We start from the raw sequence: 144,179 nt of genomic DNA, 5'->3' as shown, positions 1-144,179 counted from the left end.
TTACACTGATCACTTTACTGAGTTCTATAACTGACTATTCAATCAACTACTGTCCCCAACAGCCTTGTAGTCTTTCTTGTTAAAGAGATTAAAATTCCAGTCCTCTCTCTGAAACACTCTGAACTCCCTTTATTGTCTTTTCTCTGTCTCTGTCCCTGGATCGCTGTCACTAGGCATCAGTAAAATTTTTTCTAATTAATTTTTTTACCCAGAATCACTAAACTTTTAACTCCTTTCAACCCATCTCTTTAATTTCAGGAGTTGTAAAACCACATTAAAAATGTTTACATACAAACAAGCCCAAAAGTCTGGACCTTTTAGTCAGGAGTCTATCCAAACTCCCATGCACTAAGACTCACAAACTAAATGAAACCGAAACCATTTTACTTTTCTTAATACACAAATATATGTATATTCAACTTAATAATTATACATTGTTTAGAACAATAGTATGTATGCATATAAGAGGACACTAGACAAGCATACGGAGGAGAAGGGGAAAGACGGTTACAGTGACAGATTTACATGAGGAAAGTGGGAGAAGGCTTAGTGAATCTTGGGCTGTATGGTCTGATGTTATATGAGATTTCATAAGTATGTAGTCTCAAGACCATTTGTAGCCTTTATGTGTGTGAAAAAATGTTTTCTGATTTCACTCCTGAATGGCCTTGTTCTAATTTTAAGATTTTTCTTCTGTATTCTCCATCCAGAAGAAATAGCTTCTCTGTGACTGTTCTATTGAATTATTTTATCATTCTAAACACTTAAGTTGAATTAACGCTCAAGCTGACAGGAAACCAAGTAATGTTTATGCAACCTTCCCTTAGCCCTTTAAGACCTGTTAAAATTCTGGTGAATCTGCCAAGACCATTACAGTTTTCAAAAATATCTATATATATTAAGGGTTGAAAATTCTGACAAAGGGTGGAATTTTCCATGTCTGCTGGCGTCTGGCATCATGGTGGGCATTAGTGGACAATATGGCAGTTTCACAATGTCGTGAAACACGTTTGCAATCATCCGCTTTGCCTTTCTCACCGCCGCATGTCAGGAACTCTGTTGTAATACATCTGCATATCATTATAACCCAGCTCGCCGGAATCATCCTCCCACACTGGAACATCCGAGCAGGTCGGCATGATTGCACGCCAAGGTGTTTTACAGCTGGACATGAGCGATGTGCACTAGGCAAGCTGCACTTCACTCAGGACTTTGAGGCTTGTTTGCCTACCTTGCTTCGGGCAGCACTCATGGTCATCAGTGTCAGGCTTTCCAGGCAACACCACATCACTTTTAGGGGGCTAACAGGCAGGTCACTACTTATGAGACCAGCTGTAAGGAAGTTGCAGTGTTCTTTGTCCCAGCAGACCAGTACACTCCGGTGGCCAGGCCTGGCTTATGAAATGTAGATGGCCTTTGTATAATTATCTTTGAATTTGGTCTCTGCAGCCCACAGAGTCTTTAGTTTCTCTTCAGAGATAATGAGGAGCAAATTTCTTCAGTACTGCTAGATTAGCTCCCATTGCTCAAAGATCACAGCCAGACATGATTTCAGTCATTTTTAAAAAGTCATTATCCAGTTTTTAAAATGTTAGGAAGTAGCCATGATGATGATATTTATATTTCATAAAAATGTAGGGCGGAGTTGTCCTGACACGTTGATGGGGGCGTGAGTGGATAACATGGTGAAAGGCCAGAAATCGGTTTTATGCTGTCGTGAAACCAATTAGTGATTGTCCGCTCCACCCATCAATGGCGGGCCGTGTTTTCCACTGCTGCATATTGGGAACTTAATTGTAATACTTTAGCATCTCATTATTTGCCCTGCTCACCAAAATCATCCCCCCGCCATGCTGGGTCATCCAGGCACATTGGCCTGATTGCATTCCGATGTATTTCACAACTGTACATAAGAGACGTGCACCTAGCAAGCTGCACTTCACTCGGGGCTTCGCGTTTGATTGCCTACTTTGCTTCAGGCAGTACTTGCGGTCATCAGCACCAGGCTTCGCAGGCAGCTTCACATCATTTTTAGCGGGGCTCATGGGCAGGTCTCTGCCTATCAGCTGTAAGGCAGGGTGGCTTTTCAACAGCTGCAATGGTAGGGCTTGCTTGGGGAAGGGGGGGGAAGTGGCCCCAGGCAAGGGGAGAGGCTGCAGGACAAGAGCTGTACTAGGGAAGGGGATGGTATCCCAGGATGTTTGTAGGGGTATATGTTGACCTGTGCAAGTGACCTCAAGAGGGTGAAGGCTGAAGGGGAGGTCTCCAGAGCAAATGAGGCCAGATGGAGTTGTGAGGGTATGTATGAGAGAGTGAGTGGTGATGTCCTTTGAGCTGGCAGTGAGTGAGATGGATATGTGATGGATTTGTGAATGTGTGAGTGATGAGATGGTTGCCTTACCCTGGCAGCATGGTTGAGATCATTCATCCTTTTTCTGCACTGGACAGCAAACTCTCCTGTGCAGCATTGGCATTGACCACCGCTGTCACCGCCTCCCAAGCCAGATTGGTGATGTCGTTGCCCTTTCTGTGGCCAGAACAGAGGTAGAGGACATCACAGCAGGCTTCCATGGTATCCAAAAGGCATTCCACGGATGCGTCACTGAATCAGGGGCTGCAATCTTCCACCAAAATTAGGGCCCATCTTTGAATTCATGCAGATATTATGGGAGGTATAGCCTTTTCCTTGTTAAACAGACCTAAAAGTGGTTTGTGGTCTGATACTATCATGAAATGTTGCCCAAGCACGTATTGGTGGAACCTTTTACACCAAAAATAATCGACAGACCTTCCTTTTCGCTCTGAGAATACCCTTTTTCAGCTGTGATAAGTGTCCTGGATACATAGCCTATCTCTGTTCCGTCATCCATCTTGTGAGATAATACTGCACCCACTCCATAGCGGGATGCATCGCAAATTAGCGCCAATTCCTTTGTTGGGTTATAGTGTACTAACAAATTTGAAGAGTGCAAGAGCTGCTTTACTTTCATGAATGTTTCTCCTTGGGATGACCTCCAAACCCAATGCTGGTTTTTCTTTAGCTGTGAATGTAGAGGGGCTAGAACCATTGATAAATTTGGTAGAAATTGGCCAAAATAATTTACCATCCCTAAAAAAAATGACGCCATCTTCAAGAATGAACTGGGAAAAATCCAAAGCCTACAAGCCAAGGTTTAAGTGGACCCAGAAACAACTCCTCGCATCTTGAAAGCCAGACTGGTGCCATATGCTCTGAGAGAGAAGGCTGACGCTGAGTTGAACCAGTTAAAGAGGCTGGGTGTCATAAAAGCGGCTCAGTTCTCAGAGTGGGCAGCGCCCATAGTCTCCTTAAACCAGATCAGACCAGACCAGCCGGATGTGTGGGGACTATAAGCTTACAGTCAACAAAGCAGCCGAACTGGACAGCTAACCTATTCCTAAGATTGAAGACCTCTATGCCAAACTAGCAGGATGGACAACATATACAAAGCTTAACATGACACATATCAGCAACCGGAACTGGATGATACCTCCCAAGAATTTGTGACCATAAACACCCACAAAGGGTTATATCAATACACACGCCTGCCATTCAGTGTTTCTTCAACCTGTGCCATTTTTCAGAGGATGATGGAGAGCTAGCTACAAGGACTATCTCAAGTTGTGGCCTACCTAGATTTTCGGAAAAGGAACACCTGGCTAATCTAGAGGAAATCCTGAAACGAGTTTTAGAAACAGGAATGCGCCTAAAAAAGGAAAAATGCACTTTTCAGGCAAATGAAGACATTTACTTGGGCCACTGGGTAGATGCCCAAGTGTTACACCCTGTTGAAGAGAAAGTTAAAGCCATCAGAGAGGCACCTGCACATAAGATAGTTGCCTGGAAGCCTGTTTTAATCTCGCTTTGCAATGTTTCAATATGTGTCCACTTTTGTGACAAAAATAACACTCCACCTTTTTAAATTGCCAACCATTAGGAGTATGATTGTGCCAATAAAAATTAGCTTTTGAATTTGCTACTAAGCTGTTTCCTCAAAATTTTTGGTTAGCAGGGGCTGTTTCTCTCTTCATAGCAGAGTCCCGGATTTTTGCAACACTTTCGGCTGACCATTCCCACCCAACTCGGAGAACGGCACCATTTCGCATCCTTGAATCGCTTATGAATCCTTTACAGCACTTTCCATCACAAACGCTATTTCTAATGCTTTCTTAAAATCAAGATCCACTTCAGCCAGCAATCTTCGCTGAATAGAATTCTCTTTCACACCACAGACCAAACAATCCCTGAGCATATCATTCAGGGTTTCGCCGAAATCACAATATTCCATTCATTGTTTTAATTTTGCCATGAATTGAACTTGAACCTCTGCATTGTGACTGAGCGCTTGGGTTGAGAATGCCCCTTAACAAGGTCTACTAATTCACTGAAAGTTTTCAAATCTGGAGCACCAGGGCCATCAAGCTTTGAATTAAGTTGTCGGTCTTGCTCCCACAAATACACAGGTGAACCGCTCTCCTCTTTTCCTCCCCCTTGAATTTTGTTGGCTTGAAAGTAGAACACAAGACATTCTACATATTGAGACCAGTTGTCTGTGGCTGGTTCAAAGGGATTGATTCTGCCAAACTGTGGCATCTCAGATGAGTAAATCTTCCTTTCTTTTTAATTATCTTAGATATTCACAATCGCTGGGTGTGGGACTATAGCAGATCTGATTTATCCTCATTGCCAGTTTGTTATAGAGTTGATTTTCCAGGCAACTTTTCTTGGTGGAAACACTGAACTTTATTTCCAAGACAGCAGCAGCAGCTACAGGCACACATCAAACTCTATAAATAAAGAAGAAATCTCCCCTAGAGGTTCCCCATGCTGCTAATCCATTGGTTTACACTGATCATGTGACCTTACAACCCAGGATTATTCTTAAAGCTACAGTCCCACATTTATCAAAACTATAATTACTACAGGCGTGTTTCCCAGGAATGTATGATTAATGAGACGGACTGGGACAACACAGTGTGAAAAGCCACCATTGTGGCCAGCAGTTAAAACATTCTTTTTCCCGCCCACTATTGCACTTTGTGAAAACCTGGGCCAATTCTGCCCTAAATGTGGGATTTTACAATTATTGCCTTTTGATGACTAACAGAGAAAGCAGAATTGAAAAGTAAGGTAGGAGGCATTAGCCTTGGAGTGAGTCAGTTCTGTGGAGCTGCCGTGGTAACATTAGTTAAGTCCCGTGACACTTCATGAGCCACCTAGTGAGATCTTTGAAGCCACTATCCAAAGGGAAATGTTATTAAATTATTGAAACTACTTGTCAGTTTTAATATATAATAGATTGATTGCTATACAGAAAACTCTGGGCAATTTAGAAAACAGTTAGTCAGAGCATCAAAGTTTCTTTGCAGAATTGGATAAATGCTGAGGAATGCAAAAATGAGGTTTGTACCCACTGGAACAAGGATTTAATTTGAATGCAGCAAGTTTATATGGATGTTTTCATCATAATTGGGGGATTTAGGATGGAAGAGAAATGTGACTGTAGGAAATAAGGTTTTGTAGACAAGAAGTGCTCAGAGATCCAAGATTTTTAACTTATTAATAGGTGCATTAATCCTTACGCACATATGTAAAATAAACACATGATATTTTTCAGTAGAAGAAATAATTCAATTTTTGCAACTTGCAACGGACAGGCATTGTTTATGCAAATATTGTGTTTCTTTTGTATTTGCTCATGGGCCATGGGCATCGTTGGCTAGGCCAGCACTTGGCGCTCATCCCTAACTCCCACCCTTGGGAAGGTGGTAGTGCGCTGTCTTCTTGAACCGCTGCAGTCCATGTGTTGTAGAAACACCCACGGTGCTGTTAGGGAAGGGAGTTCCAGGATTTTGAACCAGTGACAGTGAAAGAACAACAAAATAATTCCAAGTTAGAATGGTGTGTGACTTGATGAGGAGCTTGCAAGTGGTGGTGTTCCCATACATCTGCTGCCCTTGTCCTTCTAGGTAGCAGGAGTCATGGGTTTGAAAGGTGCTGTCAAGGGAGCCTTGATGAGATGCTACAGTGCATCTTGTAGATGGTACACACTGCAGCCGCTGTGCATCAGTGGTGCGAGTGAATTTTTATTGTGGTGGGTGGAGTGCAAATCAAGCGGGCTGCTTTATCCTAGATGGTATCAAGCTTCTTGAGTTTTGCTGGAGCTGCATTCATCCAGACAATTGGAGAGTATTCCATTACACTCCTCGCTCATGCCTTGCAGGTGGTGGACAGGTTTTGAGGAGTCAGGAGGTGACTTACTCTCCACAGAATTCCCAGCCTCTGTCCTGCTCTTGTAATCATAGTATTGATATAGCTGGTCCAGTTCAATTTCTGGCCAATGCAACTTTTCTTGCATTCTTCAACTTTATCCATCGATTTGCACCTCCATTCCCAGCAAAGGTTACGGAGAGAAGACGGGAGAATGGGGTTGAGAAACTTATCAGCAGGCTCGATGGGCCAAATGGCCAAATTTCTGCTCCTATGTCTTAACAGCAAATTCTGAAGACACTGACATTTTTTTTAAATTCATTCACGGGATGTGGGCTTCACTGGCTGGGCCAGCATTTATTGCCAATCGCTAATTGCCCATGAGAAGGAGGTGGTGAGCTGCCTTCTTGAACTGCTGCAGTCCATGTGGTGTAGGTACACCCACAGTGCTATTAGGGAGGGAGTTCCAGGATTTTGACCGAGCAAGAGTGAAGGAACATCTTGCTAGGATGTATTTCCACCGGCAGTGGCCATCCTATCCTGCCTCTCGAAACTGTCTGCAGCCTTGATTTCAAATAGGCTGGATATGCTGGAAGACCAATCCTGTCCTCAACTACCATCTACACATGCAGCAATCCAATAGGGGTTGGGTGTTGGGAGGGGGCGGGGGGATCCCTCACTGGATGGCAATCAGGAGAGGAAACCCTAACCTCCCAAAATCATAGAAACATAGAAAATAGGAGCAGGAGGAGGCCATTCAGCCCTTCGAGCCTGTTCCACCATTCATTATGATCATGGCTGATCATCCAACTCAATAGCCTGCTCCCACTTTCTTCCCATACCCCTTGATCCCTTTCACCCCAAGAGCTATATCTAACTCCTTCTGGAAAGCATGCAGTGCTTTGGTCTCAACTTCTTTCCGTGGTAGCGAATTCCATAGGCTCACCACTCTTTGGTGAAGAAATTTCTCCTCATCTCAGTCCTAAATTGTCTATCCCATATCCTCAGGCTGTGACCGCCGGTTCTGGACTCCCCCACCATCGGGAACATCCTTCCTGCATCTACTCTGTCTAGCCCTGTTAGAACTTTATAGATTTCTATGAGATCTCCCCCGCATTCTTCTGAACTCCAGTGAATATAATCCTAATCGACTCAATCTCTCCTCATATGTCAGTCCCGCCATCCCAGGAATCAGTCTGGTAAACCTTCGCTGCACTCCCTCTATAGCAAGAACATCCTTCCTCAGATAAGGAGACCAAAACTGCACACAATATTCCAGGTGTGGTCTCACCAAGGCCCTGTACAATTGCAGCAAGACATCCCTGTTCCTGTATTTGAATCCTCTGGCCATGAAGGCCAACATACCATTTGCCTTCTTTACCACCTGCTACATCTGCATGCTTACCTTCAGCGACTGGTGTACAAGGACACCCAGGTCTCGTTGCACATTCCCCTCTCTCAATTTATAACCATTCAGATAATAATCTGCCTTCCTGTTTTTGCTACCAAAACGGATAAGCTCACATTTATCCACTTTATACTGCATCTGCCATGCATTTGCCCACTCACTCAGCTTGTCCAAATCACACTGAAGTCATCTGAGACTAATTTTAATGTCCATACCGCTCCATCAGCTAAGATCAACTAACTCAGCCTATTGATCATTGATCCAGCCTGGGAACTCGACACCCCACCATGTTAACTTACTGAGCCATCAAAAGGGCCTCCATGGAAGTATTCCAGAAACAGTTACAGAAGCATGTGCAACCACAATATGTGAAGGTCACTTTAACCTATGAGTCAAGTTTGAAAGTATACCTGGAGCAAGAAGGGACCATTGGAGACATAAAATGCACTACTAGAAAAATAGTGAATATTTGAAAAAAGAATTGGAAAGGAAAAGATGATTAAATGTCATTCTCTCCAACATAATCTGAAGTGCTTTGTTCAATTGGATGGTGTTATGTACAAGCCAGTAAGTACATCTCACACAATGTCTGCTAATGCAACTTAATGCAGTGTAAAAATACGTGCAAAAGATAAACAGTGCTAATCAAACGGTGATATCTTCGTATTGGTGTTTTGCATAAATCTGCATAATGACATAACTGTAAAAATGATTCCAAAAGTTAAAACAAAGCAGAATCTGGGAAGGTTTTTCTGTCCAAGGATGTTCCACAGAGTGGTATCCTGAAAGAGGGGAAGCAAAATCATCTCAGTCACAGGATGAGTGGTTACTGGGCCCAAAAATGTCCTTTAAAAATTTCAGCTGGCTCAAGGCTCAGAACAGCTAACTCCTGCTGCAATGTGGAGGAAGATTGTTGCTTTCACACCAACATGGTGAGGAGACAGACAAGAGCCTGCCTGCTTTGGCAACTGGTAACATTCTATATTATGCAGGCAAATTATTGATGTTTCCTGATTGAGCAGTGGCATGGACATTGTCCATAGCTTACTTCAGTATGAATTGTCCACCTTAGCAAGGTTTTATGATGTTAAAGAGGGTGGGGAGGAGGCAAACACTTTGTTTGACTGATGTGTCCACTCAGGCCTGTCAGAAAATCTGTCACAAGCGACAGATCTTCCCACTACTTTGCAACAGATTTTGGTTCCTCTCTTTCCGGGCCAATATCTTCAATTTGCTTCAATCACATGTCCAGGATTCCAAAATCATCCCTCCACTTCAAACCAGGCCATTAAATATTACAACAGTGTACGATGAAAAATGTTTTCGTTGCACGAGGATTGCGTAACAGACCCGCCGTCCTTTACAACTTCCCAAACCCATGATGCAACATCACACAAAACTAAAATTTCCAACCACTGGGCAGATCCTGTTCAGTGGCCAGGTACAACTGTTTTTCATTAATGGATTGTTTGGCCTCTCCTACATCAGCAGTATCCTCGTAGTTGATTACAGCTACTCAAAAGGATAGAGTGGGGGCAGATGAAGCCAACTGTTCCGTGGAGATATAAAGGATGAAAAGCAAAGTATTACACGTGAACCCACATGCGCTGGAACATGGGCACTGCTACTTAGCTCATTACTGGTACAACTGCATCTTTAAATTGACATACTGTTTAATTAAAATTGGCTTCAGAGAAATATGGTTGTTTCTCCTGCACTTTACTGCCCATACATAAGGTGCCATATCTGCTCATGTTCAGTAATACATGTAAACTGAATTGTTGAGGTAGTAGATCAGCAGAATGAGAGCTAGTTTTTGATCGAGCTAGTTTCTAATTGTTTAAAACAAATTTCTGCTTGGACAGCAGCTGAGGATATTTAGAGCCCTACATAACTCTGTAAAGAGCCTTAACTTTGCCAAATTGAAAAAAAACTCCTATAATTCTGTGGAAATTTGCAACCACCTTTGACCGCTAAGGCTGGAAATGGATTATGATGTTGACATGACCAGTAAATTAGATTATGAACACAGCAGGATAGCGTTGGCTGCATCACAAGTAATAAGCTATCAATTTGGACAATAGTCCTGTGGATGCTCTGTCAATTTAGTAACCACAAGAAGAAAAGACTACTGGTATGACAATGCACTGAAATACTAACATTTCTTTATCTGCACTGACTGTTGAGTGGGGGCTGTGGACTGCCTGATAGGATGTCAGATGTTTGCTGAAACAAAGGTAGTGAGAGAAACAATTCAATATCCTGATACAAGATTAATTAAATCTTGCACATTCCAGGTAGTATTATAAAAATATAGCTGTACACCTAGGCAGTAGGAAATGTTCATAATCATTAATCAGTAAAAAGTATTTATAATCTTTTGTGCATGGATGTACAAGAGATTGATAATCCAATAAAGTAAAGTCAGTTGTACAAATTTCCTCATGCTTTTGTTTCCACAAAAGCAAATCCTAGGGTATTACCCTTTGGGCGATTAATGTAAGAGTGTGGCCTTTACAAAACTCTTGCTGGGTGATGCATTGTAATATGCCTTTAAAGGATAGCAGCATGCCATCACTAGAAGGGAAGTATGTCAGGTGATCCAGTCTCAGTTTCATTTCAGCCTGTGAGAGAAACATAGCGTACACAGCTCTGCTGCTGATGTCTTCAATTATCAATCCATGTATATAAGTTCTGATGTGCCTAGTCTTAATAAATGAGCCAACAATGTGTTTACACCACTCCTTATGAGTGACAGGTGCCTTTAAGTCATTGTAAGAACAGGACAGGCTGGTTCATGCACTCCAGATACCTTCTTGCACCTTGCTGAAATAGCCATTTCTCTAATATGAACTTAGGCAGTTAGGGTTGAATCTTCATACTAAGGCAGAGGTGAGTAAGGCAGGCATGCCTGGAAGGTCATGGTGCTGAGCCACATGCCACTTTGCTGGCATCTTTCCACCTCCCAGCGATTTTTGGAGGAGGCACTTTGTCGGTGGCCACGGCACTCACCTGAAAATGGTGGGCCATCAGTTGAGGCAGTTAACAAACCACTTGAGAGCTGAAAGCAAGGCTGATTTAGATTTTCAACGTGAAACACAGGAAACACGTTGGGTCAGCAGCACGTCCAAGGAGAGGCGGGAGACATTCTTGAATGCTACATAAATGATAGAAGGAGCAGAGATGAGCTCATGCATCGGCACACAGTGACCATCATAAGCAGAGCTGGCAACGTGCTTCAGGTGGAAACACTCAGGCAATTGCAGGGAGGTGCACCTGCTGGGATCAGATGGGGCTCAGGGGGAGGATACAGCAGCAGTTTCTGTGCAGCTGGTGGTATCAAGTAAGGCTATCCCGGGATGTGGGACTCAACAGCTCTGAGTTGGCAATTAGTAATGATGAGGAGCAGTTGTGCCTTAGAACCCCTTAGGAGGTGATGCCCGAGGGACAGAGAGGGCAAGAAAGTGCTTTGTCAGGCTGGTTAGCCTCCCCTTGCCACAGAACAATCCTGGGCTTCTACAACCTCCAACAGCACCTCCAGGGAGGCATCGGCAAAACCATGGGACTGCCGTTCCATGGGTCCCTGCCATGCTTCTGCTCCACCGCATTCCAACCTCTGCCATCATCCAGGATGCTGGCATCCACAATCATGGCTGCTGGGTGCCCTTTAAATCTGCCACATCATGTCTACATCCTGCTTCCTTAACATGCCCACCACACCTAATTGGACACACCAGCAGACCAGTGATTAGCTGCCTCCTTCAAAATACCATCGGACTTCCAATAGTAACAGCAAGTGGGGTTCAGGCCAGGAAATAGTCCCAAGATCAGGCTCCTGGCCTGGGAATGAAAATTCAGCCCTTGGAGTCAACAGGCTAGTCCTCCATAGGGTTTTTACATGTGATGATTCAAGTTTCGTAAAGAAATAGTGAAACTTTATTATGGAAACATCTAGGAGTGCTTGCACCTAGACCCAATCTCTCATCCAAAAGACTCTGTGCTACCTCCCCCACCCCCCGACCCCCACCAATTGCGCACAATAAGAGCAGTAGTTGAAGCGCCCACAATATATTACATGACCCACGACTGACAGGAGGGAGGGACAATGCATCCAGTTACCACATTTCCTCCCCCTTTAGTTTTTTACAATTATTCCTTACAAAACACATTTGAACATCCAACAAACATATATACAACTTCAGGTGATTATCAATCAAGTCTTTGAGGTGCTCTTCTTATACGGCTAGAGCTTTACGATTGGAAGTTCCTGAACAGGATCGACAGGATCTGGAGCTGCATTGAGACATCATCGGAAGGGGGCAGTTCAGGATTTGTCAACTCCTTTGAAACATCTGGAATGTCTGTTCTAGGTCGATCACACACCCGAGAAGTCGACAGTTCAAAGTTAATCACAGGTTGATCAGTTAATTGTTGGAATGTTTCTCTGGCACAGATGTGATCTACATGATTATGGATGATTCTATCTTCCACTTGTACTTGGAAAGATAATGGACCAGTCCCTGAAACAATGGGTCCCAGAGCCCAACAAGCTCCACTGCTGAAAATTTGCATGTATATCGTGTCACCTACACTGAATGTGTATGCCATGGTTAAATTTCTGATTACCCTGATTCTGCGCTACCTTCCCCTCTAAATTCGGAAACACCAAGTATAAATGTGTCCGTCGGTGACATTTCATTAATAACTCCATTGGTGTTGAACCCATGGTTGAATGTGGTGTTGTGCGATAACAAGAGAAACTGGGAAAGTCAAGATTCCAGAGTGCCTTCCAACAACATTTTCATACTAGGCTTAAATGTTTGTACAGCCCTCTCAACTAGCCCATTCATTGAGGGATGCCAAGGAGCTCTTTATATGGTGGATTCCATTCATTTCCATAAACTTCTGAAACTCAGTGCTAGTAAGTCTGTACCAAACAACAGTTTCAGGTAGGCCATGAATGCTGAAACAATGATGTAGCTTCTCGATAATTGCATTCGACATTGGTGATTTGACTTCGTGAACATCCATCCATTTTGAATGTGCATCTACAATTAACAAGAACATGGTACCTAAGAATGGTCCTACATAATTGATATATAGTTGAACCCAGAGTCGACCAGGCATTCCCAAAGATGCAGGGGAGCTGAACAACTTCTGTTGTTGCTGACAGTGGAGACAGTGCTTGACCATGCTTTCAACGTCACTGTCAATGCCTGGCCACTATACATAGCTTCGTACAAGCTCTTTCATCTTCAAAATGCCTGGGCATGCATTGTGAAGCATTGTCAAGAGTGGGGTTCCCTTCCTTGAGATGGGAGCACAGCTCTTGAACCCCACAATACAATTCCATCTTGACAGCTTAATTCCATGTTTCTGACATGGAATGGCCTCAATTCTTCAGATCCAGCCGAGTTTGGCCATCCTTGCAAAACAAAGTCTCTGACTTGCAATAATATTGGATCTCTATTTGTCCAGTTTCTAATTTGTTTTGCACACACAGGCGAAGGATCTAAGAAATTCAGTAACAGCACTAGTTCTTGTGGAACGGGAGTATTTACAATGCTATCTGTAATGGGAGATGACTGAGTGCATCTGCATTTGCAATATGTAAGCCAGACGGTACATAGAAGTATATCATACACAGATAATATCAGAGCCCATGGTTGTATCCTTGTTGATGCTATTGGCGGAATGGCCTTGTCCTCGTTGAATAAACCCATTAATGGTTCACGATCTGACATAATGGTAAAATGTCACGCATGTAGATACTGGTGAAACTTTTTTACACCGAATACTGCTGATAATCCTCCTTTTTCTAACTGAGAATAGCCCTTTTCAGCTTGGGAAAGGATTCTCAAGACATAGCCAATGGGCCTTTCTGATTCATTTCCATTTTATGTGATAAAACGGCTCCTACATCATAAGGAGAAGCATCACATGCTAACACCAGCTCTTTCAATGGGTTGTAGTGTACCAATAAACACAACGAATGCAGCAATTTCTTTGCTGTCACAAAGGCTTCTTCCTGTTGTGAACCCTATGACCAATGGTGGTTCTTTTTTAGCAGCAAGTATAATGGTGCCAAAACAGTTGATAGGTTAGGTAGGAAGTGGCTATAGTAGTTGATCATACTCAGGAAGGGCTTGAGTTCTGTTACATTGGATGGTGATGGTGCATCTTTTATTGCCTGAACTTTATGTTCCACAGGATGCAAATCCCTTGCGTCCATTCTGTGACCTATATAAGTTACTTTTGATACTTGAAATGTGTATTTTGCCCTCTTTAACCTTATGCCGGCTTCCATGAATCTTCTCAGTGTCTCCTCCAGGTTGGCTAAGTGTTCAGCCTCAGTTAACCCAGTAATGAGAACATCATCAAATATACAATCACTCATGGAAGGCCTTGCAGTAGACTCTCCATTGTTCTCTGAAAAATAGTGCATGCTGACGAGACTCCAAAATGTAGGTGAGTGTACCGATAGGGACCCTTGTTAATAGTCACATATTCTCTTGACGTGCTATCTAATTCTAATTGTTGCTAGGTGTGGCTCATATCTAATTTCAAATATGACTGGCCTGCTGCCAGCTTGGCGTATAAGTCATCTATCCTTGGAAGGGGGTACTTCAACCCAACCAAGTGGGCTGCTTTGTCCTAGACATTGTCAAGCTTCTTGACTGTTGTGGGAGCTGCACTTATCCAGGCAAGTGGGGAGTATTCCATCACACTCCTAACTTGTGCCTTGTAGATGGTGGACAGGCTTTGGGGAGTCAGGAGGTGAGTTACTTGTCGCAAGACTCGTAGCCTGTGACCTGCTCTTAGCCACAGTATTTATATTGCTAGTCCAGTTCAGTTTCTGGTCAACGGTAACCCCCAGGATGTTAATAGTGGGGGATTCAGTGATGGTAATGCCATTCAATGTCAAGGGGCGATGGTTAGATTCTCTCTTGGTGGAGGTGGTCATTGCCTGGCACTTATGTGGTGCAAATGTTACTTGCCACTTGTCAGCCCAAGTCTGGATATTGTCCCGGTCTTGCTGCAGTTGGAAGTGGACTGCTCCAGTATCTGAGGAGTTGCAAATGGTGCTGAGCATTGTGCACTCATCCGTGAACAACCCCAATTCCAGCCTTATGATGGAAGGAAGGTCATTGGTGAAGCAGCTGAAGATGGTTGGGTCTAGGACATTACCCTGAGGGACTCCTGCAGTGATGTCCTGGAGCTGAGATCACTGACCTCCAACAACCACAACAACCTTCCTTCGTGCTAGGTATGACTCCAACCAGAGGAGATGTTTCCCCCTGATTCCCACTGACTCCGGTTTTGCTAGGGCTCCTTGATGCCACACTTGGTCAAATGCAGCCTTGATGTCAAAGGCAGTCACTCTCACCTCATGTTGGGAGTTCAGCTCTATTGTCCATGTTTGAACCAAGGCTGTAATGAGGTCAGGAGCTGAGTGGCCCTGGTGGAACCCAAACTGGGAGTCAGTGAGCAGAGACATCTAGGAGTGCTTGCACTAGACCCAATCTCTCAACCAAAAGATTGCCCATGCTAAGGGCTCACTGGTCAAAGCCCCCTCATGACCCATGATTGACAGGAGGGAGGGACAATACATGCAGTTACCACATTACAGATAATTGTGAACAAGTTCTCATCCACACTCATACATTTTCCAGCAGAAGTTAGTACACATTGATGACAAATTGGATCCCTGGCAGGTATTGTTCCCCTTCTAAGCCCAGGAGGTATGGAAGGCCATTGTCACAGCCTTACTGCTCCCCAGCCTGAGATCAGCCAACACACAAACCCACAGACATGGAATCGAACTGCAACACTGCTCTCCTTCGCCAGCTTATTCCTGCTTAGCTCTTGCACAATGAAACCAAACTGTTAATCACATCTCAGGAAGAAGCTCAAAAATAAAATATTTCATGCACTATGCAACAACCAGCATTCCAGTCAGCAAAGTTCCCAATCCAAACAATTAAACTCTAATTGACTTGAATCAGTGTTTACATGTTCATGTCCCACCCAGGTCTTGAGCACAATGATCAAGGCTGACACTCCAATACAGTACTGAGGGAGTATTGCACTGTCCGAGGTGCCAATTTTTAAGATGAGACGTTAAACTGAGATATCTGGCCTCTCAAGAGGTTGTAAAAGATCCCACTGAACTATTTCGAAGAACAAGAGGGGAATTATCCCCATGGAAACAAAGGAGCAAGAGTAGACTATTCAGCCCATGAAGGCTGCTCCACCATTCAATACGATCATGGCTGACCATCCACTGCAATGCCTTTTTTCCACACTATCCCCATATTCCTTTAAGTCATTGGAATTTAGAAATCTGTCAATCTCTGCTTTAAACATACTCAATGACTGAGCTTCCACAGTCCCTCTGGAGTAGAGAAATTCCAAAGATTCACAATTCATTGTCCTGGCCAATATTTATCCCTCAGGTTATCTGGTCATCATCACATTGCTATTTGAAAGTGTTTGCTGTGTGCAAATCGGCTGAAATGTTTCCTATATTACAACAGAAACTATGCTTCAAAGAAGTGGCTATAAAGCTCTTAGAGTCGTCCAGTGGTTGTGAAAGATGCTATACATAAATCTTTGTTTTACTTTGCAACTATTAGTCTTTGACAACTTGAAGATCCACCTTAGGAGAATGATACATTTTCCATCACATAATTTAATACTCTACATTTTATAAAACAACATATCATCCAATTTACCATATACAGCCAATTGATTTTTTTTTAAGCACAGTTACTGTTATGATGTAGTCAAATGTGTTGGCAGTTTTTTGCACAGCAAGATCCCAGAATTAACAATAAGACAGATGACCAACTAATAGTGTCATGATATCTTTAGAGTTCACATACAGCAGACATAGCTTCAGCTTAATATTTCATCTGAAACTCAGCATGCCCAATACTGTAGCATTCCCTCAGCATTGCACTAAAATATTCGTCTAGGAAGTGCCAAGCAAAACATATACAACATCAATTAAACAGCATTTTTAGATTATTACCTCAACAGCAATAGATTGTTTTTGCTGATACAGTATTTTATAGGATGGACACATGGTTGGGAATTGCAAGATTTTTCTGGGGAGGTTTCTAGCATGGTGGAAAGGGGATTACCTATGGATGTTATCTATACAGACTTACAGAAGGCATTTGATAAGGTTCTGCACAAGTGATTATTAACAAAAATTAGAGCACACAGTATTGGAATTAACCTTGTGATACAGATCAGTAATTTGTTGGGAGAGAGAAGACAGGGAAAGTAGGATAAAGGGAATGTTGTCTGATGAGCAGGATGTGGTGAGTGGTGTTCCTCAGTGATCTGAACTGGAGCCTCAGCTATTCACCATCCTGTACATTTTAATGACTTAGATGAGGGAGTATAGATTTATATATCCAAGTTTGCAGATGACACTAAGCTAGAAGGCACAATAAATCGATAGGAGCAGAAAGTCATATGGAGTCATAGATGGTGGGCAAAATCCTGGAAGATGAAGTTCAATGTGGAGAAGTGTGATGTCATCCACTTTGGATTGGCGAAACACGAAGCAGAATATTTTCTTAATGGTGACAGATTAGGAGCTATGGAGGAGCAAAGATTACACAGCACAGCGATGGACCATTTGGCCTAACCAGTCCATGCTGATGTTTATTCCTGACTTGAGACAAAGGTGCAAACCCCTAAACACTGGTGCACATGTACGAAACATAGGGTAGAATTTTACAGCCCTGTTTCGTGGGGATGGGGCTGTAAAATGCGGCGAGACATTCTAAACCTCATTGGCTTCGGTGGGAACTTAAAATCCCGCTGCCGTAAAATTTCACCCATAATCTGAATGGCTAATGAAATGTTGAATGGAATATAAAAGAAAATAAATCCTGCTTAAATTAAACTGAGCCTAGGTCAGGTTGCATAAACTTTGACTGTAGTGCTTTGTCTGCACTGGACTGCTGCTTTGGGCTGCAATAGAGTGTTTAAGTTGGAGTTAGTAGATGTGGGAGTTGGTGAGGAGAGAATAGGGTGATCCTTTGAGTACCGTGAGTATGGTTGGATAAGTATTTACTACTTTTATCGCTTATAGTTTTTAAGGTCTTATTTTGTGGTTCATCATTTGTAAGGGCTATCTTCAGTAACAACGAAGAGCAGGGAAGAAGGGCCCTAGAGTAATTGATATTATCTAATATTAATTATCTTCCAAAAGGTTTAATTTAATTTAAAGGGGTAAGTCATGGCAGGAGAGCTCAAAGCCTTGGTGTGCTCCTCCTGCTCTATGTGGGAAACCAGGAACATTTCCAGTGCCCGGGGCCAGCATGTGTGTGGGAAGTGTCTCCAGCTGCAGCTCCTGGAAGCCCGGGTTTCAGAGCTGGAGTGGCAGCTGGGGACATTGTGGAGCATTCACAAGGTGGAGAGTATCGTGGATAGCACATATAGGGAGGTGGTCACACTGCAGGCTAAGAGTCCACAGGCAGGAAGGGAATGGGTGACCACCAGGCAGAGCAGGAGGACTAGGCAGGCTGTTCAGGAATCTCCTGTGATTCTTCCCCTGCAAAACAGATATACCGCTTTGGATACTGTTGGGCAGAATGGCCTCTCAGGGGAAAGCAGCAACAGCCAAATTCATTACACCACGGTTGGCTCTGCTGCACAGGGTAGGAGTAAAAAGTGTGGGAATGCAATAGTTATAGGGGATTCAATTGTAAGGGAAATAGATAGGTGTTTTTGTGGCCACAAATGAGACTCCAGGATGGTATGTTGCCTCCCTGGTGCTAGGGTCAAGGATGTCTCAGAGCGGCTACAGGACATTTTGAAGGGGGATGGTGAACAGCCAGTGGTCATGGTACACATTGGTACAAACAACATAGGGAAAAAAGGCATGAGGTCCTAAAAGCAGAATACAGGGAGTTAGGAAGCAAGTTGTAAGTAGGACCTCAAAAGTAGTGATCTCAGGATTACTACCAGTGCCACGTGCTAGTCAGAGTAGAAATAGCAGGATATATCGGATGAATACGTGGCTGAAGAGATGGTGTGAGGGGGAGGGTTTCAGATTCTGGGGGCATTGGGACCATTTCTGGGGGAGATGGGATCAGTACAAACTGGACAGGTTACACCTGGGCAGGACCGGGACTGATGTCCTAGGGGCAACATTTGCTAGAGTGGTTGGGGAGGGTTTAAACTAAAATGTCAGAGGGTGAGAATCTATGCAAGGAGTCAGAGGAAGGGGAATCAAGGACAAGAATAAAAGAAAGAAAGGGGAATAAAAAAAAGTAATAAGCAAAGAAATCAAGGGCCAGAATCAAACAAAGTCCCAGTGAAAAATAGTGGGAACGGGACAAGTAACTTTAAAAAGACAAGTCTTAAGGCTTTGTGCCTTAACGCGAGGAGCATTCGCAATAACGTGGATGAATTAACCGTGCAAATAGATGTAAACAGATATGATATAGTCAGGATTACGGAGACATGGCTGCACGGTGACCAGGGATGGGAACTGAACATCCAGGGGTATTCAATATTTAGGAAGGACAGACAAAAAGGAAAATGCGGTGGAGCTGCATTGCTGGTTAAAGAGGAAATTAACACAATAGTGAGAAAAGATATTAGCTCCAACAATGTGGAATCTGTATGGGTAGAGCTGAGAAACACTAAGGGGCAAAAAATATTAGTATATAGACCCCCAAACTGTAGTGGTGATGTTGGGAATGGCATTAAACAGGAAATAAGAGATGCATGTAATAAGGGAACATCTGTAATAACAGGTGACTTTAATCTGCATATAGACTGGGCAAATCAAATTAGTAACGATACTGTAGAGGAGGAATTCCTGGAGTGTATATGGGATGGTTTTCTGGACCAATACATTGAGGAACCAACTAGAGAACAGGCCATCCTAGACTGGGTATAGTGTAATGAAGAAGGAATAATTGGCAATTTAGTTGTGCAAGGCCCCTTGGGGGTGAGCGACCATAATTTGATATAATTCTTCATCAAGTTGGACAGTGATGTAGTTGATTCTGAGACTAGGATCCTGAATCTTAATAAAGGAAACTACGATGATATGAGGTGCAAGTTGGCTACGATGGACTGGGAAACTAAACATAAAAGGATGACTGTGAATAGGCATTGGCAAACATTCAAAGACCGCTGGGTGAACTGCAACAATGGTTTATTCCTGTCTGGATCAAAAGTAAAACAGGAAAGTTATCGAAACCATGGCTTACAATGGAAATTAGAGTTAGTATTAGATCCAAGGAAGAGACATACAAATTGGCCAGATAAATCAACAGACCTGAGGATTGGGAGCAGTTTGGAATTCAGCAAAGGAGGACCAAAGGTTTGATTAAGAAGGGGAAAATAGAATACGAGAGTAAGCTTGTGAGGAACATAAAAACTGATTGTAAAAGTTTCTGTAGGTATGTGAAGACAAATGTAGGTCCCTTACAGTCAGAAACAGGGAAATTTATAATGGGGAACAAAGAAATAGCTGACCAACTAAATACATGCTTTGGTTCTATCTTCACAAAGGAGGACAGTAATAATATACCAGACATGTTGGGGAACACAGGGTTTAGTGAGAGGGAGGAGCTGAAAGAAATCAGTATTAGTAGGGAAATGGTGTTGGAGAAATTGATGGGATTGAAGGCCCATGGCCTGATAATCTACATCCCAGAGTACTTAAGGAAGTGGCCCTAGAAATAGTGGATGCATTGGTGGTCATCTTCCGAGATTGTATAGACTCTGGAACAGTTCCTACAGATTGGAGGGTAGCTAATGTAACCCCACTATTTAAAAAGGGTGTTAGAGAAAAAACTTTTTGACCAGTTTATTGACCAGTCAGCCTCACATCAGTAGTCAAGGAAAATACTAGAGTCCATTATAAAAGATTTAATAGCTGAGCATTTGGAAAACAGTGGCAGAATCGGACAATCGGCATGGATTTATGAAAGGGAAATCATGCTTGACAAATCTACTGAAATTTTTCGAAGATGCAACTAGTAGAGTTGTTGAGGGGAAACCAGTGGATGTGGTTTATTTGGACTTTCAGAAGGCCTTCAACAAAGTCCCACATATGAGATTAGCATATTAAAATTAAAGCGCATGAGATTGGGGGTAGTGTATTGGGATGGATAGAAACCTGGTTGGCAGACAGGAAACAAAGATTAGAAATAAATGGGTCTTTTTCCAAATGGCAGGCAGTGACTAGTGGGGTACCGGAGGGATCAGTGCTGAGACCCCAGCTATTCACATTATATATTAATGATTTAAATGAGGGAACTAAATGTAATATCTCCAAATTTGCAGATGACACAAAGCTGGATAGGAGGGTGAGCTGTGAGGAGAATGCAGAGATGCTTCAGTGTGATTTGGACAAGCTGAGTGAGTAGGTAAATGCATAGCAGATGCAGTATAATGTGGATAAATGTGAGGTTATCCACTTTGGTAGCAAAAACAGGAAGGTAGATTATTATCTGAATGGCTATAAAGAGAGGGGAATGTGCAATGAGACCTAGGTGTCCTCATACACCAGTCACTGAAGATAAGCATGCAGGTGCAGCAGGCGGTAAAGAAGGCAACTGGTATGTTGGCCTTCATAGCAAGAGGATTCGAGTACAGGAGCAGGGATGTCTTGCTGCAATCATACGGAGCCTTGGTGGGACCACACGTGGAATATTGTGTGCAGTTTTGGTGTCCTTATATTCGCTGGAGTTCAGAAGAATGAGGGAGGGATCTCATAGAAACCTATAAAATTCTAACAGGACTAGACAGGGTAGATGCAGAAAGGATGTTCCCGATAGTGGGGGAGTCCAGAACCTGGGGTCACGGTCTGAGGATATGGGGTAGACCATTTAGGACTGAGATGAGGAGAAATTTCTTCATCCAGAAAGTGGTGAGCCTGTGGCATTCACTACCACAGAAAGTAGTTGAGGCCAAAACATTGTATGTTTTCAAGAAGGAGTTAGATAGAGCTTTTGGGGCGAAAGAGATCAAAGGATATGGGGAGAAAGCAGGAGCAGACTATTGAGTTGGCTGATCAGCCATGATCACAATGAATGGCGGAGCAGGCTCAAAGGGCTAAATAGCCTACTCCTGCTCCTACTTTCTATGTAGAAGGTGATGACTGGTCTTACTGATGAAATGTAAAATGAACTCAAGGGCATAATCTTAAAATTAGAACTGGGTCATGTTGGACAGAAAGCAGGAAGCAATTCTCAATGCAACGGGTAATGGGAATCTGGAATTCTCTCATCCAAAGGCTGTGAATGGTAGATCAGTAGAACTTTCAAGGGTGAGATTTATATATTTTTGTTGGGCAAGGATATCAGAGGATATAGGGCAACAACAGGTGTTGAAGTTAAGAGGATCCATTTGAGACAAAATTAAATAAGTACATGAAGGAGAAAGGAATAGAAGGTTAAACTGATTGAGTTAGATGAAGTAGGGTGGGAGGAAATTACTTTTGAGCTTAAGCACCAACATAGGCAAGTTGAGACAAATGGCCTGAACTGCACTGTAAATTCTATGTAGTTCTATGTACAGATCAGCCACAATCTACGTGAATGACAGAAAAGGTTCAAGAGACTGAATGGACTACTACTGTTCCTATTCATGCATTTAATAATGCTTGTAGGGAGAAAAATCCAGAATCTAGAAATAACTTTTCTTCTAAAACGTTTTGGAAGTGAGAACAGCTGGCTGTCAGAATGCACTGTGATGAAACATGGCATCTGGTAACAGTTGTGCTTATACAGATTATAAATTATGATCATAATTTTCTTCTAATAGGGAATATTAAACATGCAAGTTAATGGAAAAATAACCCTGGGAATGTCTGTAAAAGAAAGGTTCTTATAAGTGAATCTCACCATAGTAAGGTCACTGCCTCACTGAACAGAATTCTCAAAGGCTGCAAAGAACCACTGTAGTTGTCATTTTCAGTGTTGATTTTATGAGACATTTCCCAGCATGTGTGGGGCTGAGTGTGTATTACAGAGGTGTGACCATCTGTGAAATATATTCCCATCCTCCCAGACCAGCCTTGTCTTACTGCACTGTCTAATTATCATTAATTATTTCTCTTCTTGCAGAATGTCCACTGAAGTTAATATGCTGGAAATTTATAGGACTTTCAAGCCTCAGCAAAAAAAAAAAAGTTTATTTTAAAAAGTGTTAATTTTTCCAGTATAATTGGGGAGGGGGAGAAATGGTTTCACCAAAGTTTCTCAAGCTCCCTCAAAATCTATGTTTCTAGCAGAAAGTCCCACATTTGATGCAGATTTTAGAGATCTCTGCCAGGGCCTCAGTAGAGTCATTACATTGGCCTGAGCGCTAATGAACTGCAGAGAGTTAGGAAACCAAACAAGGTTCCTGATTTCTTTCCTGTGACTCTCTGCTGGAAACGGCTTGCCGGATGAGAGCAGAATTAGACTGACTCTGTGATGCCGTCTTCTCCAGCCACCGTCCCACACAACACCAACTTGGTGAAATAGCTGTGAACACTCGCTATTTAGGTTTGCCATAGTTAATTGAAAAGGGTACCACAAGTGTCAGTGGAACTATAGTCAACATCATGAGAAGAGGGGAGAAAATAAAACAATGACTTATAATTATCTCACACTTTAATGTGATAAAATGTCCTAAGGCACTTTACTGAGGCGTTATAAAACAAAGTGTGACATTGAGCCATATATGGAGATATTAGGTCAGATGACCAAAGGTTTGGTCAAAGAGGAATGTTTTAAGGAGTGTCCTAAAGGAGGAAAGTGAGGTGGAGAGGCAGGGAGCTGTTGGATGGGTATTCTAGAGCTTGGGGCCTAGGCAACAGAAGGCACAGCCACAAATGGTGGTGAAGTTAAATCTGAGATGAACAAGAGGCTATAATTAGTGGAGCGCAGATATCTCAGAGGGTTGTGGGGCTGTAGGATATTATAGAGAAAAGGTGGGGACAGGCCATGGAGGGTTTCAAAACAAGGATGAGAATTTTAAACCAAGACTTGCTTGATTGGGAACCAGTGTAGGTCAGCAAGCACAGAAATGAAAGGGGAAGCAGACTTGGTATGAGGTAAGACATAGGCAGCATTGTTTTGGATGACCTCAAGTTTACAGAGGATAGAGTGTAGGAGACAAGCCAGGACCGTAATGGGATAATCAAGTCTAGATGAAAAGGATGAAAATCAGCAAAAAAAAGTTTTGTTGTCTTATTTTACCTTTTAAAACTTTATCCACACTCATATCCAGTGGGTATTGCATATGGGCAGAACAATTAGAGTTAATTGCACACTTAAGCAAAAGGCTCCGTCACCATTTGAATTAGATGCATAATACGACTATTGTACTTGTTCCGTGTAGTTGAACACCAGACTTTATTGGCTGTGTGACAGCAACATCTGTGAAATCTTCATACTGTTAAACTATTCACTGTAAAGCTACTGTACTTTTTTTTCCATTTGAAAACACACAAATTCAGAGAATAAAAGTTTTCTTTAAATTCACAGCAAAACAAAAATGTTAAGGTAACAAATAGGCTCTCTCCTGAAGGTGCCGTTCTGTACTAAGGTATTGTTCTATGGGTGATAGTCTTCCGAGTGACCATTTTTCATGTTTGGACTGTGCTGTGAGATGTTGGGGATTATCACAGCTCTGCCTGAAACTGTTCTCACCAGATGTCCCCACATATGCACATTCCAGCAGGGGTCAATTGAACAGTAATTTGGAGCAAGGGCCATGACTGGTTTTCACGTTATCTAGTCCGGGTTCACTGACACTAATTGTGAGTCAGAACTCCAACTGTTGTCCATGCTGAGGTCTACTGTCTCGGCACATTCTGGGACCTTTAAATCTGTAAGCTTGGTACTACATCAGATATGAATGGAAGCATAATCAGGCTCACTGCAATTCATTACAAAACAAAAAAAAAACAAACTAGCTGATGTCCTGTAGCATTACTTGCTGCGAGTCAATGGTTTCATGAGAACAGAGATGTTGTGCTAAGTGGTATTATTAGGAATGCTGATTTATCATCATTAAGGTTGAACCTGAGATCTGGAATCTTGGAATAAAGATCCAGGGTCTTGTCATATTGCAAATGTTGAATCCAGCAATCTTGAATACATCAAGGGGAAAACAGGCTCATGGAACACTAACCAGACCACCATCAAACAGGTTTCATCTGTAAGCAGTAAATCCACTAATAGCGTCTGCCAATTTAAAAAAGTCTTGAATAAATACAAATTTCCATAAACGGACAAAAATCGCTGCATAAAAGTTCATCAGTAATGCAGATTTTTAATACAAAAAAATTATCTTTCGACTCCAGAAACGATCCTGATTTTTCTCAGACGTAAAAGATTTTTTTACACATTTGCAGTCTGGGGGTGGTTCAATACTGTTATGAACAGCAGCCAATTAAGAAGAACCTAATAATTCAAATTCACCTTCAGCTAGACTCATACCATTTTTAATAAAGTAAAATACCATTCTGTTTTTCTATTCATTTCAAGAAATGCATTTTTAATAAGCAATCTTTGTTTTACTTTCTAAATCTTAGCAAAAGAAATTACAAGTGCTGTTGATTAAAGGTGTTGTCCAACAGTAGATGGGTGCTTTATTGACAAGGGAGTCAAAGGGTATAGGGGGTAGGAAGGAAAGTGGAGTTGAAGCCACAATCAGATCAGCCATGATCTTATTCAGTGGCGCAGCAGTCAAGAGGGCGAATGGCCTACTCCTGCTCCTAATTCATATATATGTTCATATAATCGTGAAGCAAAGACCAAGCATGTCATAATTAAAAAGGGGTGGTTGTTAATCATTTCTATGTAAAATTTAATGTAAATAAAGTTTTGCATAGCTAATCTCAAGTTTGTTTCAAATGCTTTTGGAAAATTAAAAAATCTCAGATCCTCCTAGGATGAGAGACACCCTTCTTCAAATGAAAAAAATATACCGATGTATGTTGGGAAATTGTACAGATTGCACAGCTATGTTTGGCAACTCTCCAACTATTTTGAGGAAACTATCCAGTAGAAGCTTGGGATTTTGAAACAGAATGACCTTCAAGTAAAAACCTTAATGACAGTATTAAAAAACAATTCAATGATTAAATGTGACCACATTGATGTGAAATATGTAAGTTTTGAGGTTTTCTTAATATTTTAATTAAAAGTTATTTTGAATATTAGGTTCAGTTACTAAGCAAAAAGTATTTTTCAACACATGATTCTGAACGATTTGATTGTTTCCCTGGCTGCTCATCCAGGATCGCATGATTTCAAAAGCCCTTTATAGTGTGTTGACAGTGTTCCAGCCACTTTCTTCACTTCCGATTCCTATGTTCTCTACTTCTTCAGGCCTGACTTGCTGCTAATTTTCTTTGAACCAATTAATAAAGTGATAGTGAAGTGTGATGCTGAAAGTGTGGCTGCAACAGAGAAATGTGAGCTACAGGAAGTGCTATTGAAAGGATGTGACTTTATTATATAATAGATGTTAAAAGTTTTATCATCTTTGATATGTGCAATGCTATGAAAATAATCAGTTTCTGATATCCAACGAGCCCACTGTATAAATTCAGTTCCCTCCTCTTTCCTCTAACTCTATAACATCAAGCTCTACTATCCTTCCTTTTGCTTTGACTTTGCCTTCCTCTCTCATAACAATATATCTCTTTTCACTGCTTCTCTTACTTATACTGAATTCTGTTATAAACCACTCTCTCTCTCTCTGCAGGTACCATGTCCTGAAAGGGCTTTGGCAACCATGTGATTGGCCCATGTGGACCAATGGCAAGATACTGCAGTGTTGTTTACCACTACGTAATTTTTATGTGCTGCTGTTATCATTTTCATGAGAACCAGATCTCAGAAATACGCTCATCCACTCTTTTAAACAGTAGCTGTATCAAAATTCAATGCTGAAGCTATCTGCTGTCAGAATCACCAATGAAAATAGCCATTTTTTCAATCCTGACAAGAAATCTGACTTTATGTATAAATTAATTTAGACTGAAACTCTAGTCTGCGTTATCTTTAACGTACAGCCGGATTACAGCCAAACACAGGTTGTGAACCGTGAGGAGGGGAGTGTAGAACTTCAAAGGGACGTAGACAAGTTGGTGGAATGGGAAGACAGATGGCAGATGAAGTTCAATGCAGAGAAGTGTGAGGTGACTCATTTTGGTAGGAAGAAGATGGAGAGACAATATAAAATAAGGGGTACAATTCTAAAAGGGGTTGGAGGAGCAGATGGACCTGGGTGTATGTGTGCATAAATCATTGAAGGTGACAGAGTTGATTGAGAGAGCAGTTAATAAAGCATACAGTAATTGGACTTTATTGATAGGAGCATAGAATATAAGAACAAGGAGGTTATGTTGAATTTTTATAAGTCACTAGTAGGGCCTCAGCTGGAGTATTGCGTCCAGTTATAGACTTTAGGAAGGATGTGAAGGGATTAGAGAGGGTGCAGAAAAGATTCACAAGAATGGTCCCGGGGATGAGGAACTTCAGTTATAAAGATAGGTTGAAGAAGTTAAGACTGTTTTCCTTTGAGAAAAGAAGGTTGAGAGGAGATTTGACAGAAGAATCAATGAGGGGTCTGGACAAAATAGATGGGGAGAAACTGTTCCCACTTATGAAAGGGTTGAGAATGAGTGGGCACAGATTTAAAGTAATTAGTAAAAGAAGCAAAAGTGATGTGAGCAGAATTTTTTTTATGCAGTGAGTGTTTAGGGTTTGGAATGCACTGCCTGAGAGTGTGGTGGAGGCAGGTTCAATTGAAATGTCAAAAGGGGGAATATGCAGGATTACGGGGAGAAGATGGGGGAATGGTACTAGGTGAGTTGCTCATTCAAAGAGCTGCTGCAGACACAATGGTTCAAATGGCCTCCTTCTGCGCTGTAACAATTCTGTGATTCTCAATGATTCTGTGATTCTCTTTGCATCTAGCATGTGCTAATTTAACCAAGTTATTAAAATGTTTATTTGGATTCACAAAGTATAGCAGTTTCAAACAACTACATTAGTCACTGTATTAAAAATAGATCAAAAAGAAATGTCAACTCTGCTGTTTCTCTCCTGTAACATTGCATTATACATTTGTGAATAACAGTCAGATTACTATTCCCTTCCACCTCATTCCTTGTATTCAATTATAACTTACCCAAGTATATGTTATAAAATTCTAGCATTTAGAATACACACAGGATCATCGGATTTTATTAACTGCAATTATAAATAGGCCATTGAAAAGAATCAGCAGCAAATTATTTATCTTCTTTTCTCCATTTTCTGCTCAAGTTGGCCATTTGCTAATAGACATCTTCCTCCACAATGGAAGAAGAGCAGCACAAGACACAATCTGCACCATCAACATTACTTCTAGCCAGTCAGTAAAATATGCAATTCTAACAGATTGAAAAGTGTCCTGATATGTGATCCTTCTTTCACCTCTATCTGCGAAACCCTGTTTCCATTACAATATTTCATGTTTCTCTCTATTTTAGCAATATTACTGTGGTCCTTGTTGTTCCAAATATGCCACTCTGCTTCTTCCTGAATCTTCAATGTGTGGAAATGAATACTCATTGCATTGTTTGCTGTTCTAACTTACCTCTTTACTGAACTTTAATATTGTGGAACTTGTTACTGCCCTCAGTCTGCCAACAGTCATCCAACAGTTTGCTGGATTTTTATACCCAAGCAGTACATCACCTTTTCATACCTGATTTACCAGGTCCTCTCTCCTGCTTTTTTACAATTTACTCCAGTGTCAAATTATGGTGCAGACCATGGGCTGGAAATTCATCTTGAGCAGTAATGCAAAATGGGCAGAATCGCATGGTCCACTTATTATACACCCTGCCCGATATTCATAACTATTGACTTCAATGGATTGGTCATGAGGTGGGGCATATAACAAACAACCAATGCAACGCTGCCCGTTTTGCAATACTGTCCAACACAACTCTGCCCCGATGTTTCCTAAACAAATCATCATATTATCACCAATTCTCATTCTTTAATTACATTAGAGACTTTTGCAATCTTTCTGCATTACAATATGAAGTGTAGTAATTTCCATTAATTATTGAAAATATCAGGATATTAACAACAATAATGAAAATTTATAGCAAAATTAAAACTAAAGGACATAATTCTGCAGGTAAGTAAAATGAGTTACACAGCAGCAGAATACTTGACTTCTTTAGTGAGGAAATTATTTTAATGGCAGAGCTTTGCTATGGAACCATGCATTTGTCAATATGTTTTGTTGCAAAGTGTGATGATGTAAAGCATTAGTTCATGCCTAGTCAGAGTTGAAAAAGCATAGAAGTATAGATCATCCATAAGTTACTTCCGCCTTTGGTTTTGACTGTTTCTAAAGTCATAATTATCTTTCCTCTCAATTGATTAGCAATAATTTGACAAAGTGAGTCAGCATGCTGATCTGCCAGTGCTCAATTGCATTTTCAGTTTGTGCCTGCAATTACATCAGGATGAGGCATCAAACAACAGTCAGACACTTCAATACTGAGCAGCTGGGAAAATTTGGAAATCTAAGCGTCCTCAGGCCATTGACGTCCTAGTGGTTTATCATGGAGCATCAATGGACTGAAATGAATGGGAGGACGAGAGCAAAAGCAAAAACAATGATGTGAAAAGGGAAAAGAACATAGCCAGCAGATAATCACTGGCAATCATGTTGTTGTGGCGTGGAGTCACATATCACAGAATCATAGAATTGTTACAGTGCAGAAGTAAGCTATTCAGCCCATCGTGTCTGCACCAGCTCTCTGAGCATTTTAACTTAGTGCCAGTCTCCTGCCTTTCCCCATAACCCAATTTTGCATCCACATTGCTACAGTCCCTTTTATTCCATGACCTATAACTTTCCTCACAAGTCTGTTGTATATCGAACACCTTTTGGAAGTCCATATACACCACATCAATGGCCTTGCCCTCATCAACTATTTCTGTTACCACTTCAAAAACCTCCAGCACATTAGTTAGTCATGATTTTCCATTAACAAATCCATGCTGGCTCTTCTGAATCAATCCACATTTTTCGATAGGCCAGACTGGCTAAAGACAGCAGGCTTCCATTCCTAAAGGTTATTAAAGTTATCTTTATCACAAACCAACACATTTTTTGGTAGTTATTAAACATCACATACCATACAGAATTAGAAAAAGAGCAAAGTTTCTTTAAATCTATGATGAGTTACTCATAAATGGGTGAATGTACAAAACTACATAATACATTGGACCCATGCTGCTCACCGAATGGTATGCAGCCATCCAGTGTTTTGCTAGCACAGCATCTAAATGTGATTTACTTTCATTCCAAGGAGTACATTAAACTAAATTAAATATGAAGTGGCAGATATCTAATCACATACAAATAAAGCACAAGAACCTGAAGGCAATTAACTTTTGCTTACACTGTAATTGCAGCAATCAGTGCAAAGGGAAAAAATAGAACCTACGATCACCAAAGGATGCCTTGTCTTGGCAGGTGGAACAATTCAAAATTTACCAGGGGCTTTTATTTTTTTTCTAATTATCAGCTTCTTTAAATTCCTCTCACTAAGTCTGAACACTGCCAAGAATTGCACAGATCTTGGGTTTTCCTTTGATTTGAAGAGAAGTTGATATAAGAGGGATTATTAACTTTAAAAAGTTATTTTGCAACTGGTGTTGTGCCACTGGCAGATTCTATTGAAGTTGTTTATAAAAGTTGCTTTATGACTGGTGTTAAAGTTGTTTATAAAAGTGGTTTTGCAACTGGTGTTGAGCCACTGGCAGATTCTATTGAATTCAATTCTCAGGACACGGGAGTCACTGGAAAGTCCAGCGTTTTATTGTCCATCCCTCGGTGCCTTGAAGTAATGGCTTGTTACAACTGTGTGGCTTGTTAACCAACTTTCAAGTGTTAAGATCTAATGATACTTTAACTAAGATATCTTTGTATTTGTGGGCGTTAGGAAGGAGTTTTAGCTTTAAGTTTAAGTTTGATTTGTAGTTCTGTATTTGTATGTTAAGGAAGGGAGAACTTGAGTTTTAGTTTCACTTTAAAAGATGCCTGCATTTTAATAAGAACATAAGAAATAGGAACAGGAGTGGACCATTCAGCCCCTCGAACCTGCTCAGCCATTCAATAAAATCATGGCTGATTTTCTTGTGTTTCGACTTCCACATTCCCATCTAACCCCAATAAGCTTTGATTCCCTTGTATATCAAGAATCTATCTACCTTTGCCTTAAAAATATTCAATGACCCCCACCTCCACCACCTTCTCAGGCAGAAAATTCTAAAGTCGCACAACCCTCTGAGAGAAAAAATTTCTCCTCATCTCTGTCCTAAAAGGGTGACCCCTAATTTTAAAACAGTGCCCCCTAGTTCTGGACTCGCCCATAAGAGGAAACATCCTTTCGACATCCACCTTGTCAAGGCCGTTCAGGATCTCGTATACTTCAATCAAATCACCTCTCACTTTTCTAAACTCCAGTGGAAACAAGCCCACTCTATCTGGTCGTTCCTCATAAGACAACCCACTCATTCCAGGTATCAATCCAATAAACCTCCTTTGAACCTCCTGCAATGCATTTACATCCTTCCTTAAATAAGGAGACTAAAACTGCACACACTATTCAAGGTATTCACCAATACTTCTTCAAAAAACTCCTATAAATTGGCTAAACATGATTTTCCTTTCACAAAGCCATGCTGATTCATCCTGATTACCTTGAGCTCTTCTATGTGTCCAGCTATAACATTCTTAATGATCGATTCTAATAACTTCCCCATGACAGATGTCAAGCTAACTAGCCTATAGTTTCCTGTTTTCTGCCTCCCTCCCTTCTTGAATAGAGGTGTTATATTTGCTACCTTTGGAAAATTAACACCAGCACATCAACTGCCTCATTAACCACCTCTTTTAAGACCCTAGGCTATAGTCCATTAGGACCCAGAGATTTGTCAGACCACAATTCCATCAATTTGCTCAGTATCGTTTCCCTAGTGATTTCAATTTCACCAAGTTGCTTTCTCCCATTCACTTCCTGATTTGCAGCTATTATGGAATGTTTTTGTATCCTCAATAGTGAACGCAGAAGCAAAATATTTGTTAATTTCTTCTGCCATTTCATTATTATCTAATATTAACTCCCCACTGTCACTCTGTAGAGGACCAACACTCACTTTACTTACTCTTTTCCTTTTTAAGTACCGTGGAAACTCTTGCTATTGTTTTGATATTTCTAGCTAGCTTCGTATCATATTCAAATTTCTTTCTCCTGATTAACCTTCTGTCATGCTTTATTATAGGCTAGTTCTTTAACTATAGGCTAGTTAGCTTGACATCTGTCATGGGGAAGTTATTAGAATCGATCATTAAGAAAGTTATAGCTGGACACATAGAAGAGCTCAAGGTAATCAGGATGAATCAGCATGGCTTTGTGAAAGGAAAATCATGTTTAGCCAATTTATAGGAGTTTTTTGAAGAAGTATTGGTGAATACCTTGAATAGTGTGTGCAGTTTTAGTCTCCTTATTTAAGGAAGGATGTTCTCTGTCATTCTTTATTTCCTGTCCAATCATCTGTCCTGCCACTCATCATTGCAGAGTTGTATGCTTTTTCCTCAAGTTTGATGCTTTCCTTAACTTGTTTAGTTACCCACATATGGTAGGTCCTCCCTTAGAATTTTTCTTTATAGTAGGAATGTACTTATTCTGAATACTCTGAAATATCCTCTTAAATGTCTGCCACTGCTTCCCTATTGATCTATCCTATAGCCTAGTTTCCCAGTTCACTTCAGCTAGCTCAGATTTCATCCCCACATAGTTGTCCTTATTTCAGTTTAGGATTCTAGTCTTAAACCCACTCTTCTCCCTTTCAAACTGGATGTAAAATACAATCATATTGTGGTTGCTGCTACCAAGTGGTGCCTTTACTCTGAGATCATTAGTTAATCCTGTCATGTTACACAATACCAAGTCTAACATAACCTGCTCCCTGGTTAGTTCCAGAACATGCTGCTCTAAGAAACTATTTTGAAAACATTGTAAGAACTCCCCATCCAGGCTAGTACTGCCAATCTGATTTTTCCAGTTTATATGTAGATTAAAATCACCCAAGATTATTGCCATCCCTTTATTACAAGCACACACACAATCTTGAAGGGGACTTAAAACAAACATGGTACAAAAAACTGTGTTGTTGCCTAGCAAAAGAAGTTTAGAGAGAGAGATCCCACACAGACACAAAGAAACCAAAAGCAGTTTGAGTTCAGTTGGATTATGCTTTAAGGTTGGAAGCAACTGCCAGCAGAAGCAGCATAGAAGAGGGACAGATAGCAAGTCCCAAACTAAAATTGGAAGACAGTCACCAGGAGAAGCAGGAAGCAGGTTCCAAAACTAAAGAAGAAAGTCCCCAAAACCAGGCTGTGGAACAGGAGGAAGTTCCAAAAACTCCTTCTCATCAAAGGGAAAGAACAAGAATCTGGAAAAGGTCTTGGTAAGTGAAGTTAAGGGTGAGGAGCAGATAAAAGCTCCAAGCTTAAAGGTAGAAAGCAGCAGGATGCAGAGTTAAAGCAAAATAGGCTTGTGAGTAGCCAGAACATCCAAGGAGACAGCCGCAGTAACTCTTTACTATGGGCATGTGAAGCAGTGGCATTCTGTCGGCATGGCTGAGTCTGAGAGAGAGTGTGTGGAAGGAAGTTTGAATGCACATGGTGATCCAGGGGAGAAAAACATCACAAGGAGAGATTTAGACCCTGGAGCTGGACCCTTGTGGAAGGCGTCCAAGAGAAAGCATCATTTGGGAGAAGATTCCAAAGCGGGTTCTTCGAGAATGGAGATTGGAAACCCTCATATAAAAGATGGAGTTCAGTGAAACTGGTTGGCTTACTGTGTGACAAATGTCTGGGGGGAGTTGATGAGAGATCCATTGCATCTGTTTGGGGTGGCATCTGTCTCTTGGTTTCAGAGCGTGGTGTGCTTGACCACAGGTCGCCTATTGGTTTACATGGACCGTACTTACTGAGAACATTAGAGTATAAGATAACTTCTGTAACTTGTGTTATCTTTACAAATCTGTGTATATCTGTAAAAGTTGTGGGTGAAGGAGTATTGTAACATAGTTTATATTTTCTTTTTTAATAAACGTTTTATTCTTTTGTTAGAAGTTCATCAGCTGACTTCTGTGACTCTGTCCAGTAGCCACCCTCCATGTTTCTAAACAAAAAATAAAAGTTAGGATGTAACAAGCCAGGTCCCACCCCATGATCCGGCTTGTCCAGTGGTAACATCAGCTGGGATCATAGCACAAGCATAGTTTAAACTAAACCATATTGTTGTGGGTTAGAGTCAGAAAGAGACTAAACTAGGAACCACCGGTTTCCTTTCCTATAAAAGTATCAGTGGATTTTCATAATTCTTTTAAAAATACATTTAAATGTTCTAACTACCATGGTGAGATTTGAACTCATAATTTGAGATCTCGCCAGGCAGAAGTAAACTTCAAATTTACAAGTTATGAAATATATGCCATAGCAAGTTGTAAACATAAAACGGGAGATGGCCTGGAGCTGTATTTTCCATTCATTTGCTTTTGGCACGCTTGTTTCTAGGCTTGTCTAATTTTGGACATTGAGAGCTGAGTCTCAGCACTGTTCCCACTCCACTTGGGCCCAATCATTATCATTATTAGGAGGCTAGATAAGGCAAGCATCAATACAGCAATTGATTGAATATTCATCCTTCAATTAACATTGAAGAAAAATTATCTGGTCATTATCACATTGTTCTTTGTGGGAGCTTGCTGTGTGCAAAATTGCTGCTGCTTTTCCTACATAACAGCGACTTCACTTCAAAAGCACTGTATTTGCTGTAAAACATTTTGGGTCATCCTGAGGTCATAAAGGGACCGCATGAATGCAAGCTCTTCTTTCTTAAAATGACTGGACTTTGACAGTACTAAAAGCAGGAGTTGGCAGTAGGGTGAACAGGTATGTGCAGAGTCACATCCAGCATTCTATAAAAGCTGCTGCGAGGATTCATGAGCATGACCCTTAAATTAGACAACGCTTGAGATTATGGCCCTAAACTAAAAGATTAGTAACATGGTACTAACTAAATCAAGGATGCTGGCTTCAGATCCAGAAGGCAAGCAATTCTTTGTTCAGATTCCTAAAGGGTTCAACAGGTAAGAATGTAGCAGATTTATTGCCACACTTTCATTTATTTATATAGTTCAAGGTTGTGAAAACAAATATAGGAAAATTCATGAATTATTCCAAATAAAACCCATAAGTTTCATCCATAGGCTTGTTTACTGAGCATTTCAGGAAATAATTACAGATATTTATACAGATTTACAGATACCTACTATGTAGTAGAGAATTAGAGAAGTTTAGTTGTAATGATTATTGAATTAGCATAGTTGAAGAGATACAGAGCCTCTGGTACCAATAGCATCAAACTTTCATAGTTTATTTTCTTCATAATCACAGATAATCATATAGTTACTCACTATGATCCAAAACCTTGAGTTCTTTTTTTAATGCGTGGAAAATTGGAACTATTTTCACATATATTCAGTAATATCAAATATTGTTACTAGAATGTATAATTCAATACAGCAAATTTTAATAAATCAGCTCACATGCCTTACATTTTTCTAAACTTTCAGCCATGGCATGTCCTCCATTACTTTTCAGTTATGATGTACCTATTTTTAATTAAACCTCCAAAGACTACTGTGAAAGGATTATTCTGAAAAATTCAGATTAGAAACCAGCCAAGAGTCAATATGTGGTTGAATGTGTGCCAGGAGTATTGTTTTCCTTTGCCGCACCATGTCCCATACCTTTAAGGACCGTGTTGTACATTTTAAAAACTTTGGCCTATCTGGCTGCTTCAAAATTTAACTAAAATTATAGAAGATGTTAGCCAGCAAAACTGTACGATAAATTGAGCTGAAAGCTTGTCACAAATCATATCTATGTCAAAGGTGCCAAAATTGGATTAGAATTAATGTTTAAAATGCCAATTAAGTAATCAATAATTACCAGAGCCTTTCAATTTATAGTAGTAATATACAAGGAAGAAGGTTCCTTAGGCAGTTATCAGCTATGTTAAGGGAACAGGCAGTTGCATTGTGTCAACTGTTTTTCCACCACCCCCGTACCCTCCCACCATTCCTCCCCATTCCCCCTCCCCTATCCCCACCACCACAGCAAGGCAACAGACCAGTGCTGGAAAAGCTTCAACAACTTGACATTAACAGAATCGACATTCCCCCTTTTCACTTTGGTACCAAAGGACCACTTCATTCATTCACAATCGTTCTATTGCTCCTTCTCCGAGACACCAATATTTGGAGCTCACCCCAAGCTATTTTTCGCATGGTTGCTTATAACTTCAATCCTTCATATCACGGGGATCCCCACCTAATAATCATCCTGTTACATCAGTTGTCAGATGCCACAAGGTACATATCCCTTGAGCTGCTTATCTTCATCTCCAATATACTTCTAGGAGAAATCTGCACACAATACTCAGGAGGCAGGTCACTTAAACAGAAGCCCCAAATAAGATAGATCACAGCTTTACAATCAGGCAAACTACTTTGGCAGCTGGCAATAGAGTGCTCAGCAAGTCATTGCCTGCTGCTGCAAGACTGTGTTGCAAAGAGGAGCTGCACCTGCAATATTTTTTTTAAGAAGTGCACTAAAGCTTCCTGGAACTCGAGTTTTGTCTTTCCCCTCTTATGCGGATCCAAAATAGCTAAAGGGCATGTGGAAGCAAGGTAACAATGAGGGAGTAGAGATCAGTCGTTTCTGTATGACAATGATCATTTCCCTCCCACGTACCACCTACCAATTCTTTTTCCCACTTGTCACCCATCTTCTTTATCCCATGTACCAGACGACAGACAATGCACTCATGAAGTGGGGTGGGGAATTGAAGTTAATGTGGATAGAGATATTGCATCAATTGAGCCACAAAACATGGAGCTAGAGGAGCAGGAAATGGATGAGAAATTGGTTACTCCCCAGAAGAGGTTGCAGAGCTGATGGCCCAATACATTAGACCGATCTCCCAGTTCCTGCCAAGCAAAGGATTTGTTCATGTCATAATTGAAACTAGTTTTTCCAGTAAAAATCTCAAGACTTCTGAAGTCACATTCCATCTTTAATCTAGATAAATCCAGTAGCTAAAAGCAGGAAAGATCTCTAATTATCAGTTCAAAAATATCCTGATGAGACGATGTTCAATCAAATCTTTAGGGCTTTTGTCAGAAATCAGCCCATAAAAATTGCTTGCAGTGATTCCAAGGGTGAAGAAGCAAGGGTTGTAAGGAGACATCAGAACCTAATTACTATGTCTCATTTCACAATTCTGATTGAGCTGGGGTGCAGGATATCAATCTAGAGTTAAGTTTGGGGCCTGCTAATGTTGGAGGGGCTAACCAGCAAAGATCTAAATTAAAACTAAAAATTTGTATAGGAAATATGCATCAGGGTTTACTGCTTTGAGATACATGCAGAATGATTTGAAGTGAACTACTTCAAATACATTTGAATTTAACATACAATACTGAACCTTAGCCTATAGTATAGTGACAATTAAGGACCATAGGAATTAATTTTAACAGCTACTTTTACTCTATGAATATCCACAATTGCAAAGATAATGTTAAGAAGCATAGCTTCACATTTTAATATACCTAACCAAGCTTAAACCAGCAGTTAAAGCTGCACTATGGTAGATTATATAGTTCTGAAATTTTAGGATTTTGGACCATGCTGAATTTAATTTAGAATATTTGCTCAAGTGGAAATTTGTGTCTGGAAACAGCATTTACTGCAAACTATTTCTTAGCAAGGCAAAAGGTTTTTCCCTTGTAGCAAGGGTATTGTGTCCAGTTCTGGAAACCGCATTTTAGGAAGAATGTGAGAACGTTGGCGAGAGTACAGAAAAGGTTCACAAGAATGGATCCAGGGATGAGGGACTTCAGTTATGAAGACTGGAAAAGTTAGGACTGTTTTCTTTGAAGAGGAGAAAGCCAAGAGGAAATTTGAAATGGGTATTCAAAAATCAGGAGTCTGGACAGATAGGAAGAAACTTCTCCCACTTATGAAAGGATAGAGAACAGGAGGGCACAAATTTAAAGCAATTGGCAAAAGCAAAAACTTTCATCAAGCAGATGGTTAAGGTCTGGATAGTACTGCCCATGAGTGTTTAATCAAAGCATTCAAAAGAAATTAGACTTAACTGAAAAAGGAAAAATGCGCAGGGTTATGGTGAAAGGGTGGGAGAATAGCACTAAGTGAACTGCATATTGCTCCATTTACTTTTGAATTACACTAAGTTTGTTCTTTTATAACCTGAGTCAGAAAAACAAATGAATTTGTGTTTTAATAGCTCAAAAAAACACTGCCATGGTGAACTTGTATTTTTTGCTAACTACAGATATAACCACATACAACAGCAACAAGCAGACAAATGAAATAGGTAGCACACTCCAGATTTATTCAACATTTCATATATACACAAATTAAGTACAATGTATTTAATTTCTGAATGTGCACTAAAACTCATGTAACAGTAGTATTATAGGCATCATTGTGCATAAAGCTTCATAGCCCAACAAAGCCACCTGGACAAGATGTTCTGTCTTCAACATTTAGAAGTCTGGTCGATCCTTCTTCAGTTTACTATAGTCCATGTTCACAGTAAAGAACTAATGAAAAGAAAAAGATAATCAAAGGACTTTTACACTAATTCCAGTTTAAAATTGGAAAATTTTCCAATAAGTAAAAATGCAATACTGGCATTTGCTGAAACAGTGTTTTCCCCAACATAAATGCTAGTGTGCAATAACATTTATTTAAAAGAGAAATTACCAGAGAAATTAAAATTAAAGTTGCAACATTGCACAGCAAAACCAACAGCATGCATTAAAAGCTAAAGACTTAGCTCAGTTTGGCTAGGTGAACAAGCAAATTTAGGGTAACATTCAGCATCACTTTAAATTTGTAACTGATCTATTTTAGCACAAAGTTAGCAGATAATTTCTATTTTTTTTTAATGTCAACAGAATGATGTGTCATTATGGGAAAGTAGGCAAGGAATTTTGCTCCTGACAACAAGAAGTTCCAGCAAATTTTAATGCAATTGGGGATGGACAAAGGAGAAGAGCGCTAATTTGCTGAGGGGATACAGGTGGAAATCTATTGTTACCAGTGCCCCAAGATTTGATAAACACAACTAACTACTGGCTAACAACTAAGCAGCCTGGACATTTGGCCACTTAGTCAATCTGAACAGAGTCCTGCCGAAGAACACCAGAGAGTGAGGACTTACCCCCCAACTTAGCACATGCCAATTTTAACCATAAGACAGACAGCAGCTTTTGAATTTGGTTACTGTAGTCGAGAGAAGTAATCCAGTCAATCACTGAAGCTACAATCAGCACAAACCAGAATGAGTGGTTTGGAGGTATAAACTTCTTGTAACTTCATATTTGTGTTTTTTAGCACTTTAATAGTGTATGAATAGATTTGCATGTAGAGTAGTGAAGTTATTTGATGGTTGATTGAAGCATTTGAGTGTGGTCTCATTATTTCTGCAATTCTTAGACCAGAACTCCAAAACCTGTTGAAGCCTTTTCTGGTCTATATTCAATAATCGCTGTTAGAAAGTGCAGGACGATACTCTGGTACAAAGTGCTCTCAAACAGCACCAACACTTATTTCCCTAGCATACATATGATTGCTTGAGAGAGCATAAAAAATAAAGATTAGCAATGTGAACAGGAATAGCCATTTAGAATTTGAGCCTATACCACCCACCATTCTATGAGATCATGGTTGATCTGGAACCTAACTCCACATGCCCATCCTTGCCCCACATCCCTTAATATCTTTGGCTAACAAAAATCTTATCAAGCTCAGATTTAAAATGAACTACCAATTTTAGAAGAGCATTCCAAACTTCTACCACCCTTTGCCCATAGAAGTGTTTTCTAGCTTCACTCCCAAAACAACTGGCTCCAACTTTTAAGACTACATCACCAGTCCCAGACTCAACAGAACTGGCTTCTCTCAACCCTATCCCTTGCACTTTATCTGAAAAACTTAGATCACAACACCCTTTAACTGTATAAATGACAGAATAAAACTAATACAACCTCAGTTTGTGTAATCTCTCCTCATCTGGACTACAATGTTTAAATTATATTGTTCCGGCAGAAAGCTATGTTGCACTCCCTCCAAGATCATGATATCCTTCCTATGATGTTGCGCCCAGTACTACTCACAGTATGCCAGGTGTGGTCTAACCAGGGCTTTGTACAGCTGAATTATGAATTTTAACCCTTTGTATTCTAGTTTTCCAGATATAAAGAGGAAAGGTGATCTTATTAAAGAACAGTTTCAAAGTAAGGAATCTCCCATTGAAGAGGGAGGAAGAAGAATTTCTTCTGAAGGTCATTAATCATTGGAATTCTCTACCCCAGAGAGCAGTGGAGGCTCAGACATTGAGATTATTCAAGGCTAAGTTAGACAGATTTTTGATCCACAAGGCAGGCAGAAAAGTGCAGTTTAAGGTCACAATCAGATCAGCCATATTATTATTGAATGGCAGAGAAGGCTAGAGGGCCCAAATGACTTACTGCTGCTCTCATTTCTTATGTTAATTATATTCTTTCCTGTCCAGAACAGTTTAATGATCCATGTACATGGATTGCCAAGATTCTTCAGGCCACCAGTCCCTTTTGTTCCAGGAAGAATTTTTCATTTTTTTTTTGGAAAAAGGTCCAAAGTGGATGGCCTCGCAGTTGCCTCTTGAAACCATTAGTTTTTCCCCATTCACTTAATCTTTTAACACTTCTAATATTATGCTTCCATCTAAATTTACAATGGCACCTTTGTATCTTTCAAACCCTGTGGAATCACTGTACATATTTACTATTAATCATTGCCTTCAGGAAATAAAGGAGATATTAGGGGGGCGGGGCGGTGGATGAAAGCAGCAGTGAATTTCATCTCAGAACATTTCAATCATGCTTGTAAAGTGTTTATAACACAATCCACAAGACGTCCTCTGGGGAACTGATTCCATGTTGCTACTGTCCAGTTTCATGTGTTATGGCAACAGCTTGGTTTCAGCTCTCTGGAAGAATTATTCCACAATTTTTAAAGCAGCACATACAACCACAGATTCAGGATGAAAATAATAAATGAAGCTCTTGTGCAGCAATAAAATCAGCTCTTCCATGGTTATCAAGAATGAACAAAAAAATTGTATATTACCTTGTACTGCTCAGTAGGTGCTACCTTATTCCAAGGCTCAGGGTTGTTCTTGCGATTCCAGCTAAAAAGGGCAAAAAGGCAATTGTACAGTCAGGAATTAAAGAAAAACATGCTGCTTTAATTGAGGGATCTTGAAATTTAAAAAAACGTTGCTTCAGCAAATTGCTGATTTAAAAACTTAAATGTTCCATCCTTCAATACTCCTGAACACAAATTTGCTGAGAACATATTCAAATCAAAATCCTTAAAACTTTATCTAAAAACAAGTGTTCAGGGACACATCTGGATAATGTATTAACAACATTGGCTATTACTTAAAAAAAATCAAAATCACTTCTACCCAATACATTATTAAAATAATTTTAAGTTTAATTTCAGTTGCTGGAAAATTGGGATTTTAATAAAAGTTCAGTGACTCACTTACACACCTATAATTTTGGCTCAATGCTAAAATGTTACGACAACTTATATTTATAACACCTTTAGTACCGCACTTCACAGAAGCATTATAAAACAAAACACCATATAAACAGATATTAGGTCAAATACTTGACCAAAGGAGTAGGTTTTAAGGAATGTCTTAGGAGGGGGAAGGCAAGGTAGAGGGGTGCAGAGGGGAAATTCAAGAGCTCAGGCCTTAGGTAACTGAAAACATAGCCCCAGTAATGGAGCGATTAAAATCAGGGTTGCTCAAGATGCCAAACTTAGATGAACACATATACAGGGTGTGGGACTGAAGGAGATTACCAAAATAGGGAGGGACAAGGCTGTGGAGGGATTTCAAAACAAGGACGAGAATATATATTTTTTTTTAAATCAAGGCATTGCTTGATCAGAAGCTATTGTAGGATAAGAATGAGAAATGAACGAGGCTTACTGCAAGTTGAGACACAGGTAGTAAAGTTTAGGATGACATCAAGTTATGGAGAGTAGAATGTAGGAGACCAGCCAGGAGTGCATTGAAATTGTCAAATCTAGAGGTATCAAAAGCATGATTGAGTGTTTCAGTAGATGAGCTGAGACGGGGGTGAAGTTAAACAGCTGGAAATAGCAGTCTCAATAATCACAAGAATACATTGTCGGAAGCCCATCACTGGGTCAAATAAGACATCAAGGTGCAAGCAGGCTGGCTTAATCTCAGACAGTTACCAGATCATTCATAACCCACTGTTGCCTTGAGCATCCAGATTTTAATCACTCCACCACTGTCAGCTACATCTTCATTTGCCTAGGCCCCAAGTTCAAATTCCCTCCCTATACCTCTCCACCTCCCTTTCCTCCTTTAAGACTGTCCTTAAAATAGAACTCTTTGACCAAGCTTATGACATACAATCTAATGACAAAAACTTTGGTTACCACAGTATATTCTATTACATTTGAATACAGGCTCCCATCTACTCTGATTAAATCTGTCATGTGATAAAATAGTAAGATAAATATACAGATCAAGGGCAAGGAAATTAGTTTTATACTCTAACGGATTTAGTATAACATTACAGCTCAATTACCACCCACCTCACATCAGGGTTACGGACAGCAAGCCGCAGGAGGTACATGCCTGCTCCAAAACTTCCAATGCCAATGAAGGTAAATAATGGAATTAACTAGAAAGGAGAAAAGTGGATTAATACAGCAATACATTCTCAAACAGAACTCATACAATAGGCAGAAAACTTTGCCTGTAGAATTAATTCAAACAAAGCTGGTCATGGTCAGTGACTGAACTTGAAACTTGTGCAGGTATTCAAAGCGGCTTCTACCTGCAGCTTGATCGTAATAGCAAGATTGCTGAAGGCTTTCATTCTCCAAGAATCCATCAAAAACAAAATAAGCAGCATAACCCATAAGCTTAAGTAAACAGTGCTTGAGTATTTACACTACTGTAGGTGGCAAGTTAATTTGATAACCTCCAAGTTGTCTTCACAAGGTCACTGAATGCTGCCTCAATGTTTACTTGATTTAATGCTTGTTAAAATAGAAACTGGTAAAGGAAATGTTAAAATTTACTATTTTAGTTGCAAATTTTCTGTGTTATTCCCATTTTAAGTAAAAAATAATGCAATTGTTAAATGTTGCATGTTCCTGTATAATGGATAACAATTTAGACTGAATTGACTTGTTCCATGCAAGTTAAATAAAGGAAACAGAAATATTAACATTTTGTACAAACATCCTTAACATCCAAATAAGCAAATGCATGGCAAACCACAGGGAGGGGAAAAAAGCTCTTACATAGTTCACAAAGTGACCTTGATGTTTAAATGCAGAGAGCATGCTCAGGTCCATCACCATGATATTACAAGGTCCACAGGCCAAAACTTTAGTACATATTAATTCTGTGGAATCTACTCTCACCTCCCCAGTGAATTTGTATCTGCAAAGCAAAATTATAGAACAAGGAACCCCTACCCAAGTTATAGTTTATCCATATGCAATCAGTTCTTAACCACACTCCCAAAACAGCATGCAAAATTCTTTCCAGAATTGATCACATGCAACAGAAATCTCAAATAAACATTTGAGCAGGACAAGCATTCACAGCCCAGGCTTCCTAAAATTGTCTTGACTTTCATTCATGCTCTCGTAGGCTTAAGGACAGAAGACTCATTTCAGGCCACTGTTCAAAATTTTCTCAAGAACAACTTAAAAGGATTAGCAAAGGCCTAGAAAAGTAAAAAAAAGTCCCAATGAACTTTTTGATTGCTTTAATCTGTATTGTATAATCCAGTGTTTTACAAAACTCTGGTTCAACTGAGGCTATAGTTGGGTGAGAACAAACAAACATTAGTGAAGTCAGCAGATTTACTTCAGATCAGAAATCAGTTAGGGCACACATGGCCAAATGAATGCCAACATCAATGTAGATAAACACTAATGCACACAAATCTCAAGAGACCAATAAGCATTTGAACTTCAATTCAATTACAGCCTATTCAGAAATTGCCCATAATTGGTACTAAATAAAATTAAAGTTGTAGAACAAACATGCCAAAATAACTGATTGAGAACAGAAACTATCACCACAGTCCTCATTATGAGCAGGATGCAACAGCACCCAACCGACAAATCTCTACAGGATTGGAACATTCCAGAATACTGCAGTTCTAAAGTTACACCCCCCTACACCAGCCACCCCACCCCTAAACCCCACAACCACTGATGTGAATGGTGTTTCTTAAAGGTACAGACAGCACTACAGCATCACTGAAATTGAGACTCAAACTGTGAGCTCAACAAGAAAATGTTACTTAAGTAAAAATTAAAAGCTGGGAAGAACTTAAAAACCTTCCCTTCAAATATATTAAAGTAGACAGAAGCGAATTATAAAACTTAGCTGCAAAAATAAGGAAAGCAGCTGTCAGGAGTTACCTCCTATATTAGGATAGCAAAGCTTTCACTGGCAGCTTGATTTGGTGAAAATAGGGCCAAATTGCAGAGCTTATTGCTCAAATGGGGATAATCAGCTAACTCTGAAAAAAAAATAATTAATTCAAAGACGTTTTTTATGCTTAAATCACAAAAAAGGGGCTAGGGGCTGGAGCTGGAAAGATGAGTAAATGCGGCCCACAGAGCATGGAAGCAGCCCCAGAGCAAGTTGCGGGGCCCTCCCTCCGCCAGAGACTGCCGGCTGCTGAGTTGGAAGGGTAGGCGGGATAAGGCCGCGGCTCGTGGTTCCCTTCCTTCCTTCCTTCCAAGCCCCATACTCACACTCGGGTGGCTCTTGGCCTGGCGGATCATCAATCCCAACATGATAGCGGCTTCCACCCCACCCTGTCCTCTCTCCACCGCTCCCACCTTCTGTCTGAGTTGTTCCTACCGCGCCCGCCAAAGTCACCGCAGGGGCCTGCCAATCAAGCAGCCCAAACATACGCCTGAGCAGAAAACCTTTGACATGAGTTTAAGCGCTCACATTTTTCCGAACAAAATGAAAATGTGCATGCATTGCTACAACAGTAAAAATTATATTTGGACTGTGTTTTTTTAAAATTTTCCGATCCTGAAAGTCTGGCAGGAGACCTCGGCACCTAAATAGTGAGAAGGACCCCCCCCCCCCCCCCCACCTCAGCACAGGAGCTGTGAAGTGATGAGTGTCTGGAAGCTGCAAATGGGCACTTATCACTCCAGCATTGAGAACAGGCAGTCAGGGTGCATTGGTTTGCACACCTAAAACTTAGAGCAATTGCAGTCTTAAACTTCCTTACAGTTGTTTAGTTATTGCATACAGATAATACAAAGAAATATATAGTGCCTTGCACAACATCTGGACCATCCTGTAGAATGACAACTGGCTGGCAGGGGCCAGGAATACCATATCATGCCACCTCCCCCACCCACTCCCAGCCTGCCCACCTCCATACACATGGATACACATGCGCAAAATAGCTACAACCTAAGGCTTAATTGGTCTGCCAATATTATTAATTAAGCTGAATATGAAGCACTGTTGCTGCTGCAATTGCATTAATCACTTTATTGATTACGTTTAAGTAATAATTAACAATAACTGTACAGCTAATATATGTCATATAACTAATATATATTAACTAATATATATAATAACTGGTAACAATATCAACAATTTAAAGCCAATCTACCTACCTTAAGGAATGGCTAGTGTTTATGCTTATATACATTCCTGGCAGTATTCAGGAGTTTCTTGTTCCCAGAGAACTCAGGGTACATGTCTTTGTGTTCTTCTGAAAATTGATACAGATCTGGAGCTCTGTTTTCCCACCATTCACTTTCCAGTCTGTTTCTCTCGTTTCTCCAAACAGTAGTCATCATGGAGAAAACACGTTCTGTATGAACTAAGGGGAAACACTTTGGATGAAATCGCCCCAGATTTGCACTAAGTGCAGTAGCAGGCAGGTAAAACGATGTTTTACCTGCTGGCCATGATGGCAGGTTTTCACGCTGTACTGTCCCAAACCCACCATATTATGCACTCCCGGGAACACACACCGTTTCAATGGCTGGTGGGCTCTCATTTTCCTGCCTGCCATCACCTCGCTGGTACCATATTTTGGTGCCATATTTAAAGTCCAGCTGCACGCACATATCTCAGTGCTTCCAGCCCATGACTGATGCAGGGGAATATGTCCATGAAATGCAAGAAGACTGCAGCCCCGAGGTTTAGTGATGTGTCACTGGAACAGGTTTTGATTGCCGTGGAGGCCCACCGGGATGTCCTTTACCCCCGCACTGGCTGCAGATGGGCAGCGGTGTAACCAACCAGGCTTGGGAGGTGGTAGCAGCGGTGACCAGCACCAACTCCCTTCAAAAGAAGATAGCCACCCAAAGCTACAAGAGAATGAATGATCTCCTCCATTCTGCCAGGGTAAGTCACTCTTCTCATCACTTTTAACTCACACATTCACAAACCCATCACACATTCACAGGGATCTCACCCGCTGCCAGTTCAAGGGACATCATTATTTACTCTCTTACACTCGAGGTCATTGTCCTCATCCTGTCCATGGGACCAATCACCACCCCCACATGCCAGGCATCATCTGGCCTGACAGGCATCCTGCTTACACTTTCTCCATCTCTATTCACATCTGGGAAGCAACAGTGTTCATGACCCAGGGCCTCCAATCAAACCCCGAAGAAACCTCTGAAGAGGAATCTGGAGGTACCCTCCTTAGAGGCCCATCACAGCGCTCATCCACACCCTCCACCAGTGCAGAGACACACACCTTGTGGGAACTAGCTTTAGAATATCCTCGGGATCACAATCTGGTGAGCACATCACACTGTCTGATCCACAGCAGGCGGCAGCGGGGATTTCCCTGGTGTCTAGCAGTCAGAGGACTGCTGGAGGCCAGAAATTTGCTGAGTCCAAGTCAAATGACAAGCCTCTGGACTCGGTCATGTCACATTTGCTGGAACTGCAAAGGCAAGCTCGGGAACATCAGGAAGGAATGTCCACTACCCTCCTCAGATTGCAAGGCACGATGGAGGAGTCCATCTGCCTGTACTGTGAGGTGATAGCGCCAGCATGCCAATGCATCGAAAACAAAAACAGAATGCATTGAGTTCAACACTGATAGGATGGTGGCCACCATGGAGACCTTGGCCCAGGACATCAGTCCTGCACTGCTGTGCATCCTTCAGACCAAAATGATGGTCCAGCCTCACACTCCCTGGACACATTACTGATGCCCGTACTTGTCATTGCTGCCAGAATGTTGTGGGCAGGCATCACAGAGTTCTGTCATTCAGTCTGTGTGCCCTCAGCACCTTTAAGTTGAGGCTGGCCCCTCATCTCTTCAGCATCTGCAACCAGTGACGCTGTGCTCCTGAGGGGCTCAAGTGCTGAAGGCAGACAAAGGATCAGATGCTTCTGAACCTTCATGGCTGCATCTCTATGATATGACCATGATCACAGAGCGCAAGCGAGCTGCCCTCGAGGAGTCAGACATTCTCAGAGGCTATGTGAAGATCTATGGAGTGTCCTCAATGCAGGTCATCATCATCCTCCTGCAATCGAGCAATTATTAGGGGCGGCACTGCATCTCCACAACAGGAGCATTCTCACAGAGGGTATGCATGCTGCCATAAGCCAGACTGGAGTCAAACGTTCACAAACGTGGTGTGAGGATCTATGGGTCTCCCCACACATGTCATCATCAACCTCCACAAATCTAGCAGCTATGAGGGCCTCCCGAGTTTGCCTGCCCTCATCTATCCAGTGTAAGAGCCTCATCCCTTTCATCGTCACCTTCAAGTACCTCCTCACCCTCATTCCCGTCGACATCCTGCTCATTGGAGACCTCCAGCTCCTCCTCAGCCAGCTCCCCTCCCCGTTGCAGCGCCAGGTTGTAAAGGTCACATCAGGCAACAACGATGCATGGTACTCTGTAGACTGTATTGCAGGGCTCCACCAGACCGGTCCAGGCGCTGGAACCTCATTTTCAGCATCCCAATGGTCTGCTCCACCAAGTTAAGGGTTGCAACATGAGCCTCATTATAGCGTCGCTCTGCTGCAGTCTGAGGCCGCAGCATGAACATCATCAGCCACGGCCTCTGTGGGTACCCTTTGTCCCCAAGAAGTCAGATCTGCAGCTTCTGTGGACTCTGGAAGACTTAAGGGATCTGTGACTGACTGAGGATGTAGCAGTCGTGCACAGTCCCTGGAAACCTTGCACACACCTGCAGGATGCATTTGTGGTGGTCACACACCAGCTGCACATTCAGCGAATGGAATGCCTTGCAGCTGATATTGTTGACCATGTGTTGCGACAGTGACCTGAGCCAATAAGTGAGTCAATGGCACCCTGCACTGGTGGGAAACCCAAGATCCAGGCGAATCCAATCGCTCTTGGTCCCGGGCAAAATGCACAAAGTTGTGTGCCCTCGCAAAGATGGCATCTGTGACCTCATGGATGCATTTGTGGGTGGAGTCTTATGAGATCCCACAGAGGTCACCTGTCGAGCCCTGAAAGGTGCCACTGGTGTAGAAATTGAGAACCGCTGTCACTTTCACGGCCACTGGCAGTGGATGTCCTCATGGCGTCAAATCCTGCAGCATGTGGCAGATGTGACCAACCAGTTCCCTAGACATGCGCAGTCTTCAATGACACTGATTCTCTGTCATCTGCAGGAATGAAAGATGGCGCCTATAGACCCTATAGACTCGTTGTGCACAAGCTCCAGCCACCCTTTCTTCCAGAGGGTGTTGCTCCTTTTTTCAATCACGCTCTCTCTCCTCTGTCATCTTTGCCCTCTGTAGGCTATCAGGCATACAGCTAGTTCACCAGGCTCCATGTTCCTGATGTGCTCCTCCTGTAGGATGAAAGAGAGAGACACGTGGTTAGCATGGGTGTACTGAAAACCGATCCTGGTTAAGTCTGAAGGCCCCTTAACTCTTCCCGGAGAGTGCTGGCCACCACTTGGATGGCCTGAGATTAGTGTATTGCATGGCTGCCCAAGACCCCACCCACCTCTGCCCCACTCCACCCAACCAATTGGCTGCAGCTTTGCCCATTGGACTACATGCTGTGAGCTCAGCTCAGGCGCAGGCACTCTCCTAACCCACACTGCAAGGTTACACTGTTAGCTTGAACCAGGGGGGAGACCAAACCGGGATGATGGCATTGCAAGGGGCTGTGAGTACCTCCACCAGTGACTACTCCATGGCCAGCTTTAGCAAGGAGATTGTACAACATGTGCAGTTGTCCAACTGTTCTGCAGTCCACCAATAGGCTCCTGAATTTGCAGCCTGTGCTGCCGGTGGTGAAAAGCTCTGGAGCACTTGGTGGCACTTTGATGCCTCTGTGTTGCTTGAGTGGACAGATAAGCTGTGCCTCGAACTGTGTCAGTTGCAGAGAAATGGTAACTTTATATAAGGTGTCCCTAATGCGTGGTCGCTTCCTTTGCCCACCCTACCCCCCCACCTTGAATGCTAGTGTGTTATATTCAACCGAAAGGCAGCCCTTGCACCGCCCCCATCCCCCAACAAGTCACCTCAATGGCAGGGCTGCCTTTGTCCACCCCCACAAGTTACCTCAATGGCAGGGCTGCCCTTGCCCACCCTCCACAAGTCACCTCAATTGCAAGGCAGCCCTTGCACCCCTGCCAACAGACCTCAAGCTTGAAATCCAACTGGCAACCCTGGAAAGTGCTGCACATCATTACTGTGCTCTCACCTCTGAGTTCCCCTCAAAGTGCAGCCTTCCGAGCAGTTTTTATGTGCTGTTATGAAACACGCCGGTGTGCTTTCCCGCCGGCATGGACGGATGGGACGATTCTGGCGGGCTGGCCTAACAATGATATGCAGGTGGGTTACAATGAGGTTCCTGAAGTCCAATGGCAGGAAACGCAGCCCACCATCAACGGGCTGAGTGGACAATCGCAAACTGGTTTCATGCCGTTGTAAAACTGATTGCGCCACCAAACATGCCCGATACCAGCGGGCACAGAAAACCCCAGCCCTTGTTGCACCCCTGTTTGAGGCATCGGTTGCCAAAAACAAAAATAGATAATTTGGTTTAATTTATTCTAAGTGCTTCTATACAGAATGTGGCACTAGAACATTCTGGTCCAGTGTTTTTGCCTTTATTTTCCCAAACTTCAGGTCTCTTGCCATGGAGTAGTCATATGGACTTCCTTATCTTTTATTCTTTATCTTCCTTTCTTTATCACCTTATACACTACAGTTGGTACTCCTGTAATATAAAAGCAAAATACTGAGGATGTTGGAAATATGAAACAAAGACAAAAATTGCTGGAAAAACTCAGCAGGTCCAACAGCATCTGTGGAGAGAAAGACAGAGTTAATGTTTCAAGTCTGTATGACTCTTCTTCAGAACTAAAGAGAAGTAAAAGTACTCCTGTAAGACTGGTTGTCCTTCACGGCCTGGTAGACCTTATATAGTTCAGCAGCAATCACTTTATCTTTTTGAGGCAACACACAGGTAATTTAAAGAAGAGTCACAATGATGCTGTACCTACATTTTAAGAAAAGCACAAATGTTACATTGGAAGTGCAGGTTCTTGCATCTCCCTTTCTGCAGTGCCTGACATCGATACCACATCAGCACAAAGCGCAGAATGCATGATGCTCTTCCTCCCTGCCCTTTGCTATGAAATCACTTTCTTTTCACCATTCCTGATTGAACAACATCTTTCATTAATGCATTTGGAATTGGTGAATGGTGGTGACGTCAGTTTGTGAGTATGATGAGAACAATGCTAGGATCTTTAGTTGCAGGTACTCACCAACCTCAAAATGATGTTGAATGACTGACATTGATATTAGTCAAGGAGTCTGGAAAGACAACATTGAGTAATGTTAAGGGAGGAGCCTTAAGGATACAGGACAAGTCTGATGGGACCTCTTCTCTCTGGCATGCTCACTGACCTGGAAATGATTATGGTCCACTTTTAACCAATGATGCTTCGAGGCTCACCTTTTGGAACCTCGAATTGGTTGATTTTGTTATTATTCATTTGTGAATCATCACCACTTGACCAGCGAGTGCCTGCGAATGAACAGACCTTCCTCAGGCTGAGCTGCGGTGTTGCAAACAGCGCAAGCTTCTAAATACTGGACCTAAGGTCATCCATAACCTCCGTTACGCTGAAATTTGGACTGCACAAAACCAGACATCTGACCACCTTTGGATATCCCCACAAGTACTTTCTCAACAATAAAGGACTTTTGAAATTTGGTTCCAGTTGTAATGTAGGACGGCAGTCAGTTTGTGCACAGGAAGCTCCCACAATCTGCATTACAACCGCCTGAAAGGGCAGACAGTCCCTCACTTTAAAATCTCATCCAAAGGACGGCACCTCCAATAGCATAGCATTCCCTCCGTACTAGTCTAGATTTTTGAGTTCAAATCTCTGTAGCGGGATGTGAACCCACAAATTTCTGACTCAGTTACTAACTGAGCTCTGGCTGACACACTCGTGTATAGTGAATGTTTTAAAAAATAAATCTATTTCCTAGTTTTGTCAATAGTTGGGTGAGATAAGGCAGAGATTTGAGAGAGACAACAAACCGATATTAAGATAATACCTAGATGTGTTTGCCTATAAAAACAGGTGAAGTATTGTAGTTTATGAGTTTGTTTTATCTTAATGAGCAGCAGATTGCTACATAAAGAAACTAATTGGCCCTCATTATAAAATCATATTGTGTGAATTATTACTGGTGGGATTCATGTGTAAGCTCAGAACAAACTTTACTAGTCTCCAAACAAAAAAAGCTACAAAGTGGAAATTCCTTGGCATCCAGTTAGTACTGTATACACAAGGCCCCTTTAAAGGAACAAATGCTTACAACAACAACCTGCATTTTTATAGTGCCTTCAACAAAGTCAAAAAGCTCCATGGTACTTCACATGATTGTCGTCAAACAAAATTTAACACCAAGCTACAGAGACGACTTTAGTACAGGTGACAAAAAGCTTGGTTAAAGAAGTAAGTTTTAAGGGCTGTCTTAAAGAAGGAATGAGAGGCAGAGAGTTAGGAGGTAACTCCAGAGCTGAGGGCTGAGGCAGCTGAAGGCACAGCTGCCAATGGTGGAGTGATAAAAATTGGGGATGTGCAAGAGGCCAGAATTTGGAAAGGTTGCAGAAATCCTGGAGGATTGTAAGGCTGGAGAAGATTACAGCGATTGGGAGAGGCAAGGTGATGGATGGATTTGAAAACAAGGATGAGATTTCACAATCAAGCCATTGCAGAACCAGAAACCAATGTCAGTCAGTGAACACAGAGGCGATGGGTGAATGTGACTTGGTGTGTTTAGGGCATGATAATGGAGTTTTGCAGGAGTTTATGGAGTGTGCAAGGGCAGAAGATGACGGCCAGGAGAGCATTAAAACAGTGAAATCCAGAGGTAACAAAGCCATGGTTGGAAGGTTTCAGTAACAGATGAGCTGAAGTGGCAGTGGGGGCACTGGTCAGGTGATGTGTGGGAGTGGAAGTAAAAGTGGAAAAAGAAAATCAAACCATTACCCCGCTTGTTTTTCTTCAATTTTCTCAGTTTTTCTGTCCTTACCCTTGCTTTCTGAATTGGTTAACTTATACTGCAGTATGGTTTCGTAGCTGCCATTTTCCACATCTTTCTACTAGCAGCCACTCTTCATGTGTGATTTGAATTTACACTTTTAGCCAGGTCTCTTGGTACTGAGAATCGTTTCTGATTTCCTTTATATTCTCCAATTCAGTCTCGACCTCTCCCGCATCCCTCGCACAATGGGGTTCTGAGGCCAGTTTTAATTTTCCCCTTGCCATGTTGAGTGAATTCAAGTAGCAAAAATCGAGCCTAGGATCTTCTTGGACTGTATGACTTAGCACACTAGGTGATGCATCCTTTTTCAAACCAACATTCTGGGTTAAGTGACCGCCTTTTCATTCTCTGAAACCAATATCCAACCTACCACAAATAGATCAAAAGAAAGTCTTCTGTCTTGGCAGTTGTAACAGCTCTAAGTGTAGTAGTAAGTTCAATTGAATTCCTAGTAGGCACAAACCCACAGTCCAGAGCTGTCCACAATCAGGAATTTAGTTGGTAGCTTCAACAAAGCTACATGTGTAGATGATGTGGGAAGCATAAATATCACACTAATAAAGTAGGAAATTATATTATATGATTGAAGGTAAACAGGTTTTTTTCCATGTAAGTGTATGAAGAACTTTATTAGACCTATGCTACATGTGACCTGGGAGCAATTGATGCAAACACAGCAAAATAGTCTCTACCTATCATCAATAACCCTTCACCTAGATAAGTACAATTTCGTTAAACATAGCTTTAAGAAGTATTGCCAAATATTCTTGCCTCCTCTTGTCTATCAGTTGTTTTCTTGCACAGACCTATGAGGGCAGCCATTTCATCCCATTCTGCTCTTCTTGTCTGACAGGTAGCTGCTGTTCCCTATTGTTGTCACTAATAACATAATATTGTACCACAAATGACAACATCGGATAAGCTGAAACTAATTCTGCCTATCACAAGGAAGCTTCAAAACAAACACTCGTAAAACATTAAATGCAATTGTATTAGAATGCAATAACAAACCAGCCAACATCAGAATTTTACAGACACTTTGACCTCAGTAAAGATAACAGGACATTTAATTACCCAAGGCCGGTTCAAAGGTGGTAGCTGCTTTCCTGATCATCAAGCATTGCCAGTTCTCCTCAGGGTCTCTAACAAAGTCACAGCTTCCTTCCACATTAAATTGCAATTTTAATGAAAAATTACAATCCCATATCCCGGGCCACTAGATCCGCTTGAGATCCTTTGTAGTAATCTCCCCCGTTGACTCAGAAAGTCCATCCAGTGAAAATTGCAGTTTCGAGTCAAGACATGGTAGCTTTCTAGCAAATACCTTGCAATTGTAAATGCCTTTTCAGGATATAATTAAAATGCCATTCAACTTTCTTCAGAATTAGATGGTGTTTTTGGTTTGCTGTGAAGTGATCTCAGGGTCAAGCCTAATCAAGTTCTCACCTCATAGCCACACCCATACTTCTGCAGCAGAGGTCACTGGCCAATCATTAGGAGCAAAATGGTGGCTGATTCTTTTTTCTTTTCTCCCTTTCCTAAGGTCAGTGACATCACATTTAGCATCCTGATTATTCCTCTCTAGCTGAGATCAAGTAACTCAAACCATTTATTGCACCTTCCTGGTTCTGAATGTTTCAGAATCACGCTGACTGTTGCATTTACCAAGGCACACCATTTTTATTTTAAAAGCTGTGAAGAACCATCAGTAAAAACTTTAGCAGTGGATTTATAACAAAAAATATGTGAAGAATACCATGATGGAGCAGCACAGTAGTGCTCCAGCTTTGTCTGTTATGGAGTAGGGGAAACATTGATTCACATCCCAGGTTATTCACAGTCTCAGCTGCTGTATTGTGGCAATATGCCAAGTGGAAACCACTTCCTGATAGAGAGCAGGACAAAACTGGACAAAGAGTCACCTTGGGCTGTGCATGTGTCCACTCATCCAGAGAGTAACACAGGAAGACCCTCTGAATGGGGAAAGGAGCAAAAATGAATTACTTTGAATGTGAGAAAGTAGTAACTTAATACAAAGCAGTTTGCGAGGAAGGTTGAATTTTCATTCAAAACCAGCTGTGCTTGTCATATGAATGGCATTTTTTTCATCCCTTATTCTAAAGTGAGCTCTGTACCTGAAAGCTGTGCAATTCTTGTTGGAAATGAGGTGCAAAGTTATTAATTTCTATTTGATTAGGAATCCCTGCTGTAACCTATGCATCTATTGGTTGGCCTTGTCCCCTGTGAAGACTTTAATGATGGCAAATTCCTTCTCCAGTGCTAAAGGATATGCCACCAGCGTGACATCAAATGGTAGTTGCAGTCCTGAACAAATTTTGTGATTCAAGTGATGACACTTAGCTAAAGGTGGGTGGCATTTGAGAGGGATATTACTTATGCCTCAATTGAATATTAATGTTATGAAGACAGCTAAAGCTTCAAAAGACACCCTTAATTGACAGTATTATTATTTAAGTACGTGTTATGTAAGCAAACCTTGTTCGGCCAACTTAATCAGAATTCTGCACTAAAAAGCACAAATATTGATCAATTTCATTTTTATAACAGTTCAATAAATGTTTGTAGATGTATGTAGTTGTTAGGGTTAGGGTTAGGGTTAGGGTTAGGGTTAGGTTTGATTAGCCCGCCAGCGTGAAATCGCAGCAGGAGGCCAATCGCGGGTGGCGAACTATTTCCTGGCCGCTCCTTGGCCCGCCCACCGCGCCCACTCAATGACCTCAAAATCCTGCTCATTGAGTCGATAACCAATGTTCAAACACTTTGGGTGGAGTTTTCCGTGCCCACTGGCATCGAGCGTCATGGCGGGCATGAGCAAACAATATGGCGGGAAGGCCAAGCATTGGTTTCACAACATCACGAAAGCAGTTTGCAAACGTCCACTCTGCCGGTCAATGGTGGGCGTTTCCTGCCGTCGGACGTCGGGAACTTCATTATAATACATCTGCGTATCATTATATGTCCAGCACGCACGGATCAACCCCCCATGCTGGATCATCTGAGCACATCGGCAGGAAAACATGATGGCGTGGACCACATCTTGACAAGTGTGATGTGCAGAAGTCAGACTTATCAACAGGGCCCTTGCTCACATCGCGGACATCCGAGGACCAGAAGAAGCTAGAGCCCGACAGCAACAGAGTGCACATGCTACGTGGACTCTCATGGACATGGCTCCACTGAGAACCAGTTCACCGAAGTTGGAAAATCACCGTTGAGGGTCTACTTTGGGGCTTCAGCGTCTTGGCCATGGTCTGTTACGGATGATCATCGAGGAGATGGAGAGAAAGGTCCAGCTGTGAGTGGGAAAGGAAGATATACCGGGGAATGGGAGAGGAAGGCCTAGGTTCGACTGGAAGAGGAAGGTGTGTTGGGGGTGGTGGGAGGGGTGAGTTTGGGAGGGAGGACGGAGTACGGGGTGGAGGGGGTAACGGGGAGAATACAGCAACTGAGGAGGCAGGTGTAAGGGTGGAGGAAGGTGTAAAGGAGGGAGTTCGGAGGGGGGAAGGAATCCAGAGAGAGGAAGGAGTCCAGGGAGAGGAAGAAATCTGGAGAAGGGGAAGTAGGCTGGGTGGGGAAGGAGTGCGGTGGGAGAGGGGGAAGGAGTCCAGGGGAGGAAGGAATCTGGGGGAGGAAGGAGCCCAGAGAGGGGGAGGAGTAAGGGTGGAGGAAGAAGTACGGGTGGAAGAAGGAGTCAGGAAGGGAGAAGGAGTAAATGGTGGTAAGGATTCCCGGGGGAAGGGTTTGGAGGGGAAAGGAGGAAAGGAGTTACATGGGGGGAAGGAGTACAGAGGGGGGAAGAAGTCCAGAGGAGAGGATGTCCAGGTGAACATGGAAGGGAGAGGCCTGTGGAGTCAATGACTGCTTCCTGGGGAGAAAAATAAGGGTGGGTGTGGTAGGAGGCAATGGTGAGTATGAGAGAGGTCAGAGTGAGGCAGTGAGGGTGTGATGGTATCAGTAGAAAGGATGACAAAGGTGGTTTGTGGGGACTTGGAGGCGGACACAGACCCTTGGGGGTGGGAAGGCGGAGGTTGGGGAGGTCAACATGGATGTGGGTGGGATTTTCAGGAAGAAAGGGAAAGTGCATGTTCAACTGGGCATCCCCAAAAGAAAAGGATTGTGGCTGGGAGGTGACAGTGGGGAGGTGACAGGTGATGCCAAAGGGTCGACAGGGATGGGGGAAGGGACGTGGGCGACTGGAGGAGGAGAAAGGACAGGGACCTCAAGAAGAACGTTAAATGCGCCATGCTCGCAAATCCAAAAGTGAAAGGAGTCTTGTGTTGGGCAAGAATAGATGCTGCATGGGAGTGTGGTCAGCAGGTGGGTGGAGATGCAGGTCAGCTCAGATGGACAACTGAAAGCGAACCATAGCAGGCAGCATTGAAAGTGCTCAGGATATTGAGGTCAGTGTGATTGGGGAAGGATCCGCATGTGTGGGAGAGTGCTTGCACAAGGCCCCAAAAGGCCCCGCCACATATACACTTCTCTCTCCAGAATCACTCATGGGCTGGCTGTGTCAATCCAATTGCTGGATTGCTAGTGGGAGGGAGGGTGCCGGGGAAGACTCATGAAGCCTGTAAATGAAGCTGAGAAACCCCATTACACATTATTCAGTGCAAGTGAATACATTTTCAGATTATAAAGTGACAAAATATGTTCACCCATGCAACCAACTGTGATTAGAATTTCTTAACTTTTCTAGGCCTTACACTTCTGAGTGTTGCCCTGACATCCACAGCAGGGGGGGAGACAGCCTGTGCAATGGTTGGCCCTGTTGCCTCTGATGACTTCAGCGTGGGTCCTCTGGAGAGCCGAGGCCTTGGGGACCCCGGCTTGCTTTGGCTGTTCTCCAGTGGATCGGCTGCTCCCTCAGCAGTGACAGAGGATGAGGTTGAGGGGATAATAGGCAAAGAAGACTCAGAGGGAGCGGATAGCCTCTGAGATTCCTGAGTAGATGACCTAGGGGTGTCCAGCTGCCGCTCCTCCTCCCTTTGGATCCCCAAGGGCCCCAGCCTCACTCCTTGAGGGGAAGGAGCACCTGGAGGGATGTTGAGAGATGTTTCTCTCTTGCGCTGCCACTGTAGGAACTCACCCTTGGCTATCGCGATGCAATGCAGGTCTGTGCACATCTCCATGTTCTGCTGGACCAGGGTGTCCATGGTGTCTGCCATCCTCCCCATGGAGACCTCCATACACACACATGTGGGCACCACTTCATCAGAGACAAGGCAAATGCACACCCCCGACTCACGTGCCACTCTGTTGAGGACTTCTGACAGCTCTGCATGATGTTCCCCCACCTTCTGCTGACTGTCCAAAATAAGTTGGAAGGCCAAATTCAGAGGCTCATCTTCTGACTTGGACCTCACAGATGCCTCTTGCCCAGCAGTCCAATATGTGCCGGGAGCTCAGCTGAATCTGCTCCCTGCTGCGAACATGTGTCCATGCGGTAACCACCAGATTGTGAACCCGAGTCTGCTCTAGATCTAGGTTCCACCGAGCTGTGTGTCTCTGCGCTGGTGCAGGGTGTGGGTAAGCACTGTAACGGGTCGTCCAGGCTGATTATTTCCAGCTCTTCAATGCAGAAGGTGTCCTCTTGGCTGGAGATGAGGACTTAGATGGAGCTGAGGGACTGGCTGGCTGAGGGTGTCGGTCACTTGGCAGAGCTCCCTGTGAACCGAAGTAAAGATAATTAGTGCATGGCAGCAGTCAAAAGCAGGAGAGAGCAGCGTTGAGAGAGGGACGATATGATGCAGGATCTTTGTGTGGGTTTTCGCCACTGACTTCACCATTGCCACAGGCACAGTCCACGTCCTCACCAGTCAGCGCGATGGCACGCTCCTCAAAATGGGTGAGGGGCCTAATATGGGCCACTGCAGCCCCGGTCTGGGACCTCTCCCTGCTGATGTGAACCAGCTTCTCCTGCATGAAAACAGATGGACAGAGTATGAGCAGGACCCATGGCACTGCGTGGAATGTTTGTGTGGTGAGCGGAGCCATGGACAGGATGAGGATGCAAGCTCGAGAGGATATGAGCCTGATGGAGATGTGAGGGTGTGTGTGAGAGTTAGTGGTGTTGTTCTTTAATGTGTGAGATCCCTGCGGATGTGTGATGGGTTTGTGAGTGGGTGAGTCGAGAGTGATGAGAAGAGTTACCCTGGTGGAACGGATGAGACCATTCATCCTGTAGCGGCCCTGGGTGGCTGACCTCTTTTGCAGGGCATTGCCGTTGACCACCGCTGCCCCCGCCTCCCATGCTGGATTAGTGACCTTGCTTGCTGGCCTTTGCCCAGGGCAGGGGTAGAGGACATCACAGCGGGCCTCTACGACACCCAAAAGGTGCTCGAGGGACGCGCCACTGAATCGGGGGAGGGCTGCAATCTTCTTGCCTTTCAGGGCAACGTCTTCTGTGCAACAGTCCTGGGCTGCAAGCAGATAGAGGTGTGGTCGCAGCTGTACTTTAAATATAGCCCCCAGCATGAGGAAGCAGTGAGATGATAACCGTGGCGGGCGAATGAGAGCTCAGCTACCATTGAAACAGTGTGTCTCCTGGGAATGCTCGACAAAAGAGATGGGATTGAGATGATACGGCATGAAAGCCGCCATTGCGACCAGCATGTAAAGCGTTCTTTTTCCTGCCCGCTACCACACTTAGTGCAACCTGGGATGACTCTGCCCTTTGTATTATATTGCAGGTTGCTGTTGCTGCATCCTGCGTCAGTATAATCAGAGGGGAAACAGCTTGTTAAAAAAAACCTGATGGAAATGCATACCAGGTCAGCACATGAAAGGGAAGATCGGTTAACATTTTGATAGAACCCGTCATCAGAATTAAATTAAACTCTGACGGAAGGTTGCATTTGAATGGTTATCTTTCAATTTTTTGCAATGCTTGACCTGCGAAAAATTATCAATATTTTCTGTCTTTACTTAATGTTGAGGTGTATTGTTTATTAGGGATCACTTTTTAGCTTAGCAACTGAGTAGCTTAGGCAATACCAACAAAGTCCCAAATTCAGTCCTGTGCTGGGTTAGTTGATCATGGAATTAGCCTCAATTCCCTGGTTTAGAAAGGGGAAAATTTGTTAGGATCCTGCGATTACTGGAAAGGAGAAATGGGCGATGGCAGGATGTGTCCGGATTACTAGCCTCCCTGCAGCCAATTGCTGACTGACACTCAGGGCTAGAAATTCCCTGGCCTAGTGTCATTTAATGCTGTGTCTTGCACTGCTGGTCACTTTCTGAGTAGCGCACGTGATGTTGCAGCAGGAGAAGGGCAGACATGGGTGCCCTGCGTGCCCTAAGGCATTGAAATCATGTCCTAACATCACACAGACCAACTGGTTGATGGTTCTGAGGAAAGATTATCAACCTGAAACATTCATTCTGTTTCTTTTTCCACAGATGCTTCCAGACCTGCTGAGCACTTCCAGCATTTTCTGTTTTTATTATTATTGGACTGTTTGCATGTTAGGCTTGAGTTATGAGTGCCAGGGGCTGCTGATAGGTGAGTGATGGGGGTGTGGTGTATTGAACTACTGGTTATTCAGTCAGGTTACCAAAAACTTGGTCAAAGAGATATGTATTGAGGAGAGTTTTAAAAGGGAAAAGCAAGGTGGAGAGGCAGAGAGGTGTAGGGAGGATAATCCAGGGCTTGATGTCTAGACAACTGAAAGCACAGCCACTAATGGTAGAGCAGTTAAAATCCTGGATTCTCAAGAGGCTCGGAATCAGAGGAGCACAGTTATGTCTGAGGGTTGTGGAGCTGGAGGAGATTGTAGTGCTGGAGATGGGTGAAGCCAGGGAAGGATTTGAAAACAAGGATATGAATTTTAAAATCAAGATGTCGCTCGACCAGGAGCCAATGTAGGCCACTGATCAGGTACACCCTGTGGGCCAGTGGCCAGTTAGAAACCAATTATTGCTGCTGCTAGTTTTTTTGGGTTGGTTGCTACTTGGCCCCTCTCTGGTGTCTTAACTTATTTGGGTTAAAAGTTTCAGAAAAAAAGTAGCGGAGAAGTTTCTTTTGCTTTTGGTACAGTAATTTTCTAATTGCTTAGCAGTGATTTGCTGGTGTTTTATCTAAAAAGTGTAACATCTAGTGTCTGACAAACAAATGCAGAAGTTTTATAGATAGACTTGAGAACCATCCATGGCATTGCTGGCAGTAAATTGGATACAATGTTGCCTTATAAAAGGATAGGAATGCTTTATCACATATTACAATGTATTATTCTGCTGCTAAGTTTGAACCGCATCTAATTAAACACAGAATCAAGGCAAATTTTTTTATTCTTTTCTCGAGACGTGGGCCTCACTGGCTAGGCCATCATTTTTTAATTGCAATCTCTAATTGCCCTTAAGAAGGTGGTGTTGAGCCACCTTCTTGAATCGCTGCAGTCCACGTAGTATAGGTACAACCGGAGTGCTATTAGGAATAGAGTTCCAAGATTTTGACCCAGCAGCAGTGAAGGAACGGTGATATATTTCCAAGTCAGGATGGGCTGATGGGTCCATAATTCTTTGGCTTCCCTCCTTCTCCACTGTAGCCATTCAATGACTCTATGGAGCAGTGCTTAGGAAATGTCACGTGAAGATGTATTCACTGCATGTCCTTGAAGTCATTAGACTCTTTGTTACCCTGCTGCCTGACCTTTGGATCCAGACTCTGGGAAGTGACCTCCATAGTCACTTGCTCCCATTCACTTCTGGGGGTGGCCCTTCAGAGTTTTCTGGCTCTCGCATAACCATGGCAACTTTCCTCCTGTGCAGTCGCCTTTCCAGCTTTTTCTGTTTTTATTTTTATTGGACTCGTCCATCACTCTAGAACCCTCTCTTTGCCTCAGCATTCAATTTTCTATGTGTTTATTATGGATTAATTATCTTCAGTGCAGCTTTAAGAGGGACAGTTTGCCTTTAAGAAGTGCAGGCTGGCTGCACCACATGGTTTGTGAACAATGCTACTTTGCTCCCCTGCTGAGTGCAGAGCAGCCAGCCACATTTGGAAGAAGGCAGCAGTAGGTACTTTTTTTTTGAAAAATATACTTTATTCATAAAATATCTGGAAGCACATTACAAAACATTTCAAAATCACCATCACAAAAGTACAATCAGATTCAACTTTTACACATGGATCACAAGGTGCATCAATACAACCAATGAATATTACAATCATTTCAATATGGTCAATGCAGACAATCAGACAATGGGATTGGAGTTCTCAACGTACATTATTTTGCTCTCTGAGGTGCTTTAATTCAATTATAATACAATTAGCATTCAATGCAGACATTCATTTTGAGCTGTGCAGCCCGGGGGTCTCTCAACAGTTCCCAGCCCCTCGGTGCACTGTGGCAGAAAGGTCTTAGACAGCAACCCTTCCCCATTACGCCTTTGTAGCAGCTGCCCCAAGCTTTAGTGGGTTCCTCAGCATGTAGTCCTGGACTTTGGAATGTGCCAGTCTGCAACATTCGGTCGGGGACAGCTCTTTGCGCTGGAAGACCAACAAGTTTCGGGCAGACCAAAGAGCGTCTTTCACTGAGTTGATGATCCTCCAGCTGCAGTTGATCTTTGTCTCGGTGTGTGTCCCTGGGAACAGCCCGTAGAGCACAGAGTCCTGTGTCACAGGACTGCTCGGGATGAACCTCGACAGAAACCACTGCATCTCTCTCCAGACCGTCTTTGCAAAGGCACAATCCAATAACAGATTTTTTTTTTGAAAAATATACCTTATTCATAAAATATCTGGCAGAACATTCCAAACCATTTCAAAATCACCATCACAAAAGTACAATCAGATTCAACTTTTATACATAGATCACAAGGTGCATCATTACAATCAATGAATATTACAATCATTTCAATATGGTCAATGCAGACAATCAGACAATGGGATTGGAGTTCTCAACGTACATTATGTTGCACTCTGAGGTGCTTCAGTACAATTATAATACAATTAGTATTCAATGCATACATTCATTTTGAGCTGTACAGCCCAAGGGTCTCTCAACAGTTCCCAGCCCCTCGGTGCATAGTGGCAGAAAGGTCTTAGACAGCGATCTTTCCCCATTACGCCTTTGAGGTGGCTGCCCCAAGCTTTAGTGCGTCCCTCAGCACGTAGTCCTGGACTTTGGAATGTGCCAGTCTGCAACACTCAGTCGGGGACAACTCTTTGTGCCGGAAGACCAACAAGTTTCGAGCAGACCAAAGAGCGTCTTTCCCCAAGTTGATGATCCTCTAGCTGCAGTTGATCTTTGTCTCGGTGTGTGTCCCTGGGAACAGCCCGTAGAGCACAGAGTCCTGTGTCACAGAACTGCTCAGGATGAACCTCGACAGAAACCACTGCATCTCTCTCCGGACCTTCTTGGCAAAGGCACAATCCACAAAGAGGTGAACAACGGTCTCCTCCCCACCACAGCCACCTCGAGGGCAATGTGCAGAGGGGGTGAGACTCCTGGCATGTAGGAAGGATCTAACGGGGCAGACCTTTCTCACCACCAGCCAAGCCATGTCTTGGTGCTTGTTGGAAAGTTCTGGCAATGAGGCATTCTGCCAAATGACTTTGACAGTCTGCTCAGGGAACCATCCCACAAGATCCACCCTCCCCTTTTCCCGCAGGGCCTCTAAGACGTTCCGTGCCGACCTCTGCCCGATGGATTTGTGATCAAAGGTGTTTCTCTGCATAGATTTTTCCATGAGGGACAGGTGGTATGGCTTGGTCCAACTACTTGATGCGTTCTGCGGCAGCATGGCCAGACCCATCCTTCGCAACACCGGGGACAGGTATAACCTCAGCACGTAGTGACACTTGGTGTTTGCGTACAGCTTGATGCAGCCGCACACAAAGGTGGCCATCAGTATGAGGGCAATGTTGGGCATGTTTTTTCCCCCTTTATCTAGAGGCTTGTACATCGCATCCCTGCGGACACGATCCATTTTCGACCTCCAGATAAAGCGAAAGATGGCTCGGGTGATGGCCATCGCACAAGAGTCTGGAATTGGCCAGACCTGCGCCACGTACAGCAACAGCGAGAGTGCCTCACCAAGTTTGCATGTTGCCCACCTCATTGTAATTGCAAACCTGCACCCAAAAAATGGGGCAACCGAATTTCTAGCCATCACTTTCTGTTAAGGGTGACTGAAATTCATATCATTGTTACAAAAGTATAATAATTTTCATAATATTTTTCTTGTAAAGTAGGTTTATGAGGGCTACGTTTTTCTGTTGTGTGTGATTTAATTACACTTTTTAGCCAAGCAGAGTGCAAGTTGAAGTTATCAAAAGAAGAAAGGTGTAGAAGTGTACTTGAAATGCTAAGTAGGTAAACATGGTTGGGGTCTAAGCACGTAAGGTGTGACATGAATTTGCATTTTTTGGATAGGTCCGGGCCGTTTGAATTTCAAAGAGGTTAATATTAGCAACATGAAAGTTTATACATTATGAGAAAGGTAAAGTTCAAAGACATATGGAAACAATGGAATTTACGTATTAGAAAGAAAGAAACATATACAAAGGAGAATGAGGCTGTGTGTCAGATCTAACAGAAGTGTGTGAAGTAGCTTTCATGAAGCCTCCAGCATTTCTGCTGTCTACAGAAACTGAAGTTGGAGAAAGTCATTTGGAATTCCACTGTCCATGGTATTGTGTTAATTTGCTGGATCTGTTTAAAATCTAAAAATCTATTTTTGGACCATTGCCTTAAGCGGGGTGTAACTGGGAATCAGGTTAATTAGGAATGTTATGAGTTATTATAGTAGTAATTTGTAATCCTATGTATGTGTTTGATATCTTTTCTTTAGTTTTAATTTAGTTTAATTTAATATAGTTTTCTTTAAAAAATCTCTAAAAGTCTTGGTAGTCTTATTGCTTCCGAATTCAGGGCATGCACCTTGAAATAAATACAAATTGCAAAACTGTTGTGATAGCATGGCCAAGTTTCCCTCATGGATTTGATCTGCCTGGCACACATCATCTGCTGCATCATTACAATCCTATTCATATCATATTCATATCTACATTATGGCACAGAAGGCCATTCAGCCCATTGAGTCCATGCTGATTCTCTGTAGAGCAACCCAGTCAGTCCCATTGCTCTATCCCTGTAGCCCTGCAAGCTTATTTCCCTCGAGTGCCCTATCCAATTCATGCACCTATACTTCTACCAGGAATTGACACCCTCAGGATAAGCAGGGAGGGTAGAAAATGTATTCAAAGTATTAAATGGTTGGCTTAGTTGTCATTTATGTAATAATTTCTGATCCCATCACCACCATTTTTGGCTTAACATACATTCCCCCACATCCCCAATTTATTTTAAGAGTTTCCAAACTACTCTCTGCTGTTAGGTTGTTTGGTATTTCACTGAGAGGTCTGGTGACTTGTATGGTTGAACATAAACCATTCATTGGTAACTCGTAACTGTATATGTATCCAAAGTACTGGCATCATGAGTGCTGTCCTCATGCTGGCTCCTTCCAAACTCTACTACAGACAGTCTACTATCATGTGACTCTCTATATCATACCATTGTCGGTACTGTTCTCCAGTCCCACATTAACCCTTGCTCTGCCGAACACCCTTATACTACATTCTCCAGTTAAAAAAATGGAACAAGCAACCTACGCCTGGACATTGGGCGGAATTGTCCATGCCCGCTGGTGTCGGGCATGCTCGGCGGCGTGAACGGACAATATGGCAAGAAGGTCAAACCAGTTTGCGATCATCCACTCAGCCCGTCGATAGCGGGCCATGTTACCCACCATTGGACGTCCGGAACCTCATTGTAATACATCAGCATATCATTATTAGGCTAGCCCGCTGGACCCATCTCCCCACACTGGATTGTATGCCCTGCCAACGTGTTTCACAACAGCACATAGGCAACGTGCAACTGGTGAGCTGCACTTTGCTTGGGATTTTGAGATTTATTTACCTACCTTGCTTCGGTCAGCACTCGCAGTCATCAGCATCAGGCTTCGTAGACATCACCACAGCACTTTTAAGGAGCTCACAGGCAGGTCTCTACCTACCAGTCCAGCCATAAGGTGGGGGTGGCTTTGTACAGCTGCAGGTCTAGGGCTTGCTTGGGGAAGGGAAGGCCTCAGGCAAGGGAAGAGGCTGCAAGGTGAGTGCTGTACTGAGGAAGGGGCTACCCCAGGGTTTGTGTGGGGGCACAAGTTGATCTGTGAATATAGCCTCAAGATGGTGTGGGCTGAGGAAGCAGTCTCCAGAGGAGATGAGGCCAGATGGACATGTGAGGGTGTGTGTGTGTGAGAATGGGTGGAGGTGTCCCTTGAGCTGGCAGTGAGTGAGATTCCAGTGAACGTGTGATGGCTTGAGTTTGTGAATTTAGAGTGATGAGATGGTTGCCTTACTCTAGGGGCACAGATGAGATCATTCATCCTCTATCTGCATTGGATGGCCAACCCCTTCTGTGCAGCATTGGCATTGATCACCGCTGCCATCATCTATCAAGCTGGGGTGGTAATGAGGTGGCCCCTCCTGCAGCCGGAGAGGGGGTAGAGGACATCACAGCGGGCCTCCACAATGTCCAAAAGGCACTCGAGGGACGTGTCACTAAACCTGGGGGTTGCAGTCTTCTTGCCTCTTGGACCACGTCTTATTTGCAGCGGTCCTGGGCTGGAAGTGCTGAGAGGTGTTCACATGGCTATATTTCAAATGTGGCGTCAGGCATGATGAAGCGGCGAGGTGACAGCGTGGTGGGCAAATCAGAGCCCGCCCACCATATTTCCCGGAAATGCATAATTAATGCGGTGGGTTTGGGACAATACGGTCTGAGAAGCCGCCATTGCGGCCGATGGGTAAAATGGGCATTTTCCTGCCCGCTACCGCACTTAGTGCAAATCTGGGATGATTCTGCCCATTGTTTCTGACATCTGTTTGAAGGGATATGACAACAACTGATGTTAGCCACACTATCATTTCCTTCCAGTAGCTTCACCAAGAAATGTGGGGGCTCCAAACAGAAATTTGAATTCTTCCAATGCACTGAAAATGCATTTGCAGATCAATATTGCAAGCTAAAAGAAGAATGGAGAGTAAGGAAACTTAAATTAATCAAAATTGAAGTAAATGTTAAGATTCCATAAAGCACAAAGTTTGCCATTTTGAAGGTTTTCATTTAAAACACAAATTCTGTTTACAAATTAATTATTTGTGAGAGATGGTATGTCTTTTTTTAATGATCCGTTGTGGCATTATTGGCAAAGGAGAAATGAATGAAATTCATGCATAACTTGCATAAAATCAGCCTTAAAAAGGGAATGGAGGAAGTTGCTAATCCGAAGGGAGGTAATAGTCCCATCTGTTGAGTTTAGAAGCCAATGTGCAAACAGATGGAACACAAAGTAATACATCTGTCTGAATGTGCTTTAATGTGCAAAGTTTGATCTTCTGAGAATTTCAGTGTCGGACTTAAAAGGGATCATTATATTAATTAAAATATTCTGTGACTCTAGGAAGTAAAGGTTTTTTTCTTCAAGAAATTTAGAATGCATAAAAAAGTGCAAATTAATTAAACTATTCTTAGAATCGGGGAACAGCCTTCAAACAACTTCAGGATAGATTTTAAGCCTTATCTTTTGAAGCACATTAAGTTTCTACTGACAGAATTATAATGACTTGATGGAGTGGACAAGTTTCAACAAGAAACAGATAAACTTTATTACCGAGAGCTTTTCAGATGCTACATGCTCGATCAGTACTCTCGTCAGGAAGCCCCACGCCCTGGATTGCCCGCACTTAGGACTCATTGGGCGGACCCTCCAAGAACATCACGTGACCCCAATAGAGAGGAGGAGAGGCTATGCCTTCAGTTACTGCATTTCCTCCCTCTTTAGTATTTTTTACAGTTTTGATTTACAGGAACATTTAAATATCCAACAACATATATATATATATATATATACAACTTCAGGTGATTAAAGATTAAACCCCTCAGGTGACTTCCTTATATGGCTAGAATAGCATAGCTCTACCACTTGAGGTTCCTCAACAGGATCAACACAATCAGGAACTGCAGCACGAGACACATCATTAGAAAGTGGCAGTTCAGGGTTTGGCAACTCTACAGAGACATCACGCATGTTTATTCTGGGTCAATCTGTCACCTCAGGAATTGATAGTTCGACGTTAATCACAGGCGAAATAGGTTTTTGGAATGTCTCTCTCTCTCGTGAATATGGTCCACGTGCTTTCGAACGATTCTATCTTCCACTTGCGCTTGGAAGGATAAGGGACCAGTCTCTGAGACAACGGTTCCAGGAAACCAACAAGATCCACTTCCAAAATTTTGCACAAATACTGTGTCTCCTACAGTGAATGTGTAAGCTTTGCTGTGAATATCATGATTCAATTTTTGAGTACTCTGATTCCTTTCTAACTTCCCTGCTAAATTTGGAAATACCAGACTTAACCTTGTACAGAGGTGGCATTTCATCAATAATTCAGATGGTGTTGAACCTGTAGTCGAATGTGGTGTTGTACAATAACTGAGGAGAAAGCGGGAAGGTTGAGTTTCTAGAGTATATTCTGATAACCTCTTCATACCAGACTTGAAAGTTTGCACAACTCTCTATCAGCTAAACCATTTGATGAGGGATAGTAAGAGGCTGTTTTAATATGTCTGATTCCATTCAGTCGCATGAATCTCTGAAACACTGTACAGGTAAAGACTGTACCATTATCAGATATGAGGTAGGCCACGTATGCTAAAACAGTGACGCAGCTTCTTGATAGTTGTGCTCGATGTTGGTGATTTGACTTTGTATACATCCATCCATTTAGAATATGCATCTACGATCAACAGAAATATGGTACCTAAGAATGGTCCTACATAATCAATATATTTTGGGTTGACCAGGCCACTCCCTTGGATGCAGTGGAGCTGAAACAGGCAACTTCTGTTGTTAAAAACAAAAGATAAAAACAAAAAACTGCGGATGCTGGAAATCCAAAACAAAAACAGAATTACCTGGGAAAACTCAGCAGGTCTGGCAGCATCGACGGAGAAGAAAAGAGTTGAAGTTTTGAGTCCTCATGACCCTTCGACAGTTCTGTCAAAGGGTCATGAGGACTCAAAACGTCAACTCTTTTCTTCTCCGCCGATGCTGCCAGACCTGCTGAGTTTTTCCAGGTAATTCTGTTTTTGTTTTTAACTTCTGTTGTTGTTGATAGTGAGACAGTGCTTGACCATACTTTCAATGTCACTGTCAATGTCTGGCCACCAGAAATAGCTTTGCGCAAGCATTTTCATCTTTGATATGCCTGGATGCACACTGCAGAGCTCTGTCAAGAGTGGTTCTCTATCTTGCAAAGGGACAATTCTTGATCACCACTACAAAATTCCATCTTGACAACTTAACTCTGTTTTTCTGGCATGGAATGGTCTCATCTCTTCAGATACAGGTGAATTTGACCATCCTTGCAAAACAAGATTTCTGACTTTCGACAATATTGGATCTCTATTCATCCAATTTCTAATTTGCTTTGCACACACGGAAGAAGAATTCGAGAAATTCAGTGAAAACACAACTTCTTGTGGCACTGGAGCATGTACAATACTATCTGATAACAGGAGACGACTGAGTGCATCCACATTTGCAATATGTAAGCCAGGGTGGTACACAAAAGTATACTCATACACAGATAATATCAGAGCCCAATGTTGTATTATTGCTGATGCTATTGGCGGAATAGGCTTATCCTCACTGAATAAACCCATTAGTGGTTTATGGTCTGACACAATGGTGAAATGTCGTCCATGCAGATTCTGGTGGAATTTTTTCACTCTGACTACCATCAATAACCCTTCTTTTTGTCACTATGATTAACCCTTCTCGGCTGTGGAGACGGTTCTCGAGACATAGCCAATGGGCCTTTCTGATCCATTTTCCATTCTGTTGTCATGAAACTAACAACTTTTCATTATATTATTGTGGTTTATTATAAAGTATGTTGATGGGTGTGAGAGTAGATGGTTTTGTTTGTGTGATTTGAATGAATTAGAGTCAGATAGACTGAAAGCTTGAAACTATCAAAATAAATTAAGGGTAAAAGACATTTGAAATTCTAATGAATAAATATGGATGAGGATTTAGCATGTAGGATGTGAAGGAAATTTGTATTTTAAGATCATTGAAGGTGTTGTCTGGGTTTCTAAGGGGTGATAGGACGCTTACAACTAACAAGACAAACAAGGCCAAGTAGTATATTTATTTTTACCAAAGGCAGTGACCATATAGGCAACATGAAAGATTTTTATATTATGGGAAAAGTAAATTTCCAAAGACATAGAATTTACAGATTAAAGAGAGAGAGACATATATAAAGAAGGGTGTAAGGTGATGTTGGGGGGTCATGCAACGTCTAACAGGAGTGTATAAAACAGCCTTGGGGAAACCTCCAGCCACTTTTGCAGAAGTCTGCTGTGTTCAGTAACCAAAAGCTGAAGAAAGCCTTTGGAATTCCACTGTTGAGTGGGTGCTGTGGTAAACTTGATGGCCTGCCTATTTAAATTTAAAATCTTTTTGGATTGCTGCCTTAAATGGGCTGTGTAGTTGGGAGTCAAGTTAATTAGGAATTTTGGGAGCTGTTATAGTATTAAGTAACTGTAATCTTATGTATGTGCTTGAAATCTTTTCTTTTGTTAATGAATGTTTTAATTTAGTCCTTAAAATCTCTAATGAATTCATGCACAAATCTTCTCGTAATAAATGTAAATTGCAAAACCATTGTGATAGCATGGCCAAGTTCCCCTTGTTGATATGGTCCTCCTGGCACACATCACCTGCCATGTCATAACACTATGTGATAACATGGCTCCTCCGCCATAAGGAATTATTTAAAATGCTGCATCATTATGGATGGCTTTGGCTGAAAATGCATTTTCACGAGGTCCACTAATTCATTAAAGGACTTAGAATTGGGCGCGTTTGGAGCCATCAAGCTATGAATGACAAAAACAGAATTACCTGGAAAAACTCAGCAGGTCTGGCAGCATCGGCGGAGAAGAAAAGAGTTGACGTTTCGAGTCCTCATGACCCTTCGACAGAACTAGGACTCGAAACGTCAACTCTTTTCTTCTCCGCTGATGCTGCCAGACCTGCTGAGTTTTTCCAGGTAATTCTGTTTTTGTTTTGGATTTCCAGCATCCGCAGTTTTTTTGTTTTTATAGCTATGAATGACGTTGTATGTCTTGCTACCACATATACTCAAAAGGATGGCTTTCTGCTTTTCCGCTGCAGTAATTTCGTTCATTACGAAATAAAAAGCAAGGCACTCTACATACTGGCTCTAGTCTTTCATAGTCGCATCAAAAGGGTCGATTCATTGAAGAGTGGCATGACTGGTGAGTAGTCTTTTCTTTTTCTTAAGATTCGATGTACCCACAGTTACCAGACAAGGTGCAGTGTCAGAGCTATTTCACACTCGTCGCCAAATGTAATGACTTGACGGAGTAGATAGGTTTCAACAAGAAACAGATAAATTTTATCGCAAACAGCTTTTCAGGTGCTGCATACTCAATCAGGACTCCTGTCAGGAAGCACCAGCCCCCGGATTGCCTGCGCTTAGGACTCATTGATCGGAGCCTCCAAGAACATCAAGTGACCCCTGATAGACAGCAGGAGAGGCTATACCTTCAGTTACTACAACATTTATGGTGTAGCAAGATAAAAAAATCATTTTTGTTTCTTGATTAGGCTGAAGCGGAGTATGAAACAGAAAAGTTACGCAAAATACTTATTTGAATAAAATGAAAGTATTCTAATTATAGTGGGATGTAAATTTCAACAACTTTTTGCTCTGCATTAAACACACAAAGAACAGGACCTGATGGGCTTATGCATGAATGCTTATTTGTTTTTAATGTACAGATTTTCATGACTTAAGCATGGTTAATGCAACAAAATGTTAAAACTACCTGTTTCAGTGCTCCATCTTACAAAGTTAAATGCTTTTTCAAGAAAATGAACAACAGCCTAAAATAAAACAGGAATGCAATTGCAGCATTCTTAAAGAGTAAAGGCAAATTAATGTTATAACTAGATCCTTCTTCAGAAGCCCTTACCTATGTATTACTAAGTGATTTCCTTTAATATATTTGATATTTGCACCCCCAAAAAAATTATGGATTATTATCATTCTCAATAAATGCATTAATTGGGTTTCTTAAAACCATCACCCAATGATGTATGGAATCTTCAGGTTGTTACAATAAACCTTCACTCTGTGAAGGAAGATTTAACAAGGTTGAAGGATCCATCAGGCTGCAAAACCACCTGCCAAATCCAAAGAAAATGATAGTTGATATGAAGGTGATCAACCAGCATTGTGACGTCCCCATGTAACACGAGAGGAGCTAAAAGAGAAAGGAAGGATTAATTTTCCTATAATCAATACAGAAAGAAAGGAAAGGTGCAGAGGATCATATTTCATTAATCGAGATCAGCCATGATTTGATTCAATGGTGCAACATTGAGGGGCTGAATGGCCTGCTCCTGTTCCTTTGTTCCTAATAAGTATGACAGAAGTGCTGTATGAACATAAATGTTAGCAAATTATGACATCCAGCTCAATGAGCACTTGAAGCAATGTCTTCATTTTGCTTTCATTTGTTACACAGCAATATTTATGATAAGGGTTTTGATTCAGAACTATTATCCATAGATAATGCCAAAGAATGGCTTGCCATACCAAAAGCCTGCATTCTCGTAATCTGCTTAAGCATGAGTTTCCCTGCTAGCAATTACCTGTGGTGTTAAATTAACCAAAGGATTTAACTGAAAGTTTTTGATACAAAACCAGCTTTTTCCATCATTTTGTTATTTTCTCTTGTTCACTGACATGCTAATGAGGCGATGTCGGATGTGAAGGGTTGGAATGGTGCTTTGCAATCCATAGCTGGGATGGTTGTGAGATGATTGCTTGCATACTGTAAGTATTATTTCCTTTCAGTGAGCATCTTTTATTCAAGCCTATCTTAGAAATCTTTCTTAATCTGAGAATTTAGTCATTGGTTCCCATAACCTCTGGACATGAGAGATTGAATTGACTCTTATTTTTCACCTCCTGCCATGCCTGAGGTGTAGTGGTTCACTTAGGAGAGTTCCCAAAACTCAAGAATGCCAATTTTCCTCATTGTCACCTTCTCTAGCAGGTTCTCCAAGGTTACTTCAGTGAAGGGAAACTTCTTGTTATCCTTCCAGCCAATTTTAGCGCCAGCAGTCAACCTCCAGGGGAAAAAAAATCCTTCTCATTTTAAGTGCTGCAGCCCTTTAACAGCTGCAGCACTCTGGGTTTCCTGTCTGACTGTCTCTCAGGAGGGCATATTCCAATTATTTAAACAAGCTGACCCTGCTGAATCTGATTGGGCTGCCATGCCGCATATGAGGGTGCTTCCAAAAACACAGCTTGTCATCCCCAACCGTCACCCCCAGCTCTGTTGTCAATGAATTAGCACGTTGCTTATTCATTTAATAACAGGATTGAATTCTCCCTTAAAAATCAGAGCAAAGTGACATTCTGTAAATTTTAAAATTCTAAAGGTATTAATGTGGAAATAAAACCAAGTAGAAGCATAGGGCTGGATTTTCCTGGGGGGGTGGGCAGACTGCTTGAGACTCCGGAAGAAGAGTCAGCCCTCAGCTGGAAAGAAGCTCACTCTGCGGCCACAACACGCTAAACAAGGTAAGAGTGAGACATCCACGCCTCAGTGGGACCAATCTGACTGGCTAGCAGCCCCAGCAGTCCCTTCACTGCCAGAGCTCAGTACGGGGTGTTGGCTGGCCTCTTAGAGTGGTGAGGGCTCCAAGAGCCCCATGGAGGAACAGGGGCAGTCGGGGGAGGTGGCTGGGTTTTGGAAGGCAGACAGCAAAGAAGTAAGTGGGGGGTGACATCTTGGGTGTTGCCCCTGATGCACACAAGATATTCCCCAAATGAGGTGCCCTCACATGCTTCAGGCCTTTTCTTCATCTAGGCCATAAAAAAATGGCCTGCCCACTCCCAACTGCCTACCTATGCCAACCGTATTATGGCACGGGCAGCACATCATCCTGGTCAATTGGCTTGCTGACAAGTCTAATTAACCTTTGATTATTTATTTACATATGGTGGGCAGGCTGCCGATTTTGGTATCCGCCCACCTAGTGTATTATGGGGGTCAGCTTGGGGATGGGCAGGAAGATGGTGGCTGGCCACCCATAAAACCTGCCCAACTGGGACATGTTAAATACAGCCCCTAGAATTTGAAATTTCACTACAAGATAGTGGCCCGTAATTTCCGCGCTTCCCAGCGTCGGATTTGGGAGGTACCCAAAGATGCGTCAGTGAATCCCTCTGGCAAGTTCCAAGGTAAGGGTTTGCACAGCAATTACCCAGAAGTGCACACTTCCTCTGGACAATGGCGCTGCACTGGGAACCATCCAAAAATGCGATTTAAATTGCAAACTTCAGATGGTTCCACCGGGGTTATACCAATAGTTACCCAGAAAAAGTTAGAAGAATTAAAACCTCTTCTAACTTCTGGGTAACTATTGTAACTACCCAGACCGACCCCATGGGCCTCTCCCACACCCCCGACCACCCCCCCCACGGGACTCCCCCATACCCTCAATTCCACCCCCAACTTACCTTCTCCCTGGCCTGTCAATTTCAATGGGACCTTTAAACTGACCTGCTTTATGGCAGCTAGTGCTGTAAGAAGAAGGCATGTCCTCCTTCAAGTTGACAGTGGTGGACTTCGACACTGGAGTTCTGAGATAGCAGAGTTGCCTGGATCTCGCCCGGCTTGAGTTGGAAGATCAGGCACAACAGGCATGCAAGGTAAGTGGGCACGGAGTAGCAATCCAGCGCTGATTGCCGCTCCAAGGAAATTACAGCCCAATATGTCCCATCCATGATTCATCCCAGCTGAACAATCTTCTGCTACACCTCAATGCCAATCTAGGATTTAAGGCAATGTTATCCAATAAAAATGACTCGCCAAGGTGCAGCTACAGTAATGCCGTTTTATCTACATGCACTAATTTTTGTAGAAAATGTTTTACATGCACTCAGAGAATACAGATAAATATAATTTGTATGTGTATACTTACTTCTGAAACATCTAAGTCAGTAAAGTATAATAGTCAAAAACACTCATATCTCTGCTTTTAATCTTATAATTTTATCAGCAGAAGTTCAAAAATGTTGAAAGTACACATGCATACGTTGTGCGAATATGAGTATTCAGATCACATACCCAACTGCAGTGGCTATTATTCATTTCGTTATCTGCTAATCAGAAATGCAATTATTCACATCTGGAGTCCCTATTATCCACATGTGGACAACACAGTTCTTGGAGAAGTGCAAGTTGCTTGCCCCTTCTGAGTGTAATTGCAGCTCTAATTCAACCCAAATTGAGTTTGGAGGTTCACCGTATGGGAATACAGCTAATGTGCTACCTTCTGACAGTGTACGAACACACTGCAGTACAAAGGCACCAAAGGTATATCCTAGTGAGAAACTTAATGTATAATTGAGTGTAAGAGGTTAAGGGAGTGAAAGTGTATTGCTGCCCCAATGCTAAAAAACTGCAGTAAAATTCAGTTGCATTGTATTTTGCTTTCCTTTTATACATTGGCTGAAACTTCATTGCATTCAGAGGGCTCAGTGCAGAACTGCTACCTTCACCAGCAGTACCAGAAAATTAAAATTCATAGGTCTTTCTTGCAGGAGATTGGAATGTTGTGAATTACACTGAAGCGAGCTGTTTTGGATTATCTTGAATTCCTGCCAAATTAGGTCAAATGAAATGCTCGCTTTTTATTTAATCCTTGTGTGTGTAATTATTTATATGTGTGATGAACAGATAGATGCAGATAAAACTTAAGCATCCCAAATGAGAAGTCTCTTGAAATGGTACAGCTTTTTCAATTAGGCTTGAATGGTTATTATTGTGTGTGATCTGATTGTTCTGAACTAACTACATATCACTTCTTTGACATCTCCCCTAACCCATCTGTGCCTTGGTTTCCTCTTGACAGCTTCCATTTAAGTTCTCATCACAACTACTAATGGAAAGTGTCGCTTTTAATAAATTGGGGGAGGGGGAGTGTCATTAGCTATTTATTGAACAAAAGCCGTTGTCTTTATATTGCCATGGTAGATAGTTTATTGACGCAAAGTTGGAGTCTGCCAGCCTCCAGTTGTCATTCGTCAGTTGGATTGACTTGCCAAAAGCAATTCATCATCAATCAAGGTAATGTACAAGACAATAGGGATAACAAGTTGAGAGCAAAGGAGAAGGTAGTTGCCTTCATAGACATGGCAATCTTCTCTTGATTTTCACCGGAGAAAATTATTTTCTCCCTTGCTCATGCCAACTTCTTTCCTTATTTACCTGAACAATACAGATCTAGTCGTGTTTATTCATAACTTTTTTACCTTAAAATTCATGTAATAGATCAGAAATAAACACTGTACTAATACCAATAAGTTGATAGACTGAGATTGCCTTGCTATGGAGGATGAACTTCTGTGGCTGAATTTTAAGTGCCCCCAGTGGACGTTTTTCCCAAGGCGGGGGAGAAGTAGGGTGGGGGACACCCACCCCACTACCTTCCCAACTACTCCCAAAGCTCACCCCCGTAATATGGGGGTCGGGTGGGCGCCGAAATCGGCAACATATTTAAATAAATAATCGAATGTTAGTTGGGCTTGTTATCAAGCCAATTGACCCTGATAATATGCTGCCCATGCCATAAAGCATTTGGTGTGGGCAGCAGGGCAGGAGCGGGTAGTCCTATCTTTTAACTTACTTGTTAAAAGGACAAGAAGTGGTGGGGGGAATCACTCTTCGGGGGCTTCCCTTTGCCGTTCGTGGGGCCCCCTTAGGTCAAAACCCCTTCCTTCCTACGCGCTCTCTTCCTTAAACCCACCCCCTCACCCCCGGCCCCTCTTCCTAATCTAGCCAAACCCTCCCGGCCCAATACCCCGGACCTAGTGCTCCAGGGATCCAAGGCCTTGGGGTCTTCTTCTTCTTTGGCAGTTCCGGAAGCAGCCACTGATGCCTTCCTGGCGCTGCCGGGACCGATGGAGCTGCCTGCCAATCGGATTGGCCAACAGCTCCAGCAGGCGGGACTTGTGCCCCAATGAGGGGCAGAAGTGCTACTCGGCCCTCATAAGTCCGCACTGCAGCACTTTATGGCTGCAGGGCGTGTCGGCTTGGAGCACGTCGACTCCACACCGATGTTGTTTCCAGTGGGACACGCCATCCGCCCTCCCCATATTATTCAGCCCCTGGTGTGTGTACGAGATGGGTTTCTGGATCAGACAGTTGAGGAACCAACTAGAGATCGGGCTATTTTAGATTTAGTATTATCTAATGAGAAAGGGCTAACTAATAACCATGCTGTAAAGGAGCAGTTAGGAAATAGTGACAGAATATGACAGAGATTGAAACTGATTGTGTTCATTTTGAAACTAGGGTTCTAAATCTGAACAAAGGAAATGACGAAAGTATGAGGAACAAGTTGGCTATGGTGGATTGGAAAAATACATTAACAGATTTGACGATAGACAGGCAATGACTATTATTTTAAGAAGTATTTCATGGCCTACAATCAAAATACATTTCTCTAAGACACAAAAACCCAACAGGAAAGGTGAATTAACCGTGGCTAAACAAAATAAGTTAAAGATTGCATTAGGTCAAAGGAAGTAGCTTATAAGGTTGCCAGAAAAAGTGATAAGCCTGAGGATTGGCAACAACTTAGAATCCCACAAAGGAGGACCAAGGAACTGATAAAGAAAGGGAAAAGAGAATATGAATGCAAGCTAGCAAGAAACATAAAGGTGGATTGTAAAAGCTTCTTTAGGTATGTGAAATGGAAAAAATTAGTAAGGACAAATGTGGGTCCATTATAGGTGGAGACAAGAGAATTCATAATGGAGAATAGGGACATGGAAGAGAAAGCAAACAATTATTTTGTGTCTGTCTTCACGGAGGAAGATACAGAAAACCTCCCAGAAATACTAGGATACCAAGGGGCTTGTGAAAATGAGGAACTGAAGGAAATTGATATTAATAAAGAGGTAGTACTCAAAAGATTATTTGATCTGAAGGTTGATAAATCCCCTGGACTGATGAGCTACGTTCCAGAGTGCTGAAGGAGGTGACTATAGAGATAATGGATGCATTGGTAGTTATCTTTCAAAATTCTATAGATTCTGGAAAGATTCCTTAAGTCTGGAAAGTAGCAATTGTAACCCCACTATTTAAGAAGGGAGGGGGAGAGAAAATGGGGAACTACAGACCTGTTAGTTTGATGTCAGTAGTAAGAAAAACGTTAGAATCTATTTTAAAGGATATGACAACTGGACACTTAGAAAATAATGATATGATTGGATAGAGTCAACACGGATTTATGAAAGGGAAATCATGACAAATCTTCTGGAATTTTTTGAGGACATAACTAGCAGAATAGATAAGGGAGAACCAGTGGATATGGATAAAGTCCACGTTAGAGGTTAGTGTGTAAAGTTAAAGCACATGGGATTGGGGGTAATATATATAGGCATGGATTGAGAATTGGTTAGCAGACAGGAAACAAAGAGTAGGAATAAACAAAAACAAAAAATGCTGGAAAAACTCAGGAGGTCTGAAAGCATCTGTGGAGAGAAAGACAGAATTAACGTTTCGCGTCTGTGTGACTCTTCTTCAGCTCTGAAGAAGATAATATGGACTCAAAACGTTAACTCTGTCTTTCTCTCCACAGATGCTATCAGACCTGCTGAGTTTATCCAGCATTTTTTGTTTTTGTTTCAGATTTCCAGCATCCTCAGTATTTTGCCTTTATCTTGGTAGGAATAAACAGGTCTTTTTCAGAGTGGTAGGTGGTGACTAGTGGGGTAGCGGAGGGATCATTGCTTGGTCCCAACTATTCACAATATATATCAATGATTTGGATGAGGGAACCAAATGTAATATTTCCAAGTTTGCTGACGACATGAAATTGGTGGGAATGTAAGTGATGCAAAGAATGTTAAGAGGCTTCAAGGTGATTTTGACAGGTTGAGTGAGTAGGCAAATACATGGCAGATGCATAATGACGTGTATAATTGTGAAGTTACCCACTTCAGTAGGAAAACAGAATGACAAAGTATTATTTAAATGGTGGTAGACTGGGAAATGTTGATGTACAAAGGGGCCTGGGTGTCCTTCTACACCAATCACGAAAAGCAGGAATGCAGATGTAGCAAGCAGTTAAGAAGGCAAGTGCTATGTTGGTCTTCATTGCGAGAGGTTTTGAGTACAGGAACAAGGATGTCTTACTGCAGTTGTACAGGGTACTTGGGGTGAGACCTCACCTGGAGTATTGTGTGCAATTTTGGTCTCCTTACCTAAGAAAGAATATACTTGCCATGGAGGGAGTGCAGCAAATGTTCATCAGACTGATTTCTGGGATAGAAGGATTGTCATATGAAGAGAGATTGGGCCAACTAGGACTGTATTCACTGGAGTTTAGAAGAATGAAAGGGGATCTCATTGATGTGTATAAAATTCTGGCAGGGATGGACAGACTGAATGCAGGGATGATGTTTCCTCTGGCTGGGGGCTCTAGAACAAGGGGTCACAGTCTCAAGATATGGGTAGACCTTTTGGGACTGAGATGCGGAAAAACTTCATCATTCGGAGGGTGGTGAACCTATGGAATTCTCTCCCACAGAAGGCTGTGGAGGCCAAGTCACTGAATATATTTAAGAAGAAAATAGATAGATTTCTGGACTCTAAAGGCATCAAGGGGTATGGAGAGAGCATGGGAGTATGGTGTTGAGATAGACGATCAGCCATGATCATATTGAATGGTGGAGCAGACTCAAAGGGCTGAATGACCTACTCCTGCTCCAATTTTTTATGTTTCTATGTTTCCTTTGTTCCTATGTTCCAATGGCATAGCAGTTTGTGACATTGGATCATTGAGGTAAAAAATTATTGCAATTAAATAGTCAAACAGTAAATCAGATCTACTTTTAACCAAATATGAATTTTACTTTCTCTGTTCCAGCCTAATCATTTTTTTAATGCAAAGGTTATCCCATCTCTATACTAGAGCTGTGCCACAGCTCATGCTCAAACACAAAATCAGACAACCAAGCAATGTGTTTTTTAAATAAACAGTTTTCTATAATTGAGGGAGGTCTTGTGATGCAGGGGGTAGTGTCCCTGCCTCTGAAACAGAAACTCTGGGATCAAACCTCACCCCAGGACTTGATGGCCAGGGAAGGTGCATTCATAATGTGGCCAAGCAGGTTGATTGTCAAACTGTAAGTTCGTCCAATACACTTATGGCAGGTGTTAAGAGTGGGAGAGTCTCTTGGTTAGCCATGCTTGATGTGGAGTGGTACCTGTCAAGCTTTGTTTGGCTTCAGGCTATAGCGACCCGTTCCAGGAAAAACAAGCTATGGAAAAAGGCATAAGCATATGCTTCATCTGCCTCACATGTCTCTAGGCACAGGAAGAGAATCATGAAGAAGAATTCTATAACTACTTACTGATGTGCTCAACAAGTATTTTCATTGCTTGGTGTGCTACTTAGCCATACAAACAAGGCCAAATTCAAACAGACTAGGGACATTTTAAAAATTCTTTTATGGCATGTGAGTGTCGCTGGCAAGGCTGGCATTTGTTGCCCATCCCTGTCTATGTGGCACAGGTACACCCACAGTGCTGTTAGAAAGGGAGTTCAGGATTCATACCCAGCAACAGTGAAGGAACGGCGATATAGTTCCGAGTCACACACCATCATGATTTGGAGCCTATGTCATCATCCATGCCTTCGCTACTGCTGGGTCAAAAAGCTAGAAATCCCTATCAGCTCTGTGGGTGTACCTGTGCCAAATGGACTGCAGTAGGTTCAAGAAGGTGTCTCACCACCACCTTCTCAATGGCAAAAAGGGATGGGCAATAAATGCTGTCCTTGCCAGAAAAATGCACATCCTGTGAAAGAATAAACAAAGCCAAAAGCAAAATACTTCAGATGCTGCAATTCTGAAATAAAAACAGAAAATGATGGAAATATTCGACAGGCCTGGCAGTATATATGGAGAGGGAAACAGAGTTAAAGTTTCAGGTTAATAACCTTTCATCAGAACCGGGAAAAGTTAGCAATCTAATAGGTTTTTAAGGAGGTGAAATTGGGTCGAGTGGTAAAAAAACAAAAGGGAGGATCTGTGATAGGGCAGGAGATGGGAGACCTTAAATGACAAAAGAGTTAGTGGGCAGAGCCAAAGGGAGCAGTGATGGGACAAGTAACAAAACAAAGGTGGGTCCAAAGTAGATGTAAATAGCTGAATAATGAAAGCTGCTATCTGATAGCAAAATTGAGAAAAACAAGGTTAAGACCAACACATGCAAAGCAAAGGAGATAAAATAGAGGGGCAAAGATTACAGTTTTAAATTGTTGAACTCAATGTTGAGTTGAGTTGAGCCCAGAAGGCTGCAAAGTGCCTAATCGGAAAATGAGTTGCTGTTCCTCTAGTTTGTGTTGGGCTTCACTGAAACATTGTAGCAAGCCGAGGACAGAAATGTGAGCATGAGAGCAAGATGGTGAATTGAAATGGCAAGCAACAAAGAGGTCTAGGTCATGCTTGTGGACTAAGCAAAGGTGTTCCACAAAGCGATCACCCAGTCTATGTTTAGTCTCCCCAGCTTAGCAGAGACCACATTGTGAGCAGCGAATGCAATAGACTAAATTGAAAGAAGTGCAAGTGAATCACTTCTGCACCCGGAAGGAGTGTTTGGACCTTGGACAGTGAGGAGGGAGGAGGTAAAGGAGCAGGTGTTACATCTTCTGTAATTACATGGGAAGGTGCAGTGGGGAGGGAATGAGGTGTTGAGGGTGATGGAGAAGTGGACTAGGGTGTTACTCATGTCCCATAGGTGGTGAGAAGGCTTTGGAAGTCAAGAGGTGAGACCTTGCACAAGGCCCAGCCTCTGTTTTGCTTTTACAGCAACAGCATTTCTGTGGCTGATCCAGTTAGTCTTCTGGCCAACGGTGATGTCAAAACATTGATCTTATACTGTTAAATACCATGGGGAGGTGGTTAAACTCTTTCATGTTGCAAGTGGTCATTGCTGAACATTGGGCCTTTTCAACAATTGCACATGTGTATCTTGTTGCTGCCCTTCAGTTCATTAGGTTACAGTCAATGTTGTGAAATACCCCTCACTATTTAAACCATGACATGTGGAGATGAGGGACAAAAAACAGCATATACCATTCTCATATATCCTTAGCATAAGCAGACTGGTGTCAAAATGAGAGCAAGGTGGAGAATTAAAATAGCAAATCACCAGTCACATTTGTGCACTGAACAGAGGTGTTCCACAAAGCAGTCACCCAATCTGCATTTGATCTCTTCAGTGCCCCCAGCCTGGCCATCCACAGGTCCAAAACGCATAGGATCTACAGGAGAAGTAAAATGTCTGCCTTCCTTCTGGAATTTTGTGTGGCCCACATGGACCTGAAGAGGGGTTACATGATGTGCTTAAGATTGCCAGAATGTTGAGTGCATCATTAATGTTGTTGGCAGAATAATAATTTGGGGATATTTTATTTAGAACTCTTTAGCTGATTTTGAATATAAGAGTGTTATTAGTGGTGCTCTCAACCTGAGGGAAGTACTTACAGAGCTATTTCTTGCCTTGGTGTCACTGAGCTATCCAGTGCCACCTATTTTCATTCAATTAAAATAGTCTTAGCATAAAACTAGGCTTAGGGACAGGTTGTTTGAATGCATGCCCTTTCAGTTGCTGAAACATAGTGAGCAGGTGGTAATCCAAAGAAAGGAAAAAATAAAGTAAAATAAAAAGAGGGTGATTGCTGATATCCAATGTTTCAGAACAGTTTTTTCAAACGCAATAGCTCATTTGCTTGATATGATGAAAAATTATAAAGGAGCTGATCTTTACGTTCATGTGCAGAGAGGTTAGAAAATGGCATTGTGGTGAATATCAAATCAAAATGCAGTTATTTGCAAGTTTTTTTTCCAGAGGTGAAATGCTCCAGAGTTGCATGGTTGTCCATCTGGAGACTCAAGTGAGAACTGATGGTTATCAGTCAGTGAGAGCAGTGTGTTCAACTCTCAGTCGTATCTAAAAGCATATATACCAGGAGACACTGGTATGCTTACCAGCATTGTTGAGAAAAGCAGCAATACACAAGACACCCAAATCCAGCAATATTGTTTGATTCGATAGTTAACAGGAAACTGAATGCCCATCACGAGTTGTGACCCAATTTATATTTTATAAGAGGGGCGGGAGGAGGCTTTTGTGGTAGGATCAACCATTGCGGGCTAGAATAAATGGCTTAAAGTCAATTGCACAAGCCACAAATCTACTTGCTGGAGGGATCAGCTTCACATCCGGCAAATGCATATCTAAATAACGTGCAGCAAAAGTGTACTTTTATGTTTTGCGATTCAGGCAATGAGTGATCAAATCAAAAGTATTTTCAGGGAATTCATTTTAGAATGAACATTTCAAAGATGACACTTAATTTTACACTACAGCTTTCATTTGAAAGGTTACTGCCCTAATAATCTAACTTGAGCAAGAAATATTTGATAGAAAATTGCACAAATGATGAACATTTGTTCACTATTCCCCTTCCTGTCAGCTTTTAGTGCTGCCAAACAAGTACAGAGCAGCAGATTAGCCGGATTAATTGACATTCAAAGGACTTTGAATGAAATATATCAAAACTGAAGTCTTCTAAAATCGGCTCTGCAAGAAATGATAAGGTCACTCCATGCTGCAGAATACTAAGTAGCTGCAGTGACAGACCTAGCTGGCTGAATGCTTTTATGATTACATACATAAGAAACACCTTTTCAGGCCATAGCATCTCCTTGCAAAATAAAGTTAAAATTAGTGGATTTAACTTTTTCCATCCAATTTTACACTCTCTTTCCCTGATGCTACTGAATTTTGCTGGAGTTCAATTCCAGAAACACTAGTGATCTTCTGGTACCTCACCCAATAGCCAATTTATATGTAGAAGGGCATAGATTGTAGGAAACCTTATCAACTATGGATGCATTGAAACCCAACTCTCTATTTATCAAAAATGCACATAACTGTTTCAGGAAGCAGTGGTAATGGCAAGTTGCAAGTACCATGATCTTCTTAAGATTTGTGCAGAAATTTGTCCTCATCCAAAACTCTGCTGTCTTAACTCACTAAAAACCTTGTTCACTAATTACCCCTGTGCTCGCTGGCCTTAACTGGCTCCTGGTTTGACAATGCCTCAGTTTTAAAATCCTGATCCTGGTTTGCAGATACCTTTCTGGTCTCGTGCCTCCGAATCCCTGTAGCCTCCTCTAGCCCAAAAGCCTTTGAGATCTCTGTGCTCTTCTCAACACTGGCCTTTTGTTCACCCCTGATTTGAATCTCTCCACCACTGGTGTCAATGCTTACAGCTGACTAGCTCCTAAACTCTGAAATTCCCTCCATAAATCTCTCTGCCTCTCTATCTTCAGTCCTTTTTTTAAGATGTTTCTTAAAATCTGACTTTTCGATCAAACTTTTGCTCATCTGCCCTGACATCTCCTCTGTGGCTCAATGGTTTTATTGATATTGGGCTTGTTAAGCACCTTGGAGCGTTTTATGATGTTAGATGTGCCATTTACACTAAGCTGTTGATGTTGCTGTTTTGCATGTCCCTAATTCAGGGCACTGAGACCAATTGTGGCACTTGAACATCTGTCCAGGCTAAGGACAGTTAACTTAGCTATCACTATTCATCTAAAAATCATTACATGAAGATCACAGTATGATTTTAGAAGCAGCACATTCTGCTGAACATTTTTAATGCAGATGAACTGCAAAGAATTTCCTTTGTTTAACTACTTGGGCTGATGAGCAGCAGATGGAATTAAATGTAGATTAAGGTTCCAATCTTCCCCCTTTGGCCAGGAGTCCAATGAATGGGGACTTGGTCTTCTGAGCGCTGCTGCTGGTGACTCAGGAGAAATAGTCCTTGCACGTGGAAATCGCACAATTGCACACACTGGCTGTCATGACTTGCAATTAAACTTCTTTGTTTGAGCCCTGCTGATCTCCTGGCTATTTGGAACGCATCACTTATTTGAAGTTTGTGATGGTGGCTTCAGGAGCAAAGAAAATCACCTGGTAACACTCTGAGCCCTGAGAGCAATTGGAGGAAGCAGAGAGAGTAACACAAGTTGGAGGAGGGCGTGCAAGAGAGAGTAATACAAACTGGAGCAAGTGTAGGAGGAAGAGAAACACAAATTGGAGTGAAGGAGTAGGAAGAGACAAGCTGTAGGGAAGGATCGTTCATGTCAGCCTGTGACATATAGCATTGTATAAGGTTTCAAATCCATGGAATTCTCTCCCCCCAGAGGAAGTGAATCCTCACTGAGTATCTTCAAGACTGAGATTGGTAGATTTTTGCATACCAAGGGAATCCATGGATGTGTGGCCAGGGTGAATAGAATTGAGTTAGAAGGTTACCCATGATTTTACTGAATGGTGGAATAGGCTCAAAGGACAGTACAACCTATTCCTACTCCTTTTTCTTATGTTCTTATGTTCCAGGAGTCAGGGAGACTTGGTGCTTCTCATTGAGGATTGTGCTTCACCTCCTGACCCTAATGGGGGTAAGGTAGGGGGAAGGCATCGAAATAGGCTAAAAGGTGGAGATGGATGAAATAAATTTAAAAATAATAATAGAATTGGTGGAAAAAGAAAAATACCTTTTAGCCTATTTTGATCCCTTCCCCCTACCACACCCCCACTAGGGCCATCTGTCACTTGCTCGTCTTGCTTTCTACCCTTAATGTTACCATTAGCACATCCTTTAGCTAATATCACCACCATCAACACCCCTTTGTCCTTATGTCTATGACATCTTTGGCAATCTCTTCTTTGCCTCCACCTATCACTGGCCCTCTATCCAGCTCCACCTGTCCCACCCCTCTCAAACAGCTTATATTTCACCTCATTTCTATTTTTCTTTAGATCTGATGAAGAGTCATACGGACTTGAAACATTAACTCTGCCTTCCTCTCCACAGATGCTGTCAGACCTGCTGAGTCTTTCTAGCTATTTTTGTTTTTGATCCTGATTGCATTAGTTAGTTGTGAAAGTACCTTTTGTTTAGTTTGATGTATTAGTTTCTTGTTGAGTAGTGTTTGATTTACATTGATTTTATATTTTTTGTAACTGTAAAAAGACGTAAAACATGAAATCCTGTCCTTTGGTTTATTTCCATCAGTCGCTAGGGAAATGCAGTATTAAATAAGTTATTGGTCTCTATAGGGATTGTAACAACATATAGGCTTCCGCTGTGCTTCGCTGCTTCTCCCAGACACACAATATCCAGATGCTTTCAGGTTTCCTCCTCCAAGGATACCTTGATGAGGTAAGCTCACTGATCACATTCCTGAGAAGTAAATCTGTGCTATTCCACCACCCACTGGTATCATGGCATCTACAAGCTCTCAATAAACTTCATCACCTGAGCCAATCCTAAGTATACTTACATTTTTTTTATAAAGTTTTGGTTTATACCTGAACTTCTCACTAAAAGCCCAATCAATAAAATCATAGAGCACAGATGGAGGCCTTTTGAACCATCATATCTGTGCGGGCTCTTTGGCAGAGTTACCCAATTAGCCCCTTTTTTGTGCTCTTTTCTGATGGCAGTGCAAATATTTCCTTTTTGGATATCCAATTCCACCACCTTTTCAGGCAGTGTTCCAGTTAATAACTCAGTGTGAAAAAAATTTCACCTCGCTTGGCTCTCTTGCCAATTATCTTAAATCTATGTCTTCTGTTTATTGATCTGCCTGTCAGTGAAAAGTTCCTACCCAGCTACTCTTATCAAGACCCTTCATAATTTTGAACACCAATTTTAAACCTCCCCTTAAAACTTCTCTGCCATAAGGAGAACAATCCCAGCTTCTCTAGTCTCTCCACATGGTGGTCATTTAAAATTTTGCTGCCTGTGACCTGACTCATACCAAGCCCCATTCATTATCACCCCAAAGTTTGCTGACCTACATTGAGCCATTGCTTAGCCTGGAGCCAATTTTAAAATTCTCACCCTTATTTTCAAATTTCTTCATGGTCTCACATCCCCTATCTCTGTAATCTCCTCCAGTCCCTGAAGGGTTCTCAAAGTTCCCACATTTTTCATATCATCAACAAGGATATGACTTTTGGACTTATATGGCAGAGGACCCAACTGCTGAGTTAAGTGTAGAATCCTGCAGCCCATGAAGGCCTGGGGATGGACATACTCGGGCTTGTTGAGTGCAGTGTGGATTGTTGCCTGGAACCAGACGAGAGGAGACAGAATACACATTCTTCCCTTTAAAACAATCAACCCAGAGAAAGACTTCATCTTACACGAAACTAAAGCCTATCAAAATCTTGCATAAATAATCACTACTAACTACTAAGGCAGGAAGACAGCAATCAATGCAATTATGCGAACCCATCAATACTTCACATATATAATGGCTTTCAGTTCAAGATTAGTTATGGGGGCAGGAAGACAATGATAAACATCATGCAAGCCCATTAAAAATGAGACAACAATCACCTGAAAAAGCCCAAATCAGACAAAGAACTAACCTTGATTTGGTTTCAGATAAGAAATTCGAAAAAACACTATAACTGAGACACCAATTATGTAGGTAAAGCTAACACAGGAGGGTGAGCAGTTTTGGGGCAGTTGAAGCAGAGTTTAAACAGGGAGAGGTAGCTGAGCCAAGCAGAGGGAGGAGATCTGGAGGTTACAGGCCTGTAGGCAACATCACGGCAAGGGGCACGGGGTGGCAGGCTCAACCAAAGACAACAAGGCCGCAACCACAGCCCTCCACGAAGATCGACCACCCACAACCGCATCCTCCACCCAACTGAAGAACCTTCACAGATTCCACAGACCAGGACCACATGGGGACGGCAGGCCCCAGAGGACATAAAGAGCGTACCCCAAAACTGCACCCAGCTTAGCTGGCTGGATTTCGAACAATCAAGGAACCCTGGATGGTGAGCATGATCCCTGAACTCTCCTAGTTCACTTTAGTTAGGTTTTGGGGTTGGGACAAGGGTAAGGGGACTAGTAGCGTGATTTTCCCTCGTTATGCCGTGTATTCCCCTTTCTTAACTAAGTGTACTTTGTAGATCTGTATAATCTCAATGTAATCTTAATGTTATATGTTCATTTGTGACTTCAATAAACCCAGTTTTTTTTTTGCACCAAAACTAGTTGTCTGCTGCACTTTGTCACAACCCCCAAATAAGTCCAAGGTGTAGAACCCAGGGAGTGGGAGTGATTCGGACCACTCAGAAGTCAGAGGTGAAGCTGACACACACCACCATCCCCAACACCCCACAACCTTCTGACATATATGCCCTCCTCGAATTCTGGCCTCTTGAGCATCTCAATTTCAATCATTCCACCATTGGTGGCTGTGCCTTCAACTGCCAAGACTCTAAGACATGGAATTCCCTCCCTAAACGTCTCTACATCTTTCTTCCTGAAAGATGCTTCTTAAAATCTACCTCTTTGACAAGCCTTTGGCCATCTACCCCAATATCTCATGTGCTTTGGTGACAAACTGCTTTATAATGTTCCTGTCAAGCACCTTGGATGTTTTAATTAAAGGTGCTATATAAATACAAGCTGCTGTTGATTAAAAAACATTCATCTGTGGCATCACTCTAGGAAATAGCCTCTTCACCACCCGCAAGGCCTTAACATCCTTCCTTGAGAGCCCCAAATTTGACAATACTCCAACTGAGGTCCAAATAGCAATTTGTGGTTTAGCATAACTTCCATGTTTTTGTACTCAATACCTCTATTTATAAATCCAAGGATCCTGTTTGTATGCTTTCTTATCTTGACCTGGCATCTTTAGCTGTATTATTACTTTGTGATTTATCTTAGGTGCTGTTTGTAGAATATTGCGGTGCAAGTTGGTAATCACAATTGCCTCCAAAGCAGTACCTGCAAATATAATTTATTGTCTTGGCACATTCTGAGGACATGAAAGGTGCTATGCAAGTATCTTTTTATATTATGTCTGAGACTGAATAGCTGAGATTACATAAAAGGCATGACAGCAATAAGTTAATATAAACAGATAATTTACACAATTCTGATTAAATGGAATACAGTGGTGCAAATTAAAATCTTGGTGTTTTCACATTAAATCCATTAAGCACAATGCAATGATACAATTGTTTCAATCTGTATTTGGAGACTGGTTAAGGGCTTGAGAAAATCTCTAAAAGAGCAAAGGACTTTCAAGTTACAGCTGCCATATACACATAACCTCATTCTGAATTTTGGGTTTTGGCTAAACTCAGAAGCTGAAATTAATTTTTATCTGGGTTGTAAGATTTCAATTACTCATATCCTAATTTTAAAGCAGACATTGTAACTTGGCAATTTTTTTTTTTAAACAGCCCCTAATTCCGAATATAGGACTTGGTTAAGTAGTTTTCAGTAGTAAAAGTAGGTACTCTGAATCTCAAGGACCTAAAGCCACGTGGAATTCAAAGGATAAAGAGCCAGATGTTGCACATGTACAAGTTGACAGCAGAGAATTAGGCAGAAGCAGTACACTGCAATATTAGACAGTAATGATTATCACACTAAATATTATTGTGACAGGCTGTATAATCACCAGCACAGTTCATCAAAATTTGATCAGCTCCTGATTTGCACAAAGGTATTGGGACCATAGGCCTTTTGTGATCAAATATTGAGTGATGCCCTTGTGCATCAGACTAGAGGACATTCTGTACAACAGACGCCAATTATTGAAAATTGTTTTTATTTGAACTTTGAGACCAAAAATATGAAACAACAATGTATTTTGACTTTAAATATATCATTGTGTATTATTCACTCCCCAATCCAGGAAACAAACAATAACTGGATCAAATACAATGAGAACAAAAACGATCAACGCAGTCTTACCCCCAGTCACACTCGCCTCAGCATATAAAGCGAAAGTGCTATAAATATTGTTTTCAAAGTTCAAAACAGTTAAATGCACGTCATTGCTTTCCTCCTTCTCTAGGGACCTAGAAAACAGTGGATTGCTGATGCGAGTCCTGTTACAAAGCAAGCAATGCAGCATCTGAAACTGCATCTTGACCCCATGTGTTCCTTCTGTCAAAGCCTATAGAATTGCCTGAGATATGAAATACCTGTGAACCCAGACAAGGATCAGCTGCCTCTAGGGTGTTTTTCATGAATAGTGCTCATTTTGCTTATTTGTGGCTCCAGGAAGCGGAACCAGAGAGCGCAGGACAGAAATGCCCCTTCAACGTCAAGCAAACTGATTTCTGTTTTACATCTATACTAAAGATAAGTACAAATACATCTAGATTCAGCCATGACCACTTACTGATTATATCACAAAGATCTGGCATCTTGCTCCAAAAAGTTGGAAAACTCAGTCACTAAATCACTTCCATAGATGGCATTTAACAACTCCCCATAAATTGTCAAGGCTACCTCTGTCACCTCTTATGCTATACATCACTTCCAAAGTGAGAAATCAACCAGATGACGACCTATGGATGTAGAAAGACTACTCTTGCCCCTCAATGTCACAAAGACTACCCAAATGAAATCAAAACTTATAGTACAGGTATTTATAGGATTAACCGATACCTTATTCTGCTATAGAAGCTCATCTTTTTCTACCCTTTAACTCAGTAACTGGAGTGGACTCTATTTATAGGGAATTCTAGCATGGAACAAGCCATTGGCCCAATCAGTCCACATTTTTTTTTCATTCTCCATAGAAGCAGTAATCCTATCTCATGTGTCCATTCTATATCCTCTGTTTGCCCCTTTCTTTCAACTACCTATTTGTTTCAATTACTAATTGCAATGGCGTGTTCCAGTCTCAGAACCATTTGCAAAAACTTTCTCCTGCTCCCCATCTAAATTTCTCACATTTAATCTTTTACCTATATTGACTTTTTCTGGATCCATGATGACTAAAAATTGTTTTATGTACTCTGCTCCAACCATTCATAACTATAAACACCGCTTTCAAATTTAATACCTCATCTCCTCTGCTCTAACAAGAACCATTTTGATTATTTACCTTCAATGGTGCGCACAGTAATTCCAACGATATAAAAACGTACAAAATATATTACAATAAAGACCTTGTTTAATGCTTTTATTTTGAAAATAGATGATTATTTGTTTCTTGGAAAACTTCCACAACAGACAAAAGTCATACTGTGAACCATGTGAGACAATGGGCAAAGAACAGATGGCTCACTGACATGGGCTGTCCATAATAAAATGTAATGAAATCAGATTGTGGTGGGTTAGTTTCCCAACATGTAATGTACCATTTCTTTCTCCCTCCCAAGTCATTACTAAAGATCACTTTGCACACAGTACAGTTAAATGTAAATTAAAATGGCATTAAATAAGCTGTGCTCAATTTCACACAGACTACAGTAAACTTTGGGCAGTAGCAAATAGGAATTGCTAACTACTTTTGCTTCAAAGTACAGAAGCTGGAGTTAAAAATAATCTCTACAGTTAATGATTTTTTTATATGAATCGGTTCTTAATTGTTACCCCTTATTACATTTTGGGAGCTTTTTTGAAACAATTTAAAAACTTGGGTATTAAAAATAGAACATGCTGGAAATACTCAGGTCAGGTCGATGACCTTTGAACGTTAACTCTGTTTCTCTCTCCATACATGTTGCCAGACTGACTGAGTATTTTCAGCTATTATTTCAGATTTCCAGCATCTGGATTCTCTTGCTTTTATAAGGCTTGAGTAGGATTGAAATAAATGCCTTTGAGGTGTTTTAAACTGGGTCATGTAGACTAGCAATCAAATGATGAAACTTTAAGTTATAATTATATAATCATATCAGTATCCAAATTGTACAGAACCACTGACCTTTTTCATGGCACTATAGACAATGTCATTTTAAAACATGAGGACAGGAGGCTTCTGGAATTTTTCATAAAACAATTAAAAATGGAGACAAATGCTATAAAAACTCATGTAAGCAAAATGATTGAGAAGGCACTACACACACAGACACAATATAACAAAATTAACAAGAACAATTTTATCTTTTTAGAAATTCAGGATTTTTGCATAACAATCCATGCCAAATTTTGACAACCATAATCAGTACTAGAACTTTATTGATAGCATTTGCAAGTCAAGCCTGATACGAGGTCATACTTAATAAACATATCCATGATAATAAGTTAAGTATTACACAAAGTGCGGGTGTAAAACTTTAAACTACTCACATGGGCATACAAAAAGTTTGGAAACAAATTGTTATTTTTTAAAAAATGAACCATTCCAACATTTAGATGACATAACAGCCATATCAAGGAATTTAAAAATCAATAAATCAAGTTCATAATTGGTGATGAAAATCTTCTGATTAAATAATGACTTCAGTGTTTAGTGATGAGTTTTTTAGTTGCCTTTCCATATTTGGCATCTAAACCAAGCCCTGAAGAGAGAAAAAAGGAAAATAAAAACAATTTTAGAGAGATTAATGCAGGTTTAATAAAAGGCATTTCATGCTAGATTCTCCTAATCTAGGCAAATTTGGCAGCCAAAAAGAAGAGATTACCATTTTTACTTATGGATTAAGAGGGTTGGATGAGCAAGAGGTTTGAGGAATTTCCAAAACAGACAAGGAAGTTACACGGTTATTCACATACAGGAACGTGAGCTTAAAGATTTAGAAGTGTGATTAAGTTACGTAAATAAAAAAATGTTCAAAGATAAAACAGTATTATAACTCTACAACACCAGAACATGTGAACGCCTCAATCACTGGGGACTTCAGTAAAATACAGATGGTATTAATAAGACATGAACACTGAAAATATAAACAAAGATCACCTCCCTGTAGGGGGTGGGGCAAGCTTTTGTTCAGTGCTTTTCCCTTATAATTAAGGGGTTCAGCAAAATAATGACCTAATCTGTGGGTTGGTATTACAACCTAATAGTCATTGAGCCAAATGCTGAATTACCGGCACTTATGAGAACTGCCCTAATTAAATTGGTATTTTGATGTTCATATTTTGTAGGCTTCTGCTATGAAAAAGTTTACATCACTTACCTAAAAATACAAAGACAGTGCCTAACCACTGCAAAGAGCTAATCGGATTACCAAAAATAAGTACAGAACCAAGGATAGTAAAGAACTTTCTGGTTGTAGTAATGATTGAACAGGTTAAAGGTCCAAAGTAAACAACAGTCATAAAGATGAAACTCTGGAAAAGAGAAAGACATACTTTAATATAAGTGCTGAATTTCTATCACTTAACTCCCCATTTGTAGCAAGAGGATGTATGCAAAAATTATTTGCTGTTTACATTAAGTAAATGTTTACTTGAAATTTTCTCAAATGTATATTTTGTGAGCCTTTAATGTTCCACAGTAATACAAATGATACTGACCTGGCCTAGGGCACTAGTTAAACTAAATAGAAGTATCTGGTAGAGAATACTGGAGTGGCGCTCAATGAAATTCAGAAATTCCCATAATTCTCCAGTACACAGGACACCTGCAAGAAAACCAGGAACTGTTAATGGAATGAGGACTCATTTGAAATTTCAAGTAGTGTATGAAAAGTGATAGGTAAAACAGTACTGCGTGAACAGCTTAGATACGTAATTTACACAACGTACCTAGATACATTTTAGATAGCAAGGAAGGGAAATTAGAATTAATGGCACCCTTGATGCACAAATGGAAAGGAACAGAAAGCTCCATTTATTTCTTTCACATGCAATTTCTTTCCAACAAATTAGCTCTGGATGAAAACACAGCAGCAAAATAAGCTGTTAAAGATTGATTAGTTTTTTTAAAATCCCTCTAATTTGCTTCACATTTTTAAATCTTAATCTGAACCAATTTTTCAGGTCAACTATTGAATCAAAGTAATAAGACATTTTTTGTACTAATATTTAAAAAATTCCAAGCAGTAAATGTGTAGTTCTTTGAGGAGCCACACCCCTTTCTCTGCAGCTCTGCAATCTGAATGTCCAATTCCAATAGCAATCTGCATGCTGAAACATTCTTGAAGATTCTTTCCTGCTTTCTTTATATACTGAGCATTTTTCAGGTTTAATAAAATTCAGACAACTTTTTTATATTGGCAAAATATAAATTTTCACACGCCAGGTGGCAAAGAACCAGAGCTCAACATAATTTGAACAGAAGACGACATTAATGCCATCCAAGACAAACAGACTTAGTGCTGAAGAAAGGGGAGTACTTTTCCATACAATTTATATAACACACAAAAGCTTTGTGCCAGAAAAATCATGCCAGACTACCTTTCATGGATCAAGATACCATGAAAATCTAGCACTAACCTTTTCGTGTACAGTAATTAGCTATCAAAGTTAGAGTAATCATCCCACACTGAACAGTAAAAAATAACAAGCATTAGGAAGAAAAACTATTCTACAGGGTTGGGAACAGGCCAAATATACTGGCATCAATTCTGAGGAAAGGACATGCTCTAAGGGGATCTTACTGACAGATGCCACTGGATTTCATGTGGGAAATAGGACATATTCTGTGAACTAATGTTGGAGCCCTAGTTGCTCTAAATTTATTCAGATAAAAATGTTATTTAAATAGAATGTACTTTATCTTCAAAGTATTCACTTCTAACACAAGAGGTACACTCATTGGTTTACAAACATAACCTATCCTCAGTTTGATTAAATGTATTCACCAGCACATGAATTGAACTATTCCATAAGGAAGAAAAAAGCCATTAGCAATCAGAACATATATTCTACTTTTCACGTGCCACTGTGGATTCTTAACTTTCATCATCACCTCCTCCAACAGTATAAATTTTGATACATTTTAGAATGACAGCCAATAAGAGCAACATTTACTGCTATATGGCTTGGGGTTACCACACTTATGATTCTAGCGAGAAGTGGGCCAAGACCAGGTACCGATGGCTTCCCCATATCCGCAAATCCCCTCTAACCCCATCCCCCCACAAACATTTATTAAATGAAATACAAAGCATTCCCATGTCAAACTATGTAGGATTATTGCTCTAGAGGAACGGATAAATGTATGCACGGAAATATATGTTAGGCATGGAATAATTGCTTTCAAAACTAAGGTCCATGACAGCAAATGTCTACAGAAAGATGGGACCGTGCTACAGAGAAATGCCAGAATGCACCCAGAGAAGAATATCTCCCCCAATATTTACAGACTCTAAACTCCTTTTCTACATGTCACAAATACTACAAACATTTATCATTAATCTGTGAACACAAGAGAAAGAAAAAAAGATGGATTTGCATTTATATAGTACCTTTTGCAACCTTAGAGCATCCAAAGAACTTTACAGCCAATTAATTACTTTTTGAAGTGTAGTCAGTATCGTAAAGCAGGAAACGCTGCAGCCAATTTGGGCACAGCAAAGGCCCTAAAACAGCAATGAGAAAAATGACCAAATTATCGTTTAAGTGATGTTGGTTGAAAGATAAGTATTGGCCAGGAAACCTGAGAACATTCCTGCTCTTCTTGGAATGGTGTAATAGGATCTTCTACCTGAGAGGACAGACGTGGCCCTCAGTTTAACATCTCACCTACATGTCAACACCTCATAGTTCAGCACTCCCTCAGTACTGCACTGGAGAGCCCATCTAGATTTCATGCTCAAGTCCCTAGAGTGGGACATAAACCCACAATTTCTGACTCAGGGGTGAGAATGCTGAAACCTGAGCAAATCTGACACATTAGCATAGTGTAGTTCATTAGGCCTTTTAACCATAAGTCGAGAGCATTACTTGCCCAGGCAGAACTCTATTTGGGTTCAAATTTCAAGCAAGCCAAGCTATAATATAAACCTATCACAATTCAGATGCCTTTACTTGAGCACCCTCTTGTGGATTAGAGAAGCATGTGTTAATAAATATGGAATGCAACTATCAAAACGTTGAAGGCATGCAAACTTTTCACTGAGAATATAATACAATTCATAAACAAACAAAAACTGTCTTACTGCAGATATACAAGGCCTTGGTGAGACGATACCTGGAGTGCTGTGTGCAGCTTTGGTCTCCTTACCCAAGGATAGACATGCCATAGAGGGAGTGCAGCAAAGGTTCACCACTGATTCCTGGGGTGGCAGGATTGTTGTATGAAGAGAAATTGGGCCGACTAGGCCTGTATTCACTGGAGTTTAGAAGAATGAGAGGGGATCTAATTGAAACGTATAAACAGGGCTGGCTGGACAGACTGGATGCAGGGATGATGTTTCCTCTGGCTGGGGGGGTCCGGACCAAGGGGTCACAATCTCAGGATACAAAGTAGGCCATTTAGGACTGAGGTGAGGAGAAACTTCTTCACTCAGGATGTGGTGAACCTATGGAACTCTCTACAACAGAGGGCTGTGTAGGCCAAGTCACTAAATATACTTAAGGAGGAAATAGATAGATTTCTGGACTCTAAAGACATCAAGTGGTATGGGGAAAAAGCAGGAGTATGGCGTTGAGACAGAGGATCAGTCATGATCATACTGAATGGCAAAGCAGGCTTGAAGGGCCAAATGACCTACTCCTGCTTCTCTTTTCTATGTTTCTATGGGCAGCTGTGAATCACCACACAATGTGTGCTGTGAAAATTATAAAATGTGCAGCAGCTATCATTTTCCATTCCCCTGCCCAAAATTTACATTTCCAAAAGCTCATCAATAAGCTTAGCTTTTAATCTTGAATTTAACTGTAGCAGCCAGTGCACTCCAGCTTTCCTAAAGAGGTTTCCAATGTATATTGACATGAAATAACTCTTCTGGGAGTTAAGTCCAAATCTGACTTCAGGGTGCACTGAATTCCAAAGGTACAAGACCATCTCTAGGAGCTGGTATCTCACCACTTTATACATGCTGAAAGTGTAGTATAATCTCAGCCCAATGTAAAACTCAGTTTTAAATGTCATATACTACATTCTACTCTTTAATCCTGCAAGTGTCTCTCCATTCTGCACTCTCTCAATGTTAAAAATTAGCTGTCAAGGAAGCAAAATTGTACATATGCGTCCAAGCTCACAAACCGTAATCCTTATGCAAAACCAGTAACTGCAGTACAAGAGCAACCAATATCATGAAGTAGGCAATAAACAGTTTTCGATAATAAAGTTTAATAAATCACAGAATTATATGGGATATACGGAACAGAAACAGGCAACTCAGCCCAACCAGACCAGGCCCTATTTATGTTCCCTTGAGCCTCCTCCAGTCTTTCCTTATCCAAATCTATCATCGCAAACCCCTATTCTCTTCATCCTCATAAGGTGGACTAGTTTTTCTACTCTATTCACTTCAACCTCAACTACTCACTGTGGCAGCAAGTTCCACATTCTCACTAGTCTTTGGGTAAAGAAGTTTCTTCTGAATTTCCAATTGGATTTCTTGGTAACTACCTTCTATTGATGGCCTCAAATTATGCTCTTCTCCACAAGAAGAAACATTCTCAGTATCCACTCTATTAGTTCATTCCTCAGCCTTCTTTTTTCAAGAGAAAAGAGGCCCAAGTCAGTCAATCCTTTCCTGATATGTACACCCACATATTTTTGGTATCAACTTTGTAAACCTTCTCTGCAGTCTCTCCAGTGCTTCTATAATCTTTTTAGAGTACTGCGTGCAGTTCTGCTCACCGTATTAAGGTGTGGTCTAACCAAGGTTCTTTCCCTGTTTTTCAATTCTATCTCTCCACAAATAAACCCTAGTGCTTGATTTGCTTTCTTTATGGCCTTGCTAACCTGTGGCTTAATTTTTAGTGATTGGTGTATTTATACTTGCGATCCCATTCTTTCTCTACCCCACCTTGACTTGCATCTACTAAGTGACTTCCTTATTCCTCCCCGCAATTTAGTGTCATCCACATATTTAGAAACTGTTTTTGATTCCAAAGTCCAACTCATTAACATACATTGTGAACAGTAGTGGTCCCTGCACTGGTCCATGTGGAATAACCCTGCTACCAGTGAATAACTACCCCTTATTTCCACACTCTGCTTTCTGGCTCGAAGTCAACTAGCAATCCATACTGCCACTTGTCCTGATTCCACACTTTCTGACCTTATTCATTAGTCTATTAATGTGCCCCTTCTCAAAGGCCTTTTGTAAATCCAGATAAATTGCAAATACTGTATTACCATTGTCTACCTTCTCTATTGCCTCAAGAAATTCAACAAGTTTGGTCAAGCAAGATTTTCCCTTTTGAAATCCAAGCTGATTATTCATTACTTTATTGTTTTGTTTCTAGTTCTTCTTCTATTCTCTTTTTTTTGTAGGCACTCCATTTTTTTCCTACTACTGAAGTTAAGCTGAACGGTCTATAATTCCATTGACATGTTCTGTTCCGCTTGTTAATTATAGGTATTACGTTGGCTTTCCGCCAGTTCTCTGGCATTGCACCTTTCTCTAACAAATTATTAAATATGTATAGTAAACCCTCGGCTATCTCTGCCCTAGATTCTTTTAAAATGCTTGGGCGCAGGTGTTTTACCCTCTTTTGAGTTTGATTAGTTTTTCAGTACATCTCCTTCTTTATTTTAAATGCACTTATCTTTTTACTTATCATCCAATGCCACGTTCACCTGTTCTATCTTCCTGGTAAATACCAAAGCAAAATAATTATTTAATAGTCACTTGGTAATACATAACTGGAGTGTTGCTGAAAAATAAAGACATGCTGTTGAAGCTTTTCATCTTGCACGCATCAGGCCAAATGCACGAATGCCAAATTGCAAAGAGAGCAACAATTTATACTGCATTAGAAAAAAAGAGAGCTGACTGGTTGGCAAGTTGACTGATTGGTCAAGGCATTTTTTTTACTCATTCATGGGATGTAGGCAGCACAGGCTAGGCCAGTATTAATTGCCTATCCCTAATTACCCTTGAGAAGGTAGTGGTGAGCTGCTTTCTTGAACTGCTGCGGTCAATTTGGTGCAGGTACACACACAGTGCTGTTAGGGAGGGAGTTCCAGGATTTTAGCCCAGCGACATATTTCCAAGTCAGAATGGTGAGTGGCTTGGAGGGGAACTTCCAGCTGGTGGTATTCCCACGTGTCTGCTGTCCTTGTCTTTCTAGATGATTGTGGTCGTGAGTTTGGAAGGTGCTGTCTACGGAGCTTTGGTGAGTTGCTGCAGTGCATCTTGCAGATGATACACGGTCAGTGCTGAAGAGTGAATGTTTGTGGATGGGTTGCCAATCAAGTGAGCTGCTTTGTCCTGGACGGTGTCAAGTTCTGGAGTATTGTTGGAGCTGCACTCATCAGGCAAGTGGAGAGTCTTCCATCATACTCCTGACTTGTGCCTTATAGATGGTAGACAGGCTTTGGGGAATTAGGTGGTGAGTTATTCACTGCAGGATTCTCAGCCTCTGACTTGCTCTTGTAGCCTGTGTTTAAATGCTAGTCTAGTTTAGCTTCTGGTCAACAGAAACCCCCCCCAGATGAGGACAGTGGGAGATTCAGCAATGGTAATGTCATTGAATGTCATAGGACAATGCTTAGATTCTCTCTTGTTGGAAATGGTCATAGCCTGGGACTTGTGGACAAATGTTACTTGACACTTGTCAGCCCAAGCCTGGGTATTGTCCAAATCTTGCAAAATTTGTACATGGACTGCTTCAGTATCTGAGTTGTCACAAATGGTGAACATTGCACAATCAGCTAACATCCTCACTTCTGACCTTACGATGGAAGGAAAGTCATTGAGGAAGCAGCTGAAGATAGTTGGACCTAGGACACTACCCTGAGGAACTCCTGCAATGATGATCTGGAATTGAGATGATTGATCTCCAAGAACCACAACCATCTTCCTTTGTGCTACATTTGACTACAGCCAGTAGAGTTCCCACCACCCCCCCACCGCAACTCCCATTCAGTCCAGTTTTGCTAGGCCTCCTTGAAGCCATTTTCAGTCAAATTAAGCCTCAATGTCAAGGGCAATCACACTCACCTCTGGAATTCAGCTCTTTAGTCCATGTTTGAACCAAGGTTATAAATGAGGTCAGGAACTGAGTGATCCTGGCAGAACCCAAACTGAGCTTCAGTGAGCAAGTTATTGCTCAGCAAGTGCTGCTTGACAGCATTGATGACCCCTTCCATCACTTTACTGATGATCGAGAGTAACTGATAGGGCGTTAACCGGCCAGGTTGGATTTGTCCTGCTTTGTGTACAGGACATATCTGGGCAATTTTCACATTGTTGGGTAGATGCCAGCATTGTAGCTGTACTGGAACAGCTTGGCTAGGGGCGTGGCAAGTTCTGGAGCACAAGCCTTTTGTACTGTTTTGTACTGTTGCCAGAATACTGTCAGGGCCCTTAGCCTTTGCAGTATCCAGTGCCTTTAGTCGTTTCTTGATATCACAGGAGTGAATCAATTTTTTTAAAAAAATTCATTCGCGAGATGTGGGCTTCGCTGGTTAGGCCAGCATTTATTGCCCTTCCCTAATTGCCCTTGAGAAGGTGATGAGCTGCCTTCTTGAACCGCTGCAGTCTATGTGGTATAGATACACCCATCGTGCTGTTAGGGAGGGTGTTCCAGGATCTTAACCCAGCGACAGCGAAGGAACAGCGATATATTTCCAAGTCAGGATGGTGAATGGCTTGAAGAATTTTCAGGTGGTGGTGTCCCATGTGTTCCCTTGTCTTTCCAGATGGTAGTAGTCATGGGTTTGGAAGGTATTGTCTAAGGAGGCTTGTTGAGTTCCTGCAGTGCATCCTGTAGATGGCACACACTGCTGCCACTGTGCGTTGGTGGTGGAGGGAGTGAAGGTTTGTGGATGGGCTGCCAAACAAGCAAACTGTTTTGTCCTGGATGGTGTCAAGCTTCGAGTGTTGTTGGAGCTGCACTCATCCAGGCAAATGGAGAATATTCCATCACACTCCTGACTTGTACCTTACAGATGGCGGACTGGCTTTGGGGAGCCAGGTGGTGAGTTGCCCATCGCAACATTCCCAGCCTCTGATGTGCTCTTGCAGCCACAGTATTTATATGGCTAGTCCAGTTCAGTTTCTGGATAATAGTAACCCCTCCCAACCCCAGGGTGTTGATAGATCCAGCAATGGTAATGCCATTGAATATCATGGGGCAATGGTTAGATTCTCTCTTATTTGGTCATTGCCTGGCACTTATGTGGGGTGAGTGTTACTTAAATTGGCTGAAGACTGGCACCTGTGATGCTGGGGACCTCCGGAGAAGACCGAGGTGGATCATTCACTTGTCACTTCTGGCTGAAGATTGTTGCAAATGCTTCCACCTTATCTTTTGCTATGGATTATATTCAAACATAGGGATGTGTCCTCTGCAAGCAAAAGGAACATGTCCAGGCATTGTGCCTTTTTTGAATTAAACAAAAGCGTGGGGGACAATAGATCCCTGGTCCATTCTTCATGGCAATGCCTTGACCAGAGTTGACTTGCCAATCAATCAGCACCCTTTGTCATACAGTATAAATAGTTGCTCCCTTTGAAATTTGGCGTTCTTGTGTATGGCCTGGCGCATGTAAGATGATAATCTTTGACAATGTCTCCTTTTTCAGAAATATTCAAATTATTTAATATCATGTCACTATTGTTATCTGTGATATTATCCTGTCAATCCCTTAATGGCCCTATTCCCATTCTAGCCTTCCTTTTTTATTGATGTGCCTGTAAAATATTTTGCTATTTTGTTTTATGTTCCTTGACAATTTAATTTCAAGGTTCCCCTTTGCCTTCGTAAGCTTTTTTTCAAACTTCTCTCTTAACCTCTTCATATTCTTGCTCATCATGCACTCCTCTGTTGTCTATGTACACACATGCTTAAGGGTGTTGCAACAACTTTTGGTAAGTAACCTAATGGAAGAGATTAAATGACAATGCTGGGCATATGCATCCTTTCTATTTTGAAAGGAAAAGGTTGTTTTCCTAATCCTTCTTTTTCTTTAATATCCATCAACGGTAGAATACTGTTGCCAACAGCAGAAAAAGTGATACAGCATGTAAGACAAGGTATTATGTTCAGTGCTAATGAAAGGAAATCACATGCCCTACAAGAAGCTTTTGTAAGGACAGCATCCCCTTCCTACCTTGTGGGGTTGCTCTACTCATACACAGAGGATGAATGGACCCTCAAAGGTATTTCTGCAACTGAGATCCCACAAAACATTCATCTTAAGTTAAAATAAAAGCAAAGTACTGCAGATGCTGGAGATCTGAAATGAAAACAAAATCCTGAAAAACTCAGCAGATCTGGCAGCATATGTGGAGAGAGAAACAGAGTTAATGTTTTGAGTCCAATATGATTTCTTTAGAACTGAAGACGTCGGAAAATGATGGGCCTTGTGCTGTCGAAAAAGGGGGGAGGGGCAGGTAGAGCAAAAAGCAAAGAGAATGGTAATGATAGTGTTAAGGACACAAAACATTGGTCCAGGGTAGGTGTTAATAGCAGAATAAAGGTCAGTGCTGTCTGATAGCAAAAACACAAGAAGATGATGATACAGACTGGCACTTGGGGGCAAAATGATCAAAATGGAGGAGAGAGTTCATGATCTGAAGTTGATGATCTCAAAATTGAGCCCTCTAAGCTCTAAAGTGCCTAATCAGAAGATGAGGAGCTAGAGGTAAGTGGAGAAGGGAGGGGATCAAGAAAAGGATCCTTTGAATGCTTAACAGAGCACAGAACAGCACAGTCCAGTAATTTGCTCAACACACAAACCGATTTAAACTGAAGGAGGAGTATTTCCCACAGTACTAACTGGGAGGTGCATTATGGTTACTGCCTGTCTATCTTGTCCCGCACACTTTCCATCTGTCACAAATTTCTATTCTGTATATTGCTTCAATTTACTGCAAGATACTTTTCACTTCATAAAACATTTTTTAAAAATGCCAAGATATATTTACAACATTTTTACCTATTCCCAGGAAAAAACTGGACCAAACATTTATATTCAGCATCATCTGGTTTGAACCAGTCTGGAAATTAGCTCGCATGTGATCTTGTGCAACTCCAGTCAATCCATCCAAGGTCAAGGAGATTAACTGTAAAAAAAAAATTGAATCAATGTTTGTTATGCACATTATGTATTTAAGCACAAAGTGATAGGCGTAGGGTAAGTCGGTAGCAAATAGTAGGTAGCAAACAGAGTAATTCCTTAGTATTGGGAAATTCTAATTGGAAAGTGAGGTGTTACTAGAACCGTTGAATGGACAGAAATGGCAGCTTTAGGCTTCACAAAAACATTTCAGGCAATTGAGTTAAGCCTAAGAGTTGATAAAGAGACTGTGAGAACTTAAACGAAGTTGGCAAATCAAGATTGGAAAAGCAGAAATCAAGAAGGCATAGTATTCAAATGTGAGAGAGGGTGGGGTCTGGTGATCTGTAACAGATTGGGAGACCATCCATCTACTGTACGAATGATGAAAGCAAAATACTGCAAATGCTGGAATTCTGAAATTAAAACGAAAGATACTGGAAAAACTCAGCAAAATGTTAATTCTGCTTCTCTCTCCACAGATGCTGCCATTCCTGTGAAGTTTTCACAGGGTTTTTTGTTTTTATGGCTCATTCAATGCCTCATTAAGAAAAAATCAAGGGCACTGGACAATGTGAAGTCTAAGAACTGCAAGTAGACCTGGGTAGCAAGTTTTTAAATTTAGCTTGACCATTTTTAGGCTACTTTCATATTGTATCCACTGTCGCAAACTAGCAAGATCAAGGAAACCATTTGGAGACTAACTTTAAGGTGAAGAAGGCATTTTGTATACTGTGTGCTGTATCGTGTATTAACCAAAGGTATTAATCAGAATTACTGCATTAAGATAACCACCAGTCAGCAACAGATGATTGAATAAGCAATAAGCCTTGAGTTACAATTAATGAATCAATAATTAATCAGTAGTTGTATTAGAAAGAATGGGTTTAACACTAAGTCTGTAAAAGCCTCTAATTGATTCTAAGCCTCTGTGTTCATGAAAAGAATGTGCGAAGCAGATAAAACATGCCAGCTGTGAGACCTTCAGGCTCTGATTAGCCTTAAAAATGTAGCATGACCTTAAGAAGAACCAAAGTAAATGAAGCACTATTTGAAATTTCATGAAAGCAAATGTATAGGATCAGATAAAGAGAAAGTACAAAACAGTTCTATTGCGCTCCTGCCTACGGTAATGAGAGCAGGTGACATAAGTAATTGGGAATCAAATTAAATTTACTTAGCAACAGAAATGACTAAATATTATGTTACAACAGGGTTAAGGTAATGGTCGTTAAGGGGTTTAAAGTACAGGTTCTCAGTGGATTCTTTGCTAGCCAAGTACTGAAGATTCCAGAGGCGGAATTCCAAGAGAACTACAGCCAAAGGAGTTGTTCCAAGAATTGTTGCTTCGATTGATCACCCGCAAGATTTGTAAAAATCATTCCCTTAAAGTATACCTTTCTTCCTGTAATAAACTTTTAAAAATTTATTATCCAAGGAGTCCTGTCTTGCCTTCATTGGTTAAGTCTTGTCCGAACCCATGAATCCCTTCCAGAACCATAAGGTGCCCCCTTGTCCTCACTTCTCACCCCGCCAGCCTTCACATTCCATGGATCATCCTCCACCATTTCCACCAACTCAAGCATGATGCCACCAAACACATCTTCCCCTCAGCACCCCCCAACCCGTCAGCATTCTGTAGGGACTGTTCCCTCCATGATACCTGGTCCACTCCTCCAACTCCTCATTCCCTTCCCATGCAATCGCAGAAGGTACAACACCTGCCTCTTTACCTCCTTCCAGTCCAAGGTCCCAAACACTCCTTTCAGATGAAGCAGCATTTCACTTCCACCTCCTTCAATTTGGTCTACCGCATTCACTGCTTCCAATTTGGCCTCCTCTACACTTGGGAGACTAAACACAGACTGGGTGACCGCTTTGCAGAACATCTTCGCTAAGTCTGTAAGATGACCCAGACCTTCCTGTTGCTTGCTATTTCAACACACCGTCTTGCCCTCATGCCCACATGTCCATCCTTGGCCTGGTGCAATGTTCCAATGAAGCCCAACGCAAACTTGAAGAACAATACCTCATCTTCCGATTTCCGGACTTAACATGGAGTTCAACAACTGCAGACCATGACCTCTCTCCTCCATTTCCACCCCTTTTTAAATCCACTTTTCACAGAGCACTGACCCTTGTTTGACTATTAACGTATTCTGCTATCTTACCTTTATGCCACCAGCAGCACCTTCTTTTGTTTTTAACACTACCATTAACACTCCCGTTGTTTTGTGTCCATGATATCTTTCTCAATTTCTTCTGAGCTCCCACCTATCCCTTATCTTCTATTTTGCTCCAACCCCTTAAACAGTATAATATCCATCACATTTCTACATCTCTTTAGCTCTGAGGAGTTGTCATTGGGGCTTGAAACATTAACTCTGTTCCTCTCTCCACAGATGCTGCCAGACCTGAGTTTTTCCAGCATTTTCTGTTTTTATTTCAGATTTCCAGCATCTACAGTATTTTGCCTTTATCTTAGTATTTTATATTTATTAGTAAATAGCTACTTGAGGTGGCTGAAATCAATTAAGTAACAGTAACAAGATCAGATAACAAAAAAAACTCAACATCCCAGCTGCAGTGCTGACATCCTGCATACACCAAACTAAACTATTCCAGCAGAGCTATAATACTGGTATATATCTGGCAAATATGTAAGAAATCCCTAACACAGAAATGTCTCATCTTAACCAAGCACTTGGCTTCTTTCCTCCTTGGTGCAAGCACAGAACTTGCCTATTTCAAAAGTTAACAGGTATGAATCTTGTAATTAGAAAGCACTATAGTGGGACCTAACACATTAAATTTATTCATTCATGGGATGTTTGCAGCGCTGGCAAGGCCAGGAGTTATTGCACATCCCGAACTACCCTCGAAAGGTTGGTGAAGTGCTGCAGCTCATGTGGTGAAGGTACTCCCACAGAGAGGGAATTATAATCTTGACCTACCGATGATGCAGCAGCAACAATCTACTTCTGAGACAGAACGTAAAATGACTTGGAAGGGAACTTGGTGATGTTCTCTTAATGCCTGCTACCCTTGTCCTTCTAAGTGGTAAAGATCGCATGTTTTGGAGGTTCTGGTGAAAAAGTTTTGATTTGAGTTTCTGCATCATGTAGATGGTATGTACACCAGCCACATTCCTCCAATGGTGGAGGGAGTGAATGTTTAAGGTGGCGGTTGGGATGTTAATCAAGTGGGCTACTTTGTCCTGGATGTCGTTGGAACTGCACTCATTTAAACTAATGGAGGATATTCTATCACACTCCTGGCTTGTAGGTGGTGGAAGGGCTTTGGGGAATCAGGAGGTGAGTCACTCATTGTAGACTCCACAGCTTCTGACCTGTTCTTGTAGTCTCAATATTTGTGTGGCTGGTCTAATTAAGTTTCCTGTCAATGGTGACCATGATCATGGGGAATTCAACAATAGTAATGCCACTGAATGTCAAGTGAGGTGTTTAGACTTTCTTTTATTGGAGATGTTAAACATCTGGCACTTGCGTGGTGCAAATATTGCTTGCCACTTTTCAGCTCTCAACCAAATGCTGTCCAGAGGCACTAATAGTTTAACTGTCTGGGGATTATGGAATGGAACTGAACGTTGCACAAGCGAACCTTCTCGCTTCTGACATTATAACGGAGGGAAGGTGATTGATGAAGCAGCTGAAGACGATATGGCCTTACAGCCCTGGTCGAGGAACTCCTGCAGTGATGTCCTGCGGTTGGGATCATTAGCCTCCAACAACCACAATCATTTTGAGTATTTCTGAAAAAAGAGACATGTCTAAACTTTTTGTCTTGCACTCATCAGGACACTCACAAGAATACTAATACAAGGGGAAACAACCATTTATACTGTATGAGAAGAGAGTGCTGATTAGTTGGCAAGTGACATTGACATAGAGAATGCACCAGTGATGGTAACTGACAGTTAACAGCCAAGACAGGAGGATTGTATCAAACAGCATGTCCTAGCTGCTGTTCGCAACAGGCAGGGTACAGACTGTACCCAACCAGCCCATGCATACAAAACTCAAACCAGTGTCCAACATTAGATGTGATTCCGCGATTGAGGATCATTTAGCAAATGTTGTCCAATGTGCTCAGAACTACAGTGACAACCAAATTTAAGATCGTCAGTCGGACTCACAGTGTGGCTCATGTGTGTGTACTGGAAGCTACATATATTAATACACCGGGCTCTGTTCTTTGCAGACAGAAAGAACATATACATACATTGTAACAAAAACAGAATTATCTGGAAAAACTCAGCAGGTCTGGCAGCATCGGCGGAGAAGAGTTGACGTTTCGAGTCCTCATGACCCTTCAACATATTTTGTTTAGCTGAAAGAGGCACAATGTAAGTGACAGCCATTCGTTGACTAATTCTTCAGGGCAGTGCGCCTTGACCAATCACGGTCAATCTGCCTGGTTTGAATTTCAAACAATGCATGGCAGTTAACTGTCAGTCACCATCACTGGTGCATTCTCCATGGCAATGCCACTTGCCAAACAATCAGCACTCTCTTCATACAGAATAAATTGTTGTTTTCCCCTGACATTGGTATTTTTGCAAGTGTCCTGATGAGTGCAAGACAAAAAGCTTAGACATGTCTCTTTTTTTCAGCAATACTCAATTTCTGTACTACCAAACGATTATTCACAATCATCTTTCTATGTGCTAAGTATGACTCCAGCCAGTGGAGAGTCTTCCCCCTGTTCCCATTGAGTTCAATTTTGCTAGGGCTCTTGATGCCCCACTCAGTCAAAGGCTGCCTTTATGTTGGGTGTAAACCTTAGCTCTAGAAATCATCTCTTTTGGATCAAGGCTGTAACATGGTTTAGAGCAGACAGTCCTGGCAGAACCCAAACTGAGCATCAGTGAACAGGTTGTTAGTGAGTCCATGTTGCTTAATAGCATTGGTGGCAACTCCTCCATCACTTTTATGATGGATTAAGACTAGGCTGATGGGACATTATGCTGCACCACTACAGCAAAGCATCACAATCCCCTCGTTTTCAAATTCCATGGTCTTGTCCGTCCTCATCTCCAGCCTCCTCCAATCCCACAAATGTCTGAGATAACCTCACATCTTTAATTCTAGCCTCTTGAGAATCCCTTATTTTCCATACCTTTAGCTGTTAAGGGCCTAAGCTCTGGAATACCCTCCCTAAATCTCTCAGCCTGCCTCTGTCTCTCGCTTTCCAACCTTTAGATGCTCCTTAAAACTTATCTCTGACCAAACTTTTGGCCATCTGTCCTAATATCTTTTTATGTGATTCATTGCCAAATTTTGTTCTTTCATGCTCCTGCATCATGTCTTGGGATGTTTCACTACGTTAAAGGTGTTATTGTAACAACTCTGGAATTCAAGTTTCATTGTTGCTTGCTTCAAAAGGGGTTGTGCATCTACTAAAGCTTGGAATTTCCATTATACCAATCAAATTGAAGATCGTCAGAAGTCCCACAGAAAAGGTATAAATAGCTATAAATGGCCAAATCTCTGGGGTTCCACAGACTACAGAAGAACAGTGCAGATGTTCAAGGCCTCAGCGTTGAATGTCTATCTAATCTATAATTATTTTTAATTGGATGTTTATTATTCATTTAGGCTCTGGCCATCACTGAGTATAAGCTTTCAGCAGAGCCCATTGTTTACTTAAGCAAGTATTCCCAACTTTACAATCTGGGCTTTCATTTGATTTTTAAAGAAGTTTAAAAACAATTTTTGAACAATTTTTTTTAAGTTATGCCGATCTCTGAAATGGGCAGTTGAAGCCAGGAGAAACAACAGAAATATTTTAAACAAAAACAAAAATACCTGGAAAAACTCAGGTCTGGCAGCATCTGTGGAGAAGAACACAGTTAACGTTTCGAGTCCGAATGATCCTTCAACAGAACTAAGTAAAAATAGAAAAGAGGTGAAATATAAGTTGGTTTGAGGGGGGTGCGACAAGAAGAGCTGAATAGAGGGTCAGTGATAGGTAGAGATAACCAAAAGATGTCACAAACAAAAGGACAAAGAGGTGTTGAAGGTGGTGATATTATCTAAAGGAACGTGCTAATTAAGGGTAGAAAGCAGGACAGGCAAGGTATAGTTAGCCCTAGCAGGGGTGGGATGGGGGGGAAGGGATCAAAATAGGCTAAAAGGTAGAGATAAAACAATGGATGGAAATACACTTAAAAATAGTGGAAGTAGGTGGGAAAAGAAAAATCTATATAAATTATTGGAAAAAACAAAAAGGAGGGGGAAAATCAGAAACGGGGTGGGGATGGAGGAGAGAGTTCATGATCTAAAATTGTTGAACTCAATAATCAGTCCGGAAGGCTGTAAAGTGCCTAGCTGGAAGATGAAGATGAGGTGCTGTTCCTCCAGTTGGCGTTGAGCTTCACTGGAACAATACAGCAAGCCAAGGACGGACACGTGGGCATGAGAGCAGGGTGGAGTGTTGAATTGGCAAGCGACAGGGAGGTCTGGTTAATGCTTGCGGACAGACCGAAGGTGTTCTGCAAAGCGGTCACCCAGTCTGCGTTTGGTCTCTCCAATGTAGAGGAAACCGCATTGGGAGCAACGAATGCAGTAGACTAAGTTGAGGGAAGTGCAAGTGAAATACTGCTTCACTTGAAAGGAGTGTTTGGGCCCTTGGACGGTGAGGAGAGGGGAAGTAAAGGGGCAGGTGTTGCACCTTCTGCGGTTGCATGGGAAGGTGCCGTGAGAGGGGGTTGAGGTGTAGGGGGTGATGGAGGAGTGGACCAGGGTGTCCCGGAGGGAACAATCCCTGCAGAATGCCACCAGAGGGGGTGGAAGAGAAGATGTGTTTGGTGGTGGCATCATGCTGGAGTTGGCGAAAATGGCGGAGGATGATCCTTTGAATGTGGAGGCTAGTGGGGTGATAAGTGAGGACAAGGGGGACCCTAACATGTTTCTGGGAGGGAGAAGAAGATGTGAGGGGGGATGCGCGGGAGATGCGCGGGAGATGGGCCGGACACGGGCCAAACACGGTTGAGAGGCCTGTCAACCACCGTGGGTGGAAAACCTCGGTTAAGGAAGAAAGAGGACATGTCAGAGGAACTGTTTTTAAAAGTGGCATCATCAGAACAGGTGCAACAGAGGTGAAGGAACTGAGAGATTGGGATGGAGTCCTTACAGGAAACGGGGTGTGAGGAGCTGTAGTCGAGGTAGCTGTGGGAGTCGGTAGGCTTGTAATGAATATTGGTGGACAGTCTATCACCAGAAATTGAGACAGAGAGATCAAGGAAGGGAAAGGAAGTGTCAGAGATGGACCACGTGAAAATGATGGAGGGGTGGAAATTGGAAGCAAAATTAATAAATTTTTCCAGATCCAGACGAGAGCATGAAGCAGCACCAAAGTAATCATCGATGTACCGGAGAAAGAGTTGTGGGAGAGGGCTGGAGTAGGACTGGAACAAGGAATGTTCCACATACCCCATAAAGAGAGAGGCATAGCTGGGGCCCATGCTGGTACCCATAGCCACACTTTTTATTTGGAGGAAGTGAGAGGAGTTTAAGGAGAAATTGTTCAGTGTGAGAACAAATTCAGCCAGACGAAGGAGAGTAGTGCTGGATGGGGATATCTTAATGTCTGCTTTAAGAAAATAAACCTATATAGAAAAAACATTAGACCAAACAGTTTTTGACAACTTGAGAGAATGGGGGAAATAGAAAAAAAAAGTCAAGTGGATTTAAAGTGTTATCTGCTAAAAAAAAAATTAAAGCTCACATCAGTTATTGTGGGTTATCCTTACAGACCCATATATACCACCATCACAAAGCACAATGTGAAAACTTACTCGGCTGACTGGCCCAACAGTTAGTAACGTCCATGGATCTGCTAAGTCCAAAGGCTAATGCAAAATGAAAAATGTGTTTCTGACAAATAAAAATGCTAGAAGACACATACTTACTAACAGTGTTTCCCCAAATCCAAAGATGTGGTCATCTGCACTGCCAATTCCTTTTTTGGGTTTGTACATAAATAATGCCACTCCAAGAACGATGAGCAGCACACATAGATACTTGGTGATTGGATATCTTTTCTTTCCAATAAGGACTCCTAAAACCATCACTGCAATACAAAACAAAATAACCAACTATAAAAACTTGAGTACAAGTCACAACATTTTAAAGAATAACTGGAGGAACTGCAATGAAGTAATGCAATAGTGTTAGCATGGGGTCAAAAGTCAACATCTTCATGCTTATTTACCGCTAAATAGTCTGCAGTATTCAATAAATATGCAGATGATATCTAGATTTGTTTAGGGCAATACAGAAATGCCCACTGGGCATATGGCAAGACTGAACACTGTCTGTTTCAAACAAGTATGTTTTGTAATGCATTACTTTCAGGTTATGCTAAATTGTGCATTGGTCTGTTGTGGTTCAGGTGGATGTAAATTATTCTGTGACATTATTTCAGGAATAGCACATTCTCTTATTATGCAGGCCAAAATTCCTCCATAAACCACCAAAAACAGACTAATTGGTAATTCATATGATTATAGAAATTGGCTGCTGCATTTACCCACATAATGACAGTGACTGCAGTTCAAAAAGGGATTTGCAGGACCTAAAATATTTTGGGACATCCAGAGAGTAAAACATCAGGAAGAACAAAGCCTTTGTCTTCAGTCCATGCCATAAACTCTGTATTCTAGCCAGCAACATCCCTTTCCAAGGTCACTTGTTTACAGAATTCAAGTCGGTTGGTGAAGTCAAAACTAAGACATGGCCCTTCCTTGCTGACAGAGTTGCTATGAACAGGAGAGGGCATTAAACAGCACTAAATACTCCTCTCACCACCTGTCCATAAACTGAAAGGTGTTTTGATTTGCTTCCCCCCTTAACAAGCGGTGGCTTATTTCCCAATCCCTCGGTTTTGGTGTGATTATTAATAGTAAACTCGAGGTAGGATGAGCTCAAAGAGTTAGTTTATTTGCACACACTCAAAACACAGGCAGATCATAACGTTGCCTCCTTTGCATTCATACAGTAAAAGAGGGAGAAAAGATTGATTCACAGTGCAGAGACCACACAGAAAATAAATTTGGTTTCACGTGGGTTCCAGAGTCCAGAATCAAAGTCCAATGAGGAATTCCTTCATAGAGGTCAGTGAGCTGAAAACGAATGCTGGAGAATTCACTTATCCAATGGTGTTGACTTCACATGATGAGACAGGCATGCAGAGATGAATCAGTCTTATATGCAATGGCACAGAATTTCTAGCAGAAGCACTGTAAATAGGGCCAGAGCTCCTTGTCCGTGAGGCTGCTATTCAGATGATAAAGAGGCAGACTGAGACTCTGCAGCTCAGAAAAGCAATGTTACTGGTTCCACAAGCCAGAGGTGCATGTCACATGAATCCCACATTTCCACTCTGTCTTTAACGAGGGAGGTGTATCCTTCGTCTGGGTTCATGAGATGGTGAAATGTCCCAATTATTAAGAATTGAAAGGAAGGTTATCCGGCCATTTGTCTTAACAGACAAGCAGATGCCTGTTGGCCAGCCTGCGTTATGGAAAGCAGGTGGCCTTTGTATAGCTGTCTTTGAATTAGGTCTGTGGAGCCCACAAGGGGGTCACTAGTGGTTCCCCAATACTGCCAGGTAGCTCCTTTGGTTCGGGTCACAGGCAGACATAGCCATTCTAAATCTTTGTTCGGGTTGAAATTTTTTTGAGATAGCAATGAGCATATCTCTGTTTTATAAGAAAAATATACAAACTGAAGTCTTAGTCCCGGTGACGAAAGTATAATAATTTTCATAATATTTTCCTGGTTATTGTAAAGTAGGCTTATGGGTGTAAGTATAGATGGTTGTCTGTGTGATTTAATTACATTTGGAGTCAAATAGACTGCAAGCTTGAAATCATCAAAAGAAGCTAGGTGTAGAAATGTGCTTGACATGCTAGTGAGTAAACATGGGTGCTGGCTTAGCATGTAAGGTGTGAAGGGAATTTGCATTTTTAGATGAATGAAGAGATTGTTGGATTTCAATGGGATGTTAGTCTGTTTACAACTAACTAGATAAGCAAGGCTAAGGGGTGTGTTTATTTTTCCGAAAGGTTACTGACAACATTGGCAACGTGAAAGTTTTTTATATTATGAGGAAGGTACAGTTTCAAAGACATATGGAACAATAGAATTTACATATTAAAAAGAGAATGAAAGACTATGTGGAGAAGGCCATGTAACATCTAACAGGCTGTGAGAAACAGCCTTCAAGAAGCCTCCAGACATTTATGCCCAAGTCTGCTATGTAAAGTAACTGAAGTTTGGGAAAACCATTTGGAATTCCACTGTCAAGTGATATTCTGTTAACTTGCTGGTTCTGTTTCAAATCTAAAATAAATTTTAGACGGTTGCCTTAAAGGGGGTGTATAACTGGGAGTCAGGCCAATTGGGAATTTTAGGATTTATTACAATAGTAAGTAATTGTAGTCTTATTCAAGTGCTTGAAATTTTTTATCTTGTTAATAAATATTTTAATGCAATTTTTTTAAATCTCTAAAGGATTTGGCGAACTCATTACTTCTGAATTCAGTGCACACATACTCACGTAATAAATACAAACTGCAAAACCATTGTGATAGCACGACCAAGTTTCCTTTGTGGATTTGGTCCACCTGGCACACATCATCTGCCACATCATAACAGTCTCTCACAGAGTTTATTGACTTTGTCCATTGTCAACACTCGTCATCCACACCCAGTGTTCCAGCTATCCCCTATTTATACACTTTTGAAACCAATAAAATAAATTAATCACCAAATTATTAAAGGTGATAGCCCCTTAAAGGGGGGTCAACTACCCGTCGCCTGTTTCCCTTAATGCAATTGATGACATCAACAGATTCCCCTCTTTATTTCAAATCGAAACTGTTGAAAACACAAGAAGAAACTTTCAAACTAATCAAAGAGAAATAAAAATATAAATGATCATCTTCTATGTCTCACATTATAGTACAACCAACCATTCATATATCCCATATCCCCTCTTCTTTGAACAAGACTATTTTTCTTCCTTACCATATATAAATAATTTCAATGCAATCAAAATAAAATTGGTTTTCTATATTCTCACTATAACACAAGCATCCTTCTTCCAGTGCATCTAATAATTTCTTACAGCAAACAGTTCTCTTCAAAGAATAGGCTGGCAATTAGTGACTTACATCCACCCGTTTTATTTTGGAAACCTCCCCTCCTTCCAACATTTTCTTTATGCTACCAAGGTCAATCCTCAACCTTTTTTTCAGTGACACCCTTTGTTGGATGAACATTGTCCCAAAGAGAATGGTTATCCACATAACATTCTATGGGCAAACTTTTCTCAGATTCCCACTTGCAGAGGATTTCCTTCAGCATATTAGATAAGTATACCCCCATATCTATTGCTTCTACTAACACCCAGTGTTTCAGCAGCTAAGGTGGTTTTAACTACCCTTTTTATTTTCTTCGCTTTAGGCCAGAGGACAATATTTATTATTCTTTCCCACCAAGAATACCTGCTGCGCTAGAATATCCATCTAGTAGAATAGCAATGCTTCAGGTGCCAAAAATGACTGACCTCATATCTTTTGGATCACCCAGGGCTGAAAATTTGAGTGTGCATTTCTCTGAATTTAATTTCTTTATTCTATATGCTCTCAGAACTTCCTCATCTGTAATATGTTTCAATAGATCATAACTGGCATCAGGTCTAGTCTGAGTGCACAACCAGTTCAACTGTCCAATCAAACTTCTTAATTGGTCTGTTTCTCCCTTGGATGCACGATCCTCTTTTTGTGAGAACCCAGTCCAATTTGTTGGGATGTGGTTGACATTTGAGATAAGATTGTTGACTCAAGGTCACTCCCGACTTATTCTGCGTAACATCTAACCCATTATGTCATTATGTTTAAAGGCCTTGACGCCTAACTTCCAACCTTACATTCCTTCTTTATTTTATCAATCAACCCGTTGCTCAAATTCTGCAGAACCTCCCCACAGAAAATCGTCAACGTGCTTCATAAAGATATAAAAACAGAAAATGCTGGAAAAATTCAGCAGGTCTGAGAGCATCTGTGGAGAAAGAAACAGAGGTAATGTTTCAAATCCATATGACTCCTGAAACGTGATGGAATTTATACTGTTTCAGGGTGGGGGGGAAGAGAAACAGGTAAAGCAGGTGGATAAGGAGAGATTGACAAAGGTGTCATGGACACAAAGCAAAAGGAATGCTAATGATAATGGTCGAGGCTAAAGGTGCTGATAGTGACATAAAGGTAAGAAAGCAGAATGTGTCAGCAGCAAAACAAGGGTCAGCATTCTGTGAAAGAACAACATAGAACAAGTGACAGATGGCCCTTTTGGGGAAGGTGGTTGGGGAAAAAATATTAAAAAGGGATTCTGCTTCCTTACCTTGCCACTATCAGCACCTTCTTTTGTCTTCACCACTACCATTAACATTCCCTTTGTCTTGTGTCCATTACATCTTTGTCAATCTCTCCTTAGCCCCCACCTATCACTAATCCTTCTTCACCTGTTCTACCCCCCTTAAACAGTATAAATTCCATCACATTTCAGGAATCATATGAACTCAAAACATTAACTCTGTTTCTCTCTCCACAAATGCTGTTAGACCTGCTGAGTTTTTCCAGCATTTTCTGTTTTTATTTCAGGTTTCCAGCATCCGCAGTATTTTGCTTTTATGCTTCATAAAGATGCTTGCTAGTTTCTCCTTGTGATACCAACAGAACATTGCTGGGTCTGTTTTTAGCAGAATACAACCCGTTTTCAGCAGGATTGGCCTAACTGAGAAATATCATACCCTTAATGCAGTATTCAACGCATAAGCACAAGTGTTTCATTTCCTGATTCCCTTCTATATCACCAGCCTCTTTAGGTGCTTTCAAATACACTTTCCTTTGAAATTTCTCATCCTGCAAAAATGCAGTTTTTATGTCAATTCATTTACATTCACAGAAATATGTTGCTAAAAGGCTAAGAAAATCTTCAAGCTCGTGCTTCCTGCAGTAGGAAAGTTTACTCTGACATCATGATCACCAAGGCTTTCTTCAAAACCCTGAGCCATTTTGTTCGTACTTAGTCAGCCCTTTATCTATTGTAATCTGCTCCTAGTAATTGTTCAACATATCCGAATGTAAAGTGCACGGTGCCTCTTCACTTTCTATTACCTGTTCAGGTTCTGCAAATGTATAATCAGTGCCAATTGGCCTCGCGCAATGTGTCCTAACAGTTTGAATGCCTTGTTGTAAAGTTACTGTTTTTCCATCATTGCCTATAACCTTAACCAGGCCTTTCCATTATTTCTACCTTTCTCTTTAGTAAAGTACCATGCCACCTGGAATAAAATCTAGTTTTATTGATCCAAGGCTGATTGGCCTACTCCTGGTCCTAGTTTCTATGTTTTTGCGGTGCTTTGATGTCATCAACACTTCTTTAACATTGTGATTAGAAACGTCAGGTCTTGTTAAGGGGATACAAATATCATCCCAATTGTGTAAACTGTAACTCTACAGATTTCCCAAAAACAAGTGCCTTATCATGTTCTATATCCAATTTCATTTGAGTCTTTTTCATAGATTGCATATTGAACATTAAGGGTATTTCACAGGATATCATATCTGCACTGATAAAATGGTTTATCCTGGCTATTTTACACAGGATCACCACTCCATTTAGTGATTTTAAAGTGTTATCATCCCCGAAGTAAGTAGAGCTTCCATATTCCACAACATTCCTTCGATCTTTACTATTTAGGGAATCCAGGTAACACTTTAACCAATCCACATATGGTGGATGTGCACCACCTGTCTAACACAGCACATGTGAATGAGTCTGCAACTAGAACAACTATTACTGAACTAAAGCTTCTGGTGACCAGTACAACACCTTTTGACTGATCAGTATTGTCATCTTTCCCTTCCAATCCTTCCTTATTGTTTCATAGTTTGCCATTGTGAGATTTGAGCTCTTGATCTTGGGGTTACAAGCCCAGTACCATAACCACTTGGCTATTTAGGCCAAGCAGTAATCCTTCCTTATCATGCGTCATTTCAGAAACCCTGACAATTAATCACATAATGATATTTCAAGTCACATCAGAAACACCTGTTTATCATTCCTCGGTTATTCCTGGGGTTCATTCTCCTGACACAGTTACCCAATTCCTGTTGTCTGTTAGAGCTCCCAGAGTCTTCATCCTCATTTCTTTTGTTTATGGTTCTTCTTTCAGACTCACACATGCCCCATAGCTAAATGGTGTCAAAATGCTGCCAACATTGAATTCTTCATCTTTTGTATTGCTATGAAAGTGGCTGGAAATGAATGTTTCCCGAATTTTTTTTAAGCTTCAGGCATCTGCTCCAGAAGCATATCTCTTTCTGGGAATCTAACTCCAATCAAATCTTGGAGCCTATCCATGTTTGATACTTTAGCACAATCCAACAATTTGAAAGCAAGCACTGAATTAGGGATCTCCAAATAGAATTTTTACAATCTTGTATATAGCCTGTTAAATTCCATGATATATCATTTTATGGAATAACCACCCACCCTTCTAAGTTTATCAAAGTTTGACCATGCATCATCTGCGTTTTACAGCTCGTGGCCCATAACTTCCAAGCTCCCCAGCATCGGATTTGGGGGGCTACCCCAAAGATGCACTGGGAAATCCCTCTGGGAAGTTCCCTAGTAAGGGTTTACACGGCAATTACCCAGAAATGCACAGTTCCTCTAGACAATGGCACTACACTGGGAACCATCTGAAATTGGGATTTAAATCGCAAACTTCAGGTGGTTCCACCAGGGTTATAATAATAGTTACTGAGGAAAAGTTAGAAGAATTAAAATCTCTTCTAACTTCTGAGTAACTATTGTAAAGACCCAGACCGACCTCATGGGACTCCTCCCACACCCCAACCCACCCCACCTCCCCACAGGACTCCCCCCAACCCCAGGTCTCCTACCTCCGACAACCCCAACCTCCTGCACCCATCCACTACCCCTGGGACAAACCCCCCCTCAACCCCGCACCCAGACTCCAATTCTTCTCCGAAGTAACTCTAATTATAGCCTTCTGTCTTAAAAGATGTCTTAGTTTCCAATTTTCACCTTTTGGCCAACCATCCTCTGCGACCAAATGTTTAACATGATTCCATCTGTTTGGTGATGTCAAAACTAAGACACATAGTCTTTCCTTGCTGAGTTTATTGACTTTGTCCAGTGTCAACACTACTTGCCCATACCCAGTGCCCTAGCTATCCCCAATTTATGTGTTCAAATACCCATTACTGTTTCCCTTAACAATGTGATTGACATTAACAAACCTTAACAATGTAATTGTTAAAACATTAACATCACTGCCTTAAGTTCAGTCAGAACGGCTGAGTTGAGCTTCCAATTTCATCACATCCCTGTCACAAAGACTACGTACTTCACCTCCAGAACATTGTTTTGGCAGCAGATAGGAACTCATCCATGCCTTTGTCACCTCTCGATGCGAATACTCCAATGAACATCTGGCCAGCCTTCCATTCTCCACCCTCAGCAATCGCCCAAAGGAGGAATTCTTTTAATTTCTTATCCTTGTGTTTAAATCTCTCCATAACCTTGTCCCTTCCTATGTCTGAAACCTCCTACAGTCCTACACACCAGGGCTCTGCCTCCTCTGAATCTAGATTCCTGTGCATCTCCCCCTCCTTTTTGGCCCACAACTGGCAACCATGTCTTTCTTGATGTTATGGTATTCCTTCTCTAAATTCCTCTAACATCCCATTCCTCTATCAAGAACCTCTCTAAATCCACCTCTCAAACAAGCTTTTAGTTCAGCATTCATTTTCCTCATGTCTCTATGAAGTTTCATATAAAAACAGACATTATTGCTGAGGTGCAACAAGGTCCTGTGCCAGTTCAAGTTCTTGCTTTCTATATCATCTTAACCTACCTGGAATAGGTTTGCATGATTTTCCTAGAACCTGAAATGAAAGGAATGTCCATTAGTTCACATTAGGAGTTGCCATGAGGAATGCCATATTTTTTTTAAAAATGAAACGTACTTTACTCATGAATCTCTATTACAGTTTGATCTTTATTGCACATTTAGATAAAACTATGTACAGCATGCTCCCCATCCATAAATTACATAAAAAAGCTGCTTTAAGGCAGTAGAAGATGTCCAAACAAGGGAAAAATTAGTATCAGCTAAAGGGAAAGCACAACGTTTTCTTTTTACTGCATTACATAAATCAAAATGAGGAAGGTGAAGGGAAAAGCGAAGAAATGCTCCAATGCAAGGTTCCCCAAATGTTTACACACTCAATTTCTTCAAGGTTATTTGCTCTCAACAGGACACAACATATTCAGACATGTTGACCCCATATTCTCTGCACACATTCATGAAGTTGTTCAGTAATACCACAGAGGATTTATACCAGAACAGGATATTGGATATTTAGTTTTGAGACATAGGTTCAGCTTTTAAAAAACTTACTTCTCATTACTAAGAATTCAATTAATGAGATATCGATGAGAACACCAATTAGCAACTTATCCCATTAAATATACATGTGCACGTGTTTGAAATGCATATTGTTTGGACAATTTATTACACCAATCAGAATGAACTATTTGCACATAATTAGTACATTATAGTAATATTTGAGGTTGCATACTTTTTAAAACTAGTTTTCTGGATCCAATCCACTTTACTGTAAATTCATATAATAGTTTGTGGATTTCTTAAAACACATTATTCTTTCAAGCACATGCCAGTTATTCATCTTTGAAGCGCTCAAATTTGAGCAACACTTGCTCTATGACAGCAACCATTTATATTTACATCTGTAAAAATGTTATTCAAGGAGATCCAAATATTTATTAAATTGGAGGATGGGGGAAGTGGAAAGAGAGGCCTGAATTAGTTCAACACTATTTCTTTGAATAAGTTAGAACAACAATTACAAGGGTTAGCTAAGGTTACACTCGAATTATATATCTCAAAATAATGTCATACAATACAAAATGACACTACAAAAACTTATCAAAACAACGTCAAATATCTATTATTTTAAAAAAAATCTTGCAATAAAGATTCAGCAATGTATTTTCACGTAGAATTAGACTTGAATATTCAAAAATACTCTTGTAAAAAGAATATACGACATCTAATACCAACCTGTGTTGGATAGTTTACATACTGGAGCGCAGAATTACTAGACACCATTGCTCCTAAGTAGGACATTGAACAAACTGCATACAGCCAACGTGGCGTTCGTTCAGGTGAAGGTTTTTCAAAGACTTGTATTACTGGAATAAGACATGCAAAATATATTAGCCAATACAATTTATATATTAGGGCAAACAAGTTTGCGTTTTAGAATACCAGATTTTACTACTCAAATACTGTGCAATTCTTTAGATATATAATTATACATGGCTAGAGAGAGAGAGAGAGAGAGACTTGGCAGTCAAGGACTTGCCCCCGTTCACACTATACAAATGCAGTTTAACAATTTTTAATTTCCAAAAACTTCTAATATAAACATATTTAAATTATACTTACAAAATGACCAGTTCTAAATGATTTTTGGGTGCCCTAATAACTACACTTGCAGTCTATAACATCCTGAACTTGAGCCAAACTAGCTACTGAAAATCCCACAGCCTTCAATTTCATTTTGATTACTGGGGAATAGCCCCTTTCAATCTCTGATCTGAAGTGAAGTTACAGGTTTGATTTCTTTTACATCCATCGTGACACAACTTAATAGCCCGGATCTTACAGAATCGACAAGTGAGCGCTGAGATGTTCGCCACCACCGAGAGCCGAATAGCATCACAATTTCCTGGGAGCTCAATACTCTCGAATCCGGAAGTTGCAGCACGCCTGAATGGGCTCCATGGGAGTCCATGCTGATAGTCCCCTGAGCAGCTGTTAGCATGTAACTTGAGCTGGTTGCCCTGTACTTTTACTGCTATATCAATTTATTTAGGACTGCTCCTAGCAGGGATAGAGCCTCCTCAGGAGCGCAGCCCCTTAAATCAGGAGTGTCAAAAACTCCCGCACTCCCTGTAAACCACCCTCTGACACCAGCACATGTGGCTCTGCTTTCCCCTCCCATCTCCTTAGTCCTTTTGATATTGGAGAAGAGTCCAGGGAGGAGAAGGAGGAGCAGAGCTGCGAGTGGGAGACAAATGGGAGCGGTGCTGGGGAGGGGTGGGGGTTGGGGGGGGGGGGGGGGGGGGTGCTGTGTGTGTGTGTGTGTGTGTGTGAGGAATGATGGGAACAGAACTGGGGGTGCCAGCAGGCAGCTGGAATTAAAAGCAGATTAAAGGAAACATTTAAATTATTAAAAAGTTACCCATTATTGAACCGAAGGCAGACCTCATGGGGGGTGACTCCAGCTTATGATGTCAAAGGGGATGTGGCTTCAACAGGAATGCACCTTACCACTAGGCCTTCCTACTTACCTCACCAATGGATCTATACTATAGGCAGGAGAGCAGGTTCCCGCTGCAGCCTATGGAAAAGATAAGCATGTAGGTTTAGTTGCAGTCAGCAGTGTCGCCTCCACTTCGCCACTGACCGCAAGATCCAGTCCAACTATTACAATTATATACATATAATATATATATACATATATATACACACACACATACATACACACACACACATATATATATTATATGTATATATATATATATATATATATATATGTGTGTGTATGTATATATATATATATATATATATATAGACAATACAATTAAAGTTACTTACTTAATTTAGAAAAGATGGCATTAATAATACACTGCACAAACACAAGTGATTTTGCATAAGTGAATGATTCCTGCTGTTCTCCATATTTGCCTCTGGTTCTGTAACACATGAGATATAAGTGCTCAAGGTGAACAAGTGCCACAATAATTTGTTTTTGCTATCAGATATAAGTATGTAAAGAAAACTATATGCAAGAACACTAAGAGACTGTGAACACAAGCTCTAACACATACAAATCAAATTTGGTTGACATATTTCATGCAAACTAAGCATTAGGGGGAAAAAAATCAGAATTTTTCCCAAAGACACTGGACTAAACATTGCTTTGTGCTTATAAAGCTCAAAAGAGTTACCACTGGGATATTGTCCTAACATAGAATGGCCAGAGACCCCAATCTCTTAGAGTGTAGCTGCGCTACAGCTACCGTTTTAACAGTCTAATACAAAACTGGCAAAGCTAAAAAGATAGCTCTGGATCACTCCTTAGCCACTGAAATCAGAGCTCCATTCCGAAAACAGATAAATTTTGATGATATCAGAATTGCAGTGAATGAGAATCTTGTAATATAACAATATTACTTTCCATTACTCACCTGATGAAAAAATACGTAAGCAACAAAGGCTAGTGTCTACATTTTGAAATCTAGCATTGTCAGCATTACCATCTATGGCCACTCTAGGTTAATACTGCAAGGTAAAATTTATGATGCCAGTGCCATTGGAGGACAGTCGCATTAAGCCACCCATAGACCCAACTTTTATTTCTACCTATCTCATTGTCTTTTTTTGGCCTTGCACCATCATTTGTTGCATCAATTAAACAGTCCTACCTTCCACTCTATCACAGGCCTTATCATTTGTTCCTTCCTCCCTTTCCCTGCCTCTGTACTTGATTTAAACATTCATAGGTCTCATGTTTGCCTATTCTGATGAAAGATCATGTCAACTCTGCTTCTCTCTTCGCAGATACTGTCTGACTTGCTGAGTATTTCCAGCATTTTACATTTTTATTTCATATTTTCAGCATTTGGCTTTTGTATTATGGTGTTCAGAGGGCTGAAGGAGGAGGTAGCAGTAGGCAGGGGCAAGACCATGAAAAAAATCTGACAAGGATGTGAATTTTAAAATCAACAGCTTTGGGAAATGGCAGCCAATGTGAGACAAGTGCAGAGTCACAGAATCAGAGAGTGCAGAAGAGACCCTTCGGCCCATCGAGTCTGCACGAACACATGAGAAACACCTGACCCACCTACCTAATCCCATTTACCAGCACTTGGCCCATAGCCTTGAGCACGAAAATGGGCAAGTTAGGAGGTGGGCAGTAGAGCTTTGGAAGAGCTCAATTTTATACAGGGTGACAGATGGGAGGCCAACCAGAACAGAGTTGGATAGTCATATCTAGAGGCAGCAAAAGCACAGATGAGAGTTTCAGCAGCAGACTGGCTAAAATTGGGGCCGAGGTGGGAGAGATAGGAGAGGTGGCAATAGGCAGTCTACATGATGGAAAGACATCAGAAACTCAACCAGGGTCAAATAGAACTGCAGGGTTACAAGCATACTGGTTCAGGCAATGGCCAGGGAGGGACATGGAACTGATGGCTAGGCAATAGGAATTATGACAGGCACCAAAACATTGGTTCTGCACTTCCCAACGCTTAATTGGAGGCAATTTCTGTTCACTCTGTAGAGGCGGAAGGGACAAGGGAGGCAGTGGTGAGGTAGAGCTAGGTGTCTTCAGTGTACCAGTGGAGCCTGACATTGCGCCAGACAACAACAGCACCATCCTTGTCAGCGGGTTTGATTACAATGTCAGGGTTGGACCTGAGAGAACGGAGTGCAGTAAGTTCAGAGAGAGACAGATTAGAATGGGTGAGAGGAGCAGAGAAATTGAGATGACTAATGTCGCACCAACAGTTCTCAATGAAAAGATCAAGAGAAGGTAAGAATCCAGAGGGAGGGGTCCAGGTGGAGGGAGAATATTAGAGGTGGGTAAAAGGATCCGTTGAACGGGGAGAGGACTCCTGACCAAAGAAGTGAGCCCGGAGACAAAGAAGGCGGAAGAAGAGTTCAGCATCGTGCCGAGCCCGAAATTCATTGAGATGAGGGCGTAAGGGTATGAAACTAAGTCCTTTGCTAAGCACTGAACGTTCAGCGTCGGAGAGGGAAAGGTCAGGGGGTATAGTGAATACACGGCTGGGGCTGGGATTGGAAGATGGGGTGGGGACGGAGGGACAGGCAGGTGTGGAGGGTCCTAGATGGGTGTTGGTGTCGATGAGTTGTTGGAGCTTGCGTTCCTTAGCACTTGAGAGAAAGAGAAAAAGTTTCTTGTTGAGGCATCGGATGTGACAAAGAATAAAATGAAACTGGGGGCATGCTCAGCTTTGAAAAAGGGTACGGCGGTGCTGCTGGAGGGAGAGGTCGAGTGTGTTCATATGGCAGCGCATGGCACTGAGTGTGGATCTCAGAATGTGACGGGAACAGCAGTCTGAGAAACGTTTTATGTGCCGGAGATACCTGTAATCCTGGGTGGGTTCGAAACATGAGGGGTGGAATTTCAGTTGAAATCCACGTGGGGTAAGTTGGAGATGGAGACAGTCACTGAGAAAGGAGATATGGCTGTGAAAGCGGGTTTTAGTGAACACCTTGTCAAACACCAGGAGAGAAATGGAAAGCAATGAAGGTGAACAAGGCAAAAGAGATACGGAAATCTTGTCGCAGAGACAAACAAAACTTCTTCAAGGTAGGCATTTCTTGAAGAGGAGTGGCAGTCAATTAAACAGAGATAAAAAACAAAAAACTGCGGATGCTGGAAATCCAAAACAAAAACAGAATTACCTGGAAAAACTCAGCAGGTCTGGCAGCATCGGCAGAGAAGAAAAGAGTTGACGTTTCGAGTCCTCATGACCCTTCAACAGAACTAGGTGAATCCAAAGAGAGGGGTGAAATATAAGCTGGTTTAAGGTGGGGGGTTGGGTGGGGGGAGAGAAGTGGAGGGGGGGTGGTGTGGTTGTAGGGACAAGCAAGCAGTGATAGGAGCAGATAATCAAAAGATGTCACAGACAAAAGAACACAGATGTTGAAGTTGGTGATATTATCTAAACGAATGTGCTAATTAAGAATGGATGGTAGGGCACTCAAGGTATAGCTCTAGTGGGGGTGGGGGGGCATAAAAGATTTAAAAATAATGGAAATAGGTGGGAAAAGAAAAATCTATATAAATTATTGAAAAAAACAAAAGGAAAGGGGAAGAAACAGAAAGGGGGTGGGGATGGAGGAGGGAGTTCAAGACCTAAAGTTGTTGAATTCAATATTCAGTCCGGAAGGCTGTAAAGTGCCTAGTCGGAAGATGAGGTGCTGTTCCTCCAGTTTGCGTTAGGCTTCACTGGAACAATGCAGCAAGCCAAGGACAGACATGTGGGCAAGAGAGCAGAGTGGAGTGTTAAAATGGCAAGCGACAGGGAGGTTTGGGTCATTCTTGAGGACAGACCGCAGGTGTTCTGTAAAGCGGTTGCCCAGTTTACGTTAGGTCTCTCCAATGTAGAGGAGACCGCATTGGGAGCAACGAATGCAGTAGACTAAGTTGGGGGAAATGCAATTGAAATGCTGCTTCACTTGAAAGGAGTGTTTGGGCCCTTGGACAGTGAGGAGAGAGGAAGTGAAGGGGCAGGTGTTACATCTTTTGCGTGGGCATGGGGAGGTGCCATAGGTGGGGGTTGAGGAGTAGGGGGTGATGGAGGAGTGGACCAGGGTGTCCTGGAAGGAACGATCCCTATGGAATGCTGACAGAGGGGGTGAAGGGAAGATGTGTTTGGTGGTGGCATCATGCTGGAGTTGGCGGAAATGGTGGAGGATGATCCTTTGAATGCGGAGGCTGGTGGGGTGATAAGTGAGGACAAGGGGTACCCTATCCTGTTTCTGGGAGGGAGGAGAAGGCGTGAGGGCGGATGCGCGGGAGATGGGTCGGACACAGTTGAGGGCCCTGTCAACCACCGTGGGTGGAAAACCTCGGTTAAGGAAGAAGGAGGACATGTCAGAGGAGCTGTTTTTGAAGGTAGCATCATCGGAACAGATGCGACGGAGGCGAAGGAACTGAGAGAATGGGATGGAGTCCTTACAGGAAGCGGGATGTGAGGAGCTGTAGTCGAGGTAGCTATGGGAGTCGGTAGGCTTGTAATGGATATTGGTGGACAGTCTATCACCAGAGATTGAGATAGAGAGGTCAAGGAAGGGAAGGGAAGTGTCAGAAATGGACCACGTGAAAATGATGGAGGGGTGGAGATTGGAAGCAAAATTAATAAAAATTCCATTTTAACACTCCACCCTGCTCTCTTGCCCACGTCTGTCCTTGGCTTGCTGCATTGTTCCAGTGAAGCCCAACGCAAACTGGAGGAACAGCACCTCATCTTCCGACTAGGCACTTTACAGCCTTCCGGACTGAATATTGAATTCAACAACCTTAGGTCTTGAACTCCCTCCTCCATCCCCACCCACTTTCTGTTTCTTCCCCCCCTTCCTTTTGTTTTATCCAATAATTTATATAGATTTTTCTTTTCCCACCTATTTCCATTATTTTTAAATCTTTTATGTCCCCCCACCCCCACTAGAGCTATACCTTGAGTGCCCTGCCATCCATTCTTAATTAGCACATTAGTTTAGATAATATCACCAACTTCAACACCTCTGTGTTCTTTTGTCTGTGACATCTTTTGATTATCTGCTCCTATCACTGCTTGCTTGTCCCTACAACCACACCCCCCCTCCACTTCTCTCCCCCCACCCAACCCCCCCACCTTAAACCAGCTTATATTTCACCCCTCTCCTGGGATTCACCTAGTTCTGTTGAAGGGTCATGAGGACTCGAAACGTCAACTCTTTTCTTCTCCACCGATGCTGCCAGACCTGCTGAGTTTTTCCAGGTAATTCTGTTTTTGTTTTGGATTTCCAGCATCCACAGTTTTTTGTTTTTAGCACCAGGAAAGGGATTAGTTTACAATATCAGCTAGCATGGGACCAAAAAGAGTGACCAAAAAGTTGCTTTTACAAAAAAAGGGAATATAGAATATGCGAGTAAACTAGCCAGGAATATAAAAACAATTGTAAAAGCTTTTACAAGTATATAAAAGGGGGAGTTGCAAAAACAAAAGTTGGCCCCTTAGAGGCAGAGACAAGAGAAATTACCTTGGGGTACAAGAAAATGGCAGTGACTTTGAACAAATGTTTTGTGTCTGTCTTCACAACACAAGATATAACTTACATAACAGAAATAGAGGGTAATCAAGGGCTAATAAGATTGAAGAATTTAATGTATTATCAGCAAAGAAAAAGTATTGGAGACTTAAGGTACTAAAAACCAACAAATCTGGAGGACCTGATGGCCTGCATCCGAAGGTGCTAAAAGAGACAGCTGCACACATCATGGATGCACTGGTTATGATTGTTCAAAGTTCCCAAAATTCCTGAACAGTCCCAGTGGATTATAAGTTAGTAAATATAACAACATTAATCTAGAAAGGAGGGAGAGGGGGAAAACAGGGAACTACAGGCCAGTTAGCCTGACATCAGTCATTGGGAAAATGCTACTTATTAAGAAAATCTTAACACGCACTTAGAACATCATGATATGATCAGGCATGGTTTTATGAAAGGAAATTATATTTGACAAGTTTATTAGAAAGTTTTCTCAGGTTGTAACGAGTAGGGTAGATAAGATACCTCTACTGGTAGAGGTAGTATACTTGGATTTCCAAAAGGCATTCAAATAAGGTGCCACACGAAAGGTTAATACACAAGTAAAGGCGCATGGAGTTGGGTGGGGGGACCCTAACATATTAGCATGAATAGAGGATTCGTTAATGGACAGGAAGCAGAGAGTAGGGATAAACAGGGCACTTTCAAGTTGGGAGTCTGTAACTAGTGGAATGCTGAAAGTATCAGTGCTGGGACCTCAGCTATTTACAATCTATATTAATGACTTAAGACAAAGAGACTGAGAGTAATGTATCTAAGTTTGCTGACAATGCAAAGCTAGGTGGGAATCTAAGCTGTGAGAAGGACACAAAGTGGATGCAAAGAGATACAGGCAGGTTAAGTGAAGGAACAACAAGGTGACAAATGGATTATAATATTGGGAAGTGTGAGGTTATTCACTTTGCTAGTAAGAGCAGAAAAGCAGAATATTTTTTAAAAGTTGTGAAACTTAGAAATGTTTATGTTCAGGCTTGATACTTGCACAAGAAAGGAGAACGAAAATGACACAGAAAGCAATTCGGAAGGCAAATTGACTGTTGGCATTTATTGCAAGGAGATTGGAGTACAAGACTAAGGAAGTCTTACTACAATTGTACAGGGCTTAGGTGAGACCACACCAGGAGTACTGAATGCAATTTGGTCTCCTTATTTAAAGGAGGATATACTTGCATTGAAGTCAGTAAACCAAAGTTGACTAGATTGGTTCCTGTGATGAGATGGCCATCCAATGATGGGAGGCTGAGTAAATTGGGTTTACGCTCTGTGGAGTTTAGAAGAGTAAGAGGTCACCTCATTGAAACAAAAGTTCTGAGGGAGATTGAGAGGGTAGACATGGAGGCTAATTCCCCTAGCTGGGGAATCCAGAACACCGGGGAACAGTCTTAGAATAAGGGGTCCATCATTTAAGTCTGAGATGAGGAGAAATATCTTCACTCAAGAGGGTTGTTAATCTTTGGAATTGCTTATCCCAGAAGGCTGTGGATGTCCAACATTAAGTATATTTAAGGCTGAGACAGACAGATATTTCATAACTCAGGGAACCAAGGGATATGGGGGAGTGGACAGGAAAGTGGAGTTAAGGCAGATCACCATGATCATACTGAATGGCAAAGCAGGCTCGAGGGACCATACGATCTACTTCTGCTATTTCTTGTGTTCTTTTGGAGCTAAGGAAGTCTTGCTACAATTGTACATGGTTTTGTTGAGACCACACCAGGAATACTGAGTGCAGTTTTGGTCTCCATATTTAAAGAAGGATATACTTGCATTGGAGACAGTGACCCCTTATCCTGAGACTGTTCCCCAGTGTTCTGGATTCCCCAGCTAGGGGAAATAGTCTCTATGTTTACCTACTCAATTTTTGTTTCAACAAGGTGGCCTCTCACTCTTCTAAACTGCACAGAGCATAAGCCCAATTTACTTAACCTCCCATCATTGGTTCCTGGGATGAGATGGCCATCCAATCTAGTCAACCTTGGGAAGCCAAGTGGGAATTGAGATCTGGTGTGTCCCGGTGCATGCAGGTACAGCAAATATTTAGGAAGGCAAATTGCATGTTGCAAGGAAAATGGAATAGGAACTAGGGATGTTATGCTACAGTTGTACAGGGTTTTAGTGAGACCACACCTGGAGTACAATGCAGAGTTTTGGTCTCCTTACTTAAGGAAGGATATAATTGCATCTGCAGTTCAGAAAATGTTCACTCAACTGATTCCTGGGATGAAGGGATTGTCTTTTGAAGAAAGGTTGGCCCTGCATCCATTGGAGTTTAGAAGAATTAGAGGTGATCTTATTGAAATGTGTAAGGTTCTGAGGGGACTTGACAGAGTGGATGCAAAGAGGGTGTTTCCCTTTATCAGAGACAATAAAACTAGGGGAGAGTTTAAAAGTAACAGGTCTCATTTAGGATGGAGATGAGAATTTTTTTCACTCAGGGTCATTAGTTTGTAGTCTCTTCCTCAGGGAGCAGTGCAGGCTGGGTCATTTAATATTTTTAAGACTGAGTTAGATAGATTTTTGATTGATAAGGGAGTCAAAGGGTATAGGGGGTAGACGGGAAAGTAGAGTTGAGGCTACAATCAGATCAGCCATGGTCTTATCAAAAGGCAGAGCATGCTCAAGGGGCTGAATAGCATTCTCCTAAATTAGGGCCAGGGCAGAGGAGAATCCTACAGCGCAGAGCTCCGATCCACCCATTGCGAATTTACCAGCTCTTGGGCTATCCTATTAACAGCATGACACCTGCTCTTTCCCCATAACCCTTAAAACTTTTCTTTTCAAGTGACGGTTCAATTCCCTTTTATTAGATTTCTTTACAAAAGGGAATTTACACACTTACAGTCAATTTAACAAACAAAATTCAATGCATATTACCAGATAAAGGATCTGGGTCAACATTCTCAAAACTCACTGAAAATATGCATTTTGCCCCCAAAAATATTTAGAGATGCCATGAGAATATACAAGATATGTTGACAGCATAACTCCAGTCTTTTTTTTAAATGGAACGACCCTGTATTCTTAAACTGGTTTTCAACACATGGTTATAAAGGACCCCTTTTCAGTAGCTCTACAATTAGAGTAACCAAAGCTACCATATGTCTACAGTGTGCAATGTATCATATAATCATCTACGTATCATTCATTTGATTGTATAGTTTTAGTCGAAACAACAAGCCTGCTTGTTTCCGGGGGGAGGGTTGAACAGAGCCAGCTCCAGGGGTTGCTCAGTCTCATTGCCGCTGCATCTCCACCTCATCAATTCCCCCCAATGCTGACGGGACAGGCTGTACCGCCATTTCATTCAGGAAGCTCCTTTCTCTGTCTCGGGCTCCGAGTACTTACATCGTCTCCTGTAAAATCCCGTAGTAAAAATAACAGACGAAAACTCCCAGGAAGCAGACGAGCAGCCGCAACCTCTCGTTGGGTAGTTTCTCCATGGACGATTTGGACGCCTCACTCGGCGCCTGCGGCTCCACGGCAACAACCTCGGCCGGTCCCATCGGCCCCCGCGCCGCCCGCCCGCCAAGACCCCAGCACCGGGGCCTGGACCACCGCCTGAACGAAACCCCCCGCCCCCGCACCCTCACAACGCAAACAAGCCCCGGTCACTCCCTTTCGACTTTCCAATACTCATTTGAAGCTGAATAAATTGCGAGGGGTGTCTGGGACGTCTTCCTGAATGAGGGCGAAACAACCGGCGTGACCAAGTCGCCGGCTGGAGAGGTCCTGCGGTGACGGTTGGTTCTCTGTCGTGTAGGTTGATGATAGGGCGCCTGCGCGGGAGTGCCGGCCGCTGGCGGGCTGGCTGGGATGGGAGAGGCTTCCAGCTGGAGGTGGCTGGCGGGCGGGGAGACCAATAAGACATAGGAGCAGAAGTAGGCCATTCGGCCCATCGGGTCTGCTCTGCCATTCAGTGAGATCATGGTCAATCTGATAAACCTCAACTCCACTTTCCTGCCTTCTCCCCATAACCCTGGATTCCCTTATAGATTACAAACCTGTCTCTCTGGTGCTGTGGGCAGCTTTTTGTTATCCAAGTATAATCCTGCTAGAAAGTCAGATTTGAGAACACCCTTTTCTTAAGAAGCTCCTGCAGACTACACTGGATGCATATTTCCACCATGGCTCTGCCAATGTTTTAAACTCCAGTTGGAAGGTAAATAGCATTATTTGCAAAGATTATAAATATATATCCTTATTTGTTGATAATGCTCCTCGCAGCCTCAGAATGGCTCTATAACGCTTCACAACCAGTGTAGTACTTTTAGCCATGGCTGTAATTCATGCAAAGGATTTGGAGTATTCCCAATAATACACAAGGAGCAGCATGACCACAAGGTTTCAGAAAGACAGCTTCACATCTCAGGGCAGCTAAATATCAGCAATCAAAGCAGCCTTGCCCACACCTTGTGAAATAAAAAAAGACTAGTATTTATGTAGAAGCTTTCGTAATCTATATAGCCATTTCATGTCAACCCCACTGTCTCAAACCCAAAGGCCAACTCTTTAAAAATCTAGAGTTTTGATTTATAAATTATTCCCCCCCCCCCCCCCCCAACACAAACCAATAGATTGACAGTTGGGTTATAAGTGATATTTTTAATTTCTAGAGTTTGGAGCTCTTTACAAAAACTATATTACATTCAGCTCCAGACCTTGTTACTGACTTGGTCCAAACGGGTTAAAAGAGCTTAATTCCAGAGGTGAGGGGAGACTTGCAGCCCTTGAAATCAAAGCCACGTTTAACTGAGTGTGGCAGCAAGGAGCCCTAGCAAATTTGAAGTCGATGGAAATCAGGGGAACACAGGTGATTGTTGAAGGCCAATCAACTCAACCCAAGACGTTACCTCAGGAGTTCCTCAGGATAGTGCCCTAGGCCTGACCATCTTCAAATGTTTCATCAATGACCTTCCCTCCATCATAAGGTTAGAAGTGGGGAAGTTTGCTGATGATTGCATGGTGTTCACTACCATTCACCACATCTCATACTGAAGCATTCTGTGCCCATATGCAGCAAAATCTAGACAACAGTCAGGCTTGGACTATAAGTGGCAAGTAATATTTGTGCCACACAAGCGGGAGGCAATGACCACCCCAGCAAGATAGAATCTAGCCATCTCCTCTTGATATTCAATGGCATTGTCATCGCTGAATCCCCCATCATCAACATCCTGACGGTTACCTTTGTCTAGAAACTTCACTGGACCAGCTATATAAATACTGTGGCTACAAGGGCAGGCCAGATATTGGGAATTCTGTGGTGAGAACTCACCTCATGACTCCCCAAAGCCTGTCCACTATCTACAAGGCACAAGACAGGAGTGTGATGGAATACTCTCAACTTGCCCAGATGAGTGCAACTCCAGCAACACTTAAGCTTTATACTATCCAAGACAAAGCAGCCCACTTGATTGACACCCTATCCACCACCTTAAACAACCATCCCTCTACCATCAACACACAGTGCCAGCAGTGTGTACCATCTACAAGATGGACTACAGTAATTCAGCAAGGATCCTTTGACAGCACCTTCTAAACTCGTGAATTTCACTACCTAGAAGGACACAGGCAACAGTGGAAACATCACCATTGCACCATCCTGACTGGGAACTACAGTTATATCTCTGTTCCTTCACAGTCACTAGATCAAAATCCTGGAACTCCCTCACTAACAGCAATTTGGGTGTACCAACACCACATGGACTGCAGTGGTTCAAGAAGGCAGCTTACTGCCACTTTCTCAATGGCAATTTGGGATGGGCAACAAATGTTGACCTAGCCCGCAAAGCTCACATCCCAAGAAGGAATTTTTAAAAATCTGAAAGCTTTACAGGAAACTTAAAAGGTTCTATCTGTTAACACCACTAAGGACACCCTCCATCGTGTTGGGATAGATTCTAAGCACATCCAGCAGCTCAAAGCCGTGGGCCATCAGCAGCAGCAGAATTGTATTCCACCACAACCTGTAACCTCCTCATCTGGCATGTCCCTAACTCTATCATTGCTATCAGCCCAAGGGACCAACCCTGGTTCAACTGATTCTATCAACAATAATTCTAATTCTCTAAACTTTTTAATTTTTTTTTTCAAATACCTATCAATTTTATAATTCCTGCCTTAGACCTGTGGTAAATCATTCTATCTGCTAATGATTGACTGTTCCCTTTCACTATATTCATTATTAGCCCCTCTTCTGCTTCACCATATCTTCATTGTTTCTATTTTTATAAAAATCAGTACTTGCATTGCTGCCTTCTCTGCTTTTCTGTCAATGCTTCTGCCAGAAGTTCCCAAACTCATAAAATGGTTACAGCACAGGAGGAAGTTATTTGGCCCATCAAGTCCATATTGGCGAATTCCACTTCCCCATAGCCTGGCAATTTTTTTCTCTTCAGACAATTATACAATTCTCTTTTGAAGGTCTTGATTGAATTTGCCTCTGCCACACTCTCAGGCAGTGTATTCCAGACATTCATTCATTATTCCTAAACATTCATTGTGTAAAAAAAGTTTCTTCCTTATGTCACCATTGCTTCTTTTGCCAATTGCCTTAAATCTGTGTCCTCTAGTTCTGGATCCTTCTGCCAATGGAAGTAGATTCTTCCTATCTACACTGCCCAGATTCCTGATGATTTTGAACACCTCTATCAAATCTTCCCTCAACCTACTCTTCTCCAAGGAGAAAAACCTCAACTTTTCCAATCTATTCACAGAACTGAAGTTCGGCATCCCTGGAACCCTAATCGTGAATCTTTTCTGCACCCTCTCTAATGCTTTCACATTTTTCCTAGAGTGTGGTGCCCAGATCTGGATGTAATACTCTAGTTGAGGCCCAAACAGTATTTTATTCAGGTTTATCATAACTTCCTTGCTTTTGTACTTTATACCCCTATTTGTAAAGCCCTGGATCCCATAATGCTTTTTAACTGCTTTCTCAACCTTCCTGCCACCTTCAGTGTTTTGTGTACATATACAGCCTGGTCCCATTGCCCATGCAGGCCCTTTAGTTTATATTGGCTGTCCTCCTCCTTCCTACAAAATGAATCACCAGGCTTTTCTGCGTTAAATTTCATCTGACACTTGTCCGCACATTCTACATCCTCTTGAAGACTGTCCCTGTCCTCCTCACTTTTCACAATACTCCCGAATTTTGTGTCATCCACAAATGTTGAAATTGTTCCCCGTACACCCAAGCCTAGGTCATATATTACATATATATATATATATATATACACTTATATATAAGAGAGAGAGAAATGCAGGGGTCCTAGGAAACTTGCTGTAACTCACTCAAAGGTAATGGTTTCAATATGTATTTTCTCCAGTGATGGTGCTGTAACAATTCCTTCACTTCTCAGATAAACACCTAAATCTGCTCCTCTCAGACATGGCCTGCAAACAATTCAAGTTTACAGACATTTTCAGTGTTTTTCAGTTTAAATCTGGTCTTTTTTGCCATTAACAAAAAGAATGTTTGGCTTCTGGTCTGTATCAAGTGCAGCCTTATTTTGTTTAAGTCCTCATGAGCCCTTGGTTTGCAAACATTGAGCTTATTCAGCCAAACACAACAGCAGTGATGTGGCCACTATCTTCCTGGCAGCATTTAAATTTTATTTTCTTGGATCTCTCGAGGAAGATACTCCATTGGCCTTTCCCCAGGACCTTACAGCAGCTGCTACCACTCTCACCAATAGTGATAGATATATCCACTCCAGAGAACTCAGTGAGAATTTGCTTCCATTTTGCTCCCATTAACTATGGATGTGGAAGACTTCATTAACTCACTTACGCAGCTTTACCCTCAGTTCCAAGAAGGAATTTCGACATTACAGCACTTCCTTGAGCCGCTAACTTCTTAGAGATCCTATCCTGCAATCCTGTCACCTGCAATGGATTCTCTTCCTCCTGCTGTAGCATTATTTCTGGCCTTCCCCACGGATCCATCCTTGGCACGCTCCTATTTCTCATCTACGTGCTGCCCCTCAGTGACATTATCTAAAAAGTGTCAATTTCCATAAATATGCCTACTACACCCAGTTCACCTCTCTCAATGCCTTCATTGTCTTGAAATTGTCAGACTACTTGTCTGATGTCCAGTGCTGCCATTGTCTTCAGTCCCTGCTACAAATTTTACTTCATAGCTAGTGACTCCATCTTGGTTCCAGGCAATTCTCTGACGCTGAACCAGACTGTTCGCAACCTTGGTATCATATCTGACCTCGAGATAAGGTTCTGGTCTGATTTCCATGTTATCATAGGACCACCTATTTCCACTTCTGTTACAACATCTCACTCCACCCCTGCCTCAGCTCATCTGCTGCTGAAACCCTCATCTGCCTCACTTGCTGACCTACATTGGTTCCTAGTTAAGCAATGCTTCAATTTTTAAGTTCTCATCCTTGTTTAGAAATCCCTCCATGGCCTCACCCCTTCCTATCTCGATAATCTCCTACAACCTTTCAGGATATCTGCACTTCTCTAATTCGGGCCTCTTGAGACAGAGCAGGATATTGTCAGTGACCCTGAAAATATCTCCTCAGGAAGAGTAGTACACAACACTGTCATTAGCGAAGACTACATTACACCTCAATTCACTAAGACACATCTTATCTAGGTGCAAGATAGCTACAATCACTTTTTCACGACAGCTTGGTATAGTCACTAACTGCAGCATTGCCAGTTTCACCCACATCCTGAGAACAAATGTTTTTTAAAAGATTAGATTTATATGCTATGACTGGACTGGCCTCATAGATACATAAGCATATAAGAAACAGTAGAGTAGGCCATATGGCCCTTTGAGAACGCTCCATCATTCAAAATGATTATGAGATCATTATTTTAATTGTGAAATTTTACAAAATAAAATTCTCAAATTTTAATAAATTCATAAGATGCCAAACATGTCTACCACTAGTGAATGATTTCTAGAAAGCTGTGAGCAATGATAAGCATCATATGAGTGATATCTCATGCCTTCTCAGCTTCTATTCATTTAAGTAAGTCATTAAAACCTAAATAAGAAAACAGATTTAAATATTAATTTTAAGTATGACCTGTTTTGCTGCAGGACCCTGCAACGACCCCATTGGCATTGTTGTGATCAGCATTGTTCTTTCACTGCCCTCTTCTCAATTGCTACATGATCTGCATGAAACAAAATCTAATAGAGATTGTGTTCTTCCAGGAGGTATCATGAAGGTTCTCAACACACTCTCAGCAGGACCTAGAATAGACTCATCTGGAATATAAGGAAATGCTATTTGGTGGATTTTAATCCACGCTATGAAGGTAAATTAGTCCAAATAAAAGCAGATGCTTCATTTAGTGATTAAACCTTCCCCACAGTGAATTCTGAAGCAATATAATCATCATTTAGACTGAGAATCAGCTTCAATGACTGTTATTTGCTGAAAGCAATTAAAATGAGCTTTACTGATCTTCTGTGTTGATAGGAAGGTTTAGAATTCAAATAGACTGCAGTGCATCTTTTACATTAAACTGTTTGATTTTGAAATGCCCTATAAGGAATCTAGAGACAAAATGTAACTATTTAATTGGATGTTTTATATTTGAAATGTCCAATTAAATCAATATTGTTTCAACATTGTCGGTCTGTCTGCTACTGATGTAGTGCTTCCACCTAGTGGATGAACAAAGCAGCAGATGTGCCTCACTTAAAATGGAACGATCATTTCTGTAACTTTGCTTTAGGATTCTTACCTGTTCCTTCCCAAAGTTGCCAGTTATTCTTTTAATTTTATTACAGAGCAATACCAGATTGCATTTACTACAGGTTTTAATAAGCCAGGTACAGGTGCCAGGCAGTGAGCTTGAAGGTCCTGCTTATCTGTCTTTCCCACCCTAACACAGTTGTCAACCATCACTGTTTTTCACTGGCCACAACTTCTAGGGGCAGTGAGCCGATGGTGAGTGGAAGGACATGTTTCATGGACAGTCAGCTAGCAGTGAATAGAAACATATATTCCTAGCCATAAAATTGGCAATGTGTAGCAGGAGATGCCTCATTGGCCTGAGCTGGCAGACACTATGCTGGCATTTGGCACTATGTAGAACAGGTGCCTTGTGTCCAGTGAGTTGGTTGAGTGTACATAACAGACTACCATGTGAACAGTGAGCTGGTGATGTATAACAGAGGATGCCCAATGGGCAATAAGCAGCATACTACAACTGGCCATGATCGTAGCTATTAGTTTGCTCCAGGGAGGAGTCAGTTCCAACTGTAAAAACATAACTGTGTAGCTGTTGCTGAAAGATAACGATTACCTTAACCCTCGGATATAACCCAATATGCAATATGACTGATCTCACACACTGAAAAAACTGTCTTGGGGATCTTGTCTTACAAACAAGTCAACAAATCCTGGTGATGAATATTCACAGCATGGCCATTCACAGAATAACCTAATTATAAATATTTACAAATAACATACATATTGGTGCTCTTTTAAATTCTAGTCTTTTGCTTTTTGGAGTGCATTCTTGGCTTCAAAGGTCTTGATAGCTCACACCCCCACCCCAATGTCTAATCATTCTCCTCTGCTTCTCCAGTACGGACTCCATGCTCTCATCAAAGGCTGCACTTTTAGCTACTATATGCCTTGTTTTCTAGAACTCACTTCCTAAGTGGCTCAATCTTAAACAAGCATCCTGAAAACCCTTGTTTTCAACCATAGTTTCACTCCTCCAACCTTTTTCTCCTGATCCATGCCTGTTTTGTTCAAACTGTAAGGCATTCTGAAGCACCTTTCTGTACATGAAGCATGCTGTAGACATATATGTTGTTAATGCGAAGATGCAGTTCTGCTTCCTATTTGTACCAATAGGCTGTGCGTCTCTGTTTTAACCTTCATTCCTGGACAACAAAATCAGCTAAGTTCAGAGTTTCAGAAACCATTTACATTACATTGGAATAGATCTGTCAGTTGACATTGATTGGAAATGATAGTTACTTTGATTTTAAAATGTAATGCATTTTGGTATATGTTACTTTAAATAAGGACCAAAAGAGGTTTGCAATTCACTTCATTTTTTCCAATCATTACTGGCAATCCAAATGTTTCGCTGATCTCCGTAGGGAGCTTGCTACCAAAAGCAACAATTGTTTGATATTCCTGTCTTCATAAGAAGGAGGAAGAGAACATTTTCACCAATATTAGTGAACTCCTAACAAAATCACAAGACAACATTGTTTTTAAGTGTGTGATTTGTGAGAATGCAATATTGTTATTGACAATGAAAAACTAGCAGCTAATTACAGCACACCTGCAATAATGATCCCATTGATGCTTCTCGAGCAGCTAATGAGCCACTATGAATGGCAAAAGGTTTGATGATCCAGCCTAGGGGGCACAGAGCATTTTGGAGGAAATATCTGAAGGCTGCATCTCTCTCACATCAAAGAAGATAACACAACATCCAATGCTGTCTCTGTCACTTGGAACTTCTCACAACAGGCCCAGGTGAGGGTGCCTGGGAAGAGTAAGTGATAACTGTTACTATAACATAGTATCACAGGACACTAGGTGTACACAAGGGAAAGTAAAAATATCAAATAAATGGAAATATGGAACAAGTAAGGCACTAGACGTAAAACAAAATCACAGTTTATACAGATTATAATTATATATGCCACGATGGGAGAGAGAAGTTTTAATGAGTGAAATTGCCATGTTTCATTCCCACAGTTTGCATGTTGAAAAGCAAAACTGAAACTTACCAGGAAAGCATCCACCCCATAATGATGCTCAGATCTTATACAAATCACTCCATATGAGCAAACAATAGCTGATTTTGACCAAGCCTATCATTATTTCTGATGTGGCTCAGTGTCAAATTTTGTATACCCTTGAGAAATGCCTTGGATTTTTTTTATATTCCTGGTACTGTATAAATTCAAGTAGTTGATTTGTCAAGTGCACCTATATACTCAGTACAATATGCTCTCTTAACTGTCAGTTGGTAACGCTCTTGCTTCTGAGTAAGAAAGTTGTGGGTTCAAGTCCCAGTCTAAGATTTGAGTGCAAAAAAAATCAAGGTTGGCAATCCAGTGAAGTACTGAGGGAGGACTGCATTGCTGAAGGTGTGGTCTTTTGGACAAGATGTTAAGCTGAGGCCCCATCTATTCTTTCAGTTGATGTAAAAGATCCCATTATTTCAAAGAGTGCAGGGGAGTTACCTTGGTGCTGTGGCCAATATTTATCCCTCAATCAATATTAAAAAAATTATCTGCTTGTTATTGCTTATTATTATTATCTGCTTACCTTGTTATTGTTATTATCTGCTTTTATCTGCTTGTTATTGCTTTGTTATGTTTGGGAGATTGTTGTGCATAAATTGCCTGCTGTATGTCCTACATTGGAACAGTGATTACACTTTAAAAGTACTTCACTGGCCATAAAGCGCTTTGGAATGCCCAGTGGTCATGAAAGATGCTATATAAATGCAAGTTTTTTTTTTTACAGAACAAGGAGAATCATTGAACCATCAGTCAAAGAGCACCAGAGTAACAGCCATTGCCACCTCACTTGAATGAGGCAATAGCATGAAATATAACGGGAACATATAATGTGAAGGATATATTATGGCATAAATCACAGTTCTGGTTGAAAGTTTTAACTTTCACAACAGATGTAAATTCCCTGGATGAACTGGGTACTTTACGTTTAAAACATCTACCAATGCATAAAGTTGGCAGTTTCATCTTTCGGTCTTGTCACTTAATCAGGCTCTATATGAATTATGTTTTGAAAGAATATATTAATGTCTTCTGGAGCAATTCTAATCCTTTCATTTTAAAAATAATGTACTGATGCAGTAGCTCACTGCATCATTTAACTTTTTTTTGTAATATTTAACTAGTACATTAAAATCCAACTAAATTCTTTTGATCTGTATGCATTCATCTAATAACATGTTATTGTTTGCCTTTCAGAATGGATAAAATGGTGTGGTGAAATCCCACCGATTCTTAACATACTGTTATTAATTGTTAAACCTGAGTTCACTGACCCATACACCACGCATGTAACAACATATGGTTCAAATGAGGGATAACTCAGTCTTCTTTGGATAACTGCCTTTGCTATGAACATGACGAGATCTACTGGGACAAAGGCTGAATCATTATAGTCTTTGCTTTCACACTAGCGGCAACGATTCAGGTTCACTTCACAGAATCATAGAATCTTTACAGTGCAGAAGGAGGCCATTCAACCCATCAAGTCTACACTGGCTCTCTGAAAGGGCATTCGACCTAGTCCCACTTCCCTTCCTTATCCCCGTAACCTTGCACGTTCTCTCTTTTCAGAGAACAATCCAATTCCCTTTTGAATACTTTGATCAAACCTGCCTCCACCAGCTCAGGAAGTTCTTTCCAGACTCCAACTACCATCTGGGTGAAAACATTTTTCCTCACAGTACTTTTACTCCTTGTGCCAATTATTTTGAATCTGTGCCCTTTAGGTCTTGATGCTCCCTTGAGTGGGAGCAGTTTCTCACTATTTACCATGTCCATACCCCTCAGGATTGTGAATACCTCTATCAAGTCTCCACTCAGCTTTTTCTCCAATGAAAACAGTCCCAACCTCTCCAATCTATCCTCATACTTACAGTCCTTTATCCCTGGACTTATTCTTGTGAAACTCCTCTGTACTCTCTCCAATGCATTCACATACTTCCTCAAGTTTGGTGCTCAGAACTGGATGCAGTACTCCAGATGAGGCCACTAACTAGTGTCTTATACAAGTCCAACATGACCCCCTTACTCTTGTAATCAATACCCCTATAAATAAAGCCTAAAATACTATACGCTTTATTAACACTCTCTCAACATGCCCTGCCATCTCCAATGATTTATGTACATACACACCGAGATCCCTCTGTTCCTGCACTTCCTTTAGAGTTTCTCCCTTTATTTTATACTGTCTCTCCATATTCTTCCTGCCATAATGAATAACCTCACACTTCTTTGCATTGAACTTCATCTGCCACTTGTCTCCAAAATCTACCAACATATCTATGTCCTTTTGAAGTTCAAGACTATCCTCATCACAGTTGACAACATTTCCACTCAGGGTTAATTGCAGGTAAAAGGGCTTTCTTTGTCACCTGTAGCCCTCTAGTTAAATGTGCAGCCATCCACTTTGCTACCCTCTATATCCAATCTTTTCACTTGTGAGGGGCCACACTCCCATTTTTTTATCATTCAAGGGGCCTATGAACAAATTTCGGAAAGATAAGGTTTGGCAAAACATAAGCTGAATTTCAAACAAAAGTTGAGGTCTTAAGGAAAAAAAACAATTGCTGAACAACAATAGCAATGTCATAGAAATAAATTATTAAATTGAAAAAAGAGTAATTAATAAAAAGGAGCAGAGTGTGATAGGGTCAGTGTGTGTGTGTCAGGCTCACTCCTAGTCTCAGGGTGCTCACATACTATCCTCACCCACTGTGAGTGGATGTGTATATGTTGCTGTGTGGTGGTGACAGTGAGTGAGAAACCTGAGACTCTGACTCCAACACACACAATCTCAATCCCTCACTTTCTCACTTCCAAAAGTACACACTCACTCATTCTTTTGCTCCAACACAGGCACGTACTCACTCCCACACAAACACACACACTCCCATACACACGTTCTCACTCCCACACACACATTCTCACTCACTCCCACACACACACTCACTTTCTCACTCCCCCACCCCAATCACACACACACATACAATCACTCACTCCCCAACCTGAGACTGGGAGTAAGGTAGACTCACACTCTCACTCCCACACAGACACAATCTCAATCCCTCACTCCCACACACATACACACTCACTCGCTCTCACTCCTGCATACACACACACTCATTCACTCAGTCTCTCACTCCCAGACATACACACTCTCACTCCAATGCACACTGTCTCACTCCCACACACACTCACTCCCTCAAACACACACGCTGTCCCATATACACACACACACATTTACTGTCTCATTCCCACACACAATTATAAATACTCACTCCCCCACCTGAGACTGGGAGCAAGGTAGACACATACTCACTCTCTCTCACACACACACATACACACACACTCACTCTCACTCCCACACACACAGTCACTTACTCTGTTGCTCCCTCACAATCTGTCCCACACAAACAGCCTCTCACTCTCTCACTTCCACACGCACATGCATGTACATATTTTTTTATTCGTTCACGGGATGTAGGCTTCGCTGGCTGGTCCAGCATTTATTGCCCAACCCTAGTTGCACTTGAGAAGGTAGTAGTAAGCTGCCTTCTAGCACCGCTGCTGTCCATGTGCTGTAGATACAGCCACAGTGTTGTTAGGAAGGGAGTTCCAGGATTTTGTCCTAGCCACAGTGAAGGCGATATATTTCCAAGTTGGGATGGTAGGTGACTTGGAGCTGAAATTCCAGGTGGTGGTGTTCCCATCTACTGCTGCCCTTGTCCTTCTAGATGGTAGTGGTTGTGGGTTTGGAAGGTGCTGCCGAAGGAGCCTTGGTGAATTCCTGCAGTGCATCTTGTAGATAGTACACTCTGCTGCTACTGTGTGTCAGCGGTGGAGGGAGTGAAAGTTTGTGGATGTGGTGCCAATCAAGTGGGCTGCTTCGTCCTGGAAGGTGTCAAGCTTATTGAGTGTTGTGGGAGCTGCACTCATCCAGGCAAGTGGGGGGTATTACATCACACTCCTGACTTGTGCCTTGTAGATGGTGGACAGGCTTTGGGGAGTCAGGTGGTGAGTTACTTGTCGCAGGATTCCTAGCATCTGATACAAACACACACACATACATATACAAACACACATTTATAAACACACACACACACACCCCTGGGCTATGGCACTGTGGACCCCCTCCCTCCCTGCTTTGCCAGGCCCCACCACTCCAATCTGGCGCCAGGCCCTGCCACTCTGGTCTGCCACTTGGGCTGTGGCAATTTGGTCAGCCCCCATAGAAGAAAACCTCTTTCTCCCTAGCAAACACACTGCTGTTGGTGTTCACTGCTCCTCCAATCACAGACCTACAGATTGTGATTGGAGGAGCAGCTCCTTGCAGAATATTCCACTCTACTTTCTTGTCTGGCATTTTGAATACTGGCTTTAGGGGCCAGAATCTGGCCGGCAGGCCACCAGTTGGGCAAGCTGCTCTACAATAAGCAACTCCACTGTCTGACTCAGTTCTCTTGTTGTTATTGACAGCCTAAAGTCTTCTCCTTTGTTAGGCTCTTTAACATCAGAACCCTCGGTGATAGAACTCTGCCGCTGTGTAATGTTGCACAAATTTGTCTTGAATGACCTTGAGCAGGTCCAACTGACCTTCCTTAATCCTTATTCAAAAATGGATAGATTTCTCAATGGTGCTTTGCTCACATCTTTTTTTGCTAAAGTTGACAAACATAACTAGCCCCAATTTTTCTCAATGTTCTACTCCAAAAGAAAAAGCCCACACACTACCCAGAGATAATTGGTATGACTATTAAATTGCATGAACACTTAACTGTACCTCAAACTGTTCTGTCGTGTGTATGAACATTGAGCCTATCATTGTTAAGTGGATGGGATGTCTCTGTATACACCTGAATCATGTTGAATGAATAAACTTTCAACAAGTACTTTGTTAAGTACAATGAGAAATGCAAACAAATAATCCTGCAGCTGGTTTGAATTTTAAAAATAAACAGTGATGGAAGCAAATTATATAAAAGACATTGGGGTTGACCCAGGCAACCAGGCTAGTTAGATATGGCCACAGATGGGTTGGCAGCTTTTTTTGATAAGGCATTTGAAATGCAGTGTAAAGGTAGCGGTCCTTAATCTCACATTTGCAGCCCCTTATCCTGGTAATCATTACTCTAAACAGCACAGTTAAATGATGCAAAATTTCTGTTAAAGTGAGTGACAGTAGCTGTAACCAAGCATAAACAATCCTATGTGAAAAGTTCAGAGAAAATTTACATTTCCTGTATTTGAATTGATTCTCTTCATCTTTATTTTTACTCACTAGGTGGGCTTGGTGGGCTAGGTCATTAATTGGGATATAGTCACTTGGGTATAAGCCTTGACCGTTTCATCTAACTACCTCTGTAATATAACTAGAATCTGGTTGCTACTTCGAGAAACAGTCACACAACATGAGCTAAGATTCTCCAAGCAACTTTATAGCATCTACATCTGAACGAACGAGCACATGCAGTTGTTCTGTTTGTGACCTTTTGATAAAACTGGAAAAATATTGTACAAGTCAATGGGATCAAAGCCACCCTGTATAAGGAAGATGTGAAATAGAATCACATAGCTGTCATGCCCAAATGACTGACTTTCTTCTTTATGCTGAGGCATAAGTTTTCTTTTGGTCAACTGCACCATTTCTGATAGCACAACTTTTTCACTTTACCGCTTTTCCACATATGGCAACTTTGCCAAATGGTAAGTGAG

At 41.7% G+C, this 144,179-nt stretch overlaps 2 protein-coding genes across 2 annotated transcripts; both read right to left on the bottom strand.

Annotated features, from left to right (window-relative positions):
- Nucleotides 1-38,169: 38,169 nt before the first annotated feature.
- LOC121269143 (cytochrome c oxidase subunit NDUFA4-like) lies at nucleotides 38,170-44,841 on the bottom strand. The gene is made up of 4 exons (XM_041173640.1): nucleotides 44,682-44,841; nucleotides 42,489-42,577; nucleotides 40,974-41,034; nucleotides 38,170-38,401 (listed from the first exon to the last, which is right to left on the bottom strand). The coding sequence occupies exons 1-4, from the start codon at nucleotides 44,721-44,723 to the stop codon at nucleotides 38,345-38,347; spliced, it is 249 nt and encodes an 82-aa protein (XP_041029574.1). The 5' UTR covers nucleotides 44,724-44,841; the 3' UTR covers nucleotides 38,170-38,344.
- Nucleotides 44,842-89,372: 44,531 nt separating this feature from the next.
- slc35b1 (solute carrier family 35 member B1) lies at nucleotides 89,373-130,219 on the bottom strand. Its single transcript, XM_041173533.1, has 9 exons — nucleotides 130,052-130,219; nucleotides 121,460-121,557; nucleotides 119,858-119,988; nucleotides 118,628-118,658; nucleotides 110,586-110,746; nucleotides 102,533-102,659; nucleotides 93,040-93,146; nucleotides 92,700-92,853; nucleotides 89,373-92,081 (listed from the first exon to the last, which is right to left on the bottom strand). Exons 1-9 carry the CDS (start codon nucleotides 130,207-130,209, stop codon nucleotides 92,023-92,025), a joined length of 1,026 nt encoding a protein of 341 aa, XP_041029467.1. The 5' UTR covers nucleotides 130,210-130,219; the 3' UTR covers nucleotides 89,373-92,022.
- Between the last annotated feature and the right edge of the window lie 13,960 nt (nucleotides 130,220-144,179).

Source organism: Carcharodon carcharias, chromosome 23 (genome assembly GCF_017639515.1).
Source record: "Carcharodon carcharias isolate sCarCar2 chromosome 23, sCarCar2.pri, whole genome shotgun sequence".
In the NCBI taxonomy this organism is placed as follows: domain Eukaryota; kingdom Metazoa; phylum Chordata; class Chondrichthyes; order Lamniformes; family Lamnidae; genus Carcharodon; species Carcharodon carcharias.
The sequence above is the reverse complement of the archived record's forward strand: the minus strand, read 5'-3'. Positions and strand labels throughout refer to the sequence as shown.

Excerpts from the sequence above, each read along its gene's own strand:
- LOC121269143 (XM_041173640.1), bottom strand. The coding sequence starts at position 44,723 with ATGTTGGGATTGATGATCCGCCAGGCCAAGAGCCACCCGAGT. Across the intron at positions 42,578-44,681 it reads AGGCCAAGAGCCACCCGAGT|TTAATTCCATTATTTACCTT; the intron begins GTGAGTATGGGG and ends TCTCCTTTCTAG. Across the intron at positions 41,035-42,488 it reads GTCCGTAACCCTGATGTGAG|CTGGAATCGCAAGAACAACC; the intron begins GTGGGTGGTAAT and ends TGCCCTTTTTAG.
- slc35b1 (XM_041173533.1), bottom strand. The coding sequence starts at position 130,209 with ATGGGACCGGCCGAGGTTGTTGCCGTGGAGCCGCAGGCGCCGAGTGAG. Across the intron at positions 119,989-121,459 it reads TGCCATCTTTTCTAAATTAA|TAATACAAGTCTTTGAAAAA; the intron begins GTAAGTAACTTT and ends GTCTTATTCCAG. Across the intron at positions 110,747-118,627 it reads ATCATGCAAACCTATTCCAG|TGATGGTTTTAGGAGTCCTT; the intron begins GTAGGTTAAGAT and ends TTTGTATTGCAG.